Here is a 140,051-nt window from a genome sequence, read left to right as displayed (position 1 = left end):
CCTTTAGCTCAGGTCATGATCCCAGAGTCCTGGGATTGAGTCGTGCATCAGGCTCCTTGCTCAGTGGGGAGACTGCTTTTCTCTCTTCCTGCTGCTCCCTTTGCTTGTACACACTGTCTCTCTCTCTGACGAATAAATAAATAAAATCTTTTTTAAAAATATGTGCTACAAACCCTGTATAGCAATCACTAAAATAACAAAGAGTTATGGCTAATAGGCCAACAAAGGATATCAAATGGAATTATAAAAAATATTCAATTGATTTGAAGGCAGAGATAGAGGGACAGGAGAACAGATAATTAGGACTAGTAGGAAACAAATAGCAAGATGATAGATTTTAGCCTAACCATAATTAATAAATAAGTAAGTAAATAAATAGATAATCATATTATATATAAGTGGTCTAAATACCCCAATTAAAGGCAGAAATTGTCAGAGGGATTAAAAAAATAATACCCACCTATATCCTATATTTTTTATAGGAAATGCACTTCAGACATAAAGATACAAATAGATTAAGAGTAAAAGGATAAATAAAAATATTTAGGCATATCTTGGAGATATTACAGGTTTGGTTCTAGACTACTACAATAAAATGAATATTGCAGTAAAGCAAGTAAAATGAAATTTTTGGTTTCCCAGTGCATATAAAACTTACATTTACACTACACTGTAGTATAGCGTGCAATAACATTTATCTAAAATACAATATAAGTGCTTTAAAAAATACTTTATTTCTAAAAGATAGCATCATTGGAGACCTTAGTGAGTTATAATCAGTTACAGCATATCACCATTGCAAAAGTAGTAACAGTGAAAAAATTTCAAATATTTTAAGAACTACCAAAATGTGACACAGAAACATAAAGTCAACAAATGCGGTTGGGAAAATGGTGTGGACAGACTTGCTCGATATAGGGTTGCAACAAACCCTAAATTTATTAAAAAAACAACAACAACAAAAAAAACAACTTTCCAAAGCATAATAAAGTAAAGCAATAAAACAAAGTATGGCTGTACCATGTTAACATTTATGGAAAAAAGCTGTTTCTGCAGTATTAATATCAGATAAAGTAGATTGCAGAGCAAAGAATATCATCAAGTATTAAAAAATGTCATTTCATAATGATGAAAGGGTCAATTATCAACAGTACCTAACAATTCTAAATGTTTATGTACCTGCTATTATGTGTCTGTTGTTATAACAGAGCTTTAAAACTATATAAAGCAAAAACTAATAGAACTGCAAGGAGAAACAGAAAAACCCATAATTACAATCAGATTTCAACATCCCTCTTTCAACAATTAATAGAACAAGTAGATGATCAGAAAGTACACAAGATCTGAGGACTATCAAACAACTCGACCCTATTAGCGCACAGATTAGAAAGGAAGTACAGTTGTCTTTATTCACAGGCAACATGATCATTTGCATAAAAATATGAAATACTTATGAATAAATCTGAATAAAAGGTAATACATGTACACTGGAAACTACTAATCATAGCTAGAGGAAATTAAAGAAGACTTAAGTAAGCAGAAACATGTGCAGTATTCAGGGGCCTCAAGATTCAATATTAATAAGTTATCAGTTCTTCCGAAGTTGATCTAGATTCATTGCAATCCTCTTTTTAAAAAATCTCATTTTTAAAAACATTTTTAAGAACATTTTCTCCTGTTTTCATCTAGAACTTTGATAATTTTTGGGTTTACATTTAAGTATGAGCCTTTTTTTTTTTAAAGATATTATTTATTTGACAGACAGAGATCACAAGCAGGCAGAGAGGCAGGTGGAGAGAGAGGGGGAAGCAGGATCCCTGCTGAGCAGAGAGTCCGATGTGGGGCTCCATCCCAGGACCCTGAGATCATGAGGTGATCTCAGGTCTCTATTTTTTTTCTAGGACCCTGAGATCAGGTCACCATTTCAGGGTCCTAGGGTCGAACCTCACGTTGGACTCTCTGCTCAGCAGGGAGCCTGCTTCCTCCTCTCTCTCTGCCTGCCTCTCTGCCTACTTGTGATCTCTCTCTCTGTCAAATAAAATCTTAAAAAAAAAAATCTCTACACCCAACATGATGCTTGCTTGTACTTACAACCCTGGGATCAAGAGTCTCACCTGTTCCACTGATTGATCCAGGTGGGTGCCCCAGATTCATTGCAAGTCTAACCAAAATCCTAGCAGCCTTGTGGTGCCTGGGTTGGTCAGTCAGTTCAGAGTCCCCATATTATGCTCCACACTGGGTGTGGAGCCTACTTTAAAAAAAAAAAAAAAAAAAAAAAAAAAAGAACCTAGCAGTCTTGCTTGTTTTCTTTCTGGTTTTATTTTTTTATTTATTTGAGAGAGAAAGAATGAGAGAGGGAGAGTCAGAGGGAGAAGCAGACTTCCCCACTGAGCTGGGAGCCTGATGTGGAGCCTGTGACCTGAGCTGAAGGCAGTCACCCAACCAAGTGAGCTACCCAGGCCCCCCACGCAGACTTTATTTAATAGGAATTGACAACCTGATTCTAAAACTCACATGGAAATGAAAAAGACCCAATACAGCCAAAACAGTTTAGAGAAAGAATGACAACTTATAAAACTACAACAGTGGAGACTGTAGTATTGGTATTAAGACAGATGAATGGATACATGGAACTGAATAGAGATTCCCGAAATAGACCTACATATTTACTGCCAAGTGATTTTTTTGGCAAAGGTGAAAAGGCAATTCTTTGGAGAAAAGATAGTCTTTTCAAATAAATGGCACTAGAACATTTGTATATCTATACACAAAAAGATAAACTTCAATCCATACCTCATATCATGTATAAAAATTAACTCAAAATGGCTCACACTTGGGGCACCTGGGTGGCTCAGTGGGTTAAACCTCTGCCTTCGGCTCAGGTCATGATCTCAGGGTTCTGGGATCGAGCCCCACATCGGGCTCTCTGCTCAGCAGGGAGCCTGCTTCTTCCTCTCTCTCTGCCTGCTTGTGATCTCTGTCAAATAAATAAATAAAATCTTTTTAAAAAAATGGCTCATACTTAAATGTAAGCCCTAAAATTATCAAAGTTCTAGATAGAACAGGAGAAATTAGTGTGCAGTTGGGGTAGGCAAAGATGTCTTAGCTACAAACCAGAAACATGATCCATTAAAGAACAAAACGAATAAAGTGGACTTCATCAAAGTGAGTAACTTCTGTTAGAATGAAAAGACAGGTCTCAGACTGGAAGAAAATATTTGCAAATCACACACACACCCAGAATATATGAAAAACACAAAACCCATTAAAAAAAATTTAAAAAGCAGACCAAAAAATTGAACAGCTGCTTCACCAAAGAAGATATGAGGATGACAAGACAGCCACCACGGGAATAGTTGCTCAACATTGCATAGATGTGAGGGACTTTAAAATCACCACGAGATGCCACTACACATCTGTCAGAATGTAAACTGCCAAACCACCTTGGAAAACGGTTTGGCAGTTTCTTAAAAAGGAAGTGAAGGTCTGTAATGACAGAAAGCAGACCAATGTTTGCCTGGGGAAAGGAAATGTGCTGGAAGGGGAGGGAAGGAGAAATTACAAAGACCTAAGAGGAAACCTCAGGTGTAGTGGGTATGTTCCTTATGTTAATTGTGGTGGTTTCCTGAGTGTATACATTTATCAAAACTTAATAAATTGAACACTTTATTTTTAAAAAATATTTAATTTATTTATTTGACACAGAGAGAGAGATCACAAGTAGGCAGAGAGGCAGGCAGAGTGGGAGGGGGAAGTATGCTCCCTGCTGAGCCGATAGGCTGATGAGGGGCTCTATCCCAGGACCCTGAGACCATGACCTGAGCTGAAGGCAGAGGCTTAACCCACTGAGCCACCCAGGCACCCCTGGACACTTTAGATATATATCGTTTTTGGTATCAGATGTTAATAAACCTCTTTTCAGAAAATCAAATGGCATGTTTAAACATGTGAAAACTAAGGTTATCTGTAGAACTCTTGTATATCAGTGATAAGAAGAATTCACAAAATAATAAGAAACCACAGGTAGGGGCACCTGGGTGGCTCAGTGGGTTAAGCCTCTGCCTTCGGCTCAGGTCATGATCTCAGAGTCCTAGGATCGAACCCCACGTCTGAGACTCTGCTCAGCAGGGAACCTGCTTCCCCCTCCCTCTCTCTGCCTGCCTCTCTGCCTACTTGTGATCTCTCTTTCTCTGTCAAATAAAATAAAAATAAAATCTTAAAAAAAAAAAAAAAAAGAAACCACCAGGCAGAGAGTTGAAATGTAGTCTTTTAGACTCAGTTTTCAGAACTTTGAAAGTCGTAGAACCATGGAATTAGTTCTTGCTTTGGCTCTGATTAATTTATCCTGCTCCCTTGAAGTCAGCCAATACTCGAAATGTTGACTTTTCTAAAGTTTTCTGTGGAGTAATGAGATTATTTGGAAGTAAGTGTAGTTTACTGGGTCAGGGGGAAGGGCAGGTCATGGCTGTATTTGGCTATGAAAGAATTAGACCCTGAACCTTTTTTGGAAGAATCCAAGAGGGCAGTGTGAAATCATGATGACTTGGCCCATCCTTGAAGAGAAGTTGTGAGGACAGAGGATTTCTGCAGAGGCTGTGGCAAGTCTGGGCTAACTTATGCTTACTCTGTCTTTATGCACACAGTGTATTTACCAACTTATTGATGCTCTGGCTCTTAGTGGCTGTGGAGGTATAAACCTGGAATCCCAGCTGGAAAATATTACAGAAATGCTGTTCAATCAGGTGAGTGCTGTCAGGCTAGAAGCATCCTGGGCTTGCTTTTTCTCTCTTCTTTGGAGGTGATGGCTCCCACAGCCCATAAAGGCAGGTGTCTTTCACATGGGAACCTTAACCATACACATCTCAGGTTTCCCTGGAATAGATAAATTGTCTGGATTCTGGGCATAGACTCGAATATTCTCCATGAGATAAATTGGGTACGTTCTGTGTGTTCCTTGAAGGTCACAGAACTTTATTGCTCCCCCTAATCTCTTGCTAAAGGGCAAGAGGTTCAAAGCACCCCATCATGTCTGTGGGAAATGTCAGGGCTTCTGTGTTGCAGCCTAGAGTAAGAAGAAGGTAATTGAACATTTTGCAAATGGGTGTTACCTTCTGTATGTTTAATTTGCTTGCCACTGTCTTCTCTCTGGGGCTGGGAATGTGGATTCCTGGGTCTGTTTTCCTGTTCCCCTTTATGGCTAAGCTCCACACTTTTCCATGGTACCTTGGTTCCTCCATCCATACTCATGGCCCCTAATTTCAGTCCTCCTGGGTCTGATGGCCTTTGTCTCCCCACAGCTGAGTGAAACAGTCAAGGAGTCAGATCCTCACTCTGCATGGAACCATATCCTTACCCTGAAGGCTTTCTACATCCTCTGTAAGTTAACACAGTTCCCTAACCCTAGGTATTTGTGTGGGTGGGCACTTAGAGTAATCTTCGTGTCTCCCTGGACCAGAGCAGGGACCTAGGTTCCCATTAGGGGCTTCCATCCTTCTAGAACAGATGCAAAATAATCCATGTGAGCTTTGCTTGAAATTCAAGGAATCTTGAGGGGCAAAGACGTTGCTCCACTCCCTTCACCTGAAGCTGGCTTCCCTTTCCCCTTCAATGAATCCCAGCTTAGAAGGGTGATCTTGTCATTACAGCACTAATGATCATGTGAGGCAAGCTGACCTATGGGAGGGCACATGGTGGGGCAGGGGAGGGACAGAGCCTAGCTCAAGGAAAGCATCTAGCTAGATGCCAATCCTCTTCCTTTTCTCCAGCCTAAAGGACCCTAATTTATCTGGTTCATGACATCATGGTTTGCTGTAAGCATGATTTACTTCTGCTTACCACTCGCTAGGTAAACATACTCTTGATTCCCTTGTATTTGCCCCCTTCTGATAGCCAAGTTATACAATGATCAGGTGGTATTCTTAATACAAAAGACCATGAAAACCAGTGATCCAGCCAAGATAGTATCAGCCCTTCAAGTTTTCATGGATGTGTTCCCAGAAGGTGAGTGACCATTGGCCTAATCTTGGGGATCTTTTTTCCTATGAGAGTTCTTTTGTCTGGGAAACAGTCCCATGTATAGTTCAAGTCACAGTTTTAAACTTAATGTAAACTCAAAGTAAATTCAGTAGGTTTAAATCTTGGCTTCACTTCTTATTAGCTGTGTAAACGGGCAGATTGCTTTTAGTCTGTGCCTCTATTTCCTCACCTGAAAATGAAGGTAATGCTTCCTTTAGGATTTTTTCGTGAAGGTTAGATGAGAAAATGGATGTGAGGTACTTAGACTATTCCCCAATATGCAGTGAGTTTTGTAGTGCTTTAGTCTGTGATTATGATCTTGGGGAACAAGCATCAACTCCAATCCAGCGTTTGCTAGACCTTTGCTCTGTGTCTAGCAGAATGCAAGGCACTGAAAACAGACACTCAAATAAGACATAGTCCCTGCTCTCAAAGAGTGTGGAGTGTGAAACAATGAAAGATAATACGTGAAAAGTTGTTCAAATGTGACCGTGGTTATTTGCAATAGGAATATAGAGAAGGGGTCAGTCGGGAGATGGGATGGGCTCTGGAGCAGGGAAGGAGATTGTAATGGTGAGTTAGGAGAGGGAATTTACATAAAGAAGAACAGTTGTCATAGTTTTAAAGGTGGTGGTGTATGGGGCAGTGGGGGTTGCGGGAACAGCTTGACTGGGGTCGTGGGCATTCGTAGGAGACTGAAAAGAGCTGGGGCTCCAAAGCCAGCTTGATGAAAATCCCTTTTTTTGTCATTCTTCAGTCTGGTTTGAAGCAGTGGGATGGTGGAGATAATCTTTGGGCACTCTATCTGGTCCTCGAAGACCAGGACAGTACCTGGAATTCCTCTCACCTGTTTTGTGCCTCCCAGTACGACAGAGGAGGCGGAAGGAGACTGATCCCCAGCTGCGTGTGTGTCTTTTCTCTAGTGCCCCAGACAGAGCAACTGAAGAATGAAGTGATGCATTCCATCATCATCATGATTCAGGACGATCTCAAACCAGTGAGCAGAAAGGCAGGACATTTGAGCTGGGAGTTGCTTTCTTGAGACCTTGAAGTTGTGTAAAATGGAGAGGGGAAGCTGTTCATGGATGAGAGAGGTAAGGCATCCCCTTACCAAGCCCGCCCTGGCCTCAGACTCTGCCCATGGGTTACATGTGAGCTCTTCAGAGCCTGAGAAGGATTTGAGAAGTGGACAGGTGGTTCCTACCTATTTTCTGAGCCTTGTCAATGGGGACACAGAGCTCTAAAGAATACTAATTCTTTTTTTTTTTTTAAAGATTTTATTTATTTATTTGACAGACAGAGATCACAAGTAGGCAGAGAGGTGGGCAGAGGGAGAGAGAGGAGGAAGCAGGCTCCCCGCGGAGCAGAGTCTGATGCGGGGCTCGATCCCAGGACCCTGGGATCATGACCCGAGCTGAAGGCAGAGGCTTTAACCCACTGAGCCACCCAGGCACGCTGCATACTAATTCTTCCCCCTAAATATTCAGTTTTCTTGGGGAAAGAAGACCTCAAACATCATATCTAGCATGGGGTCCATGGCACCATATTTTTAGCAACCTCTGCCAGGATTGGAGGCAGCAAATACTGCTCCCAGCTCTGAATTGGGACCAGGTGGACAACTATGGCACCATCCCTAAAAACCAAGTCCTAAATCTTCAGAAGGTTGATGGAGAGACTTGGATCTTGAGGGCTGGGCCCTCAGACTTGTGGGATTCATTTCTGGCTTACCCTATGAAGGCCAGAACATGGGACTTCTCCTGGACTCTGATTTCTCCCTACCCAACTCTTCTGTCCATTACTTATGTAAGGCGTGGGCAAGCTCAGTGCTTACAGTTCTTCAGGAGAATGGTAAGAACTGAAATAGGCTAGAACTTCAGGGTCGAGTAGGGTTGTCTGTCATCACCTAGAGACCAATGAAGAGTCACATTGGGCTTGAAGTTGGGAGATCTGAGTCCCTTGAAGTCTCCTGTCACAGGCTCTTGTCCTCTGTGTTCTTACCTGGAACATGAAGGGTCATACTGGTGTGCCTTCCTATCTTGTCACATGATAGGTGACGCTCCCCCCTCAAAACTACCCCCCGCAGGTATGGAAGGCCCTCCTGCACTTCATCGAGATGCTGGGCCGGCATGACTACTTGGCCATGCCTCAGGGGAATATCATCATCAACTATGTCATCAAGCTCATCAGGCAGGGAGGGGACAGAGGGTGGCAGCAAGAGAAGGGCAGGTTCGGGAGCACGAGGGAAAGAAGAAGAGGGTATCGTTGGCACAGTGGGAAGGGGCTTTGGTGTCTAAAACTCTGAGCAGTGAGCCAGGGGAGGCCTTGAATCAGAAGACTCAGCTAGCATTGGTTTCAGATTTAAATCTTTTCCTATTCCAGAATGAAGAGGACATCCAACGAATGTGTTCCGAAATCCTACAGATGGTACAAGCAGCTAGGGTCAAAGAGGCTCCTTCATCTCCTCCTTTCCTGGTGCCCAGATACCCTGACCCCCAGATTGCATTCTCTCTGTCTCCCCCCTCCCCCGACTCCACCTAACCCCCTGTACTGTCCCTTCTACCCTCCCCCCTCTGTCTGTTCCCACTCGAGTGTCTGGGGCTCCTCTGAGGAGTGGCTCAGTGGAGCAGAGGGTCACTGGGTGGTAAACCTGGAGGCCTGAGCCTGGGTCTTGCTCAGCCAGTTTCTGGCTATAAAATCTCGAGTAAATTGCTCTCCAGGCTATAGTTTCTCCCATAAAAAAAGACGGGCAATTATCCACCCTGCCCGCTCTTAGCAGCCTCTAAGGATTCTTGGAGACTCTACGAGTTGTTGTGTGGGTCAGAGCTGAGTCAAGGGCCATGAGAAGCAAAGGACAGCTGTGATTTACTCTTCTTCCCAGACACCCCCCTCTCCCTCCCAGCAAGCTGTCTCCCCACGGCTAGCATGTCTTTTGCTCCCGGAATGCCCCCCTGTGAAGGCGATGACAAGTCACACAATTCCACATTTCAAGAAGCCCCTCTATTTAATCAAGTCCATCCTGTTGTAATTTTCATCAGGACCTTGGTTGTGTTTTACCAACATGTGGGGGGAAGGAGGAGAGGGAAGGGGGATTATCAGTGAGATGGAGGGGGCTGGGTATACAGGTCTCAAATGCCCCTCCTAGAAAGGAGGACAAAGCCATAGGGTTAGAGAACTTATGATTGGGACTGATTTGGAGCTTGACATCGAATCCCCTTGCCACCTCTTCTGCCAGGTGTCCTTGCCCAAACTGATCACCTTGGCATGCCAGCCCAGCAACACCTTGGCCTTCGTGCTGCTGAGTAAGATAGCCACAAACATGTCTCTGAAGGCCCGGTCCCTGGGCCAGGTTCCCTATCTAAGCAGCTTCCACCTCAGCCGTAAGTACACAGGTCGAGGAGACCGTGCAGAGGGGGCAGTTGTGAAACAGGCTGCCACAGGCAGGAGGGGAGGGTGGGAGAGAGACTGGGACTCTGGAGGGGTCCTGGGTGTGGGGAAAGGGCGCAGATCTGCTGGGAGGGCCACGAGAGCACAGCTGTGAGCCTGGGCCTGGACGGAGGGGAAGGCAAAGGGTTAAGGCAGCAGCTTGATTCCATTTGGCTCTTCACATGGATGAAAAGGGGATTCTTCTGGAAGAGAGGCAAGATCCACGCCCCCCACCCCCACCCCAACAGATCCTTTTTCCTCGTCTTGAAACACTGGAGTAGAGATGCACAAACTTTGTTGTTAATTACAAAGTAATGCATGCACAGATATTCCTGACCCTTAGTTCTTTGCCCCGACTCTGAGCCTCACTCTTTGCTCACCCGATCCCTGACCGCTACTTCCAGGGAGAGTCAGAGTCGGGGTGAGGCTATCTGTTTGGCACATTACTTGGGATGTGCAGGAGTTTGTGTGTTTGGAAAATAAGCATTCTCTGTTAGGGTTTAAAAGGTGGAGAGGTAGCAAATGACTTTCCCAGTGTTGAGAGTCCTGATTATAATCAGTGTAAACAATAGACATTTAAAAGGTCAACCTAGGATTTTCAAATATGAAAGGCATGAAAATGTGTGCCTGGATAAGAACTTCTCAGGATAGTGGGAGATCCTTTCAAGGTATAAACTAATAGGACACACTCACGAGTGGTGACTGTTTACCATGCTTCCGCTGGACAATGCCTTTCTTCCCTAGTCTGTCTCTCTATTTGAATCATTTTATTGTGGTATAAGTGACATACAGTGTTCTGTATGGGGGCTCCTGGGTGGCTCACTCAGTTAAGTGTCTGCCTTTGTCACAGGTCATGATCTCAGGGTCCTGGGATCAAGCCCCGTGTCAGGTTCTTGGCTCAACAAGGAGGTAGCCTCTCCCTTTTCTTCTCTCTCTCTAGTCTCCCCACTCAAATAAATAAATAAATAAAATCTTTTAAAAAAAACCTTTAAAAATATTAGTGATCTGACGATCTATACATTACTGTATGCTCACCATGGTAAGTGTTGTCACCCTCTGTCACCACAAGTGTCATCACAAGATTACTCATTACATTCCCTATTCTGTACTTCTCATCCCCATGACATTTATTTTATAATTGGAAGTTTGTATCTCTTACTCCCCTCTACCTGTCTTGCCCATCCCTCCCCTCTGACCACCATCTGTCTGTTCTCCATATTTATGGGGTTTTTTGTTTCTATTTTTGTTTGTTCATGTGTTTAGTTTTGTAGATTCCACACATAAGTGAAATCATACGGTATTTGTCTGTCTTTGTCAAACTTCTACCTAGCATAACATTTTCGAGTTCCATCCAAGTTGTCATAAATGGCAAGATATTCTTTTTATAGCCAAGTAATATTCCTTGTATGTGTTTGTCTGTGTGTACAGACCACCTCTTCTGGAGCCATTCATCTATTGATGGACACTTGGGCTGCTTCCATGTCTTAGCTCTTGCAGTAAATAGACTGCAGTAAACAGAAGGGCACCTGTACCTTTCCAAATTAGTGTTTTTGTTTTCTTTCGGTAAATGCCCAGTGTGGAATTACTAGATTGTATGAGATTTCTATTTTTAGTTTTTTGAGGAAACTCCGTACTGCTTTCCACAGTGGCTGCATCAGTTTGTTTTCCCTGCAACAGTGCACAAGGGTTCCTTTTTCTCCATATTCTTGCCAATACTTTTTATTTTTGTCTTTGATGATAGCCATTCTGACAGGTAGAAGGTGTGTGTGTGTGTGTGTGTGTGTGTGTGTGTGTGTGTGTGTTAATACTGAAAATGGTCTGTTTTTAGGGTAAGTCAGCATGTCACAATCCCCAGAGCAATATCACCAATAATCACTCTCCACTTTGCTTTTTCTCCTGCCCTGAAGAATGGGTGGTGGGCTGTTGGGTGGGAGAAGGGGCTGAAGGTTGGGCATCCTGGAGCTGATACTGACTCTGTCCTCTTTCTCTCTTTAATTTAGCTACCCAGTTCATCTCCCCACAGAAACTTCTGACCCATCTTGTGGTAAGTAATAAATGTAAGGATGAATACTGTCCATCCATCCCTCCATCTCTTCATTCCACAAATAGTTGAGTACTAGGTTATTCCAGGCATTGAGCTGGGCATGTAATAAGGGGTAGGGTCAAAGAGCATAGGGGCTTTGGAGAGAGATGATCAAACAGCTTGGAGCAGGGAATTGGGACCATAGTGCTGAGACCTGAAGTGAGGAAGTGGTGAGGCTGGGGAAGGCCTGACCTGTGTCCTACATGGCCTTATAGTGAGCTGTTCTCTGCTGATCTTGGGCAAGTCTGCATGCCTTTCCAGATCTCATTTTCTCAGCAAGAATGCTGTGAGAATGTTCTAGACATTATGAACACTTGGAAAGACAAGGTACAGAACTTCCCTTGAAGTGTTCACAGAATTAGTGGGAAAGACAAGCCCGGGAATAACCACCCAGAATGCAGTGTGATAGATGCTAGTAGAGGAACACGTAAGTTACGATGGGATCTTAGTAGAGCAAGGGGCAGACTTGGTCTCCAGGATTCAGAGAGGAGGCAACGTTTTGAGAGCACCATGCAGAACATGTAGGAGTTCACAGGTGGAAAAGAATAGGAAGGGTCCAAGCCTCAGCTCTACCATTCTATGAGTTAGTTCTGATTTTCTTCCTTCTCTTCCCTTCAATCCTTTCTCTGCCTCCTCCTTGCTTCTTTTGTTTCCCAGGTGTTTGCCCTGAAGTCCTATAGTGAAAGGGAGCTTGGGATAAGCTCTCTAAGGCTACTACATGCCCTGCATCCTATCACCTCCTTGCACCCTGTTATCAACTCAAATGTGGGCCAGCTGTGGATGAAGGAGATCCCCCCAGATGTTGCAGATTCTGGATGGTGAGCGGTTGGCTGCGAGGTGGGAGGAATGGAGCTGGGGCATTGGGGCAGAATCCAGAAGAGATGAAGTCCTGAGGTGCAGGATAGATCTTCCCTGGGGTGAGGAGAACCAAGACCAGTCTCTCTCTCTTTCTGAGATGCCGTTTGGGTAGGTCTGTTTGTTTGGACCATGTTCTGCACTGAGCAGATATGCAGCCCAGAGTTCTGTGCCTCCAGATTTCCCAGAACACTCTTTCTTGTGCTCAGAGGATCGGCAAAGAGTGTGGGCTTTGGAACCAGAGACCCAGGTTCGTATCCTTGCTCTAACATTTGCCAGCGGGGTATGCTTGACCTTTGAAAAGTCAAACATTTCCTGGAGCCTCTGTAAAGAAGGGGGAACAATTATCTTGTAGGATCACAATCCAAATTAAATGAGATGATGGGCAAAAACCCCTTGGAATGGTGTTCCAATGTTGGTTCTTTTTCCCTGGCTGGGGCCTTCTGGTCGGCAGGTCCCTATAACTCTCTTCTTTCCTAGATCACACTGAGAAGAATCTGGATCAGGAGGAGTGGGAGGACAGGCTGCTCCAGGTACGCACTCTAAGAGACATACCATTCTCCACACTTGCCTTCCTTCCCCTCTTTAGGATCCTTAAGGAGAGGAGGCCCCAGACCCCCTGAGCTAGAGACATGATCAAGGGACCTCCCTACTCAAGAGAACCTCTTTTGGAGGTTCTGAGAGGACTCCCGGCCTCTACATTGGAATCTTTGACTATATCCTAGACTTTATCTTACCTTCCACACCCTCAAAATTGTACTGTCAAGAGAGAGTATGGGAATGGGGCCCTAGCTTTGTGTCCTTGGGCAAGTAATTTAGCCTTTGCCGGCCTCAGCTCCTTCATCTGCAAAATGGAAATAACTTCCATCTCCCAGAATTAAATAGGATAATACAGGAAAAGGAGAGCCTTGCAAACTGTAAAGGGTTTCACACATAGAGTTGGCATTACCATCATTGTCCCATATGTCCCAATTCTCCAGCCCTGACTAACCCCCCTATGTATTTCAGCTCTTCCCCATTTCTTGAGCTCTTTTTTCATATTCACAGACCATGCCCCCTTGTCTCTTGCTTCTTTCTGACCCACTTCCATGAGGCAGAAAAGCCCAGCCACTGCTCTGTGTGGTCCTCTTCTCCCTTTCTCTTAGTTTTCAAGTCAGTCGTTAGTGGCCATCAATGATGACAGCTGGCTGGAGCAACTCATCAAGGTTGTCTTGGAGAGGATAAATTATTTCAGCGATGGTGAGGAGAAGGTGTGTGTATGTGCGTGCGCATGCGCGCACGCAGGCGGGCATATCAGGCAGCTGGTGGTAGTTGCAAGGAGGGAAGTGGGGGTGGAGGCTGGTGTGGAGGAGTTTGGTGGGGAAGGAATACAGAAATGTACATGAAGGACAGGACTTGTGGGAAAAGCCAGCCCATGTTTCTGGGCCCCGGGGAATGGAAGGATGGAGTGTACCAGGAGCTGGCGGTCACACAGAAACCGCAAAAATATCAATATCTTAACATTTGCTTAGTGTTTAAGGTGTCTTGTTTTGTTTTCGTTTTTGTTTTTTAAGATTTTATTTATTTGTCAGAGAGAGAGAGAGAGCACAGGCAGGCAGAATGGCAGGCAGAGGCAGAGGGAGAAGCAGGCTCCCGGCTGAGCAAGGAGCCCGATGTGGGACTCGATCCCAGGGCGCCGGGATCATGACCTGAGCCAAAGGCAGCTGCCCATCCAACTGAGCCACCCAGGCATCCCCTGTTTAAGGTTTTATCAAGAACTTTGCCATCTGTTGTCTTAACTGAACCTCCCAGTCATTCAGAGGTCAAAGAATAGAGCTGGTAATTTGGTGCAGTGGAAAGATCATTGACCTACGGGTCAGATTGAAGCAAGTTAGTTCAAGTAATATTTGAGGTCATACTATGGATTCAGGAGTATATGTGATGTTGGGGTTGCAGAGTTGACTAGGGAAGGAGCTCCTTTGCTCACAGACCTCAAGGTCTGTTCTGGTGAAGGCCTCGTTCCCATCCTGGCTTTTCTTGCACTCCTGGTGCAGTCTGGGTCAACTGTCTTAGCCTTTGTGAGATTTTAGTCACCTCACTTGGACAGTGGCAGAAATGACTTCTGATCACAGGAGAGTGGGTGAGGATAGACAAAGACACCTGTGCAGTTGCTTTGTAAAAGTCAAAAGACCAAGTAACAGACAACTCATTATCCTGACTCCCAGATGGAGAAACATAATCTAGAGGGATTTAGAGCCTTAAGCAATTTATTGGTAAAATTGGCAACTGAATCCAGGTTTCTTCATTTTTAATCTTGTTTTCCTGTCGCCAAGCAACATTTTATTTGGGCTTTGAGGGATCTCCAGGGAAGAGGCCTTATTTCCAAGACTGAATATTAGCTCTCTAATTATTAACAAATATTTATGAAGCACTTGCTATGTGCAAGGCTTTGTGGATAGAAGAATGAAGCAAGCAGGGATCCTGATCTTATTAATTAAGTTATTAAAAATATGTACAAATGCTTATGGCATAGCAGGCATGGACTATGCACAGGGTACTCACATAAAAGGCACAGACTCTGCCTTCAGGAAATCACTGCTTGAGTGAACAGAGGAGAGAGTGGATTATTATAAGTGCGGTAATTGTCGAGATTGGAATGTGCACTGTATGCTTGGGAGCAGAGGGGAGAGCTATTTTCTTGGCCCGATGGGACTGGCCAGAAAAACTTTCTCAAAGGTGGTCTACCATCTTAGTTCACTTAGGACTGTCCTGGTTTTAGCTTTAAAAGTCCAGCATACTGGGGCGCCTGGGTGGCTCAGTGGGTTAAAGCGTCTGCCTTCGACTCAGATCATGATCTCAGGGTCCTGGGATCGAGCCCTCCATTGGGCTGTCTGCTCATCAGGGAACCTGCTTCCACCGTGCCCCCCCCGTCTGCCTCTGCCTACTTGTGATCTCTGTCTGTCAAATAAATAAAATCTTAAAAAAAAAAAAAAAAAAGAAGAAGAAGAAGACGCAGATGCAGAAGTCCAGCATACTAGGAAATGCCTCAGTACTGGGCAAACTGGGAAGATTTGTCACTCTACAGACAAATGATTAAGTCTGGGAAGATGAGTAATGTGCCAGCTAAGCAGAGAGACAAGTGCCTCAGGTCAGGTTTCATAGAAGCAGAGCCCAAGGTGAGGGTCCTTGTCAAGTGATTTGGCAAGAAAAAAGCTGTGGTCAGATAAAGGACGCAGGATAGAAGAGGAGAGGCCAAGAAAGGACATGGGGAGATCTGGATGGAAACTACACTGTAGAGTCTATCCTGCTTAGAGACAAGTGAGAGGGGATGGCTTTTGTACCTCCCCACCCCTCCACCTCTCTGTCACCAGTGCCAGGCTTCTATGGTTGTTAAGGGGCAGGGATGGGAGAGAGAAGATTATAACTCTCAGGCGTCTCCAGACAAAGGGACCCAAAAAGACTGCAGGTGGGAACTGCTCACAATGGTGCCCACAGCCAGGGAAGGAAAGGAAACTTTGGCTCTGGATAAGGCTTGAAGAGCATCTGCTAGAGGAAGAAAAAGTGCCCGTCGAGACGAGAGGGGGTTCTAGGGCGAGAGCGGAAACGTTCCTTGAACATGTGGTATACCCTTTTTGTCTACTGCGTCAGGCACTCTGTAGGTACTGGAGTAGAGCAAACAACAAGACGTACACTGCTCCTGAGCTTTATTTATCACTGGAGATGAGAGGTTGGGGCGAGTTAAGAATTAACCAAACAAATGCATAAACAAGATGACTAGTGATTGTGATGAAGCCTTGAATGAAAGTATCAGGATGGTGAGCTTAGAGAGGATTTAGGAGGTCAAGGAAGGTTCACTGAGCCAGGATCAGAAAGATGAGAGTGAGACAGCATTTTGAAGAACCCAGGGAAGATTCCAGACAGGGGAAATGGGAAATATGGAAATCGTGAGGCAGGAAAGTGTTTGAGTGCATAAATATGGATATTACAAGGTAGACAGGGCAATGCACAGTAAGCAAGAGTCAAGGCTGCTAAAATTCAGAAGAGGGAAACAGAAAGACTACATAAAAATACTTTTTTTGATTATGCTATTTTGATTTTTAAATTATGCGAATTTAAGGAACTTTTTTAAAAAAAGATTTTATTTATTTATTTGACAGAGATCACAAGTAGGCAGAGAGGCAGGCAGAAAGAGAGGAAGAAGTAGGCTCCCTGCCAATCAGAGAGGCTGATGAGGGACTTGATCCCAGGACCTTGAGATCATGACCTGAGCCAAAGGCAGAGGCTTAGCCCATTGAGTCACCCAGGCGCCCGGAACTTTTTATTTTTAATTTTTTCAAGTGAAATCTTTGCTATTAAAATTTATTTATTTATTTGTTTGTTTTTAATTTATTTTTTCATTCAAGTATAACCAACAATGTTATATTAGTTTCAGATGTACAATATGGTAACTCAACAATTTTATACATTTCTTGGTACTCATCAAAGTAAGTGTACTCTTAAGTCCCCGTACTCACCTTCCCTCTGGCAACCACCAATTTATTCTCTGTTTAAGATTTTTTGTTGTTGTTGGCCTCTTTTTTTCTCTGTTTGTTTCATATCTGAAATTCCACATCTGAGTGAAATCGTGTTGTATTTGTCTTTTTCTATTTCACTTAGCATTGTACCCTCTAGATTGACCCATGTGGTTGCAAACAGCAAGACTTCATTCTTTTCATGACTGATAATATTCCATTCCACTTCTTTATCCATTCCTCTGTCAATGGACTGGGTTGGTTCCATTTCTTGGCTATTGTAAATAAATAATTCTGCAATAAACATCAGGGGCATATATCTTTTTGAATTAGTGTGCTCATTTTTTTTGAGTGAATACCCAGTAGTGAAATTGCTGGACTATGTGGTTAGTCTATCTTTAGTTTTTCGAGGAACATCTGTACTATTTTCCACAGTGGCTGTACCAGCTTACATTCCCACCAACAGGACACAGGTTTCCTTTTTCTCTCCATCTCCACAAACTCTTGTTATTTCTTGCATTTTTTATCTTTAGCCATTTTGACAGGTGTAAAATGATATGTCATTGTGGTTTTGATTTGCATTTTCCTGATAATTAATGATGTTGGGGATCTTTTCATGTGTCTACTAGCCATCTATACGTCCCCTTTGGAAAGATGTCTATTCAGGTCCTTTGACCATTTTTTAATTGGATTATTTGCTTTTTTTGGTGTCAAGTTGTACAAGTTTTTTTTTTAAAATATATTTTGGATATTAGCTCCATATCAAATATAACATTAGCAAATATCTTCTCCCATTCAATAGGTTATATTTTTGTTTTGTTGGAGGTTTCCTTCACTGTGCAGAAGCTTTTTATTTTGGTGTAGTCCCAACAGTTTAATTTTGCTTTTGTTTCCCTTGCCTGAGGAGACTTAGCTAAAAAAAAAAAAAATGTTCCTATGGCTGAAGTCAAAGAAATTACTGCCTATGTTTTCTTTTAAGAATTTATGGTTCCAGGGTCACCTGGGTGGCTCAGTGGGTTAAGGCCTCTGCCTTCGTCTCTGGTCATGGTCTCAGGGTCCTGGGATGGAGCCCTGCATCGAGCTCTCTGCTCAGCATGGAGCCTGATTCCTCCTCTCTCTGCCTGCCTCTTTGCCTACTTGTGATCTGTCTGTCAAATAAATAAAAATCTTGAAAAAAAAAGAATTTATGCATCAAATGGAGACATTTATGTCTTCAATCCACTTTGAGTTTAGTTTCGTGTATGGTGTAAGAAAGTGGTTTAGTTTCTTTTCTTTTCTTTTTTTTTTGCATGTGGCTATCCAGATTTTACAACAGAATTTGTTGAAAAGACTGTCTTTTTCCCATTATATATTCTTGCCTCCTTGTCATAGATTAATTGACCCACCATAAAAAGCATGGGTTTGCTTATGGACTTTCTATTCTGTTACATTGATTTATGTGTCTGTTTTTGGCCAGTACCATACTGTTTTGATTACTACAGCTTTGTAATAAAGTTTGAAATCTGGGACTGTGATACCTCTAGCCTTGTTCTTCTTATTCAAGACTGCTTTGGCTATTTGGATTTTTTGTTTGTTTACTTTTTTGGTTTTTTTATTTGTCTGTTTTTTGTATTCCAGACAAATTTTAGGATTATTCTAGCTCTGTGAAAAATGTTGTTGGTATTTTGATGGGAGTTGCCTTAGTTTGTAGATTACTTTGGGTAATATGGACATTTTAACAATATTCATTGTTCCAATCCATGAGCATGGACTATCTTTCCATTTTTTAGTGTCATTTTTTAGTGTCATTTTAGTGTCATTTTTAGTACCTGACCCTGATCAAAGTCAGATGAAGGCATTATAAAAAAAGAAAACCACAGGCCAAGATCTCTGATGAACATAGATGCAAAGATGCTCGGCAAAATATTAACAACAGAATCCAAAATCATTCACCATAAACAAGTGGGATTTAATTCAGAGGGTGGTTCAGTATTCACAAATTCATCAACATGATAGATCACATTAACAAGAGAAAGGATAAAAACCATATGATCATCTCAATAGATGCAGACAAAGCATTTGACAAAGTACAATATCCATTCATGATAAAAACTCTCAGCTGAGTAAGTTTAGAGAGAACATACTTCAACATAAGAAAATCCATACATGGGGGCGCCTGGGTGGCTCAGTTGGTTAAGCAACTGCTTTCGGCTCAGGTCACGGTCCTGGAGTCCCAGGATCGAGTCCCGCATCAGGCTCCCAGCTCCATGGGGAGTCTGCTTCTCCCTCTGACCTTCTCGCCTCTCATGCTCTCTCTCACTGTCTCTCTCTCAAATAAATAAATAAAATCTAAAAAAAAAAAAAAAGAAAAAAAAAGGAAATCCATACATGAAAAACCCAGAGCTAACACCATACTCAATAGTGAAAAACTTAGAGCTTTCCCCCTAAGATCAAAAAACAACGTAAGGGGGTCCTTTCTCACCACTTTTATTCAACATAGTAGTGGCAATCCTAGCCATAGCACTCAGACAAGAAAAAGAAAGAAAAGTCATTCAAGTTGGCAAGGAAGACATAAAACTTCCACTATTTGCAGATGACATGATGTTATATACAGAATATCCTAAAAACTCCATGAAACTGATAAATGAATTCAGTGAAGGATACAACAGTAATACACAGAAATCTGTTGCATTTCTTTACACTTAATGAAGCATCAGAAAGAGAAATTAAGAAGATAATCTCATTTACAATTGCACCAAAAATTGTAAAATACGTATAAATAAACTTCACCAAGAAGGTGAAAGATCTGTACTCTGAAAATGGTAAAACATTGATGTAAGGAACGTTTTATTTCCTACCTGGAAATAGGAATTATATGGATCAGAGAAAGTTCCTAAAGGGATGATCTGTACCCTAAGATGCTAAGAAATTAGAAATATAGCTTTTTCTTATCTCTAGCTTTAGCCCCTGCTGTTAGGGTTACTGTCTTATCCAGATGACCCCCAGAGAACAGGAGGGCCAGTGTGGAGGATAGGGCACTGGGGAAGATGCTGGTTGACCATTTCAAAACCAGTTTGGGTAATGGCTATTCCCCAAGCTACCCTAACTTCATTCCAAGCTATGCATGACCCTGCCCTTTCACCCCTCCTAGGATTTTCTGTATAAATTCTTTGGATTTACCTTGCGGACCTCAAGGAATATGAAACTGGTGAAGATGATTCTTTCCTCTATCCTACAAAGTGTCCATGAAGACCTGCAGGAGAGGGAGGTGAGGTGGAGGAACTGACAAAGGGGAAAGAAACATTTTTCCTTTAAAAGGCAGGATGACAAAGTAGTTAAAAGCTGAGATCTGGCAAGCTAGAAAACCTGTTGGAATCCTAGGTCTGCCACTTTCTCACTGTGTGCCCTTGGGCAAGCTATTTACTATTATTATTTTATTTTCTGAATCATTTCAGGAAGTTGCAGTTATGCGCATTTACCCATTTTCAGGGTGTACTATGTAAAAATAATGTAATGATATTCTCTTACATAATCAAAGCACAGTGATCAAAATTAAGAAGTTAACATTGCTACAGTACTATTATCTACTGATCTGAAAATGGCCAATTGTCCTGCCCATGTTTTTTTTAGAGCAAAAGAAAGACATTTTTTTCCCTCTGGTCTGGGATCCAATTTAGAATCAATTTATCATTTAGCTTTAATATTTTTCAATTAGCAATAATCGCGCCTCGGATAAACCTCATTGGCTAGCTTTAATATTTTAAATCTGGAACCACTCCTCAACATTTACTTTTCATGATCTTGACATTTAAAAATGTATGGACCATTTGTTTTGAAGAATGTAGCTCATTTTTTGTTTGTCTCCTATTGCTTCATGATTAGGTTTAGATTATCTATTTCGTGTGGGAATACTATGGAATCTGTGTGTCATGGGGTGTTTTTCAGTATTAAAAATGTACAAGCTCCAAGAACAATGCCTGGGACACAAGCCCTCTCTAAGTGTTGCTTACTGGTAGAATTGGTGGCCATCCTCTAAAGCATCCCCTCTCCAAAGCCCCTTCCCCGCCAGATTCTCACAGAATTCTCACAGAAGCACCCATCACCATCATGACTATCATCAGTTATATTCCAAGCCCAAGGTTGGAACAGTGTCACTGAGGAGACAGACTTATATAGGAAGAAGAGAGCTGGCTACACAGAATAGCCTTACTAAAGGCAACATGAGTGGTAACAGAGACATATAGTGGCTGATGTATGGGAGGGTGAGGACTTGGGCTAGTTGGGTCTAGATTAGGAGAAGGGAAGTGGGTATTTCTACTTGACATAATATTCCAAGACAAGAACTTTTGGGAGCATGTCTACAGAATAGTCAGTGATATAATGGGACTATACCAGGGAAGTACAAACGACATCTCTGCCAACACCTGGGGACAGATTGGATACAGAGGGTAATGATTAGGAGGGCAGAGGATGTTCAGGATAGTTCCCTGGTTTCTGGCATGCTCAGCTGGGAGGTGGTGTCCTTCACCGAGATCAGGAAAGGAAGACATAATGGGAAGGAAGATGACGCATTCAGATTTTGATGGGGAGACGTCAGGGTGCCCCTGGTAGGGAGCCAGGTGGAGATGCTCAGTATCCACCTACAGTATTTTTCACTTAGTTGTCCTTCCACTATATCCCACAAGACACATGCAGGAACTCCCTCCTTCCTCTCTCCCCAGCCTCTCTCACCTGCCCCTTTTGGTCAGTTACTGCTATTTCTTGTTCTCCTGAGTTAGAAATATTGGCATTATCTGTATGTCTTCTCTCTTTTCCATTTCCTCTGATTATCCATCCATCCTGTCGGTAACGTGCCTTGGTTTTGTTCTTCCCTCCTCAAAACCCTTCTCTGAATTGCTAGTGCATATAAATCTCTATTCTGCAGTGTTTGATTTGATACTCCTAAGGTTTTGCAAATCTGTGACTCTAATTTTTCACAGTCTGGGATAATTTGCTTCTTCCCGCCCCCAGGCATTAAGTACCAAACAAATCTCTACTGAATTCACAGATGAATTCATATACACAAGGACCCACTGTTCACAAACGTTATGCAGGGCATGGTTCTCCTCTGGTCCATGATACTCAGGAAAGGCTTTTCTGGATGTTGTCAGTTAGTATGAAAAATTAAAAAAATCAGACTCTTTAATTTTGACATACCCTGTGCCTCTTTATCTGTCTGTCTATCTATCTATCTAATCATCTATTTTCTGGAGGTTTTTTAAAAATATTATAAGTCTGATCTTTAATCCCCATCTCCTATTTCCCCCATTGCCTCACCAACCTCCGCTCTGGTCGTCATCAGTTTGTTCTCTGCATTTAAGAGTCTGTTTCTTGTAATTTGCTTCTTGAATTATTTCTTGAAAGGATGTTTGGTTCTCCATCTGGATTTTAAGTAGTTCAAGTCAGGGGAACCAATTTTCCTTCCATTTCTTTTCTTTCCCCTCTCTCTCCCTTCCTCTCTCTAAATCCCTTGGGAGAGCATAAAGGGTGCCTGGCTAACTCTTAGCTGTGGCACGAGGTTGAGGCTATCCCCATTCCAGGGCATTGCTACGGCACTGAGTATCGTGTCCATGAAGTATCTGAAGATAGTCCTGGACCAACTTCAAGAGTACAGTGCTATCCTCACGGACAAGGGCTCATCATTCATCCTCAAACTAATGAAGGTGATGGCATTCCTGGGAACTCTGCCAGCCTCCCACACAGAGCCTTCTGAAGCATCCCCATCACTCCAGACTTCCCACTTGAGGACTTGTGACTCACCTATAAATGCTTGTATTTCCCTCTGATCAACCGTGGGGAAGTTTCATCTTCTTCTCCCTTTCCTGTGCTCCCTTATGCTCATGCTTCAGGCCCTGGTATCACCAGAGGCACCACATTCCTCCCAGCTGTTCACCATTCCACAACCCCAGCTTCCCTTCTGGACCATCTAGCCAATCCATTCCTCTCTGAACCTCCATTTCCCCATCAGGCAAGGAGGTTAAGAGGAAGAGAAGGCAAGTTTCCCCCTTCCTCCTACATTGGCATGGGGAGGAAGATGACGCATTCAGATTTTGATGGGGAGACGTCAGGGTGCCCCTGGTAGGGAACCAGGTGGAGATGCTCAGTATCCACCTACAGTATTTTTCACTTAGTTGTCCTTCCACTTAGTTGTCTGATGTTACAGACCAACCCCCATTCCCTTTGCTGATACATCAGCAAAGGGAATGGGGGTTGGTCTGTAACATCATCTACTTAAGCTGTAGCAAGATTATTTTCGAGAGCAAGGGAGGCATCGTCACGCATTTGGACAACATCCTGGCTTTGGCGCTCCAACACTACTGCAACTGCATTGTTGAAAAGGTACTTCCTGTTTACTCTACTTCTCCAGTGTCCCCTCCCTGCCTTCTTTACCCTTCCCCTCCAAGAAAATGCCTGGCCTTGGATGGAACAAGGGGGGTGGGACTATTGCAGTTCCTTTAGGGGAGGTAAGAAGGAGTCCCTAAAGAATTTTCCTACCTCTTTCATTTGTCCAGAGAATGTGCCCCTAGGGTAGGAGAAGAAGCCTTTCCCAACTCCTGTTCATTTACCATCCAACTAGACATCCTTCAGGAGAACTTACTTGGTAAAAAGACAATAACTTGAGTGACAAGAAATCTAGCTAGGTTGGTCCTAACTTAAGAGTAAGTATGAAGTTCCAGAAAGAGGTTGGTAAGAGGGGTGGCCTCTTCCCCATAAAGAGGCCACAGGCTTTGCTTTCCTAAGCGGTCCTCAGAGGGAAGAGTCAAGATCTCAACCTAGAGAAAGCTATGGAAGCCTCAGCTTCTTGTCTCCCAGATTTTGTGTAGGTAGTTTTCCCTTAACCCAAGATCATTCCTACCTTGGAAACCCCTGAGCATACCGATTGATTCAGGATAAGAACTTGAAGCTGGAGTACCTGGGCCCCTTAAGCAAGCTAACAAACATCATTAGCAGCCAGTCTATGGCCTTTCAGTTCAAGTTCGTTCAGAAACTAGAAATTGTAACCTTCATGGTGGTAAGTACAACTCAGGAGGATGATGGTGGAAATGCACGGAGGAGGGAGAGTGGGTCCTCAGGGAAACCATGGGCAGTGTTCCTGGGCTTGGCCTGGAGGAGAAAAGTCCAGATTTTCTAGTGTCCTTTTCCTACTTTATTGTTCCTTTTCCTATCCTCAGGGTGGGTGTGAGTACTGTGGGGAAGGTATGCTTGGGAGTAGGAGAGAAGGCCTATCCTTCTGAGTTTTTGGAAGTCCCTGAAAATTCTAGGTTCTAGTTTCTTGTGAATACAGTGTGGGGTGAGAAGAGGCGGAAGGAGGCAAGAAAAATATGTTCATATCCTCTTGGTCTCTCTTCTTTGGGTGGGTGTATTACAGGAGTTAATCAGGGAGGAGCCATTGAATTCCATCTCCAGCTCCCTTAGGCTGAAGGCGATGAATATCATCACTGACTTCAGGTAATGGGTGTTCGAGCCACTCTGTCTTCATGCTTTGAGTAGATTTCAGTCCTTTATTCCCTAGTCTGTCCCCAGCTCATTTTCTGCTTCTGCTTCTAGTCACAGGGGGCCCCAGGCAGTAGTATACATCCACCATACAATATCTGCCACCTCCTTTCACCAAGATTTTTTTGGATGGGATTTTGGAGCTCCTGGCAGAGACCACCTCTCTCATCTTCACAGGCATTTGCTGTTGCTTCTGGTTCAGGCTTTCTTCTGCTTTCAAGGCTGTTCCTGGCATTGATAAACTTTATTTAATTTCCTTTTTCTTCTTTTGTTTCTTTTTCTTCTGGTAACTTCTTACTGCCACCTGTCCCTCTCTGAACCTTCCTCAGCTGTTATTCCTGGGCATTACTGTTTCATTACATTTTTACTACTTCCTCCTGGATCGTAGGAATCTCAGTCCCCTCACAGAGGTGGAAGAAAGAACAGATCTTCTCCGAACATGCTGTAAGAGTGTGCTCTGCCTGCCACCCACAGAAGTTTTGCTGAAGGAGGCATCCAGTTCCCAGGAGGCCAAAGACACTGTGGTGTCTCTTTGATGTTTGTCTCTTTGTAAGTTGTGTGGTTTGTTGTTGTTGCTGTTGTTGTTTTATTGAGAGGATGAGAAATATAGATTTGGCAGTTACACATAAGGCTCTTCTACCTTCTTTGATAAAAATGCGATCATCTGAAGAGGTTACCAGGTCATATAGTCTGAATGTTCCTCATGATATGTACTTCTTTCTTGAGAGCACTCATTGATTACTGCTGTCATACTTTAAAATTCTGGCCCAGAAGAGGACACTCAAATCTAATTTTTAACTGTTATACAATTGAAACCAGTTTGAAAGGTTCAGACATGATTTTACTAAAGGCGCATGGATAAATACGTTTAGAGAATCCCAGGTGCAAGAGAACTGAATCCATCTCCCACAGAGCCTCTAGTATTTCCTTGAGGGAAGGAAGAGCAATTCACTTTACTAATTTGCATTTGTATGTTTAATTCTTAGGAATTCTTTCATGTTCTCTGATTACTCCTTTATCTTGATTGGTTGTGCTTGTTTTATTGATGCCACAAACTCTTGATTTTTTTGAGGGTATTAGTAAGAATCTTGAAAAATAAAAGTTTCTATTTTCTGAATTAGGTTAGCTTTTTTGAGGGTCAGTTGGTCTGTTTGGGCCTCTTCTTCAGCTGTCTGGTGATCCTTCTTTGTCAGTTCATATTTATTTATATTATGAAGTTCGTATTTATTTATGTTGTATTATTTATATTATGTACCATTCTCTGTATGGTACATATAGAGAAGGCTGAGGTGGGTTTCCTCTGGTTGTATTCCCATGAGGTCTTCCTCAGTGTAGGTATAGTTAGAGAGGGAAGGTATTTTGACAGGATTTGCCCATGTTTGGGGTAAGCTGGGAACTCCCAGTCCACTAGGACAAACTGAACATCAGGCAGACATTTGTGCTCTGCTGAAAACAACAGAAGAATTGGTTCAAGTTAATAGGAGGCAAATGGCACTTTAAATTTTAGGGGAAACTGTGGAGCAGAATTTCTCAAGGAAAAGCTTCCTGGGAGAGCTAGAGCACTGAGCTAAAGTTTAGAAGGAGGGATGGGGCTGACATCTCCGCAATTCTTTGAGTTCTCTCTTCTCCCCTCAAGATTTGTACAGGGAGACCCTGCAATCCCTTCTAAAGCTATTAGAGACACTTAATTTTGAGATGACTTCTTGGATGCAGTACTTCTTGGAGGTCAGTGAGAAGAAGCCCTTGAAATCAGTATATTGGTTTCCTAGGGCTGCCGTAACAAAGTATCACAACTGAGTGGCTTCAAACAACAGAAATCTATTCTCTAACAGCTGTAAAGGATGGAAGTCCAAAATCAAGGTAACAGCAGGGTTGCTTCCTACTGGAAGCTGTGAATGAGCTTCTCTCCTAGACTCTGGTGATTCCTGGCAGCCCCTGGTGTCCCTTGGTTTATAGACATACCATTCTACATGTGAGTGAAATCGTGTGGTATTTGTCTTTGGCTGACTTATTTTCCTTAGTGTTATATGCCCTAGATCCTTCCATGTTGTTACAAATAGCAAATAGCCAATAGCAAAATTTCATTCTTTTTTATAGCTGAATAATATTTCACTGTGCATGTGTGCATGTGTTTGTGTGTGTGTGTATCTAACATTTTCTTTATCCATTCATCTATCAGTGGACACTTGGGCTGCTTCCATAATTTGGCTAGTATAAATAATGCTGCAATAAATATAGGGTGCATATAACCTTTCCAACTTGTGTTTTTGTATTTGGGGGGTATATACCCAGTATATATACCGGATCATAAGGTAGTTCTATTTTTCATTCTTTTGAGGAACCTTCATACTGTTTTCCAAGTGACTGCACCAGTCTGCATTCCCACCAACTGTCCTTGAGGGTTCCTTTTGCTCTACATCCTCACCAACACTTTGTTGTGTCTTATCTTTTTATTTTAGTTATTCTGACAGGTGTGAGGTGATATCTTATTATTGTTTTAATTTACATTTCCCTGATGATGAGTGATTTTAGCATCTTTTCATATTTCTTTTGGTCATATGCATGTTTTCTTTGGAGAAATGTCTGTTCATGTCTTTTCTTTTTTTTTTTTTTTTTTTAAGATTTTATTTATTTATTTGACAGAGAGAGACAGCCAGAAAGGGAACACAGCAAGGGGAGCAACAGACAGAGGGAGAAGCAGGCTCCCCACCAAGCAGAGACTCTGATGTGGGGTTCAATCCCAGGACCCTGGGATCATGACCTGAGCATCATGACCTAAGGCAGATGCTTAATGACTGAGCCACCCAGGCACCCCTCTTTTAATTGAATTATTTGTTTTGTGTATGTCAAGTTGTATAGGTTCTTTATAAAATTTGGATACTAATCCTTTATGGAATATGTCATTTACATGTATCTTCTCCCATTCCACAGGTTGCCTTTTCCTTTTGTTGTCTCCTTTGCTGTGTGGAAGTTTGTTTTTTTGTTCTGTTTTGTTGATGTCACTCCAATATTTTAATTCTGCTTTTGATTCCCTTGCCTCAGGAGATATATCTAGAAAAATATTGTTATGGGTAATGTAAGAGACATTACTGCATGTGTTCTCTTCTAGGATTTTTATGGTTTCAGGTCTCACATTAGGTCCTTAATCCATTTTGAGTGTATTTTTCTATGTGGTGTAAGAAAGTGGTCCAGTTTCATTCTTTCACATGTAGCTGTCCAGTTTTCCCAATATCATTTGTTGAAGAGGCGATCTTTCCCCATTCGTATTCTTGCTTCCTTTGTAGAAGATTAACTGACTGTATGATCATGGACTTATTTTCGGGCTTTCTATTCTGTTCTATTGATCTGTGTGTCTGTTTTTGTGCCAGAACCATACTGTCTTGATAACTAAAGCTTTGCAGCATAACTTGAAATCTGGTATTATAATACTTCAATCTTTTTCTTTTTAAAATTTGCTTTGGGTATTCATGATCTTTTGTGGTTCCATACAAATTTTAGGATCTTTTGTTTTAGTTTTATGAAAAATACTTGCATAAAATCTATAGATTGTTTTGGGTAGTATGATTGTTTTGGGTAGTATGGACATTTTAACAATATTGGTTTTTCCAATCCATGAGTATGGACTATCGTTCCATTTGTTTGTGTTATTTCAATTTCTTTCATCAGTGTTTTATAGTTTTCAGAGTACAGATCTTTCACCTCCTTGGTTAGGTTTATTTCTATTTTTTTATTATTTTTTGGTACAATTATCAATTAAGTTGTTTTCTTCTTAATTTCTCTTTCTGGGGACGCCTGGGTGGCTCAGTTGGTTGGACGACTGCCTTCGGCTCAGGTCATGATCCTGGAGTCCCGGGATCGAGTCCCGCATCGGGCTCCCAGCTCCATGGGGAGTCTGCTTCTCCCTCTGACCTTCTCCTCGCTCATGCTCTCTCTCACTGTCTCTCTCTCAAATAAATAAATAAAATTTAAAAAAAAAAAATTTCTCTTTCTGATGTTTCATTGTTAGTGTATAGAAATGCAACAGATTTCTGTACATTGATTTTGTATCCTGCAATCTTACTGAATGGATTTATCAGTTCTAGTAGGTTTTTTTGTTTTGTTTTGATTTTGGTAGAGTCTTTTGGTTTTTCTATATATAGTATCATGTCATCTGCAAATAGTGAAAGCTTTACTTCTTCCTTACCTTTTTGGATGCATTTTATTCTCTTTTCTAATCTGATTGCAGTGATTATGACTTCCAGTGGTATGTTGAATAAAAGTGCTTGTCTTATTCCTGACCTTAGGGGAAAAGCTCTCAGTTTTTCACTATTAAGTATGACGTTAGCTATGGGTTTTTCATATATGGTCTTTATTATATTGATGTATGTTCTCTCTAAACCTGCTTTGTGAAAGGTTTTTATCATGAGTCAATGTTGTACTTTGTCAGATGCTTTGTCTGCATCTGTTGAAATAATCATATGGTTTTTATCCTTCTTCTTATTGATGTGATGTATCATGTTGATTAAGTTTGCAAATATTGAACCACTCTTGCATCCCCAAAATAAATCCCACTTGATCATGGTGAATTATTTTTTTTAAGGTATTGTTGGATTCCATTTGCTAATATTTGTTGAGGATCTTTACATCTATGTTCAGTGACTTTGGCCTATAATTCTCTGTATTTGTAATGTCCTTCTTGGTTTTGGTATCAGGGTAATGCTGACCTCAGGGAATCAATTTGGAAGTTTTCCTTCCTCTTCTATTTTTTAAAATAGTTTCTTTAAATATTTGGTAGGATTCACCTGTTAAGCCATTTGGTCATGGACTTTCATTTGTTGGGACTTTTTTTTGGGGGGGGGACTTTTTTTTGTTGTTTTTGTTTTTGTTTGTTTGTTTGTCTTTTCACAGAGTCAATATCATTGCTGGCCTTCAGTCTGTCCAAATTTTCTATTTCTTCCTGATTCAGTTTTGGGAGGTTATATGTTTCTAGGAATTTACCCTTTTCTCCTAGGTTGTCCCAATTTGTTGGCATATAATTTTTCATAATGTTCTTTTACAGTCCTTTGTATTTCTGTGGTGTTGGTTGGTATTTCTCCTCTTTCATTTCTGATTTTGTTTATTTGAGTCCTCTCACTTAAAAATTTTTTGATGAATCTGGTTAAAGGTTTATCAATTTTGTTAATCTTGTCAAAAGCTGGCACCTGGTTTCATTGATCTGTTCTACTATCTCTTATTTCTATTTCATTTATTTCTGCTCTAGTCTTTATTATTTCCTTCCCTATACTGGTTTGGGGTTTTTTTGTTCTTCTTTTTCAAACTTCTTTAGGTATGAGTTTACGTTGTTTGTTTATTTTAGATTTTTCTTGCTTCTTGGGGTAGGTCTGTATTGCTATAAATTTCCCTCTTGAAATAGCTTTTGCTGCATCCCAAAGATTTTGGACCATTGTGTTTTCATTTTCATTTGTTCCCCTGTGTTTTCTGATTTCTTCAATTTGTTGGTTGACCCTTTCATTGGGTCATACATAGTAGCATGTTATTTTTTTTTTAAGATTTTATTTATTTATTTGAGAGAGAGAGCAAGCACACAAGGAAGGCAGAAAGGAAGAAACAGGTTCCCTGCTGAGCAGGGAGCCCGAGGTGGGGCTCAATCCCAGGACCCTGGGATCATGACCTGAGCAGAAGGCAGATGCTTAACCAACTGAGCCAGCTAGGTGCCCCAGTAGCATCTTATTTAACCTCCATGTATTTGTGTTCTTTTTAGATTTTTTTTTGTAACTGATTTCTAGTTTCACAGCGTTGTGGTCAGAAAAGATACATGGGGGATGCCTGGGTGGCTCAACTGGGCATCTGCCTTATCCTAGGGTTCTGGGATCAAGCCCCATGTCAGGCTCCCTGCTCAGCAGAGAGTCTGCTTCTCCTATTCCCTCTGCCCCTGCTACTGCTTGTGCACCCTCTCTCTTGTCTTTCTCTTTCAGATAAATAAATAAAATCTTTAAGAAAAAAAAATAAAGATGCATGGTATGACTTCAGTCTTTTTTAATTTGTTGATTCTTGTTCTGTGGCCTAATGTTATCTATTCTAGGGAATGTTCCATGTGCACTTAAAAAGAGTGCATATTGTGCTGTATTAGGATGGAATGTTCTGAATAGATCTATTAAATCCATCTGGTCCAATATGTCATTCAAAGCCATTGTTTCCTGTTGATTTTGGGTTTGGATGATCTGTTCATTGATATAAGTGGGGTGTTAAAGTTCCCTACTACTATTGTATCTCTAGTGATTACTTCCTTTATATTTGTTATTGTTTTATGTATGTGGGTGCTGCCATGTTAGGTGCATAAATGTTTACAATTGTTATATCCTCTTGTTGGATTGTCCTCTTTATGATTATAAAAGGTCCTTCTTGGCCTCTTGTTACAGTCTTTGTTTTAAAGTCCATTTGTACAATGTAAGTATTGCTAGTCTAGCTTTCTTCTCACATCCATTTGCATGATAAATGTTTCTCCATCTCTTCACTTATAATCTGCATGTATCTTCAGGTCTGAAATGAGTCTCTTGTGGACAGCCTATAGGTGGGTCTTATTTTTTAACCGTTCTATCACCCTATGTCTTTGATTGGAGCATTTAGTTTATTTACATACAAAGTAATTGTTGACTCTTACGTACTTACTATATTTTTATCACTTTTTAATGGTTGTTTTTGTAGTTCTTCTCTGTTCCTTTCTTCTCTCATAATAAGTTGGGTTTCTTTCATGATATACTTGTATTCTTCTCTCCTTATTTTTGCATGTCTATTATTGGTTTTTTATTTGTGTTTACCATTAGGTTTGTATATAAAATCTTCTGCATATAACAGTCTATTTTTTTTTTAAGATTTATTTTATTTATTTATTTGACAGACAGAGATCATAAGTCCGCAAGAGGCAGGCAGAGAGAGAGGAGGAAGCAGGCTCCCCACAGAGCAGAGAGCCCGATGCGGGGCTCGATCCCAGGACCCTGGGATCATGACCTAAGCTGAAGGCAGTGGCTTAATCCACTGAGCCACCCAGGTGCCCCTATAACAGTCTATATTAAGTTGATGGTCACTTAAGTTTGAACTCCTCCATCCTTTTACTTTATGAGATCCTCGACTGAGTTTTACAGATATACTTTTTTATATATACTTTTTAAAAAAGATTTTATTTATTTATTTGACAGACAGAGATCACAAGTAGGCAGAGAGGCAGGCAGAGAGAGAGGAGGAAGCAGGCTCCCTGCTCAGCAGAGAGCCTGATGTGGGATTTGATCCCAGGACCCTGAGATCATGACCTGAGCTGAAGGCAGAGGCTTTAACCCACTGAGCCACCCAGGCACCCCCACATGTACTTATTTTTACTGCTTTTGTGTATCCTACTTTTCTTGCTATTTATGGTTTTTCCTTTCTACTCAAAGAGTTTCCTTTAACATTTCTCATAGAACTGATTTAGGGGCCATGAATTCCTTTAACACTTATTTGTCTGGGAAATTATCTCTCCTTCTAATCTGGATGGTAGCATTGCTAGATAGAGTATTCTTATTGGCTGCAGATTTTTTCCTTTCAGCATTTTTAAGTCTATCATGCCACTCACTCTCTTCTGGCCTGCAATGTTTCAGCTAAAAAGTCTGCTGAGAACCGTAAGGGATTTCCCTTGTATATAACTTTTCTATTGTTGTGTTTAAAATTCTCTCTTTATCACTACTTTTGCCATTTTAATTACTATGTTTCTTGGTGTGGACCTCCTTGGATTGATTTTGATTTTGTGCCTCCTAGATCTGGATTTCTGTTTCCTTCCTCAAATTGGTAAGTTTTCAGTTATTATTTATTCAGACGAATTTTCTGCCCCTTTTTCTCTCTCTTCTTCTGAGATCACTATAATGCAAATGTTATTATACTAGGTATTGTCACTGAGTTCCCTTAGTCTACTTTCATTTTGTATATTTTTTTTTCTTTCACCTCGTTATCTTGATTCTTTTCAATAGTCTGTCCTCCAGGTCACTGATTTGTTGTTCTGCTTCTTCTAGCCTGCTATTAATTCCATCTAGTGTATTTTTAATTTCATCTATTATATTATTCATCTCTAATTCATTCTTTTTTATTTCTTTGTTAAGAGTCTCACTGATGTCCTCCACTCTTTCATCAAATCTATCTTTAGGAACATTACTTTATTTTTATTAGTATCATTTTTTGAAAGGTTTTATTTGTTTTGTGACAGAGAGAGAAACAGTGAGAGAAGGAACACAAGCAGAGGGAGTGGGAGAGGAAGAAGCAGGCCTCCTACTGAGCAGGGAGCCCAATGTGGGGCTCAATCCCAGGACAAAGGCAGATGCCCAATGACTGAAACACCCAGGCAGGTGCTCCATGAGCATTACTTTAAATTCTCTATCAGACATATTACTTATCACCATTTCACTTTGGTCTCTTGCTGTGATTGTTCCTGTTCTTTCATTTGGGACATATTTCTCTGTCCCCTCCTTTTGTGTAACTTGCTATGTCTGTTTCTGTGAGTTAGGAAAGTCAGCTATGTCCCCTACTCTTGAAAGTGGTGGTCTTATGAATAAAAGGTCCTGCAGTGTTTTGCAGTGCCCTGTAGTCCCCTGTTCACCAGAATCTGGTGATAAATGTTTGGCACACATCACACATAGGAGATGCCTATGTGTGATGTGTGTACCTGTTTGTCGTGGCTGAGTTGCTTTTGCCTTCAATCCAGTCCTCTGCAATGGCAGATAGGTATTTGCCTGTTGTGGGTGGGGTTTGGCCCCTGTCTGGTTAGTACACCAGTCTGGCTCCACCTTGGCCTTGAACTGAATCAGACCAGGCATTTTTCAGACATGCAATAGCACCAAACTTCAAGGTACATTCCCTGTGTTGTCCCTAAGAAGTTTTCGTTGATGGGTAGGGCCTGTAGTCCCACCAGCTGCCTGCCTGCCACCCACAGCTGGGGCAACAGTTTGACTGGTGTGTGTGCTGATCTTTCCCTCTTCCCAGGGCTGAAGTCACTTTGGAGTAGTGCTGGCCCCTGTTGTAGCTGCTTGTACACTGCCAAGCTTGCGTCACTACTTTGGATGGGGTCAGGCCAAGAGTACATTGGAGGAGGTGGGTCTGAAATGTGCTCAGGGCAGGAAGTGCAGTGTTCACAGATTTTGTGAACTGGTCCTCTGGGGGAGGGGACCCACAGCACTGGGACTGGGGCAGGCGTGGCTGGAGATAATGGATCTGCAGACCCTTTGGGGAGGGAGCAAAATGTGTGACTTTAGCAAGTGAGGTAGGTAGTGGTGCCTTACTGGTTTCCACAGATGGCTCTGTGTTTATTGGGATGGGGGGAGGCAGGGGAGAGAAATGGCACCTGTCCACTCCTTTGTTCCTGGAGAAATTTCCCAACAATCTCTGTCCCTCTAGGACCCACTCTGAGATTAGTAAACGCTCCCTCCCAAGTGTCCCAGGCATTTTTCAAACTGCTGCTTCTAGCTCCATCTCTGCAGGACTGTTTTTTGTGCTGTCCCTTTAAGAGCACCCTTCTAGCTCTCCCACAGGCAAGTCCTGCTGATGCTTAAAATTCCAGGTCTTAGGTCTGCTGGTTGTAAGAACTGAGGAAATTTAGCCTCTCTGGTTTTCAAACCCAAATGTTATGCGGTTTGCCTTCTCTGTGTGGGCTTCCTGGTGTGATAGTCTATTCCTTTCCCTCCTCTGTCCAGGAATCCCTTCCTCCAGTAGACAGTCCCCCAGGTCTGTTTAGCTCCCCACCATATGTCTCCTGTTCCTATCCTCTTTGATCTGGCTGTTCTTTACAGGTAGTTGTGGAGTAGTTCTGCCAGCCTTTGGGTCATTTTCAGGGTTATGTACAATGAAGTCAGTGTTATCTGATTGTATCTGTGAGATATAATCCAAAGATATCCACTTTCACCACATGTATTCAACATATTACTGGATGTCCTAGCCACAGCAATCAGACAAGAAAAATAAATAAAAGACATCCAAATTGATAAGGAAGAAGTAAAGCTTTCACTATTTGCAGATGACACAATACTATATATAGAAAGCCCTGAAGATTTCATTTAAAAAAAAAAAAACCTACAGAACAGATAAATGAATTCAGTAAAGTCTTAGGATGCACTAATATATAGAAATCTGTTGCATTATTATATACTAATAATGAAGTAGCAGGAAGAGAAATTAAGAAAACAATCTCATTTACAATTGCACCAAAAAAATGATAAAATAACTAGGAATCAACAAATGAAGTAAAAAGACTTGTACTCTGAAAACTATAAAACATGGAAGAAAGAAACTAATTTCATTTCTTAATGTCATTAAATATTCAGACATTCCAGTTGATTGGTTTTTCTCTTAATTCTCTTAATCTATAGATCGTCCTTCTATCATTTTTTCCTTGAAATTTATTTGTTGAAGAAACCTAGACATTTGTTCTCTGAATTTTCCACATTCTGGATTGTGCAGATTACATTCTTTAGGGGCCACATAACAAATTCCTCTGCCCAAATCTTTCCTATAAATTGCTAAATCTAGGATATGTTATATTCCGATTTTGATTATCAGACCTAGATCATGAATCTGATGAATTTTTGGCAAGATTACTTCAGAAGTAGTCTTGTCTTCTTTTAAGAGGCACATAATGTCTAGTTGTCTTCTGGTGGTATTCAGACTTTTTAAAAAGAATTAACATGTAATGTTTTATTTGTTTCAGGGGTACAGGTCTGTGTTTCATCAGTCTTATACAATTTACAGCACTCACCATAGCACATACCCTCTCCAATGTCCATCACTCAGTCACCCCATCCCTCCCACCTCCCTCCCCTCCAGTAACCCTCAATTTGTTTGCTGAGATTAAAAGTCTCTTATGGTTTGTTTCCCTCTCTGGTTTCATCTTGATTCAGTTTTTTTCCTCTCTTCCCCTATGATCCTCTGCCTTGTTTCTCAAATTCCACATATCAGTGACATCATAAGATAATTGTCTTTCCCTGATTGACTTATTTCGTTTAGCATCATACCCTCTAGTTCCATCCACATCTTTGCAAATGGCAAGATTTCAATTTTTGATGGCTGCATAATATTCCATTGTATATATACACCACATCTTCTTCATCCGTTCGTCTGTCAGTAGACATCTGGGCTCTTTCCATAGTTTGGCTATTGTGAACATTATTGCTATAAACATTTGGGTGCAGGTACCCCTTCAAATTACTGCATTTGTATCTTTGGGTAAATATTCAGTAGGTCATAGGATAGCTCTATTTTCCACTTTTTGAGGAACTGTTTTCCAGAGTGGCTGCACCAGCTTGCGTTCCCACCAACAGTGTAGGAGGGTTCCCCTTTCCCCTCATTCTCACAACATCTGTCATTTCCTGACTTGTTCATTTTAGCCATTCTGGCTGGTTTGATGTGGTATCTCATTGTGGTCCTGATTTGTATTTCCCTGATGCTGAGTGGTGTTGAGCACTTTTTCATGTGTCTGTTGGTCATTTGGATGTCTTCCTTGTGGAAATGTCTATTCATGTCTCTGCCCATTTCTTTTTTTAAAAAAAATATTTATAATTACTATTAATTTTCTTTTTTAAAATATTTTATTTATTTATTTGACAGACAGAGATCACAAGTAGGCAGAAAGACAGGCAGAGAGGGAGGGGGAAGCAGGCTCCCTGCCGAGCAGAGAGGCCGATGCGGGGCTCAATCCCAGAACTCTAAGATCATGACCTGAGCTAAAGGTAGAGGTTTTAACCCACTGAGCCACTCAGGCACCCTCCTCTGCCCATTTATTGATTGGATTATTTGTTCTTTGGGCATTGAGTTTGCTAAGTTCTTTATAGATTTTGGACACTAGCCCTTTATCTGATATGTCATTTGCAAGTATCTTCTCCCATTCTATTGATTATCTATTGGTTATCTTTTGTCGACTGTTTCCTTTGCTGTGCAAAAGCTTTTTATACTGAAGAAGTCGCAATAGTTCACTTTTGTCCTTGCCTCCCTTGCCTTTGGTGATGTGTCTAGGAAGAAGTTGCTGCCGCTGAGGTCAAAGAGGTTGCTGCCTGTGTTCTCCTGAAGGATTTTGATGGATTCCTGTCTCACATTTAGGTGATTCATCCATGTTGAGTCTATTTTTGTATATGGTATAAGGAAAAGGTCCAGTTTCATTCTTCTGCACATGGCTATCCAATTTTCCCAACACCATTTGTTTAAGAGACTGTCTTTTCTCCATTGGATATTCTTTCATGCTTTGTTGAAGATGAGTTGACCATAGAGTTGAGGGTCCACTTCTGGGCTTTCTGTTCTGTTCCATTGATCTATTTGTCTGTTTCTGAAGCAGTACCATACTGTCTTGATGATAACAGCTTTCTAATAGAGCTTGAAGTCCAGGATTGTGATCCCACCAGCTTTGGTTTTCTTTTTCAACATTCCTTTGGCTATTCGGGGTCTTTTCTGGTTTTATATAAATTTTAAGATTATTTGTTCCATTCTTGTGAAAAAAAGTTGATGGTATTTTGATAGGGATTTCATTGAATGTGTAAATTGCTCTAGGTAGCATAGACATTTTAACAATATTGGTTCTTCCAATCCATGAACATGGAATGTTTTTCCATTTCTTTGTGTCTTCCTCAATTTCTTTCATGAGTATTCTGTAGTTTTCTGAGTACAGATCCTTTTCCTCTTTGGTTAGATTTATTCCTAGGTATCTTATGGTTTTGGGTGCAATTGTAAATGGCATTGACTCCTTAATTTCTCTTTTTTCTGTCTTGATGGTATTGTATAGAAATGCAGCTAATTTCTGTGCATTGATTTTATATCCTGCCACTTTACTGAATTCCTATATGAATTTTAACAGTTTGGGGACTGAGTCTTTTTTTTTTTTTTAAAGATTTTATTTATTTATTTGACAGAGAGAGATCACAAGTAGGCATAGAGGCAGGCAGAGAGAGAGAGAGAGAGGAGGAAGCAGGCTCCCTGCTGAGCAGAGAGCCCCATGTGGGGCTCGATCCCAGGACCCCGGGATCATGACCTGAGCCGAAGGCAGATGCTTTAACCCACTGAGCCCCCAGGCACCCCAAAGATTTTACTAATTTATTAATTTATTTAACAGATAGATCAGAAGTAGGCAGAGAGGATGCAGAGGGGGGGGGCTCTTTTGGGTTTTCCACATAAAGTATTGTAGCATTACTGTTCATTACTTTTGGTGATCATTGCTTTGATTCATTCATTCATTAGTGGCTGAAAATTGGGGATCTTCTTTTTAAAGAAAGACCTTGTTATTGAGATATAACTTGCTACAGTAAAGTGTAAAAATCTTGTGTGTATACTTAGATACATTTTTACATATGTATAAATATCATATCAGGATATAGGACATTTCCAATACCTCAAAAGGTTCCTCTTCCACTGAATAACCACTGATACTGATAATCAGTATTCTGACTTCTATCACATAGATTAATTTAGCTTGTTCTTAAACTTCACATACATAGAATTTTATAATATGTACTTTCTTGTGCCTATATTATTTCCCTTTAATATTTTATCTGTGAGACTCACCCATGTTGTTACATGTAGCATCAGATCATTTTTTATTTCTATGTAGTATTCTGTTGAATGAACATACCTCTACTTATTTTTGCAAAATGATGACATTGTAGTTCTTTCACTCCTTACTCATTTTTATCAGGAATTCTTCTATAAAGAGAAATTGCCTTTATAAGTTATTTGTTTAGTTTGAGGTATAGCTCATCTAAGAAAGACAAGATAAATGCTGGATCATTTTTCTTTATCATTTATCAAAGTAATGAAGTAATTCCTAATATTCTCCAAGGATGACTACCAAGGGTTGTTTCTCTAGTATCATTTGAATTTAAAATGAATTTTGAAATGCTTCATATATTTTGATCAGTTACAACTATTATTCTTAATGATCCCATCTTTGGTCAATGAGAGCCTCTTCAGGTTGGCTCCTGAATCCCTTTAACATGACTTCCATAGTCTTCCATAAACTTGCTCTCCAGTATAATATCTTGTATATTTCCTGTCTCAGTCCTGGAACAAACTGTTACTCCAAGGAGCAATGATTGCTCTTAGAGAAAAATGGCATTTAGAGATCACAATCTTTGTGCTGGGACATTTCGTCAGAGTCTGGCTATGAGGAAGACTTGCGGCCCTCCCACTAGAATTGCTTATATCTTCAGGAAGAATGTGTTTTCTTATCAATGCAGCATTAGTCTTCTCTTCCATTTGTTGTAGACTTTTCATCTGCTACTCTTCTTTTTCAATTATGAATTGCTGTTTGGTTAGACGCATCATTGCCAGATGGATTGCTGTAGGTGGACATATTAGTGCATCTTTGGATCAGTGGTATTTAGGGCCCATAATTTACCAATGGTGAGACACTTACAGATTGTGTTCCAAGTAGAAATCATCCAAAATTATATTTCTTAAACATATTTATACATAATTCAGCCAGAAGTCTGTGAATACAGTGATTATTTTTTGTTATATTTGTTATTTATTTGTTATTTTTGTAATTTGTTATTACCAAGTTCCCTTTCTACTGAAGAATGGGAAAACTTTAGTAGGGGAGGCATTGGGGTATGTTGACCCATTAAAATGAATTACAGTCAATATTATTTCAGAGCCACTGCCTTCATTTGAAAGGAGATACTAATTGAAGATGTTTCTAGCACCTAGATAAGGCAAAATTGGGGGCTAGAAGAATGAAGCTTCTGGTGTCAAAGCCATATATAACCAGCCTATAAGCAAAAGAAATCCTATTCTCAAAAGTGTTGTCCTGATCCTTTGCAGAAGTTCAGGTTACATTTCTACCCTCTGGAACACAGCTGAACAGACCCCTCACCCCTCGTTTCATTCTCTTCTTCCTTTAGGTTCTGGACACATGGCTGAATTCCCAAAAGGACAATGAGAGGGAACGGGCCATGTGGTGTGCTGCCCGTATTCTTGGCTTCACTGCAAAAATGAAAACGTTGGAGTAAGTGTGAGCCTGCCCTGGAGTCTAGGCCTCATTCCTACCCTTACCTCAAACTTCATCACATATTACCTAGCCTCAAGTACTCATCCTGCCCTCCATTTCCTTGGCTCCACCCTCTATTTTCTTTTGTGCATCCTATTGTCTCTCTTTTCTCCCTTGGACTTTTTCCCTACTCACCAATTCGGTTCCATTCCACTGGGTTCAGTTTGATTCCATTCATCTCAACAAGCAGTCACTGAATACTCACCTTGTGCCAGGCACCATGCCAGGTATTACAGTGGATGCATAGATGACCGAGATATTTATGCATCGTGGAGCTTTACGGTCCAACTGGGGAGAGAGGCATGCATAGAACAAACTTAAATAGAAGGCGATAATGATTGTAAAAACTCCAAATACAGTAGGAATAAAAGATCACAACACAAATGAAGTACAAGTGAAATGAAATCTTCCTAGAGGAGGGGACATTTGAGCTAGGCTCCAAGAATGAGTGCCGTGCCAAGAGGCAAAGAAGAGGGACAGTGTAAGGTCATTCCAAAACTATGACCCAACACACCTAAGTCCATTTCCATTAACCTCACCTAGTCTCACCTCTTCTATCTCTCATGCATCCCCTCTTCTTCTCTTCTTGCTTTGACTCAGCCAGAGAGAGTGGCTGGGGTAACCTGTGACTTCCAGCTCTCCTCCCCAGATGGACATCGAGTTCACTGGGCTGGGGAATTTGGTAAGGCTGCTGGCCATGCGCTGCCAGGACCCAGTGGACAACATCTGCTTCCTGTCTGCAGAGGCTGTCTACAACCTCTACTGCATCCTCCTGCTGCAAAAGCGTAGGGAGAATCTCCTCTTTTCACTTCTGCTCCGGCCTCCCACCTCCGTTTGGTCATTCTCTCACATGCTGTCCTAGAAGAGTGAGAGCTAAGCAGTTCCCTGAGCATCTTCCTTCCAACGAGGAGCCTGCCCCTAGACCCCAGCATATTCCCTCCTGGGACAAAATAGCTACTAAGCAAACAGTTCTTTTGAATTAGTTTGTCCTCCTCTGGCTAAGCCCTATACCCTGACCCCCCCCCCTCTGTCTCTGCCCTGAGGCAGGCAACACAGGGGCTCCTTTGACACTGGCTCTCACTGTTCCTTGTGATCTTGCTGCCCATTTCTCTACTCCCTTCCCTACGAGCCTCAAGTTATGCCAAGCTGACTCAGTTCAGTGGGTGGTTTGGGTTGGGCAGATGGGAAAGCGGGCAACCTGAGACACCTTCTGAGTGTCTGAGGGGTGGGGTCGGGTGTCTTTGTTTCAGAGATGGGAAGGAAAAAACAGGGCTTGTGGGAAGAAGAGGGCACGAGTGAAGTCTATAGCCCCAACGTGTTCTATAACAACACCTTTGAGATTGCCAAGGTGAGAGGGCGGTGCCAGAGACTGTGGGAAGAGCCTCAGCCTCTCATCCGCGTTAGGTTCTAGACCCCGAGGTGCAGAGGGGGGTGGTCCTTTCCAGCCCAACTTCCTTTCTATTCTTTTGCCGCCTGGCCTGTGAACTCTTGCCTTGGGGGATGTTTTCCGCTTGTTCCCACCACCCTCCCCTAAACATCCTGGACCCTAATGCGCCTTCCTTATCTGTTCTCCCCCAGAAGCATCTGCTTCATGCTAAGAATGCTTTGTGAGTGATGTGTAGGTTCAGCCCCTGCCTCAAAGATCCCATCACTCTGATCCTGGTCTCAGCCCTTCTCTCCCAGCACTCTGCCCCTGGGGCCTCTGATCTGTGAGCCCCTCAGAGCAGCTGAGGTCAGTGTTCTCTCCCTCCCAGCCCCAAAGACTCTGTTCCCAGGAAAAGGGTCTTCTAGGTGCTAGGCAGACGGCACAGGCCTGGGACAAAGCACTCCAGGTTCCCAGGAGAGGCTCTCTCTACCAGTGCTAACAAGAAGGTGGGGCAGGCTCTCTCCAGCAGGAGGCCCCAGGGCAGGTAGCCTGACACCACCCTGTTGCAGGCCTTTGCAGAGTACTTCACGCAGGTGCAGCTCACCACCCTGGTGCTGACGGCCATGGAGGGCCTGACCGACAGCAAGGTCAAGGTGTCTCTGGCGCGGCCCAGCTGATGAGCGTGGTCATGAAAGAGCGTGGCGGAGACATGATTAAGGTAGCGTGGGGCTGTGGTGGGAGCTCTGACCAGCACACCGGTCTGGGCTCTCCCCTGGCTCTGTCCCTAACCAGCCAAAGAGTCCTGGGCAGTCCCTCTCCCCTGGAGGCCTTGATTCACTCTCTTTTAAAATGTAGACTCGGGGGGTGCCTGGGTAGCTCAGTCGGCTAAGTGTCTGCCTTTGGCTCAAGTCATGGTTCCGGAGTTCTGGGATAGAGCCCCTGTCAGGCTCGCTGCTCAGCAGGGAGTCTGCTCGCTTTCTGCCTCTGCTGCTCCCTTGCTTGTACTCTCTCTTTCTCTCTCAAATAAACAAATAAAATCTTAAAAAAAAAAAAAAAAAAAGAAAACATAGGGTTGGGCTAGATTTTCTCTGGGATCCCCTGAGCTCTGACAGCTGCACTCCTGAGTACTTGGAACAGCTCTGCCTTCGATCTGGTGGGCTGGCTTATCAATTAACTACCACCACATGTGGGGGTATGAGCCCCGTGAGGCCTAGTGCCAGAGCACAAGAAAACGTTGTGGGGGGATTCACCCTGATTGCCTAGGGGTGTCAGGGGGCTTCAATTTCTGGGAAGGGTAAGGCTGCGGATTACAAACCAGTAAGCTCATGGAATGACTGAGCGTTGAGTAAAATTTCTTTCAGAATAACATATAGAAGTCCACATTTCCCACTCCACTGAAAAAATTTTTTAAATGAGGCCACATAGGGCAACTCTATGGGCAGCCAAGGTCCCTTTTATATGTGGCATGGGCTCTCCAGGCTTTCCTCTCTCTGAATCTCCTGACACCCATTGCCTTCACTCATTTATATGACTTGCCTGGTCTAGGTACCAGAAATGGAGGTGTGTCCTTGAAGTAGTAGAATAAAATGGACTTCCTGGAGACCCATATATCAGGAATCTGAGGGCCAAGTCAGAGTCCTGTGGTACACCCACCTCCAGTGCTAACTGCCCCTGCAGTTTCGTGGGTTGAAACTTGATCTCAGTGGGGAGACAAAGACCTGAAGTGTCCCCAGGGATTTTGCCTTCCTTCCTGGAGTCTCCTGTGTCTCCCAAGTAAGCTTGGAGCGACTCTCTGAACTCTGGGCTGTGGGCAGGCCTTCCATCATAGCAGGCCTCCATGAGCTTCTGGAGTTCTTTTGGTGACCCCTGCTGGTCTGGCCTCTGGCACCCTAGAACTCAGCCTTAAGAAGAGTATCACTGGCAGGATTACAAGGATGCCTTGGGTCTGGGAGTTGGTAGATAGGGAGGAGGCGGGTAGGCTCACTGAGACTCCTGTGGCTCCTCCCTATAGATTGAGGAAATCGTGGAGGGGATCCTGGACCGGCTCAACTCCCAGCTGGAGCTCAGCACAAAGGAGGAGGTTGTGCGGTGCATGTGCTTGCTGGCCAGCAACAACACCCAGAGTGTTGTGCTTTTGCTTCTCAGCAAGTCCCTGCCTTGGGATAGGTACCTCTCCCAGGGCTTGGGAATACATTCTCCAGCCCAGCAAACCCTCCCCTCCCTTACCCGAGCTCCACACAAAAATGACTTTTCCTCTGGGATGCTTTCCCTCTGACACCAACTGAACTTCATCTCTGTGTTCTCTGGCCAAGTCTAGACCCTGAGAACCAGCCCTTCATGGGCCCGAGACCAGACTAGCCCTAGGAGGTTGGTCACCAGGGCCCATGACATAGCTGTCCCCGGGTCCTGCAGAACCAGTCTGGCCCTATGGAAGGCATTTGGCACCCAGCGAGAGACCACGATCAGCGTCCTGCAGCTGCTCATAGGCATCCTGGAAAAAACCCACTCCAGAGAGGAGACCGAGGAGATGGCCTTCCAGCCTGTGGCGGTCAGCATGAGGGAAGGGGGGACTCAACGACTTACTGTTCTGGGACTTAGGGGCAGATCTGAAGGTCAAGGGCTGCAGGGTGGGAGCAGGTCTTAGAGGAGCATTCACTAATACTGTGCATTCGAGGGGCACCTGGGTGGCTCAGTCGGTTGAGCATCCCACTCTTGATTTCAGCTCAGGTCCTGGTTTCAGGGCTGTGGTATCCAGCTCCCTGTTGGGCTGCGTGTCCTGCGGGGAATCGGCTTGAGATTCTCTCTCTTCCGCTCCCTCTGGCCCTCCTCCTGCTCATGCTTTCTCTCTGTCTCTAAAATAAATAGATAAACCTTTAAGGAAGTGCTATACTTTCGATTTGTACTTTACTTCCTTTTTCCGCTTGTATATCTAAGAACTGAGTGATGTAGAGAGAACGAGGATTGATCCCATTTTTGGACAAGGAAACTGATGTTTAGAGCTAAGCAGCTTTCTCTGTCTCCTGATTCTGGGGCTGGCACTCCTTTTTCCAGGGCCTGGGGGGTAGCACAAGGGTTGGAAGCAAAAGAGATTTGGTTGCCTGGAGTAGACAAAGTAGTCCCGACATCATTTTCGGCTAAAAAGTTCGAGTTGCTTCCCATTCTCTCTTTGATGTCAGGGGAGTGAAGAGAAAGCAGGCTGCCTGTGTGCAATCTCATTTCCCTAAGGAAGTGTGGTGGGCTTTCAGTCCCTAAGGGCTTCTTACAAGCCTGAGTCAGAGTGACTGTGCCATTTGGGCAGTGATGGGGAGGGCAGGGTGGGACTCAGTGTATGGGGCCATGGTACCATCTTACGTCTTCCTCTGCTGTCTCCCAGGTGACATGTGTCCTGTGTGAGATGCTCTCAGGGTCCCTATGCCAGGAGGCCGTCCAGGAGCTCTATCCCTGGCTCTTGATGGCTATATTATGTCATCTCTGCTGGGTGATTGAGCAAAATGTCCCCCAGAAGATGGTGGTCTATAGCAAGGAGGGGGCCCAGGCAGCAAGAGCAAGCCGTTTGACCCCACGAGGTAAGCCTAACCCCCTCATGATGGATGGCTGGGACTAGCCAGTTCCAGAGGGCCCTGGGCAACCCGTGTGCTAGAATATTCTCACATATATTCAAGCTTCTCATTTCTCTTGTTGTATGCACACTTCAGCTGACTCACTGGACATATCATGTCCCTGTTTGTAACTGCACAGGAAGAGAGTCAACTAGATGGTGGGCGGCAGGGCAAGCCCATATCTAGGTCATTCTCTCCATGTGGTTGGGGCCACTCGAATCTCTTTGACCTTTGGCTTGGCTTTGTTACTAGTTCTGTTGTCTTGCACAAGTCAACGAGCGGGATTCCATTTTCTCATCTCGAAAATGGGGGTTTGGGGCGCCTGGGTGGCTCAGTGGGTTAAAGCCTCTGCCTCCGGCTCGGGTCATGATCTCAGGGTACTGGGATCAAGCCCCGCATCAGGCTGTCTGCTCAGCAGGGAGCCTGCTTCCTCCTCTCTCTGCCTGCCTCTCTGCCTACTTGTGATCTCTCTCTCTGTCAAACGAATAAATAAAATCTTTAAAAAAAAAAAAAAAAGAAAAGAAAAAGAAAATGGGGGTTGACTCTTAAATGTGTGGTTATCACACTTTTTAAAAAATTTTTATTAAACCTCAGGATATTCTACTCAAATGGAATCTATGTTAAATGAAAACAAATAGACCCAATAAGCAGAGATTTTCTGATGAGATGGGTGTGGAGGTAAATCTATATCCTAACTCCATTCTGTGCCCTTGGAGAGCAGAAGTGGAAAACCAAAGCACTGAGATCTCTCTATAGTTTTTTTTGGAGGACTCTGTGGTTGGATGAGGGCCAAAGCTGAAGGAGTGGATGGGGAGTCAGAGATGGATTTCACAAGAACCATGGATTTTTGTCAGCAGGAGAGCAGAACACAGCAACCAGAACGGAAACTGTCTCCTGACTTCCCAGCACAGGATACAAATGAAGGCATAATGCCTTGTCCACCCTTTTGTCCCTTTCTTTTCTTCACCAATGGTCATGACCTTCAGTTGTGCCCTGGAGGTCGTGAAGTTGGTGTTCTTGGCTGCTGCATATGATGGAGTGGTGACCTATGCAAATCAGCATCACTGCTGGGACCTTCTGTTCTGCCCCAGGTTTTTACAACATGGGGATCATGGACCTGACAAGGTGAGGCTATTTCCCCAGTGACCCTGGCACCACTCTAGTCTCCTGACCCCAAGATCCCGAGTCCCAGCCTTCAGCTGTCCCTTCCCCACCTCCCAGCCCTCTGGTCTCCTGATTCCTCAGCCCTCACAGTCTTCCCTATTCATGCCCACTGGTCCCTTGCTACCTCCCTGCCCCCCAGCAACTGCTGGCTTCCTGTGTCCCACCCCAGCGGCATTGTGAAGACCTGTGAGCCTGCCGTCCTGCACCGGGTCCTCAACCTTGTCAGGAACTACCTCTATAGCTCCAGCTACCATCGGAAGATCCTGGCCAGGACTTTCTATGCACAGGTGAAGCCTGGGGAAGGGCCCACAGCCTGGGCCATTCATTTCCTGGGCTGAGGAGTACTTAACAGAAATGTTAAATAAGTAGTCCCCGAAAGAGGACTTAGGACAGAATAAGACTGAGCCATTTAAAGTGAGATTTCCTTCTCTGGCACTTCAGGTGCCTGGTTAAAGGAGGCAAGAAAGCCTGAGGAGGGAGCCAGTAGCTCAGCCTCCAGAATGATCTGTGGATCCTAGCATCTGACTCAAGATTCAAACTTTACCAGCATTATCCTCCCTCCTTATCTTAGTCTCCAGCCCATTTGTACAGATCTGCCATTGCTCTCAACCGGACATACTCCTTACCTGAGTGGGGTACCGAGGGAGGACTGAGGTGGGTGCAGGGTATCATGAATCTTTCGCCATCCATAGCAGTTGTCTCCTCATACCCACAGCTCCTCTGGCACCGGTCAGTGGCTCAGACTCTGGGACAAGACTTGCTGAGCAATCTGATCAAGTGGGTCAAAGACCCCAACCTCATTATGAAAGAAGTCGGGCTTCGTGGAATCAGTAACCTGGCACTGTACCCAGGACAAGTAAGAGTGGGGAGGACCAAATGGGAGTCAAGTTTGAGTCCTTGAAGTACTTAATTTACCTCCCTGGGGTCTCTTAGTGACCTTGGGGTTAGCATGTTCCCCAACCTCTCATCCTAGGGCAGCACAACATCTGGCCTGTAGACTTACATAGACTGGTCATTGGGCCTCCCAAACCCCATGAACACTGGCCTTCTACTTCCTGGGCACATCCAGCCCCCGGATTGCCCATGTCTGTTTCTCTTCAACACCCATCTGTTTTCTCAAAACCCTGTTCCCAGAGGGTTGCACGATTCCCAGGGTGAGTGATCTCTGCCTTCTTCCAAACAGTCAGAATCGCTGAAGAGCCAGGTTCCATTTTTGCGAGACTTGCAGAAGAATGAAGCACGAGTAACAGTGCAAGCAGTCAAGAGCCTACGGAACATCATCTGTCATGGGAAGGGAGAGGACACGAAGGTGGTTTTTTTGCAGCATCTCCAAGCAACTTCGTCCACTCATCAATAACGTATGGGCCTAAATCCCTAGGATCATTTGGGAACGTATGGGCTGGGCTGAAAAGGAATCCTGGAAACTGAGTCAAGGGCACTGGGCAGGGCTGTGGAGCAGTGGTGGAAGGCTGAGGTCATGGAAGGGCAGCCAGAAGGAGACTTGGCTACTGGAAGCCGTGTATAAGATTGCCCCCAATGCATTCCCTATTACAGCCCCAGACACACTCATCTACCTATTCTTCCACCAGGAACCACTGGAGGGAAAAAAATGACATGCTGCTGTGAAACTGGTTCTGGAGTAAAGAGTGGGGAGACGGGCGCCTGGGTGGCTCAGTGGGTTAAGCCGCTGCATTTGGCTCAGGTCATGATCTCAGGGTCCTGGGATCGAGTCCCGCATCGGGCTCTCTGCTCAGCAGGGAGCCTGCTTTCTCCCCTCTCTCTCTCTGCCTGCCTCTCTGCCTACTTGTGATCTGTGTCAAATAAATAAATAAAATCTTTAAAAAAAAAAAAAAAAAAGAGTGGGGAGACAACTCACAGCTCTACCCTCTTTCCAGACAACACAGGAGCCCCAGAAGGCTAGCAGCCTTGTGGAAAGGACCCAAAGGTTCAGGAATCTGAACTGCCCAGAGCAATACCACCTTGTGTCTTGGTCTCCCTACAGATGGCAGAATTTTAGAGCCAAAATAGACTTGACAACAGACATGCATGTTTTCAATGCCCCTATTCTGGCATCTTCCATTTTTGAATTTGGGATCTGAATTAGTTTTATATGGGTCTCTTATCTTCTGTGAGCCTGGACATTCCATGATGGCAGGGACGATGTCTGATTCATCTAGTTTTTTATTTTTTTAAAAAGATTTTATATATTTATTTGAGGTGAGGGGGGTCGGAGGGAGAGAGAAAGAATCTCAAGCAGACACCCCTCTGAGAGTGGAGCCGGATGCCAGAGTCTATCTCACAGCCCTGAAATCATGACCTGGGCCGAAACCAAGAGTCAGATGCTTACCTGACTGAGCTGCCCAGGCAACACCTGATTCATCCATTTTTACATGTTTTAAAGTTCACCATGTATACTTAACAAAGCCTGAAGATAATATCTTTATCTTCCACCCAAACAATTAAAGGACCTTAGAATGATTTAACTCTGGGGTGCCTGGGTGGCTTCATCCACTAAGTGTCCAGCTCTTGTCTTCAGCTCCAGTCATGATCTCAGCACTGTGGGATCATGCCCTGTGTCAGGCTCTCTGCTCAATGGGTGTCTGCTTGAGATTCTCTCTCTCCCTCTCCCCTGACTCTTCCCCCCATTTCACATGCTCTCTCTAGCTCTTTAAAATAAATAAATGATTCTTTTTAAAATTTTTATTATTATTATTATTTTAATTTATTTATTTCACAGAGAGAGAGAAGTCACAAGTAGGCAGAGAGGCAGGCAGAGAGAGAGGGGGATCTCTCCCCTCTGAGCAGAGAGCCCGATTTGGGCCTTGATCCCAGGACCCTGAGATCATGATCCAAGCCGAAGGCAGAGTCTTAACCCACTGAGCCACCCAGACCCTCCTGATTTTTTTTAAAAAAGAATGATTTAACTTTAATGATACCCTCCCATATCATAGACTAACATTGTCTAGGATTTTAGTTCCACAGTCTTTTTTTTTAAAGTTTGTTTATTTATTTGTTTGTTTGTTTATTTATTTATTTATTCATTTGACAGAGATCACAAGTAGGCAGAGAGCAGGGGGAGGCGGGAACAGGCTCCCTGGTGAGCAGAGAAGCCGATGTAGGGCTCGATCCCAGGACCCTGGGATCATGACCTGAACCAAAGGCAGAGGCTTTAACCCACTGAGCCACCCAGGCACCCCATTTCCACAGTCTTTTAAAATCCCCAGATTTGGGCTTTGTGTCATTACCAGCATCATCATTATTGTCTTATACAGTCAATATTTATTTTGATTTATAAACATGGACAAACGTCTTTGCCGTCCTTTTCTTCTCCCAGCTCTCTTCCCTTCTGGATACATTTTTTCCTTCTTCCTTTGTATTTTCTTTCTCAAGGCTCTGTTAATCGGAAACACTCTCAGTCTTTGTCTGGAAATGTCTTTATTTTGCCTCACAAGTGTCTTTAGCTTTAAGTAGTTTAGTAGGTGCTGGCGTGGACTACTTTGGGTTTACCCTGGTTGGGGTTCTCTGAGTTTCTTGACATCTCTGTTTATGTTTTTCACCAAACTTGGAAGGTTTTCAGCCATTATTTCTTCCAAGTTTTTTTCAGCACTATACTTTTTCTTCTCCTTTTAGAAATCTGATACACAGATGTTTAGGCTTTTTGTTATTCACCCATAGGTCCCAGGGTTTTATGCATTTTCAATCACTTTTTCGTTTTTTGTTCAGACTGGATACTTTTTATTGCTCTGCCTTCAAGTTCACTGATTCTTTCCTGTGACACTGTTTTGTCAATGAATGTACCCTGTCTTGTATTTCTCAGTTCTCAAGTTTCTTTTTGATATATTCTGTTTCTTTGCTGAAAATTTTTATTTCTGTATTTATTTCAAGAGAGCCCATTGTTGCTTTTTTGGAGTATTTTGTATAGTAACTGCTTTTTGTCTTTGCATGCTGAGTAATTTTGGATTGTATCATGGACACTATGAGTATTAGGTATATGACTCTGGGTGTCACCTAAATCCTATGAAGAATGTTGATATATATTTTTTAAAGATTTTATTTATTTATTTGACAGAGAGAGATCACAAGTAGGCAGAGAGGCAGGCAGAGAGAGAGAGAGAAGGAAGCAGGCTCCCTGCCGAGCAGAGAGCCCGATGCGGGACTCGATCCCAGGACCCTGAGATCATGACCTGAGCTGAAGGCAGTGGCTTAACCCACTGAGCCACCCAGGCACCCAAGAATGTTGATATTAATTGCATTAGTAACAATTGACCTGTTTAACTTCGGGCTGCAAGTTCTGACTAGCCTTCTCTGTGTGTGGACTGTGATTGCAATGTCAGTCTTGAATTCTTAGTCTTTGCCATTCTGAGTTTGAGCCACCCACTGGCCAGCCTGAGATCTGAACCATTGTCTCTGCTGTAGTTCAGTTTTCAAAGTTGGTGGTATGTGTTTTAGGGTCAGATATGCATGGAGTGAGCACAGGAGTTCATAAACAACTTTAGAGGGTCACTTTCTCTGGCTTCTCCCTCTCCGTTGCTTTCCTGGTTTTACTGTTCTTTGGGGTTCACTTTTTCCAGTTGTCTTGCAAAAAAGCTGGTGCTTTAGTTACTCTGCAATGTCAGGCACTTCTGTGACTGTGCCCACAACTGGGCCAAGTGGCATGAGGGCAGAGGAAATAGAGCAATGGGGTTTGTCCATCCTCTTGGGACCTCAGCTCCTTGAAATGAAGAGTAAGAGTTTTGGCTTCTGTAGACTCCCCAGGGTATTCTTTTGGAAGTGTGATATGAGAGAATAGAGGGAAGAAAAAAGAAATGAGGTATTTCTCCACTTTCTTTCTTTCTTTTTTTTTTTAAAAAGACTTATTTGAGAGAGAGCGAGCATATGAGTGTGAGCACAAGTTGGGGGAGGGGCAGAAGGAGAATCAGTCTCTCCACTGAGCAGGAAGCCCAATAAGACTTCTCTTGGAGCTGTCTGTCTGTCCATGGTGCTTGCTTCTCAGCTTCTGGTTGCCTTGTAAGACAAGCAGGGGAGATCTGTGTGATCCGGGTTACTGAGACCAGTGGCGCCTGCCTGCCCCCACAGTAGCTGAGGGTCAGCAACCTCTTTGTCTTTGGCCTCTGGGGATCTTACTTTCTTAAAGCTCGGCTATGCATTGAAAAAGGATTTTGTATATTTTATCTAGCATTCAAAGTTATTTATAGTGGGAAAGTTGTCAGGTTATCTTTTCTTCCATACTGCTAGAATGGAAAGTCAATTTATGGTCTAATCAAGAAATAGTAAAATGTCATCTACACAATGCTAACCTGGCTGAATGAAAAGAAGATATTAATCTTCTGGGTTCCTGGTTCTGCTTTACCACTCACCTACTCATAGGAACTTACTTAAGCAAATCTTAGTAGTTTTATCATCTATAAATTTTCTTCTACTATTTTCTTAGTGTATCCTCTTTTCTCTCTTCTTTCTGTTCTATTCTTTGGAATGCCTTTAGATTTATTCTCTGTATTTCTTCATTTTTATTTTCTATTTCCCATTCTTTGTCTACCTTGGAACAATTTCTGGGCTGATTCTCCTCTTACTTTAGCTGTGGCTATTCTGCTACTCAACCCACCTATTGAATTTTTAGGTTTTTTTTTTTTTTTTTTTTTGCTGTTGCTTGTTTGTGGGTTTTTGTTTTTTGTTTTTTTTAATGACACAGGTTCTCTTTTTTTTCTTCTGGTTGATGGTGTGATATCTGAATAGCTATTACATTATTCTATAGGGACAGTGCCTTACCTCTACCTGTATTTATTTATTTACTTATTTATCTATAATTTCAAAATTTGGATTTTCAACCATTTTAAAATGTGTCCTCAGTAACTTCTTTTTAATTAATTAATTAATTAATTTTATTAGCGTATAATGTATTGTTTTCCCCAGGGGTACAAGTCTGTGAATCATCAGGTTTATACACTTCACAGCATTCACCATAGCACATAACCTCCCCAATGTCCATAACCCCACCACCCTCTCCACACCACCACCCCAGCAACGCTCAGTTTGTTTTGTGAGATTGAGAGTCTCTTATGGTTTCTCTCCCTCCCCGGTCACTTCTTGTTTCATTTTTTCCCTCCCTACCTCCCACAACCCTCTGCCCTGCCTCTCAAATTCCTCATATCAGAGAGATTATATGATAATTATCTTTCTCTGATTGACTTATTTCACTCAGCATAATACCCCCTAGTTCCATCCACGTCATTGCAAATGGCAAGATTTCTGTGAGTTTTGATGGCTGCATAGTATTCCATTGTGAGTGTGTGTGTGTGTGTGTGTGTGTGTGTGTATGTGTATACACACACACTATATATATATTATATATATAATATATTATATATATACACTGTATATACACACTATATACACACACACTATATATATGTATATATATATATATATATTTATATTTATATATCACACCTTCTTTATTCATTCATCTGTTGATGGGCATCTGGGTTCTTTCCACAGTCTGGCTACTGTGAACATTGCTGCTATAAACATTTGGGTGCATGTGCCCATTTGGATCATTACACTTGTATCTTTAGGGTAAATACCCAGTAGTGCAATTGACGGGTTGTAGGGTAGCTCTATTTTCAACTTTCTGACTCGGTAACTTTTTTTTACATAATCTTCCCGAGGATTCAATTATACTTTCTCTAAAGTCTTGTTTGGATTATATTACTAATTGCTCCCTTGGATGTTGCGGGGTGGCGGTGGGGGTCTTTAGTTTCTCTCATGGTGCTGAATTTCCTAAACATTTGGTGAGTCTTGGTAGAGTTCTGGAAATTTTGCACTACTGACTCTTGGCCAGCCCTCTGTGAAAGTAATGCCTATTACTGCAGTCTGACTTCAGTAACTGTGGGGAAGCGGCCAGAGCTATGTGGACAGCTGGATGTGCCAATAGTCAATATTTTGACTATAGGGCTCCCTGCTCTTTCTGGGTATTGCCAGAAACCCAGGGCACCATCCAATCTCTCTGGTTTAGAGAGCATGCTCCCTGCTGTGTTGGGGGGATACCTTCCTCTGCTGCTTGCTATTCAGTAAGGAGGACCCTGGGAGGGCGAGTGCACGGAGAAGGTGGAAGGAAAGTGTATGCCGGAGCTACGGCACTCCGAGTGACCACCCTGTCAGTTGCCCAGCCTCCCCTTCTGCTCCCGGTGTTCACAGCTGTTAGGCTTGGAACGTTCCCAGAACACACCCGCCTCCTCCAGCAGTCTGTTCTTGCCCACACTTCAGGCTGTGGTTTCAACTTTAATTCCAATCCTGTCTGCTGTTTGTCTTTCAGGGATATTCTAGTTCTCTGTAGGGGTATCCCTTCTACTATTTCAGATCCATAACAGATTAAAAAAAAAAAACAAACTGTATCTCTACTATTTCTTTCAGGGATTTGGAGCAGGGAGGGATAACTGAAGTGATAATATTTGATCTTGAGCTGATCTGCCCATTGATACTTTTTAGTTAATGTACTAACTTTGAATCATCTCTCTGTTTGGCTGTTATGTTCACTGGGCAAAAAATGTGTGCCTCCAGTTTGTTAAAATGTCCGCTTCCCAAATCCTACAATTTCAGCGGCTGATTGTCCCAACATGTCTCTGTTATTTGACACTACGCCTAGCTCATGACAGCTACTCAGTAAACGTTTGTTCAATTAGTATATAATACACTCTGGTTTCTTAAAGATTTTATTTATTTATTTGACAGAGAGAGGAAACACGAGCAGGGGGAGTGGGAGAGGGAGAAGCAGGCTTCCCACTGAGCAGAAAGTCTGATGTGGGGCTTGATCCCAGGACGCTGGGATCATGACCTGACCCAAAGGCAGCTGTTATCACCTGAGCCACCCAGGTGCCCCTATATAATACACTCTTGAAAGCGTCTAATTTAGCTGTTCATGATCATTGACAATTAATACAAACCAATATAGATTAAGCAAGTTTATTCATAGCATAACTAGGATAACTGTATGTATTTTTTTTTAAAGATTTTATTTATTTATTTGACAGAGAGAAATCACAAGTAGATGGAGAGGCAGGCAGAGAGAGAGGGAAGCAGGCTCCCTGCTGAGCAGAGAGCCCGGTATGGGACTCGATCCCAGGACCCTGAGATCATGACCCGAGCGGAAGGCAGCGGCTTAACCCACTGAACCACCCAGGCGCCCAACTGTATGTATTTTTAAAATACATAGATTTTAAAGCTAAATCCCTAGGAACAGATTAAGTTACAAGCTGTAGATACAGTCCAGGGCAGAGCTGAAACTATGGTCGTGGTTTCCGTAGTTCTGGGCCTTAACAGAGGGACTTGTTAGCTCTGCGGCGCTAATGAGATACACAAACCACGATGCCTTTACATTACGTAACGTGACGCCATCCATGTAGTTTGGACATAGGAGTGCGATGTGGGAGTATGGAAACCAGGCCAGGCGGGGCTAGAAGGAAACCACAGCCGCCTTAGCTCCATGTCACTCTGTAGGGCAGGAGAGGGACCAGGTGAAGATCTCGGCCACCTCTGCCCTGGGCTACATGTTGCGTCACATTTACAAATTCAAGCCTGGACTCTCCACCAGAAGAGAGATCTACAGTTTCCTAGTCCCGCTGCTGCTTAGCTTTCAGGATAACAACCCTGAGGTAGTCAAGGTATTGATGACCTCGGTCCCCCAAATCAGCGTGATTCATTTCTCTTTCTGGTAGAGCATCACCTTGGGCTCTTTTCATGAGCCCAGCCTTGGCTGTACATTATACACCCACCGCTTTGGTGTCGTCCTCCAGGCTAGCTCTGAGCACTTTCCCCCGCACCGTATCCTGATACGGTTCTCCTCCCTGAAGCTGTTTATGTCCCATGTCGTGCCCAAGGTCCCGTATCTCACCTGATCCCAGCTTCAAACCCTCACCCAAGCCCTTGGGGGCTAGCTTCATGGTCTTCCCCTTAGCCTCATGGCCTGGCTCTGTAGAGCCATAGGAAGGAGGCTTCGGGAATTCTGTTCCCTCCATCCTGTAGGCCTGCGGAGGGGCCCTAAGTGGACCACTGTGATCGGCTGGTCATCACTCACCCAGATAGTCAAGCATGCCACCCTCAGCGATCACATCCAGGTGTTGGAAGAGACATGCAAGTACCTGGTGAGTGTCTCTGAGAAGCCAGTCCCACTGTACTCATGTTAGGGGCTCAAAGGCAGGCTGAGAGGCTAAATTTGGGAGGGCTGACAGAAGAAGATACATTCTTTCTGTTCTTTGATTCTCATTCTTTATCATCAGCAAACTCTTGGAATGCACATGGATTGGGCCAGTCCCTCGTTCTTCATATCCGATTCTCTTAGCAGTAGCCCAGTCTCTGCCTTCAGCGGTGAGGAAGGTCAAGGGAGGAGAGCAGAATGCAATGGAACAGAGGTTTTCTGGTTACAGCTGGTAGGAAAAAATGGTGGCAGGAGCCACTGAGGCTTTACATCGGTCATGGCATTAAGGGTCTGTGGCTCCTATGATGCTGAGGATAGGGCAGGATCAGGAATCCTGGTGGAAAAGTAAATATTTAAGGGCTAAGCAAGTAGGTTAGGAACCACCATTAATAATTTTAATACTATGGATTTTGATGCTTATTACCTTCCACAGGTAGAGCACTTTAGAGTTCACAAAGCAGTTCTATATCCATTATCCCATTTCCATTATGTGAAAGAGGTTGGACAGGTTTTATTTCAGAAAACTGAAGCTAGTGTCAGGGCCAGGATTCAATCCTGGGTCTCCTGGTTCCACATCTGTCGTTTCTTCCCTTACCATGTAGGTATGAAGGAGCAAAATTCTCTCTGTGACCTTTCTGCTAAGTCTGCCTTGTTGCTGGGGTGTGGGTGTCTGAGGCTATAGGTTCAAGCACCTTCCACTGGGTAAAGACAGAACAGTGGGGACTGTGGACAGGGTGAGAGGATTAGGAGCGTTCCCAGGGCTCCTCACCCCCAGCTCCTGGTCAGCACCACCCCCTCTTTGGCCTCACAGGTGAGCACAAGCAAAACCCAGCTGGTGAGGGACTTACTGTCCCAGAGCTTTGACTTCCTGAAGAGCCCTCAGTCCTTCCTAAGGGCAGCTGCCATCAACTTAATAGGTAAGATGCTTCCTCCTGGCAACCCTTCCCTCTTCAATAGGGGAGCCCTCCTTAACCTTCTTCAAGGACTGAGCCAAAAACATGGTACTGTGAACTGGGTCACCTCCTTCCTTAGCTCTGATGTAATTAGAGAGGTTGTCCTGGGGCCAGGCTCAAGAGTCCCTGTTAGGCCAGAAGAGGAAGAGAAGGCTATGTGCCTTTGCCCCACTCTGGGTAAGTCCACCCCAGCTGTCTGCACTTTGCAGCGTTCAGAAGGGAACCGTATTCATTTGAAAGGGGGAAAACTATTGCTTCCATGGGAATCCTGTGCATTTTAAAACAAAAATTTTTAGATTTTAAAACAAAAATATTTTTCTTTTAAACTAGGGTAGTAGTACAGTATGTGTTGATGTGTTGATGTTATATGTTGATGTAAAAGATTCAGGTTGGCAAAAAAGATGAAATTAAATAATGCCAGAAATTCTAAGCATTTGGATTTAACCACTGTTAACATTCTAGAATTTCTACACACACGTACACTCACACACATACAGCCATTTTAAAAACATGAAGTTTGGTATACTGTTGCTTTCCTTTGCTAGGTCACAAATACATGCCCTTACGTGCCCTCCAGCATTGCTTTTCACCACTGTGTAATATTAATTCCACTATGGGTGGATTTCGGGATTATTTAACCTGTGTTTATTTTTGAATATTGAGACTGTGCCTTTTTTTTTTTTTTAAAGTAGGCTACCTCGGGACACCTGGGTAGCTCAGTTGGTTAAGCAGCTGCCTTCGGCTCAGGTCATGATCCCAGCGTCCTGGGATCGAGTCCCACATCGGGCTCCTTGCTCGGCAGGGAGCCTGCTTCTCCCTCTGCCTCTGCCTGCCATTCTGTCTGCCTGTGCTCGCTCGCTCTCTGACAAATCAATAAAATCTTTAAAAAAAAAAAAATAAAGTAGGCTACCTCATCTTTTGTTTTTATAAACAGGGATAAAATCTCTACCTGCCATCATGATTATTTTAAGATAAATTTCTTAACTAGAATTGCTGGGACCAAAGGATATGTAAAATTTTAAGGATTTTGGTGCTTCAGCTGCCCTCTAAAAAGTTTGAGTCATGAGACCCCTGGGTGGCAAAGTTGGTTGAGGATCCAACTCTTGGTTTGGGCTCAGATCTGATCTCTGGGTTGTGAGATTGAGCCCCATGTCGGGCTCCATGCTCAGTACAGAATCTGCTTGCTTGTCTTTCTCCGTCTCCCTCTGCCTCTCTCCCCTATGCTCTCTCTTTCAAAATAAATATAATAAATCTTTTTTAAAAAAGTGAATCATTTTCCATTGTTAACCAGTACTATATGCAAGTATCCATTTTGTGGATATTTGCCAACTCTCGGTGATAGTTTAAAAATCATTACCGATTTGATAGGCGAAAAGAGTTGTTGTTTGGATTAATATTTTTTTTTTATCAGAAGTGAGGTGAGGGACGCCTGGGTGGCTCAGTTGGTAAAGCCTCTGCCTTCGGCTCAGGTCGTGATCCCAGGGTCCTGGGATCGAGTCCCGCATTGGGCTCCTTGCTCAGCAGGGAGCCTGCTTCTCCGTCTGCCTCTGCCTGCCATTCTGTCTGCCTGTGCTCGCTCTCTCTCCCTCTTCTCTCTGATAAATAAATAAAATCTTAAAAAAAAAAATCCTTTAAAAAAAGAAGTGAGGTTGGGACGCCTGGGTGGCTCAGTTGGTTAAGCAGCTGCCTTCGGCTCAGGTCATGATCCCAGCGGCCTGGGATTGAGTCCCACATCGGGCTCCTTGCTTGGCGGGGAGCCTGCTTCTCCCTCTGCCTCTGCCTGCCACTCTGTCTGCCTTTGCTTGCTCTTGCTTCTCTCTCTATGACAAATAAGTAAATAAATAAAATTTAAAAAAAAAAAAAAAAAAGAAGTGAGGTGAAATATTTTTTTCCTACATTTATTGGAAAAGCAAATTTTATTTTTGCAAATTAATTGCCTCATGCCTTTTGTCCTTTTTTCTGTTGGTGTGTGAACCCTATGGAGTTTGACGTCCTGGGTTCATGCCCTACTTGTCACCTGCCAACAACAGTTTTCTGGGTCACCGCTTCTCTGAGGGTTGTTCAACTAGAACACTGACATGTAGGTTACAAGGCATCTCATAGAAACGTTTTTTGCTAGAACTGGTTTACAAGCTTCTGTGTTTGGGACCAAGGGGTAAGGGTGGCCCAAAGATCCAGGAATCCTGGAATGACTTTGCATCTGTCCTATCTTTAGGATTAACAACTAAGAAGCTAAACATGACTCAAATAGATGATGATGATGTGGAGGTCATACAGAATGGCGAGTCTGAGCCTTATCCCTGAGATCTGGGTGACATGAGGCAAAAGGGCAGGACAGAAAGTGGGGGAAAGAATTCCTTAAGGACCTATTTTGTTACTTCAAATAAAGTATATTTTTACTACTATAAATGTTATATATAAAAGTAAAAAATCGGGCACCTTCCTTGCTCATTTGGAGGAACGTGTGACTCTTGATCTTGGGGTTTTGAGTTCAACCCCCATGTTGGGTGTAGAGATCACTTAAAAAAACAAAATCTTGAAGGGTGCCTTAGTGGCTCAGTGGGTTAAGCCTCTGCCTTTGGCTCAGGTCATGATCTCAGGGTCCTGGGATTGAGCCCCACAATGGGCTCTCTGCTCAGCGGGGAGCCTGCCTCCCTCCACCCCTCTCTCTGCCTGCATTTCTGCCTCCTTGTGTTCTCTGCCTGTCAAATAAATAAATAAATAATATTTTTAAAAATAAATAAAATAAAACCTTGAAAGACTAAATTTTAAACAGTAGAAAATGGGACTAAGAGGAAGAAAATGAGTTATCTATTATCATGCTAGTTAGAGAAAAACACAGCTTACAAAAATGTTCTAGTCACTCAACATTTATCATGTGTTGTCCGCTGCTACCTATAATGGTATTCATGTCCCCTGAAGAACTTGCAGTTTTGTGTTCTCTTTTATTGCAGTAAAATATTTTTAAATTTGTTTATATTTATAGAAAAAGTACATGAATATAGTCTGTGCAAAAAAAGTAGAAACATTATTGATAAAGTTTTTGTTTTTAGAGTAAAGTTCTATTCACCCCCAAGTCTGGTTCCTCTCCCCAATTCCCCCTGTCTGTTTGCTCTAGTCTTGTATTCTTTTGCTGTACACATAGAATATATGTTATGTAATATATAATTTGTGATATTTATCATATGGATAGATATATAGATATAGATACACGGTTTTTGCAACTTGCTTTTTTCCCCACTCCGTATGTCGGTACATACAGATCTGCTACAATCTTGGTAGATCATTATTTAAATCATCTCCAATTTTTTGCTATTCAAAAACTGCTACGTGAGGATTCTTATGTATGTCTCTTTGTATGTAAGGATATAAGTGTAAGTATTTCTTCAGGTGAGTTAGCCAGAAAGTAGACTTTTAAAAAACATTTAAAATTTAAATTCAATTTAATTAATGCATAGTGTATTATTAGTTTCAGGGGTAGAATTTAGTGATTCATCAGTTGCACCTGGTACTCATTCCATCAAGGGGCCTCCTTAATGCCCATCGCCTAGTTACCCCATTCCCCACCCCGCACCCCTCCAGCAACCCTCGGTTTGTTTCCCAGAGTTAAGAGTCTCTTCTGGTTTGTTTCCCTCTTTGTTTTTGTCTTATTTTATTTTTCCTTCCCTTCCCCTCTGTTCATCTGTTTTGTTTCTTCAATCCCACACAGGAGTGAAATCATATGGTATCTGTCCAGAAAGTAGACTCCTCATCATGCACTTTGAGCTTAACAGGGTTTAAAGTGAAACATTTTAACTTTCTCTCCAGTATTAACATGAATTTTGATGCCCACCCCTCTCACTTTACAGGTTTTTGTTAGTGAATATTTCAATTCTCTTTTTTAAACCCACAATTTAGATACTGTGATTATTGTTGTTACTTTATACAAACAATGTAGATTTACCTGCGATGTCATATGCTCCCCATTCCTTGTTGTATCTCTGACTATCCTTCTTTTTTTTTTTTTTTTTCATCCTGAAAGTCTCTTTAGTGTGGGTATCTTCCTATTATGCTCTCTTGGTTTTTGTTCCTTTGTAATGACTTTTTCTTAAGCCTATTCTTGCAAGGTAGCTTTATTAGTCACACAATTCTTTTTTTTTTTTTTAGATCTTATATGTATTTTTAGAGTAATCTGTACACCCAAGGTAAGACTCAAACCCACAACCCCGAGATCAAGAGTCACATGTTCCCCTGACTGAGACAGCAGGGGCCCCTACTAGTGACATAATTCTAGACCACAATTTCTTTCCGAGCACTTCGAAGATACCATGCTACTGTCTTCTAGTTCTCTTTGTTGCTAAAAGGAAGCCTGCTATTATTCTAATTTTTGTTCCATTGCAGGTAATCTAGCCCTTTTTGCTGGCTGTTTTAAGATTTTTCATTTGTAGCATTCGTTAGAAGTCTAGAATATCGGGCGCCTGGGTGGGTCAGTTGGTTAAGCAGCTGTCTTTGGCTCAGGTCAGGGTTGGAGCCCCGATTGGGTTGGGGTCTCTGCTCGGCAGGAAGTCTGCTTCTCCCTCTTCTGCTCCCCCTGCTTGTGTTCCCTCTTGCTGTGTCTCTCTGTCAAATAAAGAAATAAAATCTTTAAAAAAATAAATAAAAATAAAAGTCTAGAAAATAGTATAATAACCCCCCTGCCCCCCAGATTCAACAAGGATCAACTAATGGTTACCTTATTTTCTCTATTTCTTTACCTGCACCCCTCCCTGCCAGATTATTCTGAACCAAACTTCAGACTTCATATTATTCATCTATAAAAATTTAGTATGCATTTATAAATGCTACTCCTTTTAATATTAAAACTCCTTTAATATTAAAACTGAGCCAGCACCTGGCTGGCTCAGTTAGTAGAGCATGAACTCTTGATCTCAGGATTGTGAGTTCCAGCCCCACAGTGGATGGCGAGACTACTTTCAAGAAATAAAATTTAAAAAAAAATTAAATTATAACATTAAAAGTGTTTTAATAATAGACATGTTTTAGAGTACAAGGCAAATGATGCATGAATTTTTAAGATAAAAGAGAGCCTAAGGATTTGTAGACTATATGGCACTTGAGGTAACTCATCTAGACCCCTGAGGTTGTCCATTCACTCTCGTCTGCCTCTGAAGTTAGGGGTCCCTCAGAGAAGCATTTCCTCCTCCTGAACTATAACCCTCCTCATTTCTGAGGCTGAGTCATTTGTCCAAGGTCACAGAAGTGAATTACTGGGCGAGCCAGAACTAGACTTGCCACTTCAGGGGTCTTTGCACCAACTCATGCTCACTCTGTTGTCCTTTAATTTGACCAAAGTCCTGAGAAAAAGGGAATGGGAATCGGGGGTGTGGCAGAAGAAGATCTGGTGTTCCCAGTGTATATCAGAAGAGAAATTTTGCTTCCCCTTCAGAATTCTTTGGTCCCTCAAAGAGCCGAACAGCCACACCTATGTTTGTTATTCTTGGTAATTCTGCCCTTGCTCTCGATTAACTGAGTTTCTTAATTATTGAAAACCTACCGTATACCAGGCACTCTCCTAAAGCACTGGGATACCCACCACCCCCACCCCTTCCAGCGGGGGAGGGAAAGGGCCCTAACCAAGTACATATATGTAAGCAGGCACTATGGAGAAAGTAAGGCAAGGCCAATGGTTGGGGGTCGGAGGGCAGGGCAGGGGTGCCCCTCTGAGAAGTGGCATGGGAGCAGAGACCTGGATGCAGTGAGGGCTTGAACCAGCTGATTATCTGAGACAAGAGCACTCAGCAGTTCAAGGAAGAACAAGAAGTCAATGTGATTGGCATGGAGTGAACCAAAGGAAGAGGAGGATAACGACTCAGAGGATCACAGTGGGGCCAGGATCCTACTGGGCTTTTCAGCTGTGGTGAAGATTGAGGATTTTGCTGTGGGTGGTAAGGGTACTTGGTGAAACAGAGCTCATCACTTCTCTAAAGGGTGGTGGCAGGAAGGGTTTGGGGTGTCTGAGATAGGTGCTGGATAGGTGACTCATTCCAGTGCCCAATAGAAATGATGTTTGAGTTATTTGTTGTTTACCATCTCCACACAGTTTGCTTCCTTTGATAGAGAGATATGATGGAGAGAATGTTGGCTTTTATCGCCCTGCCGGTGGGTGCCTGTGCTTTTGGGCAAAAGAGCGGGCGTGTATGTCAGAATGCCCAAGCTCCAGCTTCGCTGTTGGGGCCATTCTGGTCCTGCACGTGCTTGTCTTCAGGCACTTACCCTCTGGTTGGAGCCCACTTCATTTCCTGGCACCCGCTTCAAGCTAAAAAGCTGGATACGCTGCCTTTGAAGGAATGGTGGCGTCATACTTCAAAGGAAATGCCCAGCAGACACCTGGAGATGGACACATTCTTGTTTCCTTTATGCTTTGTTACAGTTTTTTATCTTGAAAAGAAAAAGAGGTGAATGACTTTAAAGGGTCCTTTCTTCCAAGTCAGTGTGTAATGACGAGCACGGGCTCCAGTGTCAGCCAGCCCGGTCTGAAATACTAGCTCTCTCCGCAATGAGCTGTGTGAACTTGGGCACGTCACTGCCTCTGCGCTTCAGTTTCTTTGTCTGTAAAATGGGCATAACAGTGCTGGCCTTAAACATTGTTTAAGTATCGAATACAAATGGGTGTGTCCCACCAACAAATGTTGAGTTGACCCAGCTTCGGGGCCAAGATGGGGCAAGGTGCTGGCAGTGGCAGGTAGGGAGGGCACCTGGCGCTCTGGTCAGGGGAGAATGAATTTGTTAGCTGCTGCTGACTGTAGCTGTGCTCTCTCCAGTCCTCTAGTGACTAGGTAGTAGCCTCTGTCCCTTTGGGCTTCTAATCCTGGCTTCTGACCCTGACATTTTGTACCTGTTCTGCCTTCTCATTTTTTCCAACAAGTCTCTACAGGGTAAGGAACCCCTGTTCCCAGCAACCAGAGAATTTCAGCAGAAGTATTCTAGAACGAAAACCCTAGGCTCCTCAGTGTATCAGAGAATTCACCTTGCCTTCCTCATCCCACCCAGCCTCCAAGAAAGACTGCCTACCTTACCTAGACAGGAGGACTTTTTCCCAAGGAAGGTAATTCTAGTTACGTTTATATCCGTATCCAGTGCCTAACAAGCCTTGTGGTCAAGAAATAGTTCTTCGTGGGATTTCCATATTCACTGCGTAGCCAAAGCCAGGTGCTTTCTCCTGTTATCAGTATAAATGAGATCAGCATGGAACTGTAGACTTTGATGGGCTTGAAGGCCCTTTTGAGCCAAGGTTCTTCCTTTTCTCTTCATCCTTTGGATGTCAAGCAATTTAACAGCCTCTGTTCCCACCAGAATCTCAGCCCCTGGCTGCCATTCCCTAATCCGATGGCTTGAACAACCCCTACACGCCCTGCTTCTCTATACTTCTCTACAGAGCAGCCAGATTCTCTTTGAAATGTGTACACTGAATCATGTCACCCCTGGGCTTAAATCCCTTCAGTAGCTTTCCACTGCTCTTTGGGTCAAAGTCTGGTCCTTTATGCTTGGCCTCAAGGCCCTGATTGAGCCGGCTTCTGAATCTCTCTCCACCCTGAGCCTTTAACACCTCCCCTCTCATGAGAAGCTGTAGCCCCACTGGTTACTTTTTACACTGTGAGTAGGTGACCCCCTCTCTGACCTTTGGGAATGCTTCTGCCCAAGCTCTTCTCGTGGCTTCTTACCTCTTAGCTCACATGTCTCCTCAGAGAGCAATTCCCTGACCGGCCTAAGGAGGTCTTTCCTGGTTGTTCATTCTCATTACTCTGTTAAATGTCCTTCTTTGTACTTCATTTGTGTTTCCTTGTTTGTTTGTTTGTTTTCTTAAAGATTTTATTTATTTATTTGACAGAAAGAAAGAGATCACAAGTAGGCAGAGAGGCAGGTAGAGGGAGAGGAGGAAGAAGGCTCCCTGCCAAGCAGAGAACCGGATGCGGGGCTCAGTCCCAGGACCCTGAGATCGTGACCTGAACTGAAGGCAGAGGCTTAACCCACTGAGCCACCCAGGGCCCCTCCTTGTTTGTTTTGTCTTTCCTCCACTGCAATGTCAAGTTCTCGAGGGTGGGGAAACTTTCTTGGTCACCACTGCAACCCTAGCACCTAGCAAGTACTCCATAACCACGGTCGAATGAATTAATGGTTATGGTTTCTAACAGTGAAAAACTGCAAACAACCTCATTATTCACTAATAGAGGGTTCATCACAGAGATTATGATAGGATCACGTGACTGGATAGCACCTTCTATAGAGGAATATTTTATGGGACGAAAAAATGGAAATCTTATTTTTGTAAAAAGAAGTATCTATATTTGGTATTAAAAAAAAACTACCACAGGTGCATCTGGCTGGCTCAGTCAGTAGAGCATGAGACTCTTGATCTCGGGGCTGTGAGTTCAAGCCCCATGTTGGGCACAGAGATGACTTAAAAATATATATACTGCAAGGATTGGTATGAAAATATTAATAGTATTATCTCAGGGGGACAGCTAAGTGATTTTTCTCTCATTCCTTTTGGAATGATTTTTATGTAAACAGTTTTCTAGAGTAAAACAAGTATTACTTTAATGGTGACAAAAGTTATTCTAAATGAAGTTATATAAGAATATCCTGGTATGTGGGGTGGAAAATAATGGGGTTTGGATAGGTAGCCCTTGGAGATCAAGAGTCTGAGTTGACCTCCTTTCTGGTTTCAGCTGTTGGAAGTCTGAGGAATGATCCTGTGGAGTCTGTGCAGTCTTTGGTCAATACAACTCTGAAAAAAATTGATGAATATGTTAACCCCGGGTTTGTCGCTACTTCCAGGTTGAGCCAGCTGAGTAATAACATCTTCAAGGTCACAGGCATGAAAACCCCAAAAAGAAAGAAGCGGCTATTTAAGAGTGTCAAATGGGAAAGAGATGACAATCAGAAAATCTGGAAGTGGCTTCAAAGCCCTCTGAATCCACTGCGCAAGCGGTCCAATAGGAGGGTGAAAAATAGTCCAGTCATAATAGGCAATTCAGAGATCACACATCCCGACGTCTGGAAGTCCACCTGCAGAGGCCGGGGCCGCCTAAACTAAGTTGCTCCAACTGCTCTGGAACTAAAGCCTTTTCCATTTGTTTGTCCAGATGTCAGGACTTTGCCTCCCAGTAGCTCTCCGACCATAGTCCCACCAGATGGGCTACTTTAGGATTACACCCAAGGAGGCACTTTTGATCTTAGAAGACACAGTGTGTTTCTGGTCCTTTGTCTCCCTTGGGGATTTCTGGCCACCAGCATATTCATTTGTCAATAAAACTTATTTGCTCATCCTAAGACAAGATGATGTTCATCTTGGTTTTGGGGGGCTGAGGAGAAACTCAAGTGACAGGGACGGCTCTGGAACTATCTCCTTCAACCTTCAGGTAAAGTTTTGAATGATAAGAGGGAGGCAGAATTGGGTGCCAGAACAGTGTGGCCCCTAGTGTCCAATCTCTTTTTTTCTCCCCCCGCCACACACACTGGATGAAATCCCCAGGCCTGACACATTATGTTCAGATTTCAGGTTGGAGAAGAAAAAGGCAGACTGTGGGTGTGAACACTGGAGTGGCAATAACTCCAGCCTGATCTCTCTCACTGAAGAAAGTGCATTTGGATTGTGATGGATAACATTCTTGGTGGGATAACTTTGAGTCCATTCTAATTAAAAAAAAAAAATGTTTAAATATTCATTTATTTATTTGAGAGAGAGAGAGAGGGGGAAGGAGCAGAGGGAGGGGGAGAAGGAGAGGGAGAGAGAATCCTGAAGTAGACTCTCTGCTGAGCAAGGACCCTGGTGCAGGGCTCAATCCCATGTCCCAGGGATGTGACCCAAGTGGAAATCAAGAGTCAGGCGCTCAACCGACTGAGCTACTCAGGTGCCCTGAGGGCAATAATTTTTTTTCCCCCCCAAGAGCCCTGACATTTAGGCTATGGGAACTCCATTTTGAAAAGTTTGAAAGATATGGAAAGAGGGTGGCTCAATTGGTTAAGACTCTGACTCTTGATCTTAGCCCAGGTCTTGATCTCAGGGTCATGAGTTCAGGCCCCACCCTGGGTTCCACACTGGGCATGGAGCCTACTTAAAAACATAATAGGTTTGGGGTGGGGGGAAAGGTATGGAAAGACCAAAGAACTAGTTCCCACTTTGGTCAAACTGATTAATTTGACTTTGAAGTTAACTTTGAAGCTAACCATGATCAGGATGGTTTTGATTGCTTCTAAATTTTATGAACTTTTATATAAAATCCTTCTAAAACTGTTTTCCTCATATTTAAAAATGAGAATGTTTGAACTCACTTTATAGGCTTTATGGAATGAAATGAAATAGCCATGTACTTGGTACATGGCTTAATAAATGGCTCTCATTATTACCTGTGTATGACAGTTAATTTTGTGTCATGGTGGATGGGCCACAGTGCCCACATAGTTGGTTAAACTTTATTCTGGATGTTTCTATAGGGATGCCTTTGGATGAGATTAACATTGCAATTATAAATAAGTAGATCAGATTGCCCTCTATAATGTGGGTGGGCCTCATCCAATCAGTTGAAGACATGAATGGAATGAAAAAACTGACATCCTGAGAGCAAGAAGAATTCTGCCAGCAGATGACCTTTGGACTTGAACTGCAACATGAGCTCTTCCCTGTGTCTCCAGTCTGATGGTCCAACCTGCAGATTTTGGACTTGCTGACCTCCATAATCGGCAATTCCTTAAATCAATCTTTTTCTCCCTTACCCTTTCTATACACACACACACACACACACACACACACACACACACACACACACAATTGGTTCTGTTTCTCTGGAGAATCTTGACTAATACAGTAGGTATAAGGCTGCTTTCTCTGAGTCAACAGAGAAGTGTCATTTCTTTGGGATGACAAAGGGGGGAGTTGGTGGGCATTGGTAGGAAAGCTGAATTTTAAAGGAGAAACACTACTGTGACCCAGCTTCCAAACCAAAGCACTGAGACTTTCAGTGCTTTGTATATTGGCATTTGCTCCACTGGCCTTCAGCCTAGCTGTATGCTCCATCTTTGACTTTCTGACTTTCTCTTTAATTTCTTTCAAATGTGGACTTCTCAGGATACCCCCAACCTTGTCATGACCTCTAATTCTTATCACTGCTCCCTGGCTGTACATTCTGTACGAAGATAGCTGCCCTCTCCAGATCCAGGTTTTCGTAGGGCCCCTAGTCTTGTATTTGGGGAGGGCCTTGACCAAATCAGGCTACCCAGCTGAAGAAGTGGTCAACGGCAGGGGGAGAAGTTACATGCTCACTTGGTCCGATGTCAGCATCCTGTCTTCCTTTGCACAGTTCCCCTCCTCCTGCCTTCTAGCATGCATCCCTCCCTTGTTCCCCTTCTCCTCTCCAGCTCCTTGAAATGGACGCAGTACTTCTGCTCCTCCAACCTCTTCATTATTTAGGCTCTTCTTAAACCATACTAAGTGATTTTGTTCCAACTACTGTACCAACTCTCCTGCTTAAGTTACCAGGGGAATTTTTTTCTAGTTATTATTCTCCCTGACCTTGCCATATGCATTATTTTTTTTTATTTTTTTAATATTTTTTAAGATTTTATTTATTTGTCAGAGAGAGAGCGAGCGAGCACAGGCAGGCAGAGTCAGAGGGAGAAGCAGGCTCCCTGCGGAGCAAGGAGCCTGATGTGGGACTCGATCCCAGGACGCTGGGATCATGACCTGAGCCGAAGGCAGCTGCTCAACCAGCTGAACCACCCAGGCGTCCCCATATGCAGTATTTTTTATCATTTTCTCTTTTGCTCTCATGAGGACCCTAATTTGCCCTCTGCTGCTCTAATGAGTCAATTCCTCACTTCCTTTCCTTGGTTGGGGTCATTTCTTGAAGGTCATTCCTTGTTTTTATCCTCTTTTGTTTTTTTAATTGTGTTAAAATATACATGATGTAAGATTAACTCTATTAACCATTTTTAAGCGTACAGCTTAGTGTTAACTGCATTTACTTTGTTGTGCAACTGATGTCCAGAATCCCTTCCTCTCACAACACTGAAACACCCTGCCCATTAAACAACAGTTCCCAGTTTCCCATTCAACTCAACCCTTAGTAACTTCCATTCTACTTTCTGTCTCTATGAATTTGACTACTCTGGGTACCTCATGTAAGTAGAATCCTACAGTATTTGTCTTTTTGTGACTGGCTTATTTTTGACCAAATATTTGGTCAAACATTTTCTGGATGTTTCTATGAAGATTTTTTAAAAATAGATTTTATTTATTTATTTAGTTGAGAGAGAGCGTGTGCAAGAGATGGGAGGAGTAGAGGGGGAAGAAGAGGGAGGGGAAAAGACTCTTAAGCAAACTCCACACAGAGCCTGACTTGGGGTTCGATCTCACAACCTTGAGATCATTAGCTGAGCTGAGACCAAGAGTCGGATATTTAACTGACTGAGCCACCTAGGTGCACCATGAAGGTGGTTTGCAATGACATTGGATTGGTGGATTGACATTGCAATGCGTGGACTCTGAGTAGAACAGATTATGCTCCCTAATGTGGGTCAGCGGCATTTAATCAGGTGAAGGTCCTTTAACAGAACAAGGGGAGATTCTTCAGAGCAAGAAGAGATTGTACCAGCCCACAGCCTTTGAACTTGAAATGCTCCCCTTCCCTGAGTCTCCAGCCTGCCTGCTGGCTTACCTCATCAGATTTTGGCCTTGCCAAACCTCCACTATGTGAGCCAATTCTTTAAGATAAACCTCTCTCTCTCTCTACATCCTATTGAACCTGTCTTTCTGGATAACCCCGTCATGTCCTCGTTCACCCATGTTGAAACATATGTCACAATATCCTTTCATTCAAAGGCTGGAAAATATTCTGTTTTATGTAAATATCCCATTTTGTTCATTCATTCATCTGTTGATGGACACTTGGGTCCCTTCCACCTTTCGGCTATTGTGAATAACGTGCCCACAAACGTGTGTACAAACACCTACTCAGGTCCCTGTGTTCACTGCTTTTGGGTGGATACCCAGAAGTGGAATTGCTGGATCATATGGTAATTCTGTATCTAATTGTCTCGGAAACCATCATACTGTTCCGTAGTAGCTACACCATTTTCTTTCCCACCAACAGTGTATAAGGTTCCAATTTCTCCACATCCTTACTAAGCCTCATTATTTTCTGTATGTCCTCGAAGTAGCCATCCCAGTGGGTATAAGGTGGTATCTCATTGCAGTTTTGGCTGCATTTCTCTAGTGATGAGTGATGTCAGTGACACTGAGCAACTTTTCATGGGCTTGTTGGCTATTTGGGCCATGCGAATAGCTTTGTTCAGAGAAATGTCTATTCAGACACTTGGCCCATTCTTTAATTGGGCTGGTTTTGTTGTTGCTGCTGTTGAGTTGTAGGAGACCTTTACGTATTCTAAATATTAGCCTTTTATCAGATGTAGGATTTGCGGGTATTTTCTCCCATTCATTAAGAGGCTTTTTCACTGTTGATTGTGTCTTTTGATGCAGAGAAGTTTTAAAGTTTATTGTTGTCCAATTTATCCATTTTACCTTTGTTACATTTATGCGTTTGGAATCCTATCCAAGAAATCATTGCCAAATCCAAATCCCCTATGTTTTCTTCTAAGAGTTTTATACTTTTAGTTTTTACATTTAAATCATTTTAGATTAATCTTTTTTTTTTTTTTTAAGTGGACTCCATCCCCACCATGGAGCCCAATGTGGGGCTTGAACTTGTGACCCTGAGATCAAGACCTGAGCTGAGATCAATAGCTCAACTGACTGAGCCACCCAGGTGCCCCAGGTTAATTTTTTATTTGGTATAAGGTAAGGGTCTGACTTCATTTTTTGCATGTCTCCCTCTTTTTATTTATTTATTTATTTATTTATTAAGATTTTTTTTTTAATTTATTTATTTGACAGAGAGAGATCACAAGTAGATGGAGAGGCAGAGAGAGAGAGAGAGAGAGAGGAGGAGGAAGCAGGCTCCCTGCTGAGCAGAGAGCCCGATGTGGGACTTGATCCCAGGACCCTGAGACCATGACCTGAGCCGAAGGCAGCGGCTTTAACCCACTGAGCCACCCAGGCGCCCGCATGTCTCCCTCTTTTTAAAAATTGTTCACATCTTCAGAAATTTTATCACTCATCATGGCTTTAATTCTTTTACCCAGAGGTGATCAAATTCATATACCCAGCCTCTGCCTTTTTCCGGAACTCTAGTCCTCCATTTTCAAATACCACTGAAGACCTCATAGAAACATTGCGGAGGGAGGCAGCCTGTAAATTCAGTCTGACAAATGAGATTGACCTATTTTGTTTTTAAAAATATTTCATTTATGAGTGCCTGGGTAGCTCAGTGGGTTAAAGCCTCTGTCTTCAGCTCAGGTCATGATCTCAGGGTCCTGGGATTGAGCCCCACATCGGGCTCCTTGCTCAGTGGGGAGCCTGCTTCCCCACCCCTCTCTGCCTGCTTCTCTGCCTACTTGTGATCTCTGTCAAATAAATAAAATCTTTAAAAAATAAATAAAAATATTTCATTTATTTATTTGTCAGAAAGAGAGCAAGTGAGCACACATGCAGGGAGAGCGGCAGGCAGAGGGAGAAGCAGGCTCCGCACTGAGCAAGGAGCCCAATGTGGGGCTCAATCCCAGGACCCTGGGATCATGGCCTAAGCTGAAAGCAGATGCTTAGCAACTGAGCCACCCCGGTATCCCTGAGACCAACCTATTATATGAGGAAATAGAATGTATCCTATGCCCACTAGAGTGTGGCTTAGTGAGGAAAAGTTATATACCTAGATATATACCAGACCTAGTACTCAAAGACACCAGGGCTTGGAGAAGTATTACTAGAGTGCATCCTGCACTGTGTACCAGGGAATGGCACATGGAGTCGGGGTGGGGGGATGGGACCAATCTGCTCTCTGGAGGTTCTCTCTCTCTCTTTTTTGTAAGTAGCCTCCACACCCGCTATGGAGCCCAGCATGGGGCTTGAACTCGCAACCCTGAGGTCAAGACCTGAGCTGAAATCAAGACTCAGTGACTTCATGGATTGAGCCACCACGGTGCCCCTGGAGGTTTTCTCTGATATGACAGGTGCATTTCATGGAGCTTCCTATTGCCTAGGTGGTGATGTTTCACTCGGATTCCTATGATTTCCTTGTTCTGATTCTATGCTTACCAAGCAATCTTCCAGTTCACATTGGCTTCCCAAATAGGAAGACATGAATTTTTTTTTTCCCTCACTGGAAGTGGCTCCTTTATAAATGAGTCCAATGACAGAGATGTAAATTTAGTGATTGTGCATTTGTATGATATGAACTTTCTGAGTTTACTAAGAGAATTCAGCTTCTGGACTGAGGCTTTGTTGGTATCCATTGAATGAATGAATAGGACCACCAGGCTTTACCCTGGAAAAAGTTGCGTTTGAGAGGCCCTGGTCCTGCTTGTAACATGGCATGTAACTCATGTGTATCCCATCAAGCTGCATAACTTCAGATATCTCAAAGGTAGAATATCCCTATCCCCCTTCAAAGTGCATTATTCCTCCTGACCTCATTTCTGCTCTTGCAATGGCCAAAGGCCTAAATCTCAAAATGTGATTCACAGCTAGAACCCAGCTTTACTTATTATTAAATTTTATTTATTTTTGTTAGATTTATGTTACAGCTCTATCTAAAGGGGATCTAAGAAAACTTATAATAAAAGCATTTTATATTTTATAAATAAAAACATAATAAAACCAAACCCAATTCATATTAGTGTTAATCTTTGTTGAGCTTTTATAACATGGGATGCCTGGAGCTAAGCTCTCAATGTTACCAAGATGATCTCATTTATCTCAGAAGACTCCTGGAAGGTTGGTCTTGCTATTATCTCCATTATATAACTGAGAAAACTGAGGCCCAGAGGCCTTAAACAGCTTGCCAGAGTCACCGAGATTGTTAACTGTGGATCTGAACCCAGATGGTCTGACTACTACAGCATGTACTTAAAATGATCAAGAAGTAATAAGGAAAAAAAAAAAGTATCTAAAAACACTGGCCAATGGAGGGACAGCTGGGTGGCTCAGTCAGTTGTCTCTGATTTTTTGTTTCAGCTCAGGTCATGATTTCAGGAGTCCTGAGATCAAGCCTCCATCAGGCTGGGTGCTCAGCAGGGAGTCTGCTTGAGATTCTGTCTCCCTTTGCGCCTCCCCCTACTTGGATGGGTGGACACGTGAGCTTGTGCGCGCGCTCTCTCTCTCTCAAATAAATCAATAAATCTTAAAAAAAATAAAAAACACTGGCCAATGAAAAACTAAAACAACGCACATTTAGTTTTGAGATTATTAGCAAAGTCAAAGAGGAACATATAATGGGCTTAAGGAACTCTTGATGCAGAAAACATATGTCGGAGGCAGGCCCCTGGCCAGGGCAGCCTCCGCCATTAAAAGATGGCGCCTGGCTAGTTGCCAGGTTAGGATTGCCTCGTGAGACTAAGCAGAACGCCCAAAGAGGAAGTAAACAGTATTGGTTGCTAGCGAAGTTGTTCGTTTAGGTGCACAGCCTGATTCGCTCCCTCCTGTACCCTGCTCGCTGATTGGTCATGTAAGCGTATATAAGTGTGTAGACTTGCGGAAATAAGGAGAGAGAAGATGCATCCAAACCAGGGTTCTTGTCGTCCTTGTGGGCCGAGGGCGATAAATGGCGCCGGCACCCGGGAACTAAAAAAAGGAATCTTGCAAGGTAATCCGCAGGAAAGCGGGGAGTAAAGGTCCGCAGGTAAGCGGGGACATTAGCCACGTTCAAAAGTGGGAATTCCACGGTAAAGCGGGGAGTAAAAATAGAAAAACCTTGCAAGGGAGAAGTCCGCAGGTATGCGGGGTAAAACCACGACAAAGGTGGTGGGAAACTTGTACAAGACCACAACAAGAAGCGGGGCGGCCTTAGAGCCGGAATTTAGCAGCGAGTCTTTAACGTCTGCGTCTGTTATCTGTGTGTTCATAATGGGATCTGAAGTATCTAAAGTGTGTTGGAAGGGTCTTTAGAAGACCTGCTGAAAGCCAATGGAACTCCACTAAAAGCAAAAACTGCCCCGGCCTTTTTGAATACAGTGGAAAAGGCGGCTCCATGGTTCCTAGATGAAGGCTTGCTAAACATACCTCAATGGGACCATTTAGGGGAGGATTTGAAGAAACAGGATGCTTTAACTCTTCGCCTGAAATTTAACATAATAAAAGCACAGGCACGGGACATAGTAGTCTCCTGCAGAAATTGCGTGATCTTACCACTACCTGCCCCATCCTTGGGGGTTAATCCTAAGGATTTGTTACCTAATCATATATGGCATATGGATGTCACATATGTTTCAGAATTTGGAAAGTTAAGATATGTTCATGTCTGTAGATACCTGCTCTGGAATAATTTTTGCCTCAGTGCATACGGGGGAAAAATCCAGAGATGTTATCGCCCATTGCCTACAGGCTTTCGTGGCATGGGGAAAGCCATGCCAATTAAAGACAGATAATGGTCCAGCCTACACCTCACAACCCTTTAAAGCCTTCCTACAACAACCTGACATTCACTTGATACATGGAATACCCTATAACCCACAAGGATAAGGTGTTGTGGAGCGCGCGCATCTTACAATAAAAAATGCGCTTTATAAACAAAAAGGGGGAATAGGGGACACCTTCAGGTCCCCTAAAGATAAGCTCGACCCCATTCTCTTTATTTTGAATTTTTTAACGTTGGACAAAATGGGTAAATCAGCTGCAGACAGACAGGCAAGTGATGCTGCTCCTTCCCTTAAGCCTTTAGTACTTTGGATGGACATCCTCACAGGAAAGTGGAATGGACCAGATCCAGTGTTAGTATGGAGTAGGGGGTCTGTATGTGTTTTTCCAGAGGAAAAGGAGGCTCCAGTTTGGATCCCAGAGCGGCTGGTGCATGCAGCCTTGCCTCCGAACACCAGTCATGATGCTGAAGATGCTGATGATAACTCTGGGGATGCTATACCTCCTGTGGCAGACTCAAGCCAGAGAGCTGTGAGCAGTGGTTAAAGCATGGCTATATCCTTCACCAGTGACTAACTCTTCTCTCATCTTCCCTCCTCTCCCTTTGATGCATGGCAGGTCTGTAACTTGCTAGGAGCATGTACTGATATCTCAGCAGTGTCCATGTTAAATGGTGGCAAATTCCTCAACTGTTCTTATAAACAAAATGACTCTAGTACCTTTGAGACAACAGTTAATGTGTCTTGTCCCAATAATATTACTTATCAGCCCACTCCCATATGCGTCTGGCCACCGTTCCTTTTCCTCATAACAAATGCTAGCGAGCTGAATGATTGCACTAAGAATTGTTATCTTTCCCAGTGCTGGAATTGTTATCTTTCCCTTCAAGCTGGCTGTGATTATGCGTATCCCTACCCATGTTCCTATCTCAGTTTCCATTCCAGAGGACAAGTTACAGGTGGTGCTATCCAGAAAGAAGAAAGATTTTGGTATCACAGCCGCCATTGTGACAGCATTGGCTATATCTACAGCAGCTGCCACGGCAGCAGCAATCTCGCTTGCTGCAACTATACCCACTGCTGAAGCTGTGAACACTCTTGCAGAAGGAACGCGGCTGCCCTTCAAACACAGACTCAGATCAATGCACATCTGCAAGCAGGAATCCTGATAGTCAACCAGAGAGTGGATTTGGTTCAAGAACAAGTGGATATATGGGGGGCCCTATTGGGACTGGGATGTATAGCACCCTTCCCGGCAATTTGTGTAACTCCCATAGCCTATACTAATATGAGTGACTTACAGAATGTCTCCTGACAGCTCTCCCAATACTTACAGGGGAATTAGTCCGCAGAATTCCAAAACTATACTCAGCACCTGCTACTAGGAATAACAAGGATAAATAATACCAGAGTTGAGCTTGCAACCCTCCCAGAGATAATCAAAACATTGCAAGATGTGTTAACCTTTACGAAACAATGGGCTAGCGTAATTGGTCTGATGACAATCCTTGTAGTGAGCTTGATTCTGCTAGTAAGGAAACTGCAAATTTGGAGGCGACAGCAACCTAGGCAACAGCAAGCCATGGTGCAGGCCTTGTTAGCCATCGAGGCTGGAACATCCCCCCAAGTGTGGCTAAGTATGCTGGATCGGTAGTCAACGACGGGTAAGATTGGTGGGGGAAATATACCAACCTAAGACAGGACGCAGATCATTGATATCTGCCGTCTGATGACGGGTAAGGATATTCCCCGCCACTGACAACCTAAGACAGGCACGATCCCTGCCATAAAAGAAAAAAGGGGGAGATGTCGGAGACAGGCCCCTGGCCAGGGCGGCCTCCGCCATTAAAAGATGGTGCCTGGCTAGTTGCCAAGTTAGGATTGCCTCGTGAGACTAAGCAGAACGCCCAAAGAGGAAGTAAACAGTATTGGTTGCTAGCGAAGTTGTTCGTTTAGGTGCACAGCCTGATTCGCTCCCTCCTGTACCCTGCTCGCTGATTGGTCATGTAAGCGTATATAAGTGTGTAGACTTGCGGAAATAAGGAGAGAGAAGATGCATCCAAACCAGGGTTCTTGTCGTCCTTGTGGGCCGAGGGCGATAAACATAGGCAAAAGGAAATATAAATACAATTAAATTTCCTTCTAACTTGCTGCCCATTGACAAATATTTGAGACAGGCAGAAATTAACACTCCTGCACAACCCCCAACTCTTAATGTTAATGCCTTGCTAGAGAGGAAAACTACCTTAGCTTGACAATAGCTAGGCCTCCAGGATCCTAAATCTTCATTAATCTTCTTTAACATAATGAAAATCCTTTTAGAGACTTCCTTTGTCTCTACCCCTTCCCCCCACACCAATTTAAAAGTATACAATCCATCACTCCTCATAACCCCAGTGCAGCTTTTCTCTGCACCAGTCCTGGTCCCTGTGCTTTAAAAAACCCACCTTTTTTTGCACCAAAACCATCTCAAGAATTTTTCCGTGACCGTTTGCTCCTGGACCCCATCAAATCACAATAGCTCTCACTGTTGAGTTATAGAAAGTACATTTGTACATGATATTTTTTTTTCTCCCTGGCCTTGAGTTTAGGGAGGAGTTTGTTAAGGTCTTTGAGCTAATTCAATGAATGACATTATCTGAGGCTGTTTAATAAGAAATGCAGAAGTGGACCACATAGGTCTAACAGTTTTGATTTTACCCTCAGGACAAAGCCCAAGGTCTAATGTTAGGGGTGTGTATTTTATAGATGATCCATGGGGTGGGGATGAGGGGAGGATAGAGGGTGACCTGCAGGTTTATAGCCTCATAGTAACTGCCTCCATCCTCTCATTTCTATTGCTGCCACCCTTGGAAGTGCAGATCCCTATTGCATGGTCAGGTTTATTGCACAACCTGGCTTGTGTGCTTGCTTCTGGTCTCTTTCCCTTCCAAAACACCATTTGAGATAGGGAAACTGAAGGACTTGATTAAGAAATCTACTTTCTGCGTCTTCTCTGGCTTCTATCTTTGCTAGGACCAGCACGCAAGTAGGGTAAAGGCCTATAAAGTATAAGGTAAAGTATACCCTCGCCTCATAGTGCAAATAATGTAGGTCCTCCTTTGGAAGAGACAGGGAGTTTATCACTTCTTTAGAGTAATTAACATCTAAGGAAGGAGCAGGTGCACTTGACCGGAATAAGTCATCCTATGTGTGTTCCAGACCATGAGCCCTAGATATCTTGACACCAAGATCCCCTTCCTCCAAGGAATAACAGCTGGGCCCTCATCTTTGTTTTAACTGGTTCCTGGATGCCTGAGAGAATGCTTACCCCAGACCCCAAACAGACAAGACCCTCTCTTTTCCTGAGTCTCCCAGACACTCTGTATCTGCACTCTTTTAATATCTCCAATAAACTTGGCTTTCACCTCCTCTTGGGCTCACATTTGATTACTATCCTATGCGCAGCCAGGGGCCCTCCTGGCTGGTCCAGCAGGATCCCCCTCTGAGTCCTGGGATCTAGTCTGTTGGCAACACTTCCACATTGCTTCCGGCTTAATATTTCCAAGACATTGCTTTTTCAATTTTGTCCCTCCATTCAAAAATATTTCAGTGACTTGCAAATTGCTTACAGTATGTTATAAAGGAGGTCCAAAATGTTGTCACTTAGGCCAAATCAGTAAACCAAGAATCAATATCTAATCTAGTTGCAGTTTGAACCCCTAAGAATTTAACCTTTAACCAGTCAACAATGAGCAGGAAATTTACTGATATATCCCTTCCACTCCCTTTGAGGTTGGGGTAGGGGTCAACCTTGCCTAAACAATTCATTCCTCCCTAACAAATTCCTTTCTTCCTTTTAAATGCCTTCTTTTTCTTCAAAAACCTTACTTTTGTTTAAATCAGTGGAGCTCCTCTTGGCTTCCTAGATGGGATGAGTGAATTGTTTAAAAAAGCCAATTAGATCTTCAAATTTACTTATTTGAATTTTGTTTTGTTTTTTACAAGTATGAAGTCTAAATGTATCACCTTGCTATTTAAAGTTTTCTGCAACCAGACCCTGACTTACCTTGATGAGTCTTATCCTCTCCAATTCCTTCAATGGTGCTTCTTAAATCAGAGGCTTCAATTCCCTAGGAGTGTGTGTGTGTGTCTAGAGACAGAGGGAGTTTTGAAGCAATAGGGCCAAAACCTAGTGAGCATTATCTCTTAAGAGTCAAGTTTACCAGATGACAGTTACTCTAAAAAAATTTTCTTTTTTCTAAAACATGCTATAGAGTACAATATTACATCAACTTTAAAGCTAAAAGCAGGGCATCAGAGACCTTTTTGGGATTTTGGTGGGCCACATCTCAATAACCCATTACTTTCTTAGTAACTTCGAACTACCCCCAGTCACTAGTAGTCAGAAGTACTCAAAAATAACTGACACCGGAATTGATGTGGGAAACGAAGAAGGAAAATTATTAAGTTTCCTTACTACCTATGGCCCATTGACAAGTCCTTGAAACAGAAGAATGACATTTCTCTAGGGACTCAACTGCCTCCATATTGACACTTTGCTAAGGGCAAAGACAATCCTAGCCATCCCCCACCACCAAATCCTGTAAGCCTTCTTTAATATATAAATATTCCTTTGGAAACTTCCTTTATCTCTAACCCCCCCCCCCCCAGATACATGTTGGCCATCATCCCCCAAGCATATGGCCCACCAATATGCAACTAAAGGGGTTCATGACTAAGGTTTTTTTTTTTTTTTTTTAAGATTTCATTTATTTATTTGACAGATCACAAGTAGGCAGAGAGGCAGGCAGAGAAAGAGGGGGAAGCAGGCTCCCCGCCAAGCAGAGCCCAATGTGGGGCTCGATCCCAGGACCCTGGGATCATGACCTGAGTCGAAGGCAGATGCTTTAACCCACTGAGCCACCCAGGTGACCCCTAAGGTTTTGCTAGACAGTAATAAATGACTTTTTCCCAACAATAGCCAGCCCCCTCAAGGTCCTGGAAACCTCGCTTTCAATTATCCCTAGTCCCGTTCCAGCTTAAAAGAATATAATGGGCCACTCCTCAGGACTCCATTGAAGCTCTTTCTGCCCCCAGGTCCTGTCCCTATGCTTTAATAAAATCACCACCTTTTTGCACCAAAGATGTCTCAGTAATTCTTTCTTGGCATGGGCTTCGAACCCAAATGTTCTTTCTGACATCAGAATCACCTTTTATAAACTCCCACTTTTATGCAGTTTTTAACTTTTATGATTTTATGCAGTTTTTAACACTCGTTCCTCTTCCTGAAAGCCTTGTCTTCAAATTTTAGCAAACTATCCCTAACATCCCTTGATCCTGCTGGGAAATCACACCAATTACCTATGTCATTCCGCAGAAGCACTTAGTATAAAATGTCTCCTTTATCATTTCTTAGGATCATTCTGTGATATTGTGGTAATAAATATGTATTTGGTATTTGTCCCCATTCCTAGCACAGAACTCCTAAGATCCTTGGAATTTACTGAGATAGATGGAGGTGTGTTATGTTAATGTAGTGATTTTTGGAAGGCCCCTAGGTAACCAAAGGATGGAGCTTGGTTGCCAGGGGAACCAACCAGGAGATTAAAAGGTTGGAACTTTAGTCCCACCCTCAGACCTCCTGGGAAGGGAGAAGGCCTGGAGATAAAAATATTCAATCACCAATGGCAATGATTTAATCAATCATGCCTGCATAATGAAACTTCAGTAAAACCCCAGAAGTAGTGGGTTCAGAGATCTTCTGTTAGTGAATGCATGCAGGTCCTGGGAGAGTGGTACTGATGAGGGAGCAGGAGGCTGGCTGAAGACAAAACAAAAGCTGGCACCTCGCACCCCCTCTCCACCCGCTCCCCTCGGTAACGTGTGTGACATTCCTCAGGCACCCCTGACTGCCATATGCGAGAAACAAATATTTAACTTGCAGAGATCACAATCCTGCAAGACAAGAGTCTCCCTTGGTTTACAAATGTCCTAGATCTACAAACAAAGAAGTTACCTTATCAATAGCACAATTTCCAGAGGCAAATAACTCAGTTCCTCAAGCCCTAAATAAAGTTAAATTTCTTTAAACCCAAATCTCAATAACAAAGACACTTGATAGCAGAAATGTGAATGGCTTGCCCAAAGACAACATTGATCAAGCCGCGAGGCCTCCGGTTTCCCCGCACCTTGTAGGGCCTCTTTAACATATGAAAGTTCCGTTGAAACCTCCCTTCCCCTCACCTTCCCCCAACCGCAAAGTACATAACTTGCCATCTCTCACAACCCGGGGCAGCAGCTGTTCCTGTCCCCGAGCTTTAGTAAACCACCATTTTGCACCAAAGACATTTCAAGAATTCTTTCTTGGTCATCGGCTCCAGACTTCAGCCCACCAAACCTCACCCAGGTTCTAGAACTTCATCAGTACTACTAGATAAGGCATGGAAGATTCCCACATAACCTTGCCCTATGCGTCTGTTTCATCTGGGTTTTATAATAAACTGGTGACCTAGTACGCAAATGTTTCCCTGACACTCTACAGCAAATCAATCTGACTGGGGGTAGGGTGGGGTCCTGGGAACCTCCCATCATCTATAGCCCAGTGGGTCAGAGGCATAGGTAACAACCCAGACCTGCAATTGGTGTCTGACGTGGGGGCAGGAGCAGTCTTGTAGGACTGAGCCCTTAACCCATAGGATCTAATGCTATCTCCAGATAGTATCACTGGACATACTTTCAGAAAGTTGATAGGGATCAGGTGTAGTTTTATTTCCCAGACTAAACAAAGGAGAATCCAATTCCAGAGATGTGAAGGTGACGTTTGTTTTCCTACCTAGAAGCTCCTGATAGCCAGTCTGGTGCTTTTCTAGATTTCCTTTTCTTCCCTTCAGGGTAGTGCCTGGCACTCGGTGGGAACAATAACCTACACTCTCCTAGAGTGCTTTAATCGACACGATTTCAGGATATCCAAGACCATGCACAACCCTGTCGAGGTGACCAAGGCAGATGCCGTCCATTTTAGAGGTAAAATAACTTGAGGTTCATTTGTAAGGCCTGACAAGAGCCGGGACCAGAATACGGGTTTTCTGATTCTTGGTTACAGCACGTCGTCCTTCGGGTGTTCGATCAATACTGGCCAATTTGATCGAGTCAAGCAACTGTTGAGCTCAGTACATTTGGTGCCAGTCAGTGGAAGATCACTAAAACATCCTGCATCTGGCAGGAGGGCAAAGGGAGAAAGCCCAGAATCCTGACCCCAGCCTCTAGGGTGCTGTCATGACAACCGTTTCCGGCGCCAGTGGGGAAAAAAACAAAAATTCCCGCTGAATGGGCTGTGCAGGTGCCTACGTACTAAAGGCGAGTCAGCCCACCCGCCCTTCCGAGTTCCGGACTGCGCAGGCGCACTAGCGTGGGGGCGTGGCGACGCAGCACGCTCCTCCCGGGCGCCCAAGCTGACGGAGGTGCGCGGCGATTTGAAATTCCGGGACCTTCTGCTCCGGCTCGTCGTCCGCCAGGCTTCAGCGAAGCAGTCCCGCCGGCGAAGAAGGTGAGTGCGGTGCCGCGTGAGGATGAAGCGAAGTGAGAGGATAGACGGTAGACGCCAGTGGAAGCGCAGACACCGCGGGCGGTTGTGCAGAGGGGCTGGGCGAGCAGGGAGCGGGAAAATTCGGTTCTGGAGCCGAAGGGGTGGGACCAAAATGTGATTGGCAGGCTAGGAGCCAGTGCGAGGGGAAAGGGCGGACTAATGAGGGCGGGACCTGCAGTGGCTGTGGAGCTGCGCTTGGGCTTGAGAACGCTACCGCGCGTGGGGGGCTTCAGTTTAGCCCGGCTGTGCTAAGGCACTTGTCATCAATTGCCTTATTTAGTGATCACCACAACGCTATAAGTGAGTGTTGTTACCTGTTTCTCTTTTACAGATGAGCAGACTGAGGCTTAGGGATATTAACATGAGCTGGGATCCCGTACTTGGCCCCTGGAGCCCAGCTCCCATAATGTTGAAAGCTGTGCTTTACTGCCCGTCAGGGAATCGAGGTGAAGTAGGGGGTCAGTCTAGAGGACTGGGATGAATGGATTGACCAGAATGTTGGAGGAGGTGCCCTGAATGTGGAAATAAATATTAATATGTAGCAGGTTCTTAGATATAGTGAGAGCCTCGAGGGTGGAGCTGGGAGGGGGACAGAAGGCTCCAGCAAGGTGGCCCAGGTTGTGGCCCGGGTTTGGAGCGCTGCTGTTGTGCTCTGAGTTGGCAGCAGGTGTGGAGAAGCTTTTCTTCTTCTGGGCTGTGTTGTTTCCCAGGTGTGTGAACTTAAAGTGTTTTAGGAACATAACCAAACAATCGTCGCTGGCTTCAAGTTCTCTTGGGCTACCATAACAAAGTACCTTAGACTGGGGGCTTAACAGAGTTTGGTTTTCTCACGGTTGCAGAGTCTGGGAAGTCTAAGGTGCTGGCGTATTTGGTTCCTTGTGAGAGCCGTGTTCCTGACTTGCATGCAGACAGCCCACTTCCTCATCTCACATGGTGTGGAAAGAGTCCTCTTTCCCCTTCTTCTAAGGCCACCCGTCCTTATAAGGATTAGGACCCCACTCTTTTTTTCTTTTTTTTAATTTTGTTTATTTATTTGACAGAGTGAGAGAGAGCACAAGCAGGCAGAGCAGCAGGCGGAGGGAGAGGGAGAAGCAGGCACCCCTCCAAGCAAGGAGCCCGACATGGGGCTCGATCCCAGGACCCTGGGATCATGACCTGAGCCGAAGGCAGTTGCCCAACCAACTGAGCCACCCAGGCACCCCAGGACCCCACTGTTAATGATTTTGTTTCACCTCAGTTTCCTACTAAAAGCCCTATCTTCAAATACAGTCTATACTGTGCTGCTAACTCAGAGCACAACAGCAGTCCTCCAGGACCTGGCCTACAACCTGCTCATTCTCCCTTGCTGGAGCCTTCCTCCCAGCTCCGTCCTTGGGACTCTCACATATTTATACAGTATATACATGAATACACGTGAATTTGGGGGGACCCAATTCATTCTGTAGCAATAGTTTATACACAAATAATGAGTGATAATTGAGAACTTAAGAAAATGAGCTTTCAGAACTAACATACCTGAGATACTTTCATGTATTTTATCTGCTTTAATAAGTATCTGGTGTATGCCTTAGCACTCTTGGGGAATTCTCGGGAGAACTTGTACCTGGGGTCGTGGTTGTCCACCACACAACCACCCTGAAGAGGTGAGAAAAACTCCCATCAAATGTCCTTAATAGCACTCAGTCAATCTATTATTCAAGCCTTTATGCAAACGCTTCTTTAACTTGTGATTTAGCCTGTGCTGCTTCTGGAATAATGAGATCCATAATTACCACCCACAGGGAAGTGAAATAATAATTACTTTTCCTCTGTATTGTTTCATGTTGTCATTCTGATGTTTAGTAACCAAGTCTTTCTTTTTAGTCAGCTTGCCCTGGTGGAAGGAAGAGGGATGAACTGCGAATCCCAGGGGCTTGGAGGTCTGACAGATGGGGGTTCAAGTCTTGGGTTCAAGCACTTGCTGAGTGACTGGGCAGGTCTCAACCTATCTGAGTCTCTGTGTTTTCATTTATAAAATAGAGTAATGAAAATATCACACAGGGTTGCTGTGAAGTTCTATGAAAGCAGTTTGAAACCATTAAAGAATGGGCCCTTGGACTAGATATTTTAGTTGTGGAACCTCCTCTGCCCACACCTCTGAAGAACAGAAACCTCTACTTAACAGCCACCATGTCAAGCTGGCTGTTCATTCCATCAGAATTTATTTGACTGCCTGCTAGGTGCCACAGTACCTATTCTGGTGCAGGGGGGCAGGGAAGAACCAGACTGACAGGGTTCCTCCTTTTATGCCACGTTTATTCTGGTAGGAAAGGATTATAAATAAAAGAAGTGCAGCTAGTGCTAAGAGCTATGAAGAAATTAAATAGAGGGTAATGAGAGAAAAGCGTGACTTCAAGCAGGGTGGTGTATGTGTGTTTGGGTAGGGAGTGGTATTTGACCTGGATTGGGTGGCCAAATAGAGGGGGAGGCTTCTCCGAGAAGGCAGAGTCCTAAACGTCTATCATTTCCCAGACAGTGGTGGAAAGGGGTGGGAAGCAGCAAGTACGATTAGATCAAGCTGGGAACCTCACCAGTCTGTAGGCTGACCAGTGATCTAGTTTAAAAGGACAGGCAATGCTGATGAGATTTTTCCCTTGGGATTTTAGAACTAAAAAGAGTGAAAAGAATATCCCCTTCTGAAGCTCAAAGGTAGAGGGTGCTGAAGAGGCCCTGTGCCAGTGCAAGTCTAGGGTAGGCAGAAGCTATGAGTAAGCGGAGGAGGTCAGTGAGTGGCTCCATCTGGCGTGTGCCTGAGCCGCAGAAGGGCAGTCTGGGTATTTACTTGCTAGAGAGGTTCTTGGAGCTCTCTTAGGATCTGGATTCCTTGTAATTCTAGTCTGCAAGAAATCCCACTCTGCAGTGGCTTCTGTTGTAGGTTTTTGCAGGTTTTGCATAATTTCTCAATATGTGTATTTTTATTAGATCTCCCTTCTGCCTCTGCTGGTTATCTCTTTCCATATGAATGTAACTAAAAGAGACCCATATGGACTTTGGTGTGGATTCCTGGGTTTTCTCTTAACTCTGCCTTTGAGAATTACTTAGTGTCTGGAAGCACGAGTACCCGACAACTGTGTTCTTACAAGTTGTACAAGTTAACCAGGGTAATAATAGTAAAAAGGCCTGTGCAGTGTTTAATGCATATTAGGTGATCAAAATTTGTTAGATACCTTCCTCTTTTCTTCCTGTTTTTTTTTTTTTTTCTTCTTTTTTTAACTATATGCCTCCCTCTCAGTATTAAGTGGTCTTAGTTTGTAAGAGTCACCCTTGTAGTTCTTTGACCTCTGTCCTGTTAGGTGCTCCTAAATTATAACCAGAAGAGTGTCATGGCTATTACCTTTCCTTTCATAAATGTACTGTGACACTCACTGGTCTTATTGAAGCCAGTCATGTAGCCAATTGTAGGTGGATTTCAGACCAATTAGTACTTGTACTTAGAAGAGATAGGCCTTCCAAATAGTTTGGAGTAGTGGCTTCTAAAGAGAGTGTGGGAACCAGAATGGAAGGGTCAGTCCTCCACATGGTGATGAAAGGAAGAAAGGGTTGTAGTAGCTGGCTGGCTCAGTGGGTAGAGCATGTGACTCTTGATCTCAGCGTCATGAATTCAAGCCCCATGTTGCATGGAGCCTAATTAAAATAAAGATTAAAAAAAAAATCGAAAGGAAGAAGAGGTATGCAGAAGCTATCTTGGAGAAATTTGGTTCAGAAGAGGGGAATAAAGATCAAACATGGAGCTGAGAAGTTCTTAGACCTTGGCCTGGCAAGGAAAGAAACGCTGTGGTCTTGAGGTAGGAAAGATGACATTAGGGTTTGAAGCTGATGGCCAAGAAAGAATTCTTGAGACATCTTTGGTGCAAAAAGTGATTTTATTAAAGCACAGGGACAGGACCTGTGGGCAGAAAGAGCTGCAGTGGGGTCATGAGGAGTGGCCCACTATATAATTTCAAGCTGGGAGGGGACTAGTGATAATGTAAGTCTCTAAGGAATTTTGGAAGCAAGGTTTCCAGGATCTTGAGAGGGCTAACTGTTGTTGGAAAAGGTCATTTATTACTGTCTAATAAAACCTTAGTCATGAGCCCCTTTAGATGTGTATCAGTGGGCCATATGCTTGGAGGATGATTGCCAACACATATCTTGGGGTGTTTAGAGATAAAAGAAGTTTCCAAAGGAATTTTTTTTTTAAAAGATTTATTTATTTGTCAGAGAGAGAGAGAGCGTGCGCGCACACAAGCCGCAGAGTGTCAGGCAGAGGTGAAGAGAGAAGCAGGCTCCCTGCCAAGCCAGAAGATGTGGGACTCGATCCCAGGACCTTGGGATCATGACCTGAGCCGAAGACAGCGGCTTAACCGACTGAGCCACTCAGGCGTCCCTCCAGAGGAATTTTTATATGTTGAAGTGGACTTACATGGGAGGGGCAGTGGGGTAGTCAGGCTAGGATCACCTTTTGCCCTTAGCAAAGTATGAACATTGAGGCAGTGAGTCCCTAGAGAATGTCACTCTCCCTGTTTCAGGGACTTGTCAGTGGGCTGTAGGTAGTAAGGAAATTTAGTAAGTTTTCTTTTGCCTTTGTTTTACACATCAGTCTCAGTGTTGGGGAGCTCTGGAATTCCAGCCAGGACTTAGTCCTCGTCAGCAGAGCTCTCCCAGTCTGCAACCTGACAGGAAGCGCTTATTTATTGAGGCTGGGAAGGCTTTAGGAGGCAGCTCTGATATATTCTGGAAATGGAGGTCAGGGCAAACTGAAGATTCCTTTGAGATACGGATGTATGCATGTACCTGTTCCACATAAAGAACCATACTAGTGATCCTCTGCCCGTGTGTCATAATTTTACAGATCTTGGCAGCAGGAGTACGTGTGACAGCTTTGCCCAGCGAAGGCTATCCTGCGGACATGTGCACAACCATTTTGCACTGGTAGTCGGGAGCAACATCCCTGACCTCCAGGGCACAGTCCTCGAGACAAGGTCTCCACGCCTCTCCTGGAGGCATTAGGGTGTCCAAGAAGCATAGGAATCCCAGGTAAGATGGCAGAGTGGTTTCTGTTTCGGGGCTCTGCTGGGCTGTGTTCTGCATAGCCATTCTTGACAAATGTCACTCTATGGGTTGCCCGAGCTGGGTATGACTTCATGAGGACATGCACCAAGGGGAGAACATGGTCTCTGTTTGCAAAAAAGCCTACAGCCTGAGGAGAGATTCCGTAACTAGTACTGAGACTGCTCTTAGGAACTGCTCTAGATTTCAAGCCCTTTTTTTCCCCCCCTTAGGACCATGGCTAATAAAACCCAGGAGGTTGGTGGCATCCATTTCCCTTTTCCCTTCACACCGTATTCCATCCAGAAAGACTTCATGGCAGAGCTGTATCGGGTGTTGGAGGCTGGCAAGATTGGAATATTTGAGAGTCCGACCGGCACTGTGAGTATGAATCATCAGGAAGGTTCCGAGAGACCCTGATTATGACACCGTAGAAGCCCCCTAGCATGCTTGTTAACCTAGGCAGAAATTTTCATGGTTTGAAGTTGGGCAGAGTTGTTCCCTAGGTTTATCTTTCTGAGTAACAGTCACTTCCACTATTTAAGATTAAATGCAGCCCCAGGGTTTGGGAACAATTAGGCTGAAGACAAAGGAGAATGTGAATGCCTATAGGAACCAAGACCTATAGCCCCCAAGCTTTCCAAATTGCTTTGGGCACACAAGTGCTTTGATGTTGAGAAACGGATTACCTTGGCTTTTTCACAGGTTAAACATACTGGTTTAGTCTTCAGGAACTAGGTTACCCAGTGCTGGAGAGATCCAGTCAGAGGCCTGTGAGCTTTTCCTTCCAGGAATGGAATGACAGAGGGATTTATCCAAGGGTGGCCAGGAAGAGCATTAGAGCTATAGCGAGCAGTCCCTGCCTCTCCTTTAGAAAGTACTGTGTGATAGTGAGCGTTGATGGGAAGGTCCCCCAGCCAGGCTGCAACCTCCTGGAGGTCCTCCATGTCCCTGTCATCCCGTGGAGCTTGGCAAGTTCCGTCCACAGGAGGCTCTCAGGCTCGTGCAGCAGGCCTGCTTCCCCACCAGTCCCCTGAGATGGCTTTTAGTATCAGCAGTGACTTCCTCATTAGTAGATTTGGGTGTTTTGAGTCCTTATTTGACCTCTCTGCAATAGTTGTGTCATTGAACATATCCCTCTCCTTTGTTTAAAGTCATATGAAAAATCTAATAAAGAATAATGCATGCATGTCATTTAAAAAGTTAAATTTATCAAACTTGGTTCTTTGGACAGGTACTTCGAATTCTTTTAACTGGTTCCTAAGAAATATACTTGCATAGCATATCTGAAATTCTAAGCTTGGCTATTTCTTGATTTATTCTAGTCATTGTGCCTTCCTCTTGTGATAGCTAAGATGTAGCTCTGTAACTGTTTCCTTTCCCTCCTGTGCCCCATCCTCCCGATGTAGCTTAGAAAATTTTAGCCTCTGCTAAGTCAGGATGCTCTGATTATGGGTTTTCTTCTGGAATAATTTTTGTTTTCCAGAGTTGATAATTGCCTTTTAAAATTTGTCTAGTTTTTAATACACCTGCATCACTTTCTCACACCATCCAGGGGCTTCTCCGTATGCTAGTCCATCCTTAAAATTATAGCTTACTCAGGCTGCTCAGGTGCCATAACAAAATACCACAGACTGGGCGCTAAGAGGACAGAAATTTATTTCGCAGTTAGGGAGGCTGGCAAGTGCAAGGTTTGGGCAGCTTCTGGCTTCTGGTGGGGACTCCTCCTTCTTGTAGGGGTCCCCCTTCCTACTGTGTCTTCACATGGGGGAGAGATCTTTGGTGTTTCTCCTCCTTTTATTGGGACATCAGTTTTATTAGATCAGGGCTCTGTTCTTAGGACCTCATTTAACTGTAATCCCCTCCCTGAAGGCCCTTTCTCCAGTACAGTCCCATGGGGGTTAGGGTTTCAACATACGAATTTGTGGAGGGACACAGTTCAGTTTGTAGTAGTTACGCCATTCTACCCTGGAGACTTTCTTCTCTATGTTCTTCTAAGATCTACTTCACAACTATTATACTAGGAATTTCCTTTCTCTCCTTGAAAAAAAGAAAAACCAACTTTATATTGATATAAAATGAAACATGCCTCTTTTAAATCCCCAAGTCAGTAAGTAATGACAGATGTAAACCCCCATAAAGAAAAACCAACTTTATATTGATATAAAATGAAACATGCCTCTTTTAAATCCCCAAGTCAGTAAGTAATGACAGATGTAAACCCCCATATAACCACAACCGCAGTGAAGATGGAAACGTTTTCATCAGCCCAGGGTTTGTTGTACCCTTGGCTGCTGTTCTTCCCCTTGCACATCCGCTTCGCAGCCCGTGATCACCTCCTGTCTCTGCAGATGCATTCTGTCTTTGTAAAGTTTCATGGGAACGGAATCCTACTGTAAGTCCTGTCTGGTGACTGGCTTCTTATACTGGCTGAGTATATATTTTGGGGATTCATCCCTGTTGTGTGTATTCTTTTCTGGGTTGGATTTTCTGTTTTCTGGATTCCATGTCTTCTTGGTTCACTTTTGTTTTGGAAGAGAACGTTCCTGAAGGGTCGCATGGAGGGGTAAGATTTTGAGACTTAGCTGGTCTGCAAATGTGTCCATGTGCCTTTTCACTTGCTCGATAGCAATTGGTTGGTTGGGTGTATAATTCTTTTTTTTTTTTTTTTTTTAAGATTTTTTTTTTTTTTTTTTTTTTAAAGATTATTTATTTATTTGGCAGACAGATCACAAGTCGGCAGAGCAGCAGGCAGAGAGAGAGGAGGAAGCAGGCTCCCCGCTGAGCAGAGAGCCTGATGCGGGGCTCTATCCCAGGACCCTGAGATCATGACCTGAGCCGAAGGCAGAGGCTTTAACCCACTGAGCTGCCCAGGCGCCCCTTTTTTTAAGATTTTATTTATCAGAGAGAGAGGGGGAGAGAGCGAGCACAGGCAGACAGAATGGCAGGCAGAGGCAGAGGGAGAAGCAGGCTCCCTGCTGAGCAAGGAGCCCGATGTGGGACTCCATCCCAGGACGCTGGGATCATGACCTGAGCCAAAGGCAGCTGCTTAACCAACTGAGCCACCCAGGCGTCCCGGGTGTATAATTCTAGCGGCAGAGTGCTTTTCCCTCCCAGTTGCTCCCTCCACCCTCTGGTTTCCATTGTTGCTACTGGGAAGTCCAGTGCGGCCTGCACCTCCGTCCTTGGTGTCCTGGTCCACCCACCCCGCCCTCCAGAGTTTCAGGATATCCTGTGTCCTTTGTATTCTGAAACATTGTGGTGGTGGTTTGGAAGAGTGCTGTCAGTTCTTTGTTTTGGCCTCTTGATGGGCACTTCGCAACAGGAAGCTTCTCTTTTTCCATCCTCAGATGTTTTTACACATTCGATAAGCTTCCTGGTACTCCCGTGCTTTGAGTTTGGACCTTCTGGTTAATCCTGTTACTATGTTGTCTTCTAATTGCCTGTCTCGTTGGGCATACTGGTTTGTTTTTGTTTTGTTTTGCTTTGAATTCCACTTCTTCAAGATTCCTTTGACTTTGTTGTCCAGTCTTTCTCTTCAGTTTATTTCTGTTATTCTGTCTTTAATATTTAGGACCTTGTTCTTATTCTCTGCTTCTTAAAAATAGCATCCTGTTCTAGTGTCCCTGAAATAGTAATATCTTTCTGAGGATATCGATTAAAGTGCATTTTTGAGTTTTTTCCACCCTGTATCACCTCATCGTCCATCCTCCTTCCTCCAGTTTGGGTTCTGTGCTTTGTTGAGAGGCTTTCCTCAAACGTCTGGTGACCCTTGGCTGTCTCCTGTTGGTGTTCAAGAAAAAGCCACCACAGGGCTGGCTGACAGGCTGGCTGTGGGCTGATGGGCTAGCCTCTCTGTTGGGGCATCTAGTGATTAGCGTCTGTGTGATGTCGCTCAAGCCATCCAGTTTTTCCGGAGTAGGCTCCTTTAAACCCTTGCCTTCTGGTCCCAGCCTGATGGCCAGTATTCTTGAGGGTGTCTTGGGGAAGTGGCTTTAGGTGCATGGTCTTTCACTGTGTGTCCCGATTTGGTTCTGACCCTCTTCCCACCCTTCACGCAACCCACCATCTCCAGAGCCCTGCTGGCTCAGCCCCTCCAGAGGGTACACGTCCTGTCTCCTGCAGGGTGGGGACGTCCCTGGCAGTTTCGGGGCTTCTGAGCACGACTATCAGGGAATCTCCGCAGGCACTCAGGCTTAGCATCCTTTACTCCTCTCAGTTCCGGTTGTCCGCTTTCCATCTCTCCTAAAACCCGTTACTTTCCCTTCTTCCGCTTTCTTTGTTTTGGTGGGTTTTAAGCCTCTTTTATTCCTTTGGTGTAATCTTAGCATGTTTCAGAAAAGAACACAGAAGAGCATGTGTTCATTCTGTCCTGTCTAACCTGAAGGCTGTTCCCCATCTCCGCGCTCTGCCAGTTCCATGTAACCTGTTCCTCTGCTCAGCCCTTTCTTGTAGATGTTCTTGGTTCCAGGGCCTCCTGTCCTTGTGACTTCATTTACTGTCCCATTCTGACACTGTCTAAATCACGCCTGTAGTAAGCTCTTCTCCCCATCATTGGCACCCCATACTGTTACATGCAGTGCCTCACCTCTGCCTCGGTGGCTGAGCTCCCTGCTTAGCTCTAGATGCTGCTGCTTCCCTTGTCCGTGTCCCCTTTATAGCTTTTCATCAGGCCCCCACATTGTGCTGACCTCTCCACCGGGATGGAGCCCATGCTTCACAGGGAAATGTGACGCCCCATGGCCATGGTTCGTGTGTTAAGTTTGTGCCTGTGGGTATTTTCTAGAGAACTCTGTTTCCCAGCATCAAGCCCAGTGCTCGCTACAGTGTGGGTGTTTAGAATGCATGAATGTACTTGGCGGAAACTTTAGAATTGTGATATCTTGGATGGTACCCCATGAAATAACATTGTTCAAAGCTAGGTATGTTGTGGGTACTTTATTAAATTTATTTCCTAACATGAGCATTTGGTCATGTATCCTTTTAGCATTTTCCAATTTAAAATTTTGTTGTCTTACTAGAGGATATAGAATTGCAGGCCTCAGTTCTCCTTTCTCTTTGTGATAGAGTGTGCCCGCAGTGGTTGTGGGAAGGTAACTCTGACATTCCTTTAAGGAAGGTCCTCAGCTCCCTTTTTAGGGGAGGGTGCTGGCTCTCTGACCAGCTGTCTGACCCTGGCCACTGTTACAGGGGGTGGCTCTCGTGACCCTAGCTTGCTGATGGCTAAAGCCAGTGGCTCTCCATTTTACTGGCAATACAGAATGGCTGCTCTCCAGCTGCTGCTGGGGAGAGCTGTTTAGAAGGCTTTCCCATTCTGTATTCATCAAAAGCTGAGAGAAATGGTATATATGGGCTTTTCCAAAGATACGTCATCCATTCATTCTTCAGAAGTGCTGTTCTATCATAGGGCCTTTTAAGAATTTCATGAAATAGGGAACGCTTGGGTGGCTCAGTCGGTTAAGTGCCTTCCTTTGGCTCAGGTTATGATCCTGGGGTCCTGGGATCGAGTCCTGCATCGGGCTACCTGCTCAGCGGGGAGGCTGCTTCTCCCTCTCCTGCTCCCCCTGCCTGTGTGCGTTCTCTCTCTCTCTCTGACAAATAAATAAAATCTTCATGGGATTTTATTTCAAGTTCCCTTCAAGGGAACTTCATGAAATGGGTTCTTATTCAAGGTCACAATAATTTATTACTTAACAAAAGCCAAAAAAAAAAAAAGAGAGAGTAACAGAAGCTAGCTTTTTTATGTACCAGGTGTTGTTCTAGTCCTGGTGTAGGTATTAGCTGTTAGGAGTATGAACGTAATGCTTAAGGCAATTCTGAGGAAGGTACTGTCTGTCTGTCTCTCTCTCTCTCTCTCTCTGTCTCTGTCAAATACACACACATATACATTGCCTCCTTTTTTATCTTATTTAACTGTTCCCATTTTTGCCTCTGTGGAGCACACAAGCCTAGGGAGGTTAGCCTCAGGTCACAGAGCTGGTGAGTGGAAGAGCCAGTGTTCAGCCAGGCAGCCTGAAGTCTGAAGCTGTAGTTACTGTGCTCCACTCTATCCCCAACCCTACACACTGTGCATTTTACCTACGGTTCGTTCAAGCCCATATTAGGTTCAGGACCCCTCTGGATGCTCTGAGACCCCCTTGGGTTAAGCAGGCTCGGATAGTTGACTGCCTGACCAGAGCGTGTTGGCTCCTGCAGAGGCTCGCCCGAACTGAACTGCCCTTTGGACCCCAGAAGCAGCAGCTTTAGGGAAGGAGCCCATGCGGCAGCCTCCCGGAAGTTAGTGCTCCCACTGCCCTGACAGAGCTCCGCAGGCTGGGGGCTTAACCCACAGAAGCATTCTCTCCCACAGCTCCAGAGGCCAGAAGTGCAGATGAGGGAGTCGCAGGGAGGGCTTTGAGAGCAGACTGTTCCCGCCCTCTCCTCAGTCTGTCCGAGGCCAGCCTTCCCTGTGTCTCACCTTGTTGCCTTCCCTCTGGGCTTCTCGCCCTCTGGGCTTGCTGTGGTGGCCCAATTTCCCCATTGTGTTAAGGACACCAGTCTTAGTGGATCAGGGCCCTCCTCTTTCTTAACTGCTTGCATGTGCGGTAACCCTTTTTCCAAATAAAGTCACGTTCTGAGACATATGGTTAGGACTTAACATATGAATTTGTGGGGGACACAATTCAACCCACAGGGAGGACCCATAGGGAATATTCTAGTCTTCAAATTAAGAATTGTGTTCTCCAGAGCAATTAGTTTGCTTTAAAATTTTTTTGAAGACTGGATCTCATGGGACTGATCCTGTTCTGTCTGCACATGGCTGTATTAAAGCATAGAGCCAAATGTGGCTCCCCGTTGCGAGTATATAGGATTTCAAGCTATGTGTTTTTGGCCTTAATTCTTTTTTGGGACTTTATCTAATTCCTCAGCTTCTAATTATGTTAACTTGCAGTACTTATATGTAACCTGATAAGCCACGTTAAATTATCTTGGGAATAGTGAGCTATATAATTAAGCCAGGAACTTTATTTTTATTTTTTTTTCTTATCTTTTCTGGCTGTCCTTTTGCTAAATCCCTTCCTGTCCTTTCTCAGATTGGCCTTAGAGTGCTTTCTAATATTTAAAGTTAGACCTTCCTTGAAGGCTTTATTAAAATGAGAAATGTTATTTGGAAAACTTTGGTTTTTGTTCTTATTTTTGAAGACTTTTTTTCTTCTTGTAGGGAAAATCTTTAAGTCTTATTTGTGGGGCTCTTTCCTGGCTCCGTGACTTTGAGCAGAGAAAACATCAGGAAGAGGCACGTCTCCTTGAAACTGGAACTGTCCCCTTGAGTGATGGGAAGGAGCAGCCCCTGACTCTCTCATCCTCCTGCAAAGAGACCCCAGACACCCCGAGGCCTGCAGGAGAGCCTGACTGGGTGACTCAGTTTGTGCAGAAGAAAGAAGAAAGGGACCTGGTGGACCGTCTGAAGGTGAGCTGTGGGGTGATAGGAGCTGGGAGCCATCCAGGAAACAGGGCTTGGCTGGTGATTTGGGGTTGATTCTGGGGGTAGCATGTCCTTTGCCTTTGCAGTGCCTCCTTGAGTCAGTGGTGCTGCACCTGTGCTGTCTTTTCAAAGCTGATGTCAACAGGCCTTTTCTAGATGGGGTGGACGGTTCCCTTCATTACCCAACCAGGGAAGGAGCCTCACCGTTGCCCTTGGCAACACGGTTCTGCGGCTGCAGACTCCTTGACTCCTTTAAGGGAATGAATTTGATTGAGAGGATGTGGCTTTGGGACGAAGTGTGTGGACCTCCCATACTGAGGGTCAGAGATGCTGCTGCCCCTCTGGAGTGTTGCCCACGGAAGGGAGAACCGTTCTGCCCTGGACTTTTTAAGAAGGGCATGGTTGGGGACTTCGGCAGGGGTTTTCTTTCTGGCTGTTTCACCCTCTAGGAGGAACATGTCAGGAGGAAGAAGCGAGAGGAGCGCCTGCGGCAGATTCGGCACAATGCGCAGCTCAAGTATGCAGCCAAGCGTGTGGTGAGCGACCTCTGCGGGGGTGGCGGGGACAGTGCGTGGGTGCTGTTGCTTCCCTGGGTGAGTGGCCAGGGCCGACCCCCACCCCCCTAGCTGAGTTCTCATCCCCCAGTAGCTGCAGCTTGAGCTGAGGTGTTGATACCTTAGACACCGGGAGGAGAGCGAGGCCTGTGGTAGTGACGTGTGTGTCATCCTCAGTGGTAGCTGCCCGGAGGCCGTTTGGTCTGGGGGGCGGGGGTCCAGTCCTGAGATTTGTTTCTCTTTCCTGCTTGGCGATGCTCCTCGGCAGAGACAAGAGGAAGAAGAGATGGAGCGTCTCCTCTGCCTCAGCAGGGAGATGCTAGCGGCGGGAGCAGAGGCCGAGCCTCAGGAGCCACTGGTGTCTGGGGAGGAGGAGCTGGTCCTCGCCGAGTATGAGAGTGATGAGGAGAAGGGAGCAGCTCGTGGGTGAGACGACGCTTCTCCTTCACCCATTGCCCCTGCCTGCGTTGCCATGGGAGCTCCCACGGGGGCGGCTCCTGTGCCCAAAGAGAGGCAGGTGGTTTTGCCCCTCACAAGGTGTTCGAAGGGATGGCGTGCCAGCCCCCTGCCCCAGCTCTCATCCAGGCTTCTCTGGAGCACTCAGAAGGCTGGAGACGGTGCCCTTGCATCTGCTGGCGCTGGCTCTGTGCGTCTGAGCTCCGTTGCCCTCACCAGGTTTGCGTCTCCCTGTCACACCCAGCGGGGGCTGTGCCCTAGCCGAAGCCACAGGGCTGGGGACAGAGCAGTGGGCCTTGGAACCAGCTGGGCCGGCTCTAGTCGTGTGCTCCTTGCTCCCAGACGACACCGTGGGAGCTTTAGGATGTAAACCATCAACGTATCCTTAGCCTAAGCTGTTGTCTCCACTGTCCGGTTTCTGTCTGAGTTTCTGATTTATGAGTAGTAAGCTGCTGGGTGGAGTAGAAGACCCTGAAGATGACAGCTGCCTCTTGTCGGGGCCTCCTCTTTCATTCACAGTTCAGTTGCACAGATGCCCTTTGAGGGCCAGCTCTAGGTGCAGCATGGTCCCTGATGCCAAGTCTGCCGGATGTGCCCCCTACCCTGGGCAAGCTTGCATGTGGTTGGAGCTGGGGGGGTGGGACAAACACACAGATGGTAACTGCGCAGAATGAGCGCATTTGCCCAGGAGGAAAATAAAACCGGGGGCAGTAGGTGGAGTGTGGGGTTGCTCCTCTGGGTGAAGCCAGGAGAGGCCTCCGAGGACGTGAGGAAGGGTGAGAAGGAGCCGTGGGAAGACCTGGAGGACAGGGCTAGTCAGAGGTCTGCTGGTGCCCTGGTCTGGAAAGGGGAGCAGGTTTGGTGGGTTGAGGGACACACAGAAGGTCCAGCGGCTAAAAGCAAATGAGGTAGAGTAGAGGCAGCTGTCAGTTTGTGTGGGCCTCGGAGTTCCACCGAGGACGCTGGGTGTCTTTCTCCGTGTTGCGGGGCTGTGGGCCATTACAAGTGGGGGAGCGACCTGTTAAGAGTTTGGGCGTTGAGGTCATTTTGACATCATTTTGACATCATGCCCCAAGGCATGAGTGCCCCTAGAGGTCATTCCTCTTGGGCTCCCAGCTTGGAAGGGAGGTTTCCTGCTTCTCTAAAGGTGACACCAGGTCCCATGTGTCCCACGTTGTCATTGACGCTGTGGTGACCGAGTCAGTGTAGAGTGTAACTCCACGGGTGATGGAGAAAACCTTCACAGCTGGGCTGCAGTGCACCATCTGACTTGACCCGAGGATGCTCCTCGTCCCGGCTGCCCTGACTTCCTTCTTTCCCCCTCAGCTTTATTGAGCTACAGTCAGGATAGAACACTGTGTGAGTTGAAGTTGTGTACCATGAGGGTTTGATAGGCGTCTGTATTGCAAAGGGACCACTGTGATGAGGTCACTTAATTCATTACCTCACATACGTAGTATTTCGTGCTGTTTTGGCACCTCTCAAATAATACGGTGTTGTTTTTTTTTTTTTTTCCTTCAGCTAAGACAGCAGAAGAGATGATTTATTGTACACGTGTTACATTCAGCCACAAATGAAAACAGTTAGTCCCGAAAAGTCACAGGTCCAGGGCAAAGGGCCAAAAGAGTCGGTTTTGGTATGAACAAGGTGGGTCTCTCAAAGGTGGTAGCTGCGATCAGACGGCGATGGATGGTCTAGATCCATTGAATCAAGCTCTAGAGAGTAGGCATGCAGCCCAACAATTGGTAACAGCGTCCCTGGCCTCTGGCTTTCCATATTTCTGCTTCTGTGGCTCCACCGGTGCACAAGCTAGCGGTTTACTTGGACCTCTGCCTCATCTTTCTTCTTTTACGCTTCAGCCTGCGCATTCGCTTCTTCCTCCACTTGGCTCTCATGGTGCAGAGGTTTCCAAGAAGATGGCGCTAAGGCCGAGAGAGCGGCGGCGGCCCGCCTCCAGCTATTTAACCAATACGTTGTTGTTAACATGGTCACTTATTAATTAATAAAACTTACTAATTAAAATAATTTTATTACTTATTAATCACTTATTAATGATCATACCCTTTGGCTACCTTCACCCACTCCTGAGCCCCTACCAATCTACTTTCTACTTCTAGGATGGGTGTTTTTTTTTTTTTTTTTTAATTCCGCACATGAGATGACCCAGAATTTGTCCTTCTCGGACTTATGTCACTTAACCACAATGCCCTCAGGGTTCATCTGGATTGTCACAGCTGGCAGAATTGCCCGCCTTTTTATGGCTGTTTTACTGTGTGTGTGACGTGTTCTTCATGCATTCTTCGGTCCGAGTATGCTTCGGTGGTTTTCATTAGTTGCTGCTGTGAACAGGGAGGTGCAGGGATCTTGAGATACGGATTTTGTTTCCTTCGGGTATATACCTGGAAGTGGACTTGCCTAATCATATGCTACTTAATATTTTTAATTTGGGGGGAACATCCATGCTGTTTTCCAGAGTGGCAATTTACGTTCCTGCCCACAGGACACAGGGTTCCCTTTTTTCCACGTTCTTGGCAACACTTACCTTTTCTTCTTTTCTTTTTTAAAGATTTTATTTATTTGAGAGTACACACGTGCGCTTTTGTGCACCTGTGTGCACCAGCATGGTGTGGGGAAGGGAGAAGCAGGCTCCCTGTGCCTGCTGAACAGGGAGCCCAGCATGGGGCTCCATCCCAGGATCCTGAGATCGCAACCTGAGTAGAAGGACCTGAGCGGAAGGTAGCTGCTTAGCTGACTGAGCCACCCAGGCACCCTGGCCAACACTTAATCTTTTTGATCATAGCCATTCTATCAGGTGTGAAGTAATAGCTCATTGTGGTTTTTTTTTTAATAAAGATTTTATTTATTTGACAGCACAAGTAGGCAGAGCGAGAGGGGGAAGCAGGCTTCCTACTGAGCAGGGAGCCCGATGCAGAACTCCAACCCAGGACCGGGAGATTGTGACCTAAGCTGAAAGCTGAGCCACCCAGGCGCCCCACTCATTGTGGTTTTGATTTGCATTTCCTTGGGGGATCAGCATCTTTTCACGGACCGGTTGACCATTTGTAGGACTTGGAAAAAATGTCTGTTCCGTTCCTCTGCTTGTTTTTGCTGTTGAGTTTTAGGAGTTCCTTATATATTTTGGTTATAAGCCCCTTATCATCAGATAGGTGGTTTGCAAATATTTTCTCCCATTTTTTGATTCCTGTTCTATTTTGTTGATTGTTTCTTTTGCCGTAGCAAAAGCTTTTTATTTTGACATAGTCCCACTTGTTTATTCTTGCTTTGTTTATACTTTTGATGTCATAGCGAAAGAAATCACTGTGAAGACCAGTGTCATAAAGCTTTTTTCTGTGTGTTTTCTTCTAGGAGTTTTAGGCCTCACATTTAAGTCTTTAATCCCTTTTGAGTTTTAAGTGGTGTAGGATAGGGATTGCGTTTCATTCTTTTGCATGTGACTCTTCCGTTTCTTCAGCACATACTGAAGAGAAGGTCTTTTCCTCATTGAGTATTCTTGGCTCCCTTGTCAAATACTACTTTATTGTATATGCATGGGTTTATTTCTGGGTTCTGTTCCACGAGTCTTATGTGTTTGTTTTTATGCCAGTACCTTCCTGCCTTGATTATTCTACTTTTTTTTTTTTTTTTTTTTTTTTTATTTGACAGAGAGAGATCACAAGTGGGCAGAGAGGCAGGCAGAGAGAGAGGAAGGGAAGCAGGCCCCCTGCTGAGCAGGGAGCCTGATGTGGGACTCGATCCCAGGACCCTGAGATCATGACCTGAGCGGCCTAACCCACTGAGCCACCCAGGTGTCCCTATTCTACTGTTTTTGTGCCAGTGCTGTACTCTTGATAATCGTACTGTTGAAAATCAGAACATGTGATGCTTCCAGCTTTGTTCTTCTTTCTCAAGATTGCTTTGGCTATTTGGGGTCTTTTGTGGTTGCATATGATTTTTAGGATCTTTGTTTTCCTATGTTTGTTAAAAATATTGTTGGACTCTTGATATAGGATGGCGCTGAATCTATAAATGGATTTCAGTAGTGTGGACATTTCAGCAGCATGAATTCTTCTGACTTGCAAACATGGGACAGTCTGTCGTTCGTGTCTTCTTCAGGTTCTTTCACTGAAGTCTTGTAGCTGTGAGTGTGTAAGTGTTTACCTCCTGAGTATTTTATTGTCTTTGATGCCATTGTAAACTAGACTGTTTTCTTTATTTCTGTCTCAGATAGTTTATTGTTAGCATGCAGAAATGAAATTGATTTTTGTGTGTTGATTTTGTACCTTGCAACTTCACTGAATTTGCAAATTAGTTCTAACAGTTTTTTGGTGCTATCTTCAGGCTTTTCCTGTGTATGATCATGTCATTTGCTAACAGGTAGTTTTACTTCTTCCTTCCCAGTTTGGATGCTTTTTCTTCTTTTTTCTTGACTGATGGGTCTGGCTAGGACTTCCACTGTATTGCAGAGAAGAGGTAAAAGTAAGCACCTTCATCTTAGTCTTGTCTTAGTGGGAAAGCTTTCACTGCTGAGTAGTGTTAGCTGTGGGCTTGTCACAGATAGCCTTTGTCGAGGGACGTTCCTTCTGTACCTCATACAGCAAAGTTTTTATCATGACTGGGTGTTGGATTTTGTCGTTTGTTTTTTCTGTGTTACTGAGATGATCATGTGACTTTTGTCTATCATTCTGTTGACTGATGTGTCACATTTACTGATTTGCATATGTTGAGCCATTCTTGTCTTTCAGGCAGGAGCTCCGCTTGATCATGGGGCATGATCGTTTTTGTGTGCTATTTAACTCAGTTTGCTAACATTTTGTTGGGAGTGTTTGCCTCTGTCTTTATCGGAGATATAGTGGCTTGTATATCTTACGTAGTGTCATTATCTGGCTTTGGTGTTGGGGTAATACTGGCCCCATAAAATGAGTTTGGGAGTGTTCCTTCTCTTCTGTGTTTTGGAAGAGTTGGAGAAGGGTTACCATCATTTCTTTAAATATTGAAATCATCATCAGTCTGGCCAGTTAAATTATCTGGCCCTGCGCTTTTCTTTGTTGGTGCTAGAGGCCTGCCCTTAGCACAGATTTCAGGACTTGGATTAGAACCAAAACTTCTGACCCTGCCCAGGGCTGAGATGGTCAGACCTCTTTAGGCATTTCACCTCGGGGAGATAGGAAGTGCTTTGCAAACCCTTTGCCACCTGCCTCCGAGATTACTTGCCTGCTCCTGGACTTCTCCTCGAGAGCCGCCCCCCGGGGACAAGAGAAAGGACTTGAGTGGAGTTTGTGAATATTAGAGTAACAAAGTGCAACTACCCAGGGCTTTGGCCTGAGCCCTTAATCCTGCAGATTAACTCCTGCAGCTTCCATGCCTTGCTATTTGGAGAGGGAGGAGGACCCTCTCTGAGAACACAACCAGTTTTTTGTTTTGTTTTGTTTTGTTTAAGATTTTATTTATTGAGGCACCTGGGTGGCTCAGTCAGCAGACACCTTTGGCTCAGGTCATGATCCCAGGGTCCTGGGTTGGAGTTCTGGTCGGGCTCCCTGCTTAGCAGGAAGCCTGCTTCTCCCTCTCCCACTCCCCCCTGCTTGTGTTCCCTCTCTCGCTGTGTTTCCCTCTGTCAAATAAATAAAATCTTAAAAAAAAAAAAAAAAAAGATTTTATTTATTTATTTGACAGAGTGAGTGAGAGTGAGAGCACAGACAGGGGGCGCAGCAGAGGGATAGGGAAAAGCAGACTCCCCACTGAGCAAGGGAGCCTGAGGTGGGGCTCAGTTCCAAGACCCTGGAATCATGACCCAAGCCGAAGGCAGACATTTAACTGACTGAGCCACCCAGGTGCCCCAACCAGTTCTGAACTTAAAATTTCTGCTCTTCCTTTCTTCACACATCCTGCTTCTTATCTAGATCCTGTTGAGTTTGCTTACCTTGTGCTACATGATTTAAATCAAAGCCTGTCAGACAAAGGGTTCTGAACAATTATTTATTGACTGGAAAGGCAACCCTATAAATAACTCCTTTTCTAATTGCCCATGGGAATTAGCATTTTTGCTTAAGAAAAAAAAAATTCCCAGGTGAACAAAAAGAATCCCAGTGATGGCCCTGTAGGAGGATTGTGTCTGTAAAAGATTTTGTTTGGTGGAGAGCCTAGACTAATAATGTCAGCTAACCATTCCGCCTCGTAATGCAGACTTGACCTCCCTCCCAGTCCCTCAGTGCATGTGGGCTCTTCCTTCATTGCTGGGAGGGGTGAGGTGCCAAGGAGAGAAGAGGTTTGTCTGGTTCTGGGCAAGAGTATCTTTTTTCAGTCAGTTGTGGCTTCCCTCAGGAAATGTGCTTGGAGTTCCTGCCGTGTGCCAAGGCCAGGGTGAGTCCCCTGGCCCTCTCAGAAGCAAGACACCCCAGAGTCTTGCCTGCGGACATGAGTCTAGAGAGGTGGACAGACCCAGAATAAGTGCCTTGGAAGGAGATGGGTGTTGCAAAGAAGAGGTGCAGGGGGCCACAGCAGTGTGGCGAGGGAGGGGCTGGCCGAACCTCTCGGGGAGGTGGAGGAAGGCAGCCGTGTTTATGTGGGCATCTCAAGGTTGACACAGTTGGCTAGGTAAAAGAGGAAGTGAGGGGTGAGCGCCTACCAGGCAGAGAGAACAGCGTGTCCGAGGCTGCGAATGGTTAAGTGCATAGTTCTGCGGGGACTGAGAGAACTCCAGTTCGCTGGAGGCGTGCACAGTAAGGACGGAGTAGCCTTTGATGATGGACAGAGTCAGACAGCGAATGGAGGTTTTGGGAATACTGTGCCCCTTTCTCCTTTCCCTCGTGAGTGCCGGGGGGAGGATCGGGCTGGTATTAGCTCCGTGCATCTCTCTGACCCAGTGGGCAATCAAGCAGGCACTTGCTTTGGTGGAACTTTGTTGCTGGGATGTGTCTTGTCTGTCTCTGGCTCAGCTCAGCTCTGCTGGCCTCCGACGACAGGGACGGAGTCTGGCTTAGGTCCAGGGCTCGTTGTGGGCATGCAGTAGGTGCTCACTCAAGTGTGTCTTCAGGTGACCTGAGTTCTCTGAGTTTCTGTGTTCTTTTCTCTCAGAGTGGACGAGGATGAGGATGACCCAGAGGAAGAACATGTAACTAAGGTAAGACATTGTGTCGTGGGTATTCTGGGCTTGGTCCTGAGTCCAGGGCTCTGTGTCTGCTCTTGGCTTCTTCTCGCTCTGTCATCAACAAAGAGCCTCCAGTCTCCTGACTCTGGGGCTCCCCAGATCCAGACCTCGGTGTTGGGGTGCTCACTTGGCAGGCCCATGGACCGGTGGTGTCTGTCTGGAGGTGTTAGGGGGTAAGGCCAGGCCTGAGCAAGAGCACCCTGCCCTTTGGCTCCCTCTTCTCTTGTCTGGGTTTCCGTTGGCATGGAGCGCTGGGAGGTATGTAGGGTTCAGACATCTGTCATGATTAAAAACATTTGGTTTCATTTGTGTAAGACTTTGGTTTTCTCTGTTAAAAGTAGATATTTTCTCCCTGTTTCTCATCTCTTCTCGCTCTTAGGCTTGGAGGAGCATAGAGCACAGCTCAGCTCCCCTTGTCCTACTGCGAGCCTGACCCCCCAGCCTTTAGGGAGGAGTGTGTGGACAGCCCACCCCCGACACGCTCACCAGAATCTGTTCTTTCCCACTGGGGAACCACAGCTCAGGGAGGCAGCCTGTCCTGAGATGACCAAGCCCTGTGAAGTGGCCGGATTCATGGCTGAGCAGGACTGATGGGAGGAACTCCATGTTGTGGGTGTTCTTGTAAACTTCTGGAGCTGAGTGGGGGAGGTGGGGACTGCCTGGGCCCCGCGTTAGTGAGATCTGCTGTGGGACAGAGTCCCATTGCTTTAGGTTTGTGTGTGTGTGGCCACTGTCCCCAGTTTCTCAGCCTACTGGGCCGTGCATTCCTTGATGTGCAGAGAATGGAGATCTTGTAGTCTGGTTTCTGAAATCCCCTGCTCCTCCACGGAGCAGATTTACTACTGCAGTCGGACACACTCCCAGCTGGCTCAGTTTGTGCACGAGGTACGGAGGAGCCCCTTTGGCAAGGACACCCGGCTCGTCACCCTCGGCTCTCGGCAGGTACATGCAGTCTTTGCGTCTTGACCTGGGTGCCATCCCGCTCCCTTTCCTGGGCCTTCATCTTCCTCTTCCAGGCATGGAAGGATGGTGCGCCCAGGCCCAGGGCTTGCCGTGCAGTGGGAGGATCGGCCTCTTCTGGTTCCTGGCAGGGTGCTGGACAGGCCCCAGAGGGTTGCTGTATATCATGTTGTGACTGCTGTGGCTCTCTCTTTGCCTCTGTCTTCTAGAATCTTTGTATAAATGATGATGTGAAGACCCTGGGTTCTGCACAGCTCATCAATGACCGCTGCATGGAGATGCAGAGAAGCAAACACGGTAGCCCCCATCACTAGAGCCGTGCACGGACCCTGGGGTGGTCGTGTAGCCTGGGGCAGTACTGAGAAGTGGTGGGGAGTGGGCTGGAAGTGGACCCGGGACGCGGGAGATAGTGTCTTATAGATTCTTTTTTTTTTTTTTTTTTTTTTTTTTTTAAGATTTTATTTATTTACTTGACAGAGAGAAATCACAAGTAGATGGAGAGGGAGGCAGAGAGAGAGAGAGAGGGAAGCAGGCTCCCTGCTGAGCAGAGAGCCCGATGCGGGCCTCGATCCCAGGACCCTGAGATCATGACCTGAGCCGAAGGCAGTGGCTTAACCCACTGAGCCACCCAGGCGCCCGGGAGATAGTGTCTTAAGTGGCAGTGACAGTGGAGCTTGCAGCTGGGTCTTTCCTTAAGGTCGTCTCCTTGGGAAAGGCATTTTGCTTTTTGGGTCAGTGTCTAGTCCAGAACCCTCGCTCTAAGATGGTTTTATTGGCTTTTTCTAGAGAACATAAAATTAAATGCCCAAATGGTGAGACCTTCCTAAATAGTAGTGGGAAGGGTCATGGACTTGGGTCTTGACATTTTAGACCCAGTGCTGGCCCCGTCGACTGGTGTCATTCCTTGTGCCTCTGCCCCCTCAGAGAGGAACAGAGCTGAGGAAGAGAAGCCCAAGAGGAGAAGGCAGGAGCACCGGGCCGCATGCCCCTTCTATGGCTACGAGCAGCTGCAGCTCCTCCGAGACCAGGTCCTGGTGGGGGTGAAGGACATTGAGCAGTTGGTGGCACTGGGGAAGGAGGCTCGGGCCTGTCCCTATTACGGGAGCCGGTTTGCCATTCCAGCAGCCCAGGTAAAGACCTTAGAGGGTCGGACAGTAACTCTTGGCTCCATCTGTGGGCTCTGCCACAAGGGATTTCCTCATTCCTCTTAATTTGGGAGGATGTACCTGGCTGTGGATGGATGACCACACAGCACCCAGGAGCCAGTGCGTGGGAGTGGGGGTGTCCTGTGGCTCTAGGTTGCAGGAACAGATGGCCTTACTGGGGACAGCAGATAAGAACTGATAAGGGTGTGCAGTCCTAAAGAAACCAGAGTCCGGGGGCACCGGGCAGCAGGAAGCTGAGAAGATGCAGTCAGGGTGCTGCAGACAGAAATGTGTTTCCAAACAGCCTTTCAGACCAACCATCCTGACATAGGCACCTGCCTGTCGGTGTGGGAGAAGGCTGTCTTCTTTCGACTCGCCATGTTGAGGCTCATCTTTACACTGCCCATTTGGATGGGCATTTGCGTCTGCCCATTTGACAGATCCAAAATATTGTTATTTGGTATGGTTTTACTGTCTTCTTGCCACTGTTTCATTCAAGTGACTTTTGGAAATAGAGTTTCATTTGTGGAGAATTCCATACAAGCAAAAAAAGATTAGGTAGCTTTTCAGAAATACAGGGAACAATGTTAGTAATGATTTTACAGCAGCTAAATGCTCGTTAGTATACTACCCTGAACTATGTTGCGTAAATGCTCAGAGGGAAATTCTAGAACCTTCTCAGCCTCCACCATTGTTGCATGATTTCCTGGGGTCTGTCTGCTGTGTCACAAGATCAGTGCCATAGATACGTGTGTGCAAATATAAGGTGCCCTGAGATTTTCGTGATCTTGACTTTTTGAGATAGCTGTCACCTCATTTTTGCTTTGTAGTATCCCACAGAAAACGCTAAGGCAGGTATTATCCATATGTACACATGAGGACACAGGCCCAGAAAGGCTAAGTGATTTACCTGTTTTCTCACAGGAGGTGGGTAATGGTGCCAGATTAAAGCTGGGCCTTAAGTTACCAGTTTTCTAGAGTTTCACTTTATCAATATTCTTTTAACTGGGAAATCGGTCTCATAAGTAGCACCGAAAAATTTACAGAGTTCTTATTTTTGTTGCCCCGACCTCTGACCCTTGGCCCTCATTTGAGATAGAGTTTATTAAGTCCATTTTTCCCATGAAGAAACTAAGGCTCAGAAAGGTTAAATGACTTTCGCAAGTCACACAGCTAAGAAGTCACAGCCCTGGGACCAGAGTGCAGGGCTACCTTCTAGTACACCAGGGGTGTTCACAGTGTTTTGAGGAACCTCGGGTGCCTCAGGGGTATTGATAAGGCTGGGCAGGGGTTCCACACTCCTCTCTGCTCCCCCTCTCCCCACCCCCACTTTTGGTTCAGTCAGAATCAGACTGGCTAAAACGATTTGCATCAGACAATTAGAGTAGGCGGGGAACACTTGCCAAAGCAAGGAGTACCCCCCCACCCCCAACCTCCCCCAGCACTGCTCAGGCGGCCGCTCTTCCCCCCAGCTCGTGGTGCTGCCCTACCAGATGCTGCTGCACGCGGCCACCCGCCAGGCTGCGGGCATCCGGCTACAGGGCCAGGTGGTGCTCATCGATGAGGCACACAACCTGATCGACACCATCACGGGCATCCACAGTGCAGAGGTCAGCGGTTCTCAGGTGGGTCAGCCTCTCCTGTCTTGGGCCAGGGCCTGCCATGGGGCAGAGGGATGTGGAGGGACGTGGATCATTTTTCTCTAAGCCCTGGAATTGGTCTGGAGGTGGCTTGGGAGAGGGTGCCTTGAGTCGGGGCAGTGGACTCGTCGGGGGCTAACTGGCTTTTCAGCAGATAGTAGAACTATGGGGGACCCAGCTAAGGGGAAGTGGTTCATGTCCTTGCTCTTCACTGTCCTAGGTCAGTCATCCTGAGTCCCTCCAGCCCAGGTGCTAGTATCCTATTCTCTGTAAGCCAGGATGATACGGCGAAGGAAGCAGGGGTCCTCACGTAGTTTGGCATTGTTAGCCTTGCTTTGAGGGATGCTCAGGGTTTCCGAGGGCCACTGTTGATTACCTCTTCTCTGCCATGGCCTGTGTGCAGTATCATGAATTTTCACACTGCCTCCGCATGGGCTGTTGTTCCCAGTTAACACTGAGAACTCAGATTCGGGGGGCTTTAAGCAGTGTGCCGAAAATCACACAGCTTAGGAGTGTGGAGTTGGAACTTGACCACTGGTTTCTGACCCTGAAGCTCATGTGGTATTCCTACCACCCCCCTTTTTTTTTATTATTTTATTAGCACATGTGCATGGTGGGGGGTGGGGATGGGGTAGGAGGAGCAGAGGGAGTGGGAGAAGCAGGCTTCCTGCTGAGCGGGGAGCCTGATGCTGGACTCGATCCCAGGACCCTGAGATTGTGACCTGAGTGAAGTTAAACACTTAACTGAGTGAGTCACCCACGTGCCTCCCACCACTTCTACTGACCTTAGGCCAGGGTTGACCTTAGGCCAGAGTGTAATGGCTACCTCGAACCACTTCTCTGCTTAGTGGAAAATACATCTTTGCCCAAAGTAGTAAAAACTAACAGGGAGATTCATTACCTGAAAGAGTTAGCCTCTTGCTGTTTTCACTGACCTAAAGTGGATACTGCAGCAGAACTTCCCTTCCTTGACCTCTCAGCTCCCAGCAGCCTCAAGGCCTTTGGTCTCTACCCAGGCCCACTCCCTTTACTGCTTCCCATGTGGCATGGCTGGCATTTTCTAGGCATAATCTTAAGATAGAGCCTGGCCTGCCCTCACGCCCATTCTCTGTTCTCTCCAGCTCTGCCAGGCCCATTCCCAGTTGCTCCAGTATATGGAACGATATGGGTAAGACACTGCCTTCTGAGGGGAAGGGAAAGTCCTGCTCAGTCTCAGAGAAAGCACTGGGGTCTCCACCTCTGGCCTGGGCCCAGCGCCAGGGAGACCCTGTTCCCCTCCTGTTCACGATGGTGTGTATCCCACACAGGTCGAGCATGCTCAGGATGCCACAGCTGGCTACAAGGCCTTGGGCCATGGCGAGCCTTCTCTTCTGGGGGTGTATTTGTTGCTCGTGGCCTGCTTTTGGAAGACACTAGACAGAAAGGCCTGAGTTTGAGGCACTTGGAAGGGAAGTTGCTTGTGGAGTACTACCACTTGATGTCCATTCGTGTCTCCTCAGGAAGCGTCTGAAGGCCAAGAACTTGATGTACATCAAACAGATCCTGTATCTGTTGGAGAAGTTTGTGACTGTGTTGGGTGGTAAGGAGCCCTGTGCCCTCCCTGACCCCTGGCCTGCTAAGGTTGTGTGGTCTGTTCCCTGGATGCCAGTCAGGACACCTGGGTTTTCTGCATCCCCAAGAATTATCTTCGCCAAGATTCTTCTCTCTTACAGCTTAGTTGAATTGTCTAGCCTTAGATCTTTTTTTAGATTCCTAGTTTATTTCCCCCTGTTCTGATTCCTTTTTATTTTGCCAGACCCTACTCGGTCCCAGGTAGTAATAACAGCGTAGTATAATGGGACCGTGTGAAGTCACTTTGGAGCATACCTTTGAGGAAAGCACGGAACACAGGCGAGCTCACCCTTGTGGACAGCTAAGTAAACTAGAGCTCAGAGCAGGGGTGTGAACTGTCTCTGCTTCGTGATCCTAATGGCGGGACTCTTGTGGCTCCAGGTCCATGTGGCTCTCACGATTCTGTGTCACCTGCCTTTTCTTTTGTTGCATGGCTGTCTACCTGAAGGCTTACATACAAGCTGAGTTCTAGGAAGCCAGGGGACCATTTTGTTGGAGGGATTTTGCCTAGCGCTGGTGCTCTTCCCTTCCATCTCTACTTTGCCCCTGGGCAGCTCCTTGGGTCTGCCTAAAGTAGGGTGGTCACTTGGTCCCAGCCTCTCTGGAGGAGGTGTGAAAAGAATGAAACCCACAAGGCTTTGGGCTCCATGTGCAAACACGGGTCAGATTCTGAGGCTACCTTGAGCCTCCTGTCTTCTCAGCAGGTTTTTGGGTGCTTATACATGGCAGAAAAATCTGTTAATTACGAATGCTCTTATTTAAGGAGTCCAGTGTTCAGTGTGAGGAGCTGGGGGTTAGAGAGTCACCATCCTGACCAGCTTGAATTCTCTATTTTAGGGAACATTAAGCAAAATCCCAACACACAGAGCCTTTCACAGACAGGTAAGAGGACTGCCTTCAGAGGCCCAGAGCTGCTCTGAGCCAGTTCTGAGCTCACGTCTGGGACCACGTCTGGTCTTCCCCTCTTCCGAGGAAGGATTTCAAGGCCCTTTGTTTACCCCTAAGGGACAGAGCTGAAGACCATCAATGACTTCCTCTTTGAGAGCCAGATTGACAACATCAACCTGTTCAAGGTAGAGATTTTCATCCTTTTGTGTCCAATTTGCTTATATTGCTCACCATCTGTGAGCAGAACGCTGTGTGAAGACGAAGGAATAAAAAGTAAATTCCAAATTCCTAATGTCAGGCAGTCTAGAAGTCTGAGGATCTACAGCATAGGTGTTTGTAATCACTTACCCCTGAAGGCATTGCATCAGCAAGAAAAAAGTAATCTCTAACCCAGGGTTGAAGGGTCCTAGGGACTAGGGAGAAAAGGTGCCTTTCATTGTCCCAAATAAGCACAAACAGAAATTCCCAGGTCCTTTGCCTTGTTCCATCTTTCTTCGGGCACAGTCTCTGCCCTGCCTTCGGGAGCATGATCCTGCTGTTGGGTTGAGGTGGCTGTGAACTGCCTCCCCTCCGCCCCCTAAGGCCTTGGACTTGTGTGCAGCCTCTAGTGGGAGCTCGCTCCAGGCCTGCTGTGCAGGATCCCACCGCCATTGCTCGACTCACGACTCAGGGATTCTAAGTTACTGACAATACAGCGCACTTACTGCGTTCACGGCAGGGCACCAGGTTTTGTGACTCCAGGGTAGGATGTACCATCATTGCTCAGAAGCAGAGGGACCCGAGGCTGGGAGAGGTCACCCCCGGAGGGACAGGCATAGGTCACACACAAGTGAGCAGATGGTACCTGGCGTGTTAGCCCCCCTGCCTGGACTCCAGACCCTTTGCTTTCCCTCCGGCCTTCCCATTTGTCTTCACACACACACCCAACTTACCCGTTTTGGTCCCCGTCACTGCCATGACCCCATCAGACAGGCTGTCAGTCTAGCCCTTTTTGACTCCTTTCTTCTCCCTTTGGGTCCTGCATCTAAATGGTCACCGGCTCCCAGAGCCAGAAATAGCTCTTGAACTTCTGGAGCCTTTCCATTCCCATGGCTGCCACATCAGGAGAGGCTCTTTTCTTCTTGCCTTCTCCCTGCTCTCCCTGCTCGCATTCCCTCTCCCTTCTGCTCTCTTTCCCACACTATGGTCTAGTGGAGCTCCGCTGAAAGATAGCACCCTTTTTAGAAATCTTCAAAGGCTTCAACTCGCTGTCTTCCTTTCCAGGCTACACATAGTGTACGCACCAGACACGCCTGAACAAACCCAAGCTTTACCTCCTTCGTGCCTTTGCTCCTACAGGGTTTTTTTTTTTACTCTTACAGGTTTTTTAAGACTTAATCTTTCAAGGTTAAGCTTAGGTGCTGTCACATTGAAGGAGATTAGGGGACCTTTCTAGAGGGTTGGAGCCATGCACACACGTGTGAGGGGACTGCCTGCACGAGGCTTCCACCATGCTGTGTGGGGGTGGTAGGAGAGGCAGGACCTCAGAGGAGGGTGACCCACTTGGCCAACAAGGAGGCTGTGGGCTCCTGGGGCGGGGGAGGGCAAGCAGGGAGTCCTGCTTCCCTGGGGTTGGGGAAGCTGGTGGTTTCTTTTTTCCAGCAAATGGTGGCCAGATACCTGCAGTAGGCTTTCTTTCACAGGTGCGGCGCTACTGTGAGAGGAGCATGATCAGCAGAAAGGTGTGCCCTCCCCTTCCCAGGTCTGGCTAGAGTCTGCAGCACCCTAGTGCTGCCCCCTGCCTTTCAGAGTCACTTTTGCTCCCTTCCTGTTGCATGGCTCGCTGGGTGGGGGGTGGGGGTGCTAGAGGCCTCATGGCAGGTGGGGGTAGGGGGCAAGGTGCGGGCTGTCTGGGGTACGGCAGAACCTGCCTCCATCCAGAGCTCTCACTGCTGCACCCTTATTCCTCCCTGTGTTCTCTTACTCCGTCCCAGCTCTTCGGCTTCACAGAAAGGTATGGCGCAGTCCTCACACCCTCCAGGGAGCAGCCCAGACTGGCTGGGTTCCAGCACTTCCTGCAGACCCTGCAGCCCACAGTGACCGAGAGTGAGTTAGGAGGCGGGAGATTGGGCTGCACGCAGGGGACAGGAACGTCCATTCCTCGTGCCTGGACTCTACTCTTGGGAAGAATGGCTTTAGGCTTGCCACAGGAGGCCTTCCCACTGCCTCTGTGGTCACAGACCCTCTTCCTTTTGCTCTGTACAGCTCCTGTGAGCCCTGTGGAGGAGGGCGAGGCCAGGCTGCCACGGCCAGCTTCCCCGCTGATGCACATCGAATCCTTCTTAGCAGCCCTCACCACTGCCAACCAGGATGGCAGGGTCATCCTGAGCCGCCAAGGTAATCCCAAGGAAGAGCCGGCGTGGGCCGCCAAGCCAGAGCATGGAGAGACTCGTGACGCCTCCTGGGCGAGGATCAGGAAGCGGGTGCTGGTGACTGGTCTGCTGGCCTGTGGTGAGGGGGGTGCGAGGCACTAGGACAGTGGGGCACCTTGGGCCAGGCTGCGAGGGAGGCCATGTGGCCTGGTGGTTGTGGTTAGGTGGTTTGAGTCTGGATTCCCTCACCTCCAAGCTTTATTTCATTGTCTCTCTGAAGATCAATGTACAAGGGTAGATGTCTCTACCACAGGGTTATCCTGGAGATTAAATGGGACCTCATCAAAGAGCAAAGTGATATCCCTGTGGTTCCTGCATAGACATGACCATAGACACAACCGAGCTCCCTTCTGCCTCAGACTCATGGAAGTCTTTGTTGGGCCTGCAGCCCACACCCCTGCCCCACAGAGCTGTCTTTCTTTTTTTCAGGAAGTCTTTGTCAGAGTAGCCTCAAATTCTTGCTCCTGAATCCAGCCGTACACTTTGCCCAGGTGGTGAAGGAATGCCGGGCCTTGGTCATCGCGGGGGGCACTATGCAGCCGGTAAGGGAACCAGAGCCCGCCTCTTGTGCTCCAGGTGCTGGGATGGGACAGCTGCACTGTCAGCCCTCTTCCTGTCCAGTGGGCCCCCAAACCAGAAGGGGGTCAGCTTGAGCAGGCTGAGCAGTGCCCACCAGGTGGCATTTCTGTACGGTCTCAGGCCTGGGCCTTTAGCCCGGGGCCATGGGTGGGCGAGGGTGTAAGGGCACTGCTGCGCATTTGGTGCTTCTGGAGCCACAGGACCACATTTCTCCCAGAGACAGCTGTTCTGGAATCGCAGGCCTCCATCCAGTGCCTAAGTGCCGTGCCTTTCTTGGACCCACCAGGGATACCACCTTCCCTCTCTTACAAATTCACACACACACACACACACAAGTATTTTGCTTTCATTGTAGAAAGCAGAGACCAGCAAAAGCAGGGGGGAAAAAAAGATAATTCCACCACCAAAAGATTTGTTTTAGTGTATATCATTATAGTAGTCTTTGTGTGTAATTTTTACAAATACACATACATGTTTTAAAAACAAAAATCTCCATCTCTACATGCTGTTGCTACGATTCAGATTTCTCAGCCAGCAACAGAATGTCATAAACATTTTTCCTTGTCAGTAGTGTGCATTTATCCCACCACACTCCGGCTCTACTCTGTTATGTGAATATGTTATATTTTGTAGAACCACTCTTCTTTTGTTAGGTATTTGGGTGATTTCCAGTTTTTCTCTGTTTTAAGCAACATGAAGGCACAGAGAACCACATCTCTGCACAGCGGTTCTGTCCCCAGGGTATGTGTGGCGCGGGATTGAGCCAGTGGAAGGGTCCTCAGTGCCCGCACACTCTGGTCCCTCTCCTCTGCCACTGGAACCACTCCTGCCACTTTGTTAGTTTTCCATTTTTCTTGTGTATAGACTCAGATTTTTGTCAACAAATTAAAATCATCTCTAGTCCTTGTTGCTTTTGATGCTCAGGTGCTTCAGGCTCGGCCCCTCAGAGCCCCCACATGCTGCCCTTGGTCCTTGACAAGGCCCTTATTGGCCTTGGGATGCTTTCTTGCTTTTTGGCACAACAGAATGCAGAATGTCCGGGGCCACCTTTCTTTGCCCCAGATCTGGAATCCTTCATTTCTCCAAGTAACCTGGCTTCCTTATTTGGGGATTGGTATGTGGAAACCAGCGTCCGGGTGCGGGGGGTGTTGGTCGTGCTCCTGGATTGTAATTGCTTTTCTGTAGACAGACTGGGGAAGATAGAGCTTTAAAAAATCATGAGTATTTCTAAATGAAAATCCATGAATTTGTTTGACCTTACACTGTATATCTTTTTTCTTGAGCTGAACATTTGGTTTTTTAAGATGTTTGTTCTATCTTATTACTTACTTGCACTCTTATTTACTTACTTACTTACTTACTACTTACTTGCACAGGAGACCTCAAATACTTTCCTATACTACGGATAGTCTAACAGTAAACTAGTGATTGAAATTTAATTTCTTTGCGTTTATTTTTGCTCTGAGAGTGTACCCACTAAGGATGTCTGCTCACTAAGGATTTGAAGTCACTGGAATTAAGGCTCCTTGTGTGCTTCTGTTGTGACTGTGACAAAGGGTCCTCTTTACTGCCGTCTGTTTTCAGTTTTAGCGTTTGCTTTTTAATTTTTGATTTAATATGTTTTTAAAATATGTAAACACCTATATGGTTCAGAAGTCGAAACTGTCTGGAAGGTGCCTTCAGAAAGTTCCACTTTTGCGCGTCTGCAGGCTGCTGTCTGTGCTCAGAGGCAGTCACTTTTACGACTACGGGTCTGTCCTTGCCTGCTTTCATTGCATTTCTCTGCAGAACTGAGCAAATACATGTACTCACTTCTCTCTCTCCCTGTTCTTCTGTCAGTGGCTGTGGCGCCAGTGTTGTGGCGCTCACGCCGTTTGGTAGCCGTTGCGGGTGTGTGTCTTGCCTGCCAGCGGGCACTCTACCCTGCAAGAGTGTGGTGAGCGCATGCGCTGGGCTCTCCCAAAGGGCAGTTGTACGCTCAGAGATCACATGCAGGAGTATCCCTGCGCAGGTGTTGGCTTGTGGAGCTGTACCTTCAGGGGGCACTGCCAGGCTAAAAAGTAAAAAATACATCCAGCTTACAAAATACTGTCCAGGAAACATGGAGGGGTCACGCCTTAGGATTCTTGCCAATTCAGTAGGTGAAAATCCAGAGTGCTTTAAAATTACAAACGTATATGTCTGCCCCACCCCTCCAACCCCCAGAGGTCCTTCTCCGGTAGTTGAGGCTGGGACCTGGACGTGTGGATTTTGTCTTGAATTCCCACAGGTGCTCTCGGTTGCCTAGTCAGGGGTGAGAAGCACTGTGCCCAGCTCACCAGATTTCCCGTGCTGTTCCTACAGGCTCACTGAAACTATCCAACACTGGGTTATTGTTACTTATTTATTTATTTTTGCCCATTTATTATCTGCTTACCTTTTACCTCTTTTTTCCTGTTCTTATGTACATACTGTGCCAGGCCAGACTTTTGTCTTCCCCAAAGTGCGGCGCGCTCGCTCTCCCTCCCTGCCAGGGCCCCCTGCCTGCTCAGGCCTGCGGTCCCCGGTCCTCTCAGGGATCACAGAGCCCTACTGTTGTGGTCTGCAGGTGTCTGACTTCCGGGAGCAGCTGCTGGCCTGTGCTGGGGTGGAAGCTGAGCGAGTGGTGGAGTTTTCCTGTGGTGAGAATCCCTGTCCAGGGTGGAATGGGCCACGGGTCACTCTCCGGCCCCTTGTCGTCATGGTTTGACCCTGTGCTCTCATCCGGCCCCAGGGACTGAGGAGCCTGTGAGATGGGAGCTCAGTCCTTTGCCAACTCTCGCGTGGGCTCACATCTCTCTGCTCCCGCACGGTGGCCTCCACCACCGTGGGGAGGTCTGAGTACCACCCACTTGTGCTGCGGGAGCAGGCGCGTGGGCGAGTGTGGGAACTGCTCTTCCTGGCATGGAGACCGGGATGGGGAACACGCTTTCCAGGCCCTGCCTTACGGACTCGTCAGCCCCTTGTTTTCAGCCCCTCCCTGGGGTCTCTGCAGGTCATGTGATCCCACCAGACAATATCTTGCCCCTGGTCATCTGCAGCGGCCCCTCCAGCCAGCAGCTGGAGTTCACATACCAGAAGAGAGAGCTGCCACAGATGGTTAGTACCAGCCCGCTCACCTTACCAGCGCCTTCGCCAGGGCAGGAGAGAGATTTCTGGGGTGCTGGGCACCCTGGCCTGCACTTTTAGTGTTCAGGTGTTAGGGAGATTAGTGCTGGGATCTTCCACACGGAGGCGGCCCAGGCTGGATAGTGTCCCATCTGCATGCTCCTTGGGAGGTCTGAGCTCCCCCGTCCCCTCACCGCTTCGACCATTAAATAATGTTTTCTTAGAGCCTTGGGCCATTCCTTCAGGATGAACCTGAGGAAAATCTGCTTGTTTCCTTTGGTTCTTTTGCCATTTGGTTTTATCGCTCCCTGCCCTGTGCAGGAACATGGGGCTTGCGGCCTGTCATGAGAGGCACACATGGGGTTTTCAGTGTCCGATTTGTTGTAGTGGAACTTGTCCCCAGTGGCCCGTAGGCATCGGGAGTTGAGCAGGGAGGCTTCGAATGCTAGCCAGTTTTAGCTCTGGTGCGTTAGCATCGTGATGTGTGTGGGAGGGGGGCGAGGGAGGGAGCGCTTCCGGCCACAGGTCTCCCCCATGACTGCAGTCACACTTGGATCTCTGTATGTGGTTTTGAGTCTCAAAGTCGGGAAGTGCTGTTTGGATATGGCCTCGGGAATGACTCCAGGGAGGGCTGTCTGTCTTCCTTCCTTAGATGGAGGAGACTGGTCGCATTCTCTGTAACCTGTGCACTGTGGTCCCTGGAGGGGTGGTCTGTTTCTTCCCCTCCTATGAGTACCAACGCCAGGTCTATGCCCACTGGGATAAGAGTGGGCTGCTCGCCCGCCTGGCTGTCAGGAAAAAGGTGAGTGACTTCTCAGCTAGAACTCCCACTTATTAGGACAGTGGCACCCAGAGTTCCTGCTAGGATTTCTCATGCATGTCAGAGAACTGTCTGGACTTCGGCTGGCTCCTTACTCCCCCCACTTGGAACCCCTAATCACCTCTGGAGGATTTCCCTAGAACCCTTTGACTCTGGGGGCCTCTCCAGATCCCAGTTTGGAAAACATAAAGGCCACGAGCAGACCTGGGGCCCATGCATTCTGAAACTCTTTCCTGGGAGACATTGTTTTCCTTCAGATATTTCAGGAACCCAAGAAAGCAAACCAGGTGGAACAGGTGCTGGCGGAGTATTCCAGGTGCATTAAGGTGAGAAGTGTAACTCTGAGGCCTTGGGTCCAGAGAACAGCCGGCAGCATTTTGGGTGGCCTTCAAGCTTTGGCTGTACAACCTGGACTGGTATTTCCTGCAGTGTTGTGACCAGGCGGGAGGCACGGTGACAGGTGCACTGCTCCTCTCTGTGGTTGGAGGAAAGATGAGTGAAGGTATTAACTTCTCTGACAACCTTGGCCGGTAAGTTGTGGGCCTCTCATCTCTGGGCTCTGCTGTGTTCACCCTTCACTCCACGAATGGCCAGGTCCCTGCCTGCAAGCTGATGCCAGCAGGAGTCTGCACCCTGGGCTGGCTGCTTAGGTCACTCAGCTCTGTGGGGAGGTAACTTTGGCCCTTTAGCTCCAGGTGGAAATTAGGCAGAGCATAGTTTTGTGGGGACTCCATTCATGTGTCCCGCACTGGGTCTCTTGGCCAAGCACACCTGTTCCCGGTGTGGAGGGAGGTAGAGGCAGCAAGCACAGCTTGAGGGGGGTGACAGAGTGCTGGATGTAGCAATTGATGACAGGAGGGTGAGGCCTGGCCCTTGGCAAACACACTGGGGGCCTGACTGCCCCTGCACCACAGCCTCGTGTTCCTCGGCCCTAGGTGCGTGGTTATGGTAGGCATGCCCTACCCAAACATCAGGTCACCAGAGCTGCAGGAGAAGATGGCCTACCTGGACCAGACCCTAGTGAGTATCTCCAGTGTCCCGAGGCTGGGAGGCATGGCTTGGGAGGAGGTGCTGTTGCCCCTGGGGCTGCAATATTGGGGCTGCAGTGCTGTGCCTTCCCCACTGCCCCCCGATGTGTGCCCGTGTCACCTGTCAGCTCCAGGGCGTGGACGCACCCTTTACCCTCTGGAGCCACTCTGCCAATCTCCTCTGTGGCAGCTGCTGCTGGCCTCGTGCCCGTGATGCCTGCTGCTCTTTCTTCCACACTGAGCGGTGTCATTTTCTCAGAACACTGAGTGGGGGGCGGGGGGAGGCAAGAAAATGCTGACAGGTGCTGTCCTCTGCCCTCCCCAGCCCAGAGGCCCAGGTCAGCCACCACCAGGGAAGGCTTTGGTGGAGAATCTGTGTATGAAGGCTGTCAACCAATCTATAGGTAGGCCTGGGACTGTTCCTGGCTCTTGGGATGCCTGGCAGGAGAATGGGGTGACAGGAAGGAGGGAACACAATAGAAATACACTGTGGGGGAGGCTAGTTTAGCGGAGAGCCCAACCTCTGTCCCCACCTAGGCAGGGCCATTAGGCACCAGAAGGATTTTGCCAGCATAGTGCTTCTGGATCAGCGGTATGCCCGCCCACCTATCCTGGGAAAGCTGCCAGCCTGGATCCGAGACCGTGTAGAGGTCAAAGCCACCTTTGGTCCTGCCTTTGCTGCTATGAGGAAGGTCAGTCCTGCCTTTCCCTCTCTCTGAGAGCCCCCCACCCCTGAGATCTCGTGCCTCACTGCTCTTCCCTGTCTCCCCAGTTTCATCGTGAGAAGTCTGTCCCTTCCTGATGGATGGCCCACCACTGCCCAGATGCCAGCTTCTTCCTTCCAGCTGCTCACGTGAAATGTTTGCCTCATGCCTGCTTTGTGGGGATTCAGGCTAAGAAGGTGAAGCCCAGCTGGAGACCAGACCAGCCCCTTTCTTGAATCAGTGGGCTGCCAGGACTAGGCACAGGTGGAAAAGCCAGTAAGAGAACATCAGGTCGATCCTGAAGAAACCGTGGGTCCTGGCCATCCTGGGACCCATCCCAGGGCAGTCTGGCTCCCTGGAATTGAATGTCCATTCACCGTGGTCCAGAGTCCAGCTCTCTGCCCTGCTTTGCGGCCAGTCTTCCACTGCAGCATCTCTGTCCTCCCTTTGGTGTCCATTCTCTCACAGGTGAGGTGGAACATGCCCTCTAGGCTTTCCCTTTTCTGGCTACAATTTGTTGTTCTAGACCTTCACCTTCTTTTCAAAACCAAGAACATTCCCCACTTCCAGCCCCAGGTCCCTGGAGTCCATAGGGCTCCTTCTGCCCAGGGCCCTCTGACCACCTCAATCCTACCACCTTTCTCGGTGTTACGAAGAACTGGGAAGAGCCCTGTGCCGATTCCCCCACCTGCTGGTCTCTCTGGCCCCTAACCTGTCCCACCGCATGTCTAGCTCCCTTGGCCTGGCTCCATGTCCTCCTCCCACGCCAGTGACACCTCCGAGACATTTTTCCCTGTGTGAAAATCTCCTTCCCTCCATCCGCAACAGCCAGCCCTGTTGACAGCACCTCTCTGCTGTTCCTGACCCAGAGGAAGGGCCCTCAGTTCACCCAGGGCTCTGCCCCCACCCGATGCCTGAGCCCAGGGGTAGAGGGAGGACAGGTGCCAGCTCAGAGGAGACGCTCGGCCCCTGCACAGCCAGGGTTCCTTAAGTAAAAGCGCGCTCTTGCTTTATGCTCGGTTCCTGTGTGACACTGCTTTATTGATGCACGTACTCACTTCAGTCTGTGGCTGGAGGAGAGCACAAGGGCTCCCCGCTCCCAGCCACTTGGCCTCAGAAGCTGGCTACCTCACTCCTTGAAGAAGGTCCAGGTGCAGGTCTGGGACAGTCCTCCATGGTCCCTGTTCCTCCATGGGCAGCAGGGGTCGAGAGACCCACAGGCCAGGCATCTCATCCTGGTTGTGTCCATGTGAGGGTGAGACCTCAATCTGGGTCTCGGTGGGGAAGGAGTGAGCCTCTAGGATTCCCAGTCGTCCTCATCCTCTTCTCCAGGTGGCTGCTGTGGGGGAGGCAGAGGTGGGATGGAGTCTGACATTCGGGCAAAGGCTCCTCCTGGCCCCTCGCTGGCCCCTGTCGCGGGTCCTTTCCCAGAGATACCTGGGAGGGCAGAGATGGAGGTTGAGGGAGTTAGTTTGGGACACCGGTTCACCCAGCCACTGGAGACTTAAAAAGCAGAAGAAAAAAGCAGAATGTGCAGGATACAAAACATCCTGAGATTCGCAGCCCAGGGAAGGCAGCCAGGCTCCGTTGTCCTACCTTTACGCCGCATGACCAGCTTGTTAAAGAGATCCGACATCAGGTCCCCACCTTGGCTTGTGGCTCTCACTGTAGCAGGAAGAAGTCCCAGGTCAAGAAGGATGAGGGGACCAAGGAAAAATCTGCCCCTGAGGTGATCTTCTCAGGGCTGGTCCTCTTTTCTGCTCACTCTCCACACCTGCCAGCCCCGCCCCCCAGCCACAGCATCACTGCCAGGTCCCAGAGCTGCAGGCGGTCACTGGAGCCAGCATCGGAGTACTATTAAACTGGCAGAGCTGCCCTGTGAGACAAAGTGGGCAAGGAGGAGGGGCCCCACAGTACAGGCAAGGAAACTGGCCCAGAGAGGTTGTTGGGCAGTTTGCCTGAAGTCACAGCACAAATCTCAGAAATCTAGCTCGAGCTCAAGCTCAGGACTCAAAGGCACTACGGCTTTGGCCCCGGGTGTTCTTTTCTTTTAAAACTTTATTTATGTGACAGCCAGAGAGCACAAGCAGAGGGAATGGCAGAGGGAGAGGGAAAAGCAAGCTCTGCACTAGGGAGAGAACCTGATGCGGGGCTTGATTCCAGCATCCTGGATCATGACCTGAGCCGAAGGCAGATGCTTAACTATCTGAGCCCCCCAGGCGCCTCAGGGCCTGAATGTTCTGTTCGTGCTACACTCAGGATGCAGGGCATGGAACTTGCGGCCTCGAGAGGCTTGGAGAAGCAGGACTGCGCTATCCCTCCAGGTCTGCAGTCCCTACAGCAACTCAAGTTCCCAACCATGTCCTAAGACAGCTCCTGGCAGAATCTGAGCTGGGGGAGGCTTTGGCTCCTGAGTTTAGAGAGGAAGGTTCTAAGCGGGCTACAAAACCAGGAAGGAACCCACAGCTTAGGCAGGAAGGGTGGGAATGTTAGGGACGGCTGCCCAGGGCTTCCCACAGACTGCCTGGGGAAAGCATGGGGCAGGTGAGCTGGGTGCTGCTCCTCTGACCTCTTGGGAGTCTGGTGGGGGCTACAGGGGACAGCAGGGTGGGAGCAGGGGCTCTTTACTGAGAGCCCCCCTACCAGAGCGGGCTGAGGATCCTCTCACCTTGCTCCTGCTCCTTCTGTTTCTTCTTCTCCAGCTTGCGCTCCTTGACACTGCGGAGCTTGGCCTTGCCGATGCCCCCAGCCTGGCGGATGGACTCCAGCAGAGTGGCCCGGCCACTGGAGGGGTCCACCACTTCCTTGGGAGCTCCCTGGACTGCAGCTTGTGGGGGGGGGGGGCAGGGTGTGAGGAAGAGGGCTGCAGGACAGCCTTGCCCAGCCTGAGGTTCTGGGGGTCCAGGGACTTCCCCTTGAGCCTGGCTGTGGGTCTTTCCTTTTGAAAGAGGAAGCCAGTGAGTGAGTCTGAGCTCTGGGAGACCGTGTGCAGCCTGGATGCTGTTTGCATCTGCTTGAGCTCAGCCAGTCCTATGTCCAGGCACCCCTGGTCCCTCTCCTAATGCCACCTAGTTTAGGGGCCACTGCAGAGGTGGACTGTGGGAATCTACTGATGGAGACAGTGTCTGAACTTGACACATGAGCCAACATGGGGTTTCTGTGCCACCTTTGGGTGCTGGAGATAGCTGGGGAGATGTCCTGCTAAAACTGAAATCCTGCCATTTACATATAGGAGTACTTTGTTGCTGAAGCCTTCTACTGTTTCCAGTAGCTGCCCCTTTCCCACTGGTGTAATTGGAAATGGGGGACAACGGCTCTACCTGTCCACGTCCAGGCTCCCTCTATTCTGGAGATAAGAATTCTGGGGGGCTACGGAGTTTGAAAGCCACTATTTCATGAACCCAGGGGAACAAGATTTTAAAAACAACTATTCTGAAGGTCTAGAATTTATGGTCCTATAAACCTACAGGAAACCCTCCCGGGATCCAGAAATTCGAGGCATCCTCAAAGAGCACACGCCCCCTCGCCCTGACCCTCCACATACCCCAGTGCTGCTCTTACCTAAAGGAGTCATGCCGCCACTGCTGTCCTCTTCCCTGGCACCTTGGACCGGGGAGGCCATGGGCTGTGGCGGGGGTGGGGGAGCGTTGACCAGCACAGCCGGAGCTGGGGGAGGCGGTGGTGGTGGTGGCGGTGGGGGGGGTGCTGTTAGCACCCCATCCTCTGGGTCTGAAAGAGAAGTGTGGGAAAGTGTGAGGTGCCCAGGAATGCAAGTGGCCAAGTAAGGGGGTTCTTGCCCAACTGCTGCTCTCTGCTCACCTGGCTTGAAAGTCTCGGCCACCTCTGTGTGGAAGGTGGGCAGCTCTGGAATGGTGCCAGGGGCGGAGGGGGCGATGCCGGGGCCCAGGTCAGCGCTGTACATGAGGTCATCGGCGATGCCTGGCAGGTCAGGCAGGTAGGACGGCACGTCGATCTCAGGCACTTGGCCCAGGTCAGGCACATAGAAGTAGTTTTCTGGAACCTGCAGGATTAGGTGGGGGCACAAGCGGGGGCTTGGGGCTTGGGCCCTGCAGTTAGACCCTGGGGCAGTCAGCAGGGCCTAGTGCATACCCATGGACAGCAGGGTGGGAGCAGGGGCTCAACAGACCGCTCACCTAGAGGACGCCGCCAGGCTTTCTTGTCCCCCCTCCCCGGCAGGCAGCATGGGCTCTACCTGCTGCTCCAGTTGCTCCCTCTTGCTGATGGACAAAGGGGCATCGAACAGCTTCTCCTCGGTTTCTGCCCCCAACATCACGTGGGTCTTTGTTACAGCACCAGCCAAGGGGTCCAGAAAGACATACTTTTTGTACCTACAGAGGTGGAAGGGATGTCGGGCAGCCCATGGTCAGCTCGAGGCCCAGGGTCCTGACCCAGCTTTCCTACTTCATCCAGGCCAGTTAGTCTATATTGTGGACACCAACACCTCAAAAGAGCAATCAGACTGCTGGGGCCCCCACAAAGCCAGGCCAGGCCACCCAGCCACCCTCCCAGGGCCCCGCTGTGTGCCGTACAGGTTCTCAGTAGTGTTGAACAGCAGCAAGGAGCTGACGGAGCTGATGTTGCTGGGAAGGCCCCCAAGCCCCTCCTCGGCCTCATCCTCAGGCTCAGGCTTGGTGTTCACACACACAGGGAAGTATTTCAGCTTCTCCTGGCAGGGGCAATAGCGCAAGGTTGGTGGGCTTCGGGACTGGGCCAAAGTGACCACCCATCCCAGTCCTAGTCCTCTCGTGGAATAGAGCCCTCAGTTCCTCCCCAACACCCAGGACCACCTCTGATCACCCCCTGTAAGTGTGTGAGCCCCTCAGACCTGCAGAGCCCACTCGTCCAGGGGGCGGTGCTTGCTCTGGATCCTGTGGCGGGGGCGTCTCTGTAGGCCAGGGTCCTGGGCACCCATGAAGATGGACCCGTACTCCTGTAGGCGCTCTGGAGCTGGGTACTTGGCACTGGAGAACACCTGGGGACACAGGGAGTCCGAGATGCTCCAGAAAGTCTGGGGGGGGTGGCAATTTGGACTAGAAAGCTTGAGGTGTGGCTGGGTAAGGCGGGCAGAGACCTAGGAAACTTCAGGAGCAATGGGAGGGAACAGGGATGGGATTTCTGGGACTGCCTGCCAGCCAGGGGGACTCGGGGTCACATGGTCTACCTTGATTGCCTTCTTGCTGCCCTTGATCTTCTCAATCTTGGCCTGGGCCAAGGAGACTCTCTCCCCAATGGCCTGCAGCTGCCTCCGGCTGAGCTCTACTCGCTGAGAGATTCTGCCATGGGGGTAAAAAAAGAAACTCAGCAGCTGAGGGCTGCTCCCCAAGCCCCTGTAGTCTCCTGCACCCCTGCTTCTATCTGCAGACTGCAAAGGCAAGGGCTTCCATAGGGTCCCTTAAAATACAGTGTTACCTGCTTGTCACAGCTGACCTTTAACTGTCCAGGTGATAGATCGGCATAGATCTCTACTCTGAAGGGTCTAGATGAACTCTACTGAGTTCTTGGAGCTCTGGGTATGAATGGGCAATCACCCTGGCCCCAGGGTGGTGCCTGGACTTGCCATCTGTCATGGACAGGGCCCCTGTCTCCAGGAATTTACAGCCTCAAGCAGGGGCAAGCGGAGAGAAAACAGTCATGATTCCTGTACAAAACTGCCTATTTCCAGATGAGACTTGAGCTCCCAAGGAGGAGGGAGGGTGGGCAAAGCTGGGTCTAAATCAAGTCCCAGACCCACTCATGTGGAACTGCCCTGACACACAATAAACGGTTCCTGTGGATAAAGTCCTCACCATGGTTCCTGTGTGTGGTCAGAGCTCGCTCAGAGGCTTCCACCCACCATTCCTGGCGCATCGGGCTCCAGGGACTCCAAGGCCCTGAACAGGCCAAACATGTTCCCGTGTGGCCTCTGCACCGAATGGAGTGCCAACCCTGCGGACAGCCCCGGGACTGGCTTCTTTGCTTCACCGAGCACACTCCTCACTGAAGACTTCCTGACCACTGCCTCTATAAATGTGCACCTGTCACTTTCCAATCCCCCCTTTCATGGGGAGCCGCTTGACATGCATCTATCGCCTATCTGCTCTCCAAGGGGGAGACGGCTGGGCTTTGTTCCCTACTGTCTTCCCAGCACCGACACCTGGAGAGCTCCATGAGTGACTAACACCCATGCGCCCTCAACGCAGATGCTCAGGAGCCTCACTTTCGCTGCCCCTGTTCCTGAGCAACGGCCAGGTTCTTCTCCCTGCGGAGTGGACTGGGTGAACATGGGCCAGGGTATCCTCCTCCCAGCTGCTCCGCCACCTGCAAAAACCCCAGTTCCTGCCCATGACCTCCACGCCTCCCATTCAGAGAGGGTGCGTGTCGGCACCCACCTGGCCAGAGGGAGCATACAGGTGAGAAAGGCAGGACTGCCAGCGCCAGTTTACCGGGAAAGAGCAGAGGCCACAGCGATGGCAGGGGGGCCCCCACGGTCTCTGGGGTCACAGAACACCAGGATTTCTTTAAAGGTCAAGGCCCTGGACCCATCTTCCTAAATCAAACCCCACCAACTCTAGAGGATTCTGGCCCCCCAGAGAACCTGCCGGATCAGCCAATTTCACAGCCCAGGGGTCTTGGCTCCCTGCAGTCTCCCTGCTTATTCCTGGCCCCTTATGTACAGGGGCTCACTGAGGCGGGGGGCTGGGGTACAAGCAGGCACGCAAAGCTGCTTAGTCTTCTCTGACAGACTGGGCTGAGTGGGTGGCGAAGGAGACAGAGGACTGAGGGCAGAGCTGCCTTCCAGTGAGAGGACGAAGAACCACCAGACTTGCATGAGCTCCATCTCTTCTGACAGGAAGAAGGATTTGTGTCTGCTGAGAAAGGGTACTTGTGCGCAAGTCACCTCCTCCAGCTCCCAGCCCAGCCATCCTGCCCAGGGTGCGGAAGCCACCTCAGTGGTTATATGACAGCTCAGCCTGAAGTCCACACGGAGAGTGGGAGGGACAGCAGAACTGGAGAGGGACAAAGGACATTTTGTTCTCGTTCTTCCACCAAGGAAAGAAGGGCTGATCTCTCTTAGTTGTGAACACAGCTTAACCATAAACCCTGGCAAACTTCCAGAATGGATTATTAAATCGAGGGTCTGTAAGCCCTGTGAAGAGAAAGAGGCAGCTCCCAGGGGTCAGCATTGTTCTAAATTCATAGCCTTTCTTTTTCTGACAGGGATATTAGACTGGTGTAGCAGGGGAAAACCTTAAACATAGTGCATCCTGAGTCAGCAACGATTCTGACAGCTTCTCACAAAATCCTGTGGACGAGATGGAGCTATGGGGGTTGGAACACATTTAGAAAAACTCAGAGCCAGATGAGGAACAGCGCCCGAAGTGCACTGCTGAGCAATGGACTGATTTTAGCCTTGCACGCAGTTCTCTGGCAGGGCCTTGTCCAGCTCATGCAACACTGGGTTAGTAAACTGGGGAGAGCAAATGGAGGAGGGTCAACATGGTCTGCATGGGGAATCAAGACTCACAAATCTCAAGAGTCCAGAAAGATGGACTGTAATCAGCAAGACGAAACTGACAAGGTGTAAGCAGGTGTAAGAAGTCCAGTGCACAAACGCAGAGGATGGAGGGTTAGCAGCAAGGCCTGATGTTTTGGTTAACTAGAGCTCAGTATGAGCTAAAAGTGTGTTAAGCAGCTTAAAAAGGAAACGGGATCTTGGCGCACACAGCTCCTTGTCCCTTCTCCCTTCTTTCAGTAAACAGGGGAGGGACATCCACTCTCTTGGGGGCACTACAGAGGAAACAGACCCCAGATTAGTGAGCTAATCTGTGCTGGGCACCCACCTCTCTATAGCTGTGTCCCCTTTAAACCGGATCCACAATTTAAGAGAACTCTGAATTCCTTCTAGACTAACTATAGGTCTGTCTTAGTCACTGCTGTGTCCCTAGCACCTTTCACTGTGTCTGACACGTAACAAATACTGGGTGAAAGAAAAGTGACAAGTTCAAGAACGTCCAAAGGAGGGTGATGGTGAGGAGTGAGCTACTCACGTCCTGAGTGTTCTGGCAACAGGTGAGGTGACTTAGACAATACAGTAATTCTCTCCATATGTCAAAACTGTCACAAGTGCTGGCGGGTGGAAAGCGACTGCACTTATCCTGTTACGCCCAAAGGCAGCATGAGGACCAGCGGGTGGAGTTACAAGGAACCAGCTCTCAGTTCTGCACAAGGAGAACTTTCTAGTAAACTTTCCTTCTAGGAGAGCTCTGCAAATCGGCTTCCTGCGGATGAGCACCCATCAGAAATGCTCCAAGGAAGGCTGCTGTGGGGGGAAGGGGAAAGCAGACAGGATTTCCAGAGTCATCCAAGAGCCTACCAGTCTAAGTAACGGCCCCCAGGCTGTCCAACCTCTCACAGTAGGAGCCGTGGTGCCAAGAACACAGAGCACGGGTGAAAGGGCTCTCACGAGGGGAGTGGCAGTGCCGAAGGTGGCAACAGGAAGGACCAGTAGGCCACATGCAGCTGGGACGGAAAGCCATGACTGATTAGCAGTGCCCTCCACGAGGGTTTGGGGGAGTAGTGGCAAGAGGGTGATCTGTTTGCCATTCCTAATCTACACTCCCTCACTCGGAGGTCTGCTTCATGGCAGGTCAGTTTCCAAGCTTATCACTAAAGCCAAGTCCCCAAAACCCCAGAGTGGTCTCTGTGGGTGTCAGGAATGGAACGGGCTCAGCCAGTCTGCTCAGAGCCCGGGACAGAGATGAACCAGGGAGCAGACATCTCCCAGCGACAGAAGCAGGTACGTTTACCATCTAATTCGAGGCAATTCAATGAACTGGCCTATGCCTTGGGCTTCTTCAGCTGCGACATGGGGCTGGTGACTTCTATAGCACGGAAGAATGAGCAGCGGTGTGCCATGTTCCCGCGCTAGCTGCTGAATCAGGTGTTAGTACCACCCACAAGGTTAGTAGGGATGAGGGGCTCCAGGTGCTCAGAGGAAAGCAAGAAGAGGCGGTGCTGAGCAGACATGGGGAAGGACGGTCCAGGCCCAGGAAACAGGCACTTCACAGGGAACACCATGAAGGCAGGGTGATGGGAAGCCACTCCTCCTCCCGGAGCACCACAGGGACCACCACTTGGGCTCCCGGGCCCCACCTCCCATGCTGACCCCCCAACCCCCTCACAGATGATTTCCAGCCACAGCCTCCCCACCCCCTGCAATCAGCACACCTTCCCACCTGCCCACGGATGCTGCTGGGGAGGAGGGAGCACCAGCTGGTCCTCCTCTTGCAGGTCCTATCCCTTGGCATTGAGGACACTGAAAGCTCCTGTGTCACCACCTCCGCCCCCCCCCCCCCAGCATGATTAGGAATGATCTGCTAATTATGCAGGCAGCTGACTGAGCTTCCTAACCTTGGGAGTCACCAGGTGCCAATCAGAGCCAGGAGAGGACAGGAGGAGGGGAGGAAGGGGGGCAGAGGGGAGAAGATGGGAAGGGAGAAAAGAGAGGGAGGGAAACCAGGAAAAGAAGGGAGAAAGGAGGGCTTGGAAAGACAAAGGAGAGGCAAGGGAAAAGCTTTGCAGAGAAAAGGAATCCTTCCCCAGGGCTGACGGGAAAGGCAAGCGATAGCACCCAAACTTCCACACACGGAAGCTGTCCAGCTCCTCTTCCCTCCGCCCCCCAACCCCCTCTGCCTCATCATCTAAGTCATGCGAAGCAGGTGACAGGTGACGTCTCTGGGCGGCTATTTTGGGGCCTGGCTTTTCCCAGGTGAGGACAGGCAGACGCCCGGACAGGGGGAGACACTTGTCATTCTCTTCAGGCTCCGCAGCGGCAGAGGCGGAAGGCCAGCTCGGAATGCTAATTTCCCATGAGCTCACCTATCTGCGGAACTGGGCCCAGGAGCCCCTGGGCTGAGGGGCCTGGGCCTGAAATAGGGAAGCGGTGAGGAGGAGACACAGATACCCACATGCCTCTTTACATGAGGTTTCAAGCAGGTGGAGTAAGCTTGAGGGGAAGATGCCAGCCGGGGTCCCTTCCCCAGGACAAAAGCCCATGAAACATGAAAAGCCCACGGGGTGTGTGGATTGCTGCAGGCTGGAGGGTGGGAGGAGCAGGGGAATAAGGCTGGGTCTGGGCCTGCCCCACCCCCACTATCCCTGACCCCTCCCTTTCCTTCATCCTGTTCCCAACCTGTCATCATGTCCCCTCATTACTTCCTCTGAAATGTCTCTTCTCCAGCCCTCCCTGAGCTCCCCTGGACTGCAGCCTCACCCCTCCCATGCCTGGACTGCAACCAACAGTTCCTCGAAGCCCCTCCCTCCCCTCCTGGCCACTCTTGAGTGCTGCCTGCTCAGCTGTCTCTAAACCCTTCTGTGGCACCCTTCTCTGCTCCAGAGCCTCCCTCCAACGCCCAAATAAAGCAAAAGGCCCTGTCCTGTTAGGGGAAGCCCCCACGGGCCCTAACCGACTCGTTCTAACAGCTCACTTGCCCCATCGTCCATCCCCCTCCCTCAGCCCAGGCACATTCCCGAAGCACTGCAGAGCACAGAAAGCAGTGAGAGGCCCTGAGAGTCTGGCTCCCAAGGCATGCAATCAGAGGGGGGTAAGCAAGGCCCAGGGACCCAGAGAAAGCGGACTCTTCACACCCTGTTCCACAGTGCAGGAGCTGAATGCGGGGCAAGTAGCAATGTCTGCACCCCCAGTACAAAACGGCCCGTTCAGGCCAGCCTCCCCTGGGGAGCCCGGAATACACCATGCTCCTGTTCAGGCCTCTGATCCATTCACACCCATTTCTAGACCCCAGCAGAGGCCCTGCACACCCATATTCCTACCCCTGCCTAACCACAACCTAGCCCTCCTACGGCCTTCAGGAGGCCTCCCCTGACCACATAGCAGGCATGCAGGTTTCCTCTCCAGCATCCACTTCTTCCTTACTCAAGTAGGGGCCCTCATTTCCTTTGGGGAACCCACTGCTCCACAGGCTCAGGCCCTGCACTTCAGGTGGGGCTAAAGCCAGGGGAGTAATGCAGGTAACAGGGTCTAAGCCCATCAGTGTGTCATGGCGCTCTGGGATAGACATGAGAACCCAGCCAGGCTAGTGTCCCTCTTTCCTATTGGACCTGATCGTTGAGTGCAGGAGTATCAGCCCTGCTGGAGGCCAAGGCCTTTCTGGGAATGCAGCCAACAGAGAAACAGCAAGCTGGGATGGAATGAAAGAAAAATTAGGTACTGACGACATTGGTTAAGCCCTGAAACTCCATATCCTGCTCCACGGACTGGTTACTATTTGCTTCAGCGGGTTTGGGGAGTTCTGAGGCCTACTTATCGTCTCTTCTCTAGATCCCTAGAAGTTGACACGGTTCATGCTACACAGTGAAGAATCAATCCATCTCAACTTGGTGTTTCCCCCATTCTAGACTACAAGGTCCTCGGGACAGGAACCATCGCTGGGACCCCTCAGGGTCCAGCAGTTTTGGCCCAGGGTGGGAGGTCAGTGGGGTGACCAGGCACCAGGCTCCCGAAAGGCACCCTAAGCTCCCTGGACCACGCCAAGGCTCCCAGGAGATAGATTTCCTGCCCTTTCCTCATTCCATCCCTGGGCACAGGGACATGAAACTGTCTACAGGTGCCAAATGCCAGGAAAGTAAAGGCCAGTGTGCTAAAACTCCAGTGCCCCCCGTAGAGAAAGGCAAGCATACAATCACAATCCTGGTGAGAAAACACAAATGTTTCTGACGGGTTTGCTTTTTGCCTCTATTTTGGTCGCTGGGCAGGGGGTATCTATCATCTGGGACTGATGGCTCTTAAAGGCCCGTGTCCTCTTGCTAATGTAGTCCCTGGGCATAGTTAGCACAGACATAAGCGCAGAAAGGGCACATTTCCGAAACTACTGATAGCAAGTTCACGGAGGAGGAGCAGAAGGGCTGCTCCCGGAGGGCGCATGCTGACCGCCCAGCCCTCAGTCAGGTGTGGGTGAGTGGCAGCACCCACCTGCTGAAGATGTCTCCAGAGACCTTCTGAAGGTACTGCAGGGCATCGGCCACCTGCTGGATGGCCTCCTCCCGCCGCAGGTCTGGCTGGATGAGGGGCACGGCGTAGGTCTGCCCTGCCAACGAGTGCTGGGTCCTCATGGGAGTCATGGTGCCTGTGGATGGGAACCAGAGCATGAGGGACCAAGTGCCAGGAGGATGGAGCCCAGCCCCCAACCTAAGCACCCCCCCAACCCACCCACCCCCTCCTGCAACTGTTAGCTGTAGAACTGTTTGCTGTAGGTCCCACCTCTGGAGGTGGGGAGTGGGGGACAGAGCAATGGGTGGGAGGCCAGGAGCTCCCTGGAGCTGGTCCTCTGTTGATGCTTGTTGCATCAATGAGGGAGGGCCAGTGGTAATGACAACAAAGACCAGAGAGAAGCAGTCAGAAGTGCACTCCTCTGCTAGGCACCCTTTCCATCCATTATGTCATTTCTACCTCCCAAGCCTAGACAAAGAAGAAAGAAACCATGGCTGCAGAGTGAAAAAGAGGTTGGAGCAGAGGGATGGATTGAGGGGTGGGGGGCAGAGAATGTCTGTGTCAACTGCCAAATGATACCCAGGTCTGGAAAAGCACAGGAAATGCAGACTCCTGGGTTCTTTTCACTCTGGCCCCGAGGAACTCAAGACCTGTTCCTGAGACAGGACAGGTAGTGGCTGGTGACTGGGCTCTGCTCCCCCAGGCTACAGCTAAGGGGGGCCAGGAGGAAGGAGGGGCATGGGAGGGTGTGGGACAAGGAGGAAAAACACTCCTTCCAATTGCAGGATGAGGGCAGAGTCTATTTATACTGGGTTTAATTAACTCCGCTCCCTGGTGCCATTAAAGCAGCAATCATGCTGCACACGGCACTGATTTGATCTGCAAGAGATGTACCAGGCAGAATATTAAGGCTCCGGGCCCCTATAAATAGGCCTAATCACAGCCCCTCAGTAGAAGACGGTGAGGAAGACATTAATCAGAGCTGGCACTGTGCTACAGACCTTTTCTCTCTGGCCCCATGTTGGGGCCCCTGAGTGCAACACAGATGGAGGTGGGGCAAAGTAAGTGTAACAGGGAGGGCTGAGGAGGCCTCACGGGGGCTTAAAGAATGGTTTGACTTGGGGTAAGTCGCTTGCCTTCTCTGAATCTCTGATTTTTCCCATTTCCCATTTTGCAGTCTTGAGCATGGCACCACTCTCCAAGAAGTGGTTCTTCACACCATCTTCTCCAAGCTGGAGCTTACTCCTTTGCTCCCTCTTCTGGCTTCCCCAGCCCTTCCTTCTCCGGGGGCTTGTTCCTCCTACCAGCCCTCCGGGTCAGCTCTTCAACTTCTTCTTGGGCAGTGACATCCTCAGTCAGACCCGAGGCTGCCTAGCATCCTCTTCTGGGCTGCAGAGTCCCTCCTCACTTCCCCACTTCTCTTCCCTCCTATCACATGACCCAAGTGGGGCCAGCTGATGCCGGAAGCCAGGAACCTAACCCTCTGAGACCACTGCACTCCTTTCAAGAAGCCCCCCCCCCCCCATTTATATTCATATTGATGCAAACTTGCTGGCCTTTCTAACCTAATTCTGTACCTCAGTTTTCCTATCTGTAAGCTCAGGAGAGGGTAAAAGGTGGAGATACTTCTGTGCACATTTTGAGATAGTTCCTTGTAAATTATCCCAACTGTGTGTGTGTGTGTGTGCACAGGAGGGGGTCGTACGGGGACAAATCTCAACAAGGAAGTAGCAGGTCCACTCAAGAATTAAGAGACTGAGGGGTGCCTGGGTGGCTCAGTCAGTTGAGCATCTGCTTTTGGCTCAGCTCATGACCCCAGGGTCATGGGATCAAGCCCCACATCAGGGTCCCTGCTCAGTGGGGGGTCTGCTTCTCCCTCTCCCTTTGCCTGCAACTGCTCATTTATGCACATGCTCTCTCTCAAATAAAATCTTGAAAAAAGAAAAAGAACAAAGAGACTGAGTACTAATGGTTAGTTGTTTATTATTCATTCAGTCTCCAGACATCTCGGGATCAGCTACTAGGTGCCAGCCATGATGGCAACAAAGATGAGTAGGGCACTAGGCTAGCCACAGAGACAGCCTCACAAACAAACACCACATGACAAGTGCTCTAATTCACAATACTAGTGGCTAGGGGAGAAGCCCCAAGGAAGGAGTGATCATCCCCGCAGAGGTTGGAGGAGTCAGCAAAAGGTTCTCAGTAGAAATGGCATCTCTCTACCAGGCCCAGCCAGGCACTGGGGAGAGGGCATTCCAGGTAGAAAGACTTGAACAAAGGTGTGTAGGGAAGGGCAAGTAAGTGGTGCTGAGTGTTAAGGGTACAACTATCCTTGGGCCATTAGCAGGAAAAAATTTAAAAAAGCCAGATTGTGATAAACACTGCATACCCCAGCAAGAAGTTGACTCCGAAGCCCTTACGCCCAAGCTGTCCAATATGCTAACCTCTAGCTGCACATGATCTGCCGGAGTGCAGGGTGGTGTTAAGTGCAAAATGTAAACCAAATTTCAAAGACTTAGTAGGGAAAAAAAAATGTAGAATATCCCATTAAAATTTTTATATTGATTACAGGATGAAATGACCGTATTTTAGATACACAGAATTAAAGAACATCTATTACTAAATCGATTTCATCTGTTTGTTTGTTTTCTTAATATTTTACTTATTTATTTGAGAGAGCACGCGCCAGAGCGAGCTCAGGCAGGTAGAGGAGCAGAGGGAGAGGGAGAAGCAGGCTCCCCACTGAGCAGGGAGCTCCACGCGGGACTCGATCCCACGGCTCTGGGATCATTACCTGAGGTGAGCGCAGACGTTTAACCGACTGAATCACCCAAGCTCCCCAATCTGTTTCTTCTTACTTGTAAAATTACAACGTGGGGCTCACGCCGTATTTCTATTTGATGACACCACCTCACAGAATATGATAAAAACCATAAGACACCATACCCGCCTCTCAGTGCTGTTTAATCACAGAAGTGCACGGACTCCTTCCCGCAAACCATCCCGGGGCCCCCACTCCCAGGGCCCTCAGCCGCCCAGGTTAAACAGCAAGGCCGGACGCAGTCAGGAAGCAAGCGCGGGGAAAGCAGCGAGACAGGTCACCTAAGAGGGGCCGGGGAGGGAAGGGAGCTGCTGAAGGGGTCTCCGAGGACTCGGTCGAGCCCGCTTGCAGGGCCCAGAGCATGAGGGACCAAGTGCCAGGAGGACGGAGCAGAGTGTGCAAAGACCCGTGAAGGTCACGGGACCGGCGGGCCGCGACGGAGAGGGCGGGCTGGAGCCCGGGCCCCGAGTCAAGCGGGCCGGCAGGGCCCTCCCCGCACCCCGGCCTCGGCCTCACGCCGCGGAGGAGAGCGGCTCCAGGGGTGCTGGTGAGCGGGGAGGGGCCCGTCAGACTCGGGGCAGAGGCTCGGCGCCGCTTCCGGGCGGGCGGCGCGGCGGGAGGGCAGCCGGGTCGCAGGCCTGTGCGGCTCGGCGCCGGGCCTCCCAAGAGGAAGGAGCGCGGCGTATCCCAGGCCTCGCCGCCTGGCCCGGCCCTGCCCGGCCTCTCGGAGCCCCTCCCTGCCCGCCTCCACGCCGCATCCCGCCCCTGCACGACCCCGCGCAGCCCCGGGGTCCCCCGCGCCCTCCCCCGGCCCGCCGCCCGCACCTCACCTGCCCGCCGCCCGCCGCCCCGGCCGCCCCGGCCGCCCCGGCCGCCGCGCTTCCGCCGCGCGCGCTCCGCCGGGTCCTGGCGCCGCCGCTCGGCCTCTCGGGACGCTCGGCCCGCTGGCGGAGCTCTGCGCAGCCAGTGGCGGGCCCCCGCGCAGAACAGGCCGCCGCCCGCGTCCCCCCGCCGCACCCCTCGCGCGTGCTGCGGGGCGCCAGGTTGCCGGGAGCCCTCACTCCTCCCGACGCCCCGTCACCTCCCCGCCTTCCGCTCAGACCCGGCCGCGCGCTGCCCGCCCCCTTCGTCCGTCCGCCCCTCAGCGCCGCCCCCGCGCCGGACCCCGACCCGGGACGGGTCCTGGCCCCGCCCTCCCTCCGCCCGCGTGCGCCCGGCGGTCCCGGCTCGGCCTCCGGGGCGCACAGACGGACAGAAGGTAGAATGGTGGGTGTGCGGCGCCTGGGCTGGTGGTTTCGTGCGTACAGACTTTCGGTTTCTTTCTGCGGTTTCTCCCACCGCCTTGGACTCAGGCTCCCCTGAATCCTCTGCCCAACCAGGCTTCGGGCTGCATCGGCCGGCGGTAGCGAGAACCCTAGCAAGTCGCTATAGCCGGAATCCCCCGGCCTCTACGTCAGATCACCCTCCGTATTCGACCGCGCGCCTCATCCCCCACGATCCCCCCGCGGCTTGCCCTTCGTTCCTGCTCCCCTGAACAAGAATCCTGTTGGTCGGCCCAGCAAAGAATTACCTACCCTCTTAGGGATTTTTCCATCCGCTGCCCCGACCCCCGCCTCCCCACCTTGGCTAGAAATCCCCCTCGGCCATGCTGTGTTTGCAAGGGACCCTGCTTCTGTACCGAGGTCTCTTTCTCCCTCTGTTGCAAAGTCCTAAATAAAATCTCTTCTTACTGCTAACTGTGCAGCTCTAGTTTTCTTTGACACGTCAGTTCGGAATGATGAGAAAGTTCTGGAGACTGGAATGCTTGTGGCCTGCTTCCTTTTGAGAGCTGCAAAGAGAGGCTATCAAAGCACTCTGTGGATGATTTGTACACAGAAGGAAATTTGTATGTGCCCCAAGATGTTTGTTTACACACATGTGCACGCACATGCTGCCACCACATACCAAAACTGGCTGTTTTCTCACAAAAGTGCTGCTAGGCCGCTGCCCCCCGACCCAGACCACCCAGTGCACCCTCAGTTTACCCTCCACTACATAGTTCTTTACCTAATCCACAGAGAGGCTCATCCCACACCTAATTTAAAAGATTTCCTAGCAGCTAGATAGCAAAGACCTTTCACTTCAGTCACTCAAGTTGCAGTGGAATCCTCGACCTCACAGCAAAGAAAAGCTAAATGTCATCCTACTGTGGGAACGCTGAGGCCCACCCTGCCCTTGCTGGCCTGTGGTGTGGACTCCATTGATTCGTGATGCCCAGGATAGGGAAACCACAGGGACAGCAGGGGACTAAAGGCTGGCAGGAGCTGGGGGCAGGCGAGGAAGGGAAGTGGCTGCCTATGGGTACCAAGTTTTATTTTGGGGTGATGGAAAGGTTTGATCACAGAAGCTGTGATTGCACAGCCTCATGAAGGTACCAAAGTCCACTGAATTTTTCGCTTTAAAATGGCCCATTTTATATGACTTTCAGCTTACTTAAAAAGAAACAATGTGGTGTCAAAGAAATGCTGTGTAAGCGCTGATTATTCCGCTAATGCATTCCTGGACTTCCCGGACGGAGGGCCCAGCCTGAGTCTTACCTACGCTTCGGTGGCCTCCTCGGACCACCGATGTGGGATGGAATCCGAGAATTTGAGAGCTTGAAATCACCTCAGAGGTCATAGAGCCAGTGCCACAGGCTTCAGGCCTTTTCTGTGTGTCAGTGGAGGCTGAGGAAGACACAACGGCCTCCTTCCCCATCCTCCCAGCGAGCAGCACTGGCCCCCAGGCCTTCAAACAAGTCCGGAAAGTGACTCTGAAGCAGATGATTGCCAGAACGTGGCCGTGTTTCCTTACAAGCAGTGAGGGCAGCATAGGGCACGGGAGCTCGGAGCATTCAGAAGGGATGGCTTTCAGTTGTGCCAGTAGAAACCTCGTTCCGGGGTTTAAGCGTTAGGAGTTTCTACTTCCACGTTATAGGAGAACCCGATGGAGGCAGCACAGGGCTGGGACGGAGGCTTCATGGTTCCTTGAGGAAACTGGAATCTTTCATTGCTGCCTTAGCACATGGCTGTCATCTTTATGGTTGTAAAATGTGTGCTCTGTTCCTGAGCATTGCGTCTGAGTTCTAGGTGGGAAGAGAGGAAGCATAAAGGAAAAAGTTATAAGGGCAGATAAGAGCCCAATTAATTCTCTCTCTTATTTATTTGACAGAGAGACACACACACACACACAGAGAGAGAGAGAGAGAGAGCACAAGCAGGGGGAGTGGGAGAAGCAGACTCCCTATTGAACAAGTATCACAACGTGGGGCTCGATCCAAGGACTCTGGGATCATGACCGGAGCCAAAGGCAGACGCTTAATGACTGAGCCACTCAGGTGCCCCTGACTCTTTTTTTAAAAAGCTCCCCTAAAGGAGTACTTGGGTGGCTCAGTCAATTAAGCATCCGACTCTTGATGCAGCTCAGATCTCAGTCTCAGGGTTGTGAGTTCAAGCCCCAAGTTGGGCTCCAGGCTGGGCGTAGAGCCTACATTAAAGAACAACAACAAAAAACCAACTTCCCTGAGAATCTCGATCCAGCAACTTCCGGTTCCATTTTATGGGCCAGGACTGGATCGCATGACTCTGCTGGCTCCAAGGAAGTCTTGACAAATGGGTGTTGTTAACTGGGTGTATTGCTGTCCTGAACAAAACTGAGATTCTACTAGGGAACAAGGGAGAAGGAACAAAAGGCAGCATCTGCTAGAGCTACCTCGGCCTGGGTCTAGGAGTTGGGGGGTTGCTCAGGGAAGGCTTTCTGGAGGATGTGATGCCAGAGATGAAGTTTAAAGGCAAAGCAGGAGTTACCCCAGTGAAGCAGGGTGCAGTTATAGGCATTCCAGGAACATGAGACAGCAGGGGGTACTAATTGAGTACCCTAGCTGCCACATCAAGCCAAAATTATCTAATGGCTTGAGCATGATAGAAGTTTACATCTCACTGATGGGACATCCAAATCAGCTGGATGGTTCTCCCTCACGTTTTAACTCAGGGACATTGGTGCTTTCCACCTGCGGCTCTGTCATCTTCAGCACGGGGCTTGCAAGTTGGCTGCTCTCCTTGGAAGGGGAAAGAGCATGAGGACCTTGTGCGAGGTTTGAAGGAACGTGCATGGAAGTGGCGTACGTGGCTCTTGGGCATGTTCCACTGGCTACAGCTTGTTCCATTGACCACATCTAACTGCAGGGGAGGCTGGGAAATATGGTCTGTCTATACTCCCAGGAGCAAGAGCTAGCTGGTTTGTGCAACAGAGGTCAGGAGGTGAGGAAATGTACACTGAGGAGTGGAATGGGGAATAGGAGACAAGACCGTGAGCAGTTCGATGTTGCCAAAGTTCAAGGGAGAGAGAGGGGGGTCTCGATGAGACTGAGAAGTAGGTGGGAACCAGATCACAATACTAGGTACCATTTTTGGAGCTCCTACTCTATACTGGGCAATGCGTTTGGTACTTTACATATATAATCTCCATTATGTTGGGTATCTGAATTGCGGAGACGAGGTGAGGGATCACCTCTGTTTGTCTCACATAACAATCCTATTTCTTCTATTTTATTTTTTAAAAAGATTTTATTTATTTATTTGACGGACAGAGATCACAAGTAGGCAGAGAGGCAGGCGGCAGCGAGGGGGTGCAGGGCGGGGGTGGTGGAGCCAACTCCCTGCCGAGCAGAGAACCAGATGCGAGGCTCAATTCCAGGACCCTGAGATCATGACCTGAGCTGAAGGCAGAGGCTTTAACCCACTGAGCCACCCAGGCACCCCCTATTTCTTCTTTTTAAAAAATATTTATCTGAGGGGCGCCTGGGTGGCTCAGTGGGTTAAGGCCTCTGCCGTCAGTTCAGGTCATGATCTCAGGGTCCTGGGATCAAGTCCCGCATCGGGCTCTCTGCTCAGCGGGGAGCCTGTTTCCCCTCTCTTTCTGCCCTCCTCTCTGCCTACTTGTGATATCTCTGTCAAATAAAAAAAAAAATTAAAAAATAAACAAACAAAAAAAACATTTATTTGAGAGAGAGAGAGAGATCAAGCAGCGAGAGGGGTAGAAGGAAAGGAAGAAGCAGACTCTCCTGCTGAGCAGGGAGCCCAACGCAGGGCTCAATCCCAGGACCCCGGGGATCATGACCTGAGCCGAAGGAAATACCCAACCATCTGAGCCACCCAGGCACCCCTCGAATAACAATCCTATTTCCTAGCAAGTGTATAGAGCTTTAGTGTATGCAAAGCAAAAGTACATGTATGATACTGAATACTTACAAGAATCTGGTGAGGAAAATATTCCCATCATCCCCATGTAGAGTTGGAGAAAAATGAGGCTTTGAGAGGTTTAAGAACTTGTCCAAGGTCAGGCAAATCCGCCTCTTAATGAGCACTCCCATCCACTATATTATATTACCTTTCAAAGAGGGTCTCATGCGTCCTAGTGAGGAGTCTGGACTTGAGCCAGCATGTGTTGAAACCTTGGGATCATAGCCAGTAGATTTGGAAGAAGCCGCCCCTTTCTAATGCCAAATCTGGGTTCCCTCAGATTTGTTCAGGCTTACCTGAATCCGTGGCAGCCGGGCAGGAAGCCTTTCATAAAACCATGAATGCGTTCTTCTTAGGGCAGACGCCCTCCTCTGGGCGCTTCTCCCCTTGGAGCCAGCCCTCCCCTGGCTCTCCAGGGGAGGGAGGGCTTACTTTTCAGAGGGAGGGGACAAGGAGCCTCAGTGCCCCTCTCTGAACCCAAGAGGTAGCTCTCTTGCCAACCATGACTGTAGAGGCCAGAATGGGGGGCGGTAGGAGAGCTGTAATGTCCCCAAGTGGGTCATTTTGGGCTCAGAGAGGGGGACTGAAGCTCTCCGTCCGTCCCCTCCTTCTGAAAATGGAGCCCCTCCTCACCAGCGAAGAGAGAGAGGGGGACTGGAAGCGGGGCCACAGGAAAGGCCCACTTATCCATTAGGCACAGTAACACGATATTTTCAAGGGATTGCAAAAATATTTTAATTGAAATCAGAAGAGAAAAATGAACCGCAGATCCAGGAAGGTATTTTAATACATATGAATATGTTCATCTATATGCCAACAGTCATAAAATCTAATTTTTAATATTTTTTTATGGAGTAAGGTCCTCATGAAGGCAAAAGTGCTCAGTTTATGAAAGTAATAAGGAGGCTGGTACGTGAAAGTGATGGGGAGATGGGGAGGGGTGAGCGCATGCGCGTGCATGCGTGTATGTGTGTGTGTGTGTGTTTCAAGCCACAGATTGAGGCCCCAGGACTTTGGGTTCTCATGTCTCCAGCTTTTGGACTTACTATGGTCATACTTAAGAGCTGCAGGCTGCCACTGTCCATCCCGCTGAACTCCACATATGACAGGCTCTAAGAACCTGGAACCTGGCCCCCAGGGTCCCTGCCCTGTATGGGTCTGCATCACAGGAGTTGCATCCCTCCCTTCCTGGCCCAGTCTCCATAGCTCTGAAATCCCACTTGTGTGGGAGCTGGGCACAGGGCAGCAGGACTAATCCTTGAAATAGCTCAGGGAGGATTATCCCAGCCTCTCAGGGGCAGCACAGCCAGGCTCATTCCCAGGGAGGAGGAGGCCAGAGCGGAGTGGCTGCCCAAAGTGGGAAGACTGGGGAAGGTGAATATCCAGCAGAGATCCCAAGCCCCCACGAGGCAAGGAGGGGGTTCCTGAGGGGTGGGACTAAATCTCAGATGTGGGATTATGCAAATCAAGCCAATTCCAGGCAGAGATCTGAAGCTTGAAAAAAATCCAGCCTGGGGGAAAGAATTTCAACTATAAAAAATTTAAAGCACGGAATGTGATATATCTCTTAAAGTGCTTATTTAACCACCAAATCATTCTGACACAATGAACCATATGTGAAACGTCCCCCCCACCCCCCCCCCCCCAACCATAGGCACCACGCTACTGTCCATGGTTAGGTAGCTTCTCTGTTTTCTTTCCTTTTTCTTAAACCAAGCCAATATTGAAATCCTGTCTCTTCCAGTGGGTGACAAGAAGGCAAGACCTGACTCTTCCGGAGCTGCAGTCAGGGGAGAATACCTCCTGATCCTGCAAGTGTGTAAATCTGCTTAATCAGTATGCAAATTAGCTCTCTGGCATGCTAATGTGTATGCATAGACATAAGAATCCTGATAGAAGGACCAGGTGAAAAGTGGGCCAGGGGAACCAGGGATGGGTATGAATCCAGGGTGGCTCAGGACTGGGGGTGGGGGTGCAGGGGGGAAGGGAGGCTGTTGTTTGAAGGTCTGGGTGGACATGCCGGGGGCAGTAGGATCTGAGCAATTGCAGAAAGCAGCAGCTGAGTGGTTGAACTGGGGCCCAGACTGGAGAGGACTAGGCTCGAGCCATTGGTCATTTGTAGGCACTGAGCACTTGAAATGAGACTTCTGTGTGCCACTGAGGAGCTGAATTGTTAACTTAAACTCATTTAAAAAGAAATTTTAAAATTGAGTCGGTTATTGGAAAACTTAAATACATGTGAGACAACTTGGGTGTGTGAATTTACTTTTTTGACATAAATTTTGCAAAATCTAAATACAGACCATGTATTTTCAATAAAAATTTAGCATCCAAACTGAAATGTGTGGAAGGGTAAAATACACAGTAAACTTCTTTGGCTTAGAATGGAAGGGGAATTTTTTCAAGTATCATTTATGATTTTTTATGTGATTCCACGCTGAAATGGTAACATTTTGGACATATGGATTAAGTAAATATAGTTTCAGTTAATTTCTCTTTTTCTCCCCAGTTTTTTTTTTTAAAGTAATCTCTATGCCCAATGTGGGGTTTGAACTCACAAGCCCAAGATCAAGTCACATGTTGCATTGACTGATCCGGTCAGGCACTCCAAAATTAATTTCATTAAAATAAAAAAAATACTTAAAATGTGGCTACTAGACACTTAGAAATCATATATGTTGCTCACCTTATATTTCAATTGGACAGCTCCTCTCCAGATGTAAATAAAGGCTGCTAAGAGGGACCTGACTCTGGCTTGAGGTGGAAGAGAGAGATTCACGAGGCAGGGCAGAAGGTTCTCTAGGACAGAGACAAAGCTAGCCTGGTGGGAGAAGCAGGGGTTAGGGGAGACGAGAGTACAGAGACGACTTGACTTGGCAGTGTTAAAAATGTGTTTCGGGGGGCAGGCCGTGTCTGTTAGTTTATATCCTGAGGCTTAGGTGTCTCTTAGCTACCCCTGGATCTGTACCCCTCAGTGTCCCCTGCTGCCTCCCCCCGCCCCCCACCCCTGCGCTGCCATCTTTGCTCACGTGCAGGCAGAGGGGCAGGTCTTCTTCCTCCTTGTATTCAGAGTATTAACATCATGCCAGAGGTGCAAAAGACACTTAGCAAGTATTTTGTTGACAGATGGAATGACAGCCCAATTGCTGTTCACTTCAGCGGGCTAACAAGTAGGTGCTGGGGTGAAGAGATCTTAAGGAGAGAGGACAGGCCCTGAGAGAAGGGGATGGGGAGGGCCTAGAGGCTGCTTGGAGGAGACTGACCTCATCCCCTGGGGAAGTGTTTGGGTCAATCCCATAACGGCTCCCCAGCCCATCTTCCGTTTGGATTTTTTTTTTCCAGTAGCTTCCTAACTGGTCTCCTGCTTCCACTGTAGACACCTCAATCTGTTCTCAACATGGCAGCCAGAGGTGTCCTTTAAAGCATGTCAGATCAGGTGACAACTCCGCCCAAAACCCTTCTCTCAGAGTAAAGCCCTAGTCCCTTAAAATTGCCTATGTGGCAACAGGCTCTAAGGTGACCCCCGGGATCCCCACTGCTTTGTATTCATACCCATGTGTGACTCCTGTCCCTTGAGTGTGGACCAAACCTGTGACTTGCTTCTAACCAAGAGAATACAGCAAAGG

General features: G+C 46.8%; 3 protein-coding genes and 3 long non-coding RNA genes across 10 annotated transcripts in view; 5 read left to right on the top strand and 1 right to left on the bottom strand.

The window, feature by feature from the left end:
- LOC131838390 (uncharacterized) overlaps positions 1 to 23,018 on the top strand; it is a 40,283-nt gene extending 17,265 nt beyond the window's left edge. The window contains exons 8-18 of the long non-coding RNA XR_009356584.1: positions 5,298 to 5,376; positions 5,890 to 6,000; positions 6,939 to 7,109; positions 8,395 to 8,439; positions 9,248 to 9,392; positions 11,439 to 11,482; positions 12,179 to 12,626; positions 12,857 to 12,909; positions 13,522 to 13,626; positions 19,997 to 20,113; positions 22,425 to 23,018. This is a non-coding gene — a long non-coding RNA (uncharacterized LOC131838390). The remainder of the gene's footprint in view (positions 1 to 5,297; positions 5,377 to 5,889; positions 6,001 to 6,938; positions 7,110 to 8,394; positions 8,440 to 9,247; positions 9,393 to 11,438; positions 11,483 to 12,178; positions 12,627 to 12,856; positions 12,910 to 13,521; positions 13,627 to 19,996; positions 20,114 to 22,424) is intronic.
- A 117-nt stretch (positions 23,019 to 23,135) lies between these two features.
- On the top strand, positions 23,136 to 44,367 carry LOC131839700 (maestro heat-like repeat-containing protein family member 1). Its single transcript, XM_059187459.1, has 8 exons — positions 23,136 to 24,333; positions 24,767 to 24,927; positions 39,252 to 39,355; positions 40,648 to 40,745; positions 41,333 to 41,481; positions 42,775 to 42,929; positions 43,176 to 43,311; positions 44,137 to 44,367. Exons 5-8 carry the CDS (start codon positions 41,440 to 41,442, stop codon positions 44,365 to 44,367), a joined length of 564 nt encoding a protein of 187 aa, XP_059043442.1. The 5' UTR covers positions 23,136 to 24,333; positions 24,767 to 24,927; positions 39,252 to 39,355; positions 40,648 to 40,745; positions 41,333 to 41,439.
- A 9,659-nt stretch (positions 44,368 to 54,026) lies between these two features.
- LOC131839911 (uncharacterized) lies at positions 54,027 to 64,986 on the top strand. The gene is made up of 4 exons (XR_009357072.1): positions 54,027 to 54,183; positions 54,545 to 54,663; positions 55,528 to 55,633; positions 64,378 to 64,986. It is a non-coding gene; the product is annotated as an uncharacterized LOC131839911 (long non-coding RNA).
- Positions 64,987 to 80,589: 15,603 nt separating this feature from the next.
- On the top strand, positions 80,590 to 117,349 carry DDX11 (DEAD/H-box helicase 11). Of its 3 annotated transcripts, none has more exons than XM_059184488.1 (28): positions 80,590 to 80,699; positions 85,609 to 85,793; positions 86,039 to 86,186; positions 93,007 to 93,255; positions 93,720 to 93,806; positions 94,093 to 94,250; positions 101,352 to 101,397; positions 102,259 to 102,366; positions 102,594 to 102,681; positions 103,309 to 103,514; positions 105,002 to 105,154; positions 106,291 to 106,337; positions 106,669 to 106,748; positions 107,618 to 107,662; positions 107,786 to 107,853; positions 109,351 to 109,389; positions 109,642 to 109,753; positions 109,913 to 110,044; positions 110,509 to 110,621; positions 113,246 to 113,318; positions 113,672 to 113,775; positions 114,437 to 114,586; positions 114,862 to 114,930; positions 115,034 to 115,134; positions 115,540 to 115,624; positions 115,958 to 116,036; positions 116,170 to 116,324; positions 116,405 to 117,349. In XM_059184488.1, exons 3-28 carry the CDS (start codon positions 86,043 to 86,045, stop codon positions 116,432 to 116,434), a joined length of 2,721 nt encoding a protein of 906 aa, XP_059040471.1. In that variant the 5' UTR covers positions 80,590 to 80,699; positions 85,609 to 85,793; positions 86,039 to 86,042; the 3' UTR covers positions 116,435 to 117,349. The 3 variants fall into 3 exon arrangements, with proteins under 3 accessions (XP_059040471.1, XP_059040470.1, XP_059040469.1); XM_059184487.1 differs by having other exon boundaries at positions 113,636 to 113,775; XM_059184486.1 differs by having other exon boundaries at positions 113,636 to 113,775; positions 115,519 to 115,624.
- WASHC1 (WASH complex subunit 1) lies at positions 117,346 to 132,102 on the bottom strand. 3 transcript variants are annotated; one of them, XM_059184490.1, is made up of 11 exons: positions 131,998 to 132,102; positions 128,329 to 128,482; positions 121,519 to 121,630; positions 121,183 to 121,329; positions 120,887 to 121,023; positions 120,550 to 120,685; positions 120,156 to 120,357; positions 119,898 to 120,065; positions 119,005 to 119,163; positions 117,933 to 118,001; positions 117,346 to 117,773 (listed from the first exon to the last, which is right to left on the bottom strand). In XM_059184490.1, exons 2-11 carry the CDS (start codon positions 128,475 to 128,477, stop codon positions 117,634 to 117,636), a joined length of 1,419 nt encoding a protein of 472 aa, XP_059040473.1. In that variant the 5' UTR covers positions 128,478 to 128,482; positions 131,998 to 132,102; the 3' UTR covers positions 117,346 to 117,633. The 3 variants fall into 3 exon arrangements, with proteins under 3 accessions (XP_059040473.1, XP_059040472.1, XP_059040474.1); XM_059184489.1 differs by lacking the exon at positions 131,998 to 132,102 and adding an exon at positions 131,293 to 131,485; XM_059184491.1 differs by lacking the exon at positions 131,998 to 132,102 and adding an exon at positions 131,293 to 131,485 and having other exon boundaries at positions 117,346 to 117,675.
- A 205-nt stretch (positions 132,103 to 132,307) lies between these two features.
- On the top strand, positions 132,308 to 132,903 carry LOC131838389 (uncharacterized). Its single transcript, XR_009356583.1, has 2 exons — positions 132,308 to 132,433; positions 132,547 to 132,903. It is a non-coding gene; the product is annotated as an uncharacterized LOC131838389 (long non-coding RNA).
- Positions 132,904 to 140,051: the final 7,148 nt, after the last annotated feature.

The sequence above is a fragment of the Mustela lutreola genome, chromosome 8, assembly GCF_030435805.1.
Source record: "Mustela lutreola isolate mMusLut2 chromosome 8, mMusLut2.pri, whole genome shotgun sequence".
In the NCBI taxonomy this organism is placed as follows: Eukaryota; Metazoa; Chordata; class Mammalia; order Carnivora; family Mustelidae; genus Mustela; species Mustela lutreola.
Note: the sequence above shows the minus strand (reverse complement) of the source record. Positions and strands in the feature narration are given on the sequence as shown.

What these genes read in the sequence shown, in the direction of transcription:
- DDX11 (XM_059184486.1), top strand. Translation starts at nt 86,043, where the DNA reads ATGGCTAATAAAACCCAGGAGGTTGGTGGCATCCATTTCCCTTTTCCC. An exon ending in GCCTGGCTGTCAGGAAAAAG is followed by an intron (nt 114,587 to 114,861) that starts GTGAGTGACTTC and finishes GTTTTCCTTCAG; the next exon opens with ATATTTCAGGAACCCAAGAA. An exon ending in GGCTGTCAACCAATCTATAG is followed by an intron (nt 116,037 to 116,169) that starts GTAGGCCTGGGA and finishes GTCCCCACCTAG; the next exon opens with GCAGGGCCATTAGGCACCAG.
- LOC131839700 (XM_059187459.1), top strand. Translation starts at nt 41,440, where the DNA reads ATGAGCGTGGTCATGAAAGAGCGTGGCGGAGACATGATTAAG. An exon ending in GTGGCGGAGACATGATTAAG is followed by an intron (nt 41,482 to 42,774) that starts GTAGCGTGGGGC and finishes TCCTCCCTATAG; the next exon opens with ATTGAGGAAATCGTGGAGGG. An exon ending in AAGTCCCTGCCTTGGGATAG is followed by an intron (nt 42,930 to 43,175) that starts GTACCTCTCCCA and finishes CGGGTCCTGCAG; the next exon opens with AACCAGTCTGGCCCTATGGA.
- WASHC1 (XM_059184490.1), bottom strand. Translation starts at nt 128,477, where the DNA reads ATGACTCCCATGAGGACCCAGCACTCGTTGGCAGGGCAGACCTACGCC. An exon ending in GCAGCAAGAAGGCAATCAAG is followed by an intron (nt 121,330 to 121,518) that starts GTAGACCATGTG and finishes CTGTGTCCCCAG; the next exon opens with GTGTTCTCCAGTGCCAAGTA. An exon ending in TTCAACACTACTGAGAACCT is followed by an intron (nt 120,686 to 120,886) that starts GTACGGCACACA and finishes CCACCTCTGTAG; the next exon opens with GTACAAAAAGTATGTCTTTC.